The sequence below is a fragment of the Paramacrobiotus metropolitanus genome, unplaced genomic scaffold (assembly GCF_019649055.1).
Source record: "Paramacrobiotus metropolitanus isolate TYO unplaced genomic scaffold, Prichtersi_v1.0 Parri_scaffold0000143, whole genome shotgun sequence".
NCBI classification, from domain to species: Eukaryota; Metazoa; Tardigrada; class Eutardigrada; order Parachela; family Macrobiotidae; genus Paramacrobiotus; species Paramacrobiotus metropolitanus.
Window position 1 is genome coordinate 108,918 of NW_026570363.1, and position 136,358 is coordinate 245,275.

Here is a 136,358-nt window from a genome sequence, read left to right on the forward strand (position 1 = left end):
TTCAAACCCAGTAGTCCTTTAGAATAAAATTTAAATTTTCATAAGTATGCGCGCCAACGATCTTTATATACTTTGTAAAGAACAGAATTTTTGTCGCAGTGAACAACCATGTGCCGTTGTTTTGCATCTGATGTCATTAAAAATAAAAACATTATGATTAGTGAGGTATTCCAGTTAACATGCAGCAGTTGTGCAAAAGCCCTTTGCGGTTATATTTAGCTCTGTTTGTACTATTTTTTGCTTTTCATCAATGACTACCCTAGTATGTAATGTGTACCGTATAACGTGTCAACAGCCGATACTTGGTAGTTGGTACGTAAAAGTGTTTACTGCTGTTTCTGTCATTAAAAAGATCAAGTTCGTTCCCTCCAGCAATTGTGAAGACATACAACGGTTCTCAAAATGTATGTAGAACGAAAACAATAACAACAAACAACTTCCGCAAAACTTCGATAATATTTATGTAATCAAGCATTTGAAGAAAATATAACATGAGACCGATTTGGATGTAAAATTCATAAGCTTCGCTGTTGAAATGCTTTGCCACCATAATTATAAAATTGAGTTTTAAGAGTGCAAGACAAGTACGCGACCAGATACCGGTGTCCGGTCACGACAACAGTTAATTAAATTATAACCCACAAATTGTTATTATGATTGTTCCTCTGTATGACACAAAAAACGTGGTATGGTTTAAATTGTTGGTGCAAACATTTAGTGCATTAACGAGGCTCTAGTGAATAAATTGTGTTTAATTTTCGATTGAATTTTTATTTACAGTCAGTAATGAGCAAGGAGCATTTTCAATTTTTTATTCAGGACATAAACTGCTCTGAATGGGCTGTTTGTGAGCCGTACAACATAGAAAATGCACCCCTACTACAAATGCACACTAAATCGCGGGATACCGCAGTATTCCTGTGCAGCGCATCCATTCCGCGCTTGAACTGCTTTCTGCGCTAACAAATCCAGTAACACACCTTGGATACATTGATCACATATTGCACTGAGAAATAAAATAGAAGCAAGTGGCATTTCTTTGTCAGGTTATTCGGTTATTCCATCCGGATCGGCAACGGAGTCTCCGTCTTCCAGTTCCGGTACACAGCCGACCGGCGCGGGACAGCGGCGCTTTCCGTCGACGCCGGGCATTACGCTGAACTACAATGGAAAGTGTAATTAAATAGAGTAAATCAGCATTAATGTACCAGAACCGATTTGTCAATCAGCTGTTCGACAAGCTACATAAGCTTTACGATGGCGTACCGTAGCGAGCACTGCAATCAACAGCACCATCCAAAAGAGCTTCACTATTTGCATGGTTCCTTTCTTTTAAGTTAAGTAATAAAGAGGCAAAGAAATCTGTTATACACAGAACATTTAATTGAGGTAAACGGTTTGTGAAGCGCCGTTATACAAACACGAGCGCTTTATATATACGCAAAGCGCAGGCGATTTTAGCATAGGTAAATGCCGTGATTATTGTACTTGTAAGTGGCACGTAACTTATGGTCTGCTTAGTTCTGACTTCATTGCTAAATAACAATTCAATGGTGGTTTGTCCATTAAATCCGTTAACGTGATTGTACTGTATGTATGTACTGCAATCCGGCTGCGGTACATTACGGTGTATCAGGGTTATGGTGACGCACCGGTGCGTCAACGGTACCGTTGTTGTTTCGAGCATAACCTGCGGTATATCGTGTCGCTTTTCCATTAACTACCGGTATCTTATAGTACACAGTCGGAACATAAGAAAGTAATGCGGACTTTTTCTCGTGAATGTGTTCGGAATTGTTAACAATTTCTTCGTGGTAAAACCCTATAAATCCACCACAAAAACTCGTTGTTGTGAACTGATATACTGCTGGATAAAATAAGAGAATCGATGGCAATCATGGCATAAATAATTATTTATATCTTCTCAAAACCGATGTCTGTATAGCGATTCAACTGATGCTAGCGCAAGAATTCAATTATTCAAGGCGTGGTTTTGATAAAGCTTTTTGAATGGATTATCACGTTAACCAAGGAAAACTCGGTGCTGTTTGATAATATTCCCATAAAGTAACAATCTTCCATTCGTACATCTTTACAGATGTCTATTTTCTTCCAGTGGATAAGAAATTGGATTACATGTGTGCTTTTTAGCTAACCTTCTCTTCTAGGCGTACGTTATTGGTTTTATGCGTTTCTCATAATGGCGAACTGGGAAAAACACTAACACGTAAAGCACATTATCCAAGCACCGGAGAGAAGAACAGATTACTAGCATCTAAAGCATGTAAAGGCTAAAGTACTTAGCTGAACACCAGATTAAGTACGTAAACCGGCTGCGAAGAATGTATCACTTAAAGGATATTCATCAATAACATGCTTACTACCGCTAATTAACTCCGTCCATCATGTAATCACACATTCCTTCGCGAGCGTTGGCACGGATGTCGATCTGCTCTTCTTACTCCATGCAATGCACGGCCGTCAACACGATCGACATCGCTCTTAGGGAATGTTTACGGGTAGAAACCACAGCTATCAATGATGCAGTAACTGGAACTTTTCTCCGCCGGCATTTGTTTCACTCAGGGAACCAGATCAGTACAGACGCTGTACAATGAGGAATTCCTTATTATCCGTTTACTTTACACTTTTGGCAATCGAGCAGATAACTGGTAAGCAATTCTCGTTCCTATACCTGGTTCACTTTATTTACATTTAAGTTATGTAACTCATTTTAATTTAGTTACCCTGCGGTTAAAGTTGTAAATATAACTGTTGACGCATTTAAAGGTTTTACGTATTTGTTGCCTGAATTTTTTTATTGGACAGAATCCATCCTTTACATAGTCAGTTTTAATAATCATCTATGCAGTAGTTGCCGTTTTAAACATGTATATTTCTTAAAATAAATACGCACGATGCAGTTAATGCAAAGAATTAACATGATGTTTTTCCGGGTTAAGCGTAGAAGCCTTCAGCTAATTTCAATAATTGCAGGCAGCCAACGAACGCCCCTCACCGCCACCGGTAACGAGCGATCCAATTCGCAGTCCGATGGCACGTGCGGATGTCCCTGGATTGAATATCTCTGCGAGCGCCGCTGCTTGGAGAAAGGATACGCGCGCGGTGGTAAATGTCATCGATATGTTAAATTATCCTGTGGATGCTACGGTGAACGAGGCCGGCTACGGTACAATGTATGCTGATACATGCTGAATGCTGATGCGACCAACATCTGCAGTGGCCACAATTAGCGAACTAGTGAAAATACTATGATTTATAAAAACAAAAATTAATTATATGGCAGTGGAATTATTGTTGCTGGTTGGTGCATGCAGTATTGGTAATCTTTTGAGGGTCCCGTTTATTATGTTGGGTTTGTTGTGGGAAAATATAAGTTGTTTGCGTAATTGTTAGCAACCATTTTACGTTGTTACTGAGCACAGATAAATCTGTTACAACTTACTAATTAATAAAACTAATTTTTTTTTAATTCCCAGTATGGTCTCTACGCTTTACTCAACTTTGCTTATCGAAGTCCCATATTTTGTAGCCTAGCATAACGTGGCAAACGGTAAACAATCAATAACGGTAATATATCTCGAAGGGACAACTTCCGGGCTGCATAGCGAAACAGCCGCGCAGATTTTAAGATACCCATTCTCATTCTCTTTGTTAGCTATATTCAAGTTTATGGATCGTTGTGGTTATATATTTTGATACGAAATGTGTTTACCGCTGCAGCCGAACAAATAAACAAATAAATGTGGAACTGAATAATCGTCGACGCCAGCGTGCAACAAATGTCAATTCCGCATTTCATTACCAGCATTAAGCATATCAGAATTTAATGCTGCTTTAGCCGGTGGTGCACCGCATACTGTACGGTTTATGTATAGTACACTAGGAAAATCACGTAGCCAAAATGCATAATACTACAGTAAGATCTCACGACGTTTCTACAACGCCAGTTTCTGGGATTCTGACAATGCGAGTACTTATACTATATACGAGGTATTTACACCACAGATTTTATGTTCACTTTACGTCGTAGTTTACGATTGTTACTATCACGTTATCTGTTTGGTCATGCAGCACTAACGTGATGCGACAGAATGCGGAAGATAAATATGTGGCGAAATATATGGCGATATATTTGACGGAAGATATAGTGGCGATATTTTTGAAAGTAACCACATCTGGATACCAGCTTACTATTTGAAAAGGTCATCTTATCCTGCATTACATATTCTGCATATGTTCTGGAGTCTTGTCGGATCAAAAATGGTGAAATTAGTACTACTGGGTGTTTTGGGTTTGAGCCTCTTGTTAGACCACGTTGCAAGTAAGTCTACATAAAGACACTAAAGTACGGATACGAATCACACGGCGCTCCTCAGTCACGCTCCTCTACCACTCAAAATTATATTGAACAGTTCTGTTTATACAGCAAAAGCATACAGGGTTTGAGAAATGTTGATGATTATTGAATGTCCTACTTTCCTAAAGGTCAAGCAGGAAGAGGAAATGGGACGCGACCGATCATCCCGCGACCGCTGCTTCCGTGTGGATGCCCGAAAACACAATTGTGCAATGAGACCTGCAAAAAACAGGATAACAAAAAAGGACGTTGCCGTGGAAAATTCTGTTTGTGCCAGGATAAGCGGGACAAATGGTCACCTATCCAAACGTGTTAAGCCAAAAATCGGCTTAAGATGCAAAATCCTTCTGCAAGCCCATATGGACTTCTTTGTCAGTTCCCTGCACGGCTCCCCAGTCATCTTTAAATTGTGGCTAGTAACTGCAAAACATAATACTGGCTTTTTTTAGCATTGCTTACTTTTTTTAGCTTACATTTATATTGGTTTTTGCTGCGTAAGTAACGCACGAACTTTGCCGGCTTTTTGGTGAAGCTATCACGGAATTTTTAAAATGAATATAATACATATGTTTTGTGTGCAGCCACAATGCGGATAAATAAAGGTATATATTAGGCCTAATAACAGTATGTAGAATTATTTTCTCTGTACTGCTCCCAATGTAATAATGAAATGCGAAGCACAACGCGTTAAGCATGGTGAACAGCTTCGAATAGAATAATTGGTGATTGGATCATGTACCACAAAACCCCCCTGGAGCGTGCTTACGTGTGCTGTCGAAGCAGATCTAGATCTCCAACAGGGTGTCACTCGCTATTTCACCCATAATAATATAGAAATACCTTCCTACGTCTATTATCGTAATCGAAGTTTAATAGCGAACATGTAGAAAAACAGCAATTAATATAATGAACGTAACAGCAGTATTAGCTACACCGATATAGGCTCGGATTCTGTCTACCTGTCCATTTGAATTATTAACTCCAAGGGAAACTTAATCAGCAAAACTACCATGGCTAGCATGAAATTAAATTCCTGTATATTGACCATTATATTTGTCTCGTGATTCCTAGTCAGGTTATATGTGCGGCGCAGGCAGATTTGGGCGCAAAGCGGGTTCAAGTTTGTTGAATTAGTAATCCAAGTCATTCGACCCCATGCTGTTAGCCGCCTGGAACGAAATTGTTCTTCTTCACCGGATGTGGCTGTATTATTTTGGCATATCGTTTCAAATAATTACGTTTCGAGTTTGAATTGTCGTATGGTAGAAATTACCGAAATTTGCTGTCATGACGAACGACTCGTCCATCCTGAACACGACCGTTAACGAAACTGCCGGGCGGTCGCTAATCCGCATATATGATGCGCACCTTACCGCGTGGTTTGCCGTGAATTTTATACTGATGACAGTGGCCGTGACCTTTCTAGTCTTAATCATCTATGCCGTGGCCAAAGGAAAAAAGCAAGAGATTTCCGCATCGCAAACGCTGATTCTGCATCTGCTGTGCGCGGAACTCGCTATCTGCGGTGGATTGTATCCAGCTATACAGTTTACATACTATTTACCGACATTCCGGTTCGGCACATATTCTTGCGATCTGTTCCAGTTCTTCTACATGCTGATCGTCGGTGCCGAACAGTGGACCATGTTCAGCTTATCATTAAACCGTTTACTTGCCATCTTCGCCCCGCTTTCCTACGGCAGATACGTGAATAAACGCTCGATGCTGTCAACGCTCGGCATCGCCTGGACGATCCCGCTAATCGTGACCATCATGCCGGCCGCCAAGATCGGGGGACAATCTGCAGCGATGTACATTCCCTGGAGTACGTGTGTCGTGCGGCCGTCTCCGTCGCTAGAAACCTGGGCATTGCAAGCGGTGAATTTCGTCTGTATGGTTATCCCTTTAGCCGGGACGATTTTGTCGTATTCCGTCATTCTGCTGGGATCGTGGAAACGGTACGGTAGTGGTCGCTCGGTGGTGGATCAGCGGTTTGTTACCCATGCTGAGCAGATGGAGCATGCACGGCAGCGGAAGAAGCTGGGGATGGCACGGATGCTGTTTGTCTCCGCGTTCTGGTATATGTTGTGTTATCTGCCGCACACGATGATTGTGTCTTTTGGACCGCAGCTCTACGCGAAGTATCCGCATCTCGGTTTGTGGACGCGTACGATTTATTTTATGGGATTTGCTGGCAACCCGGTAATGATGCGGTATATGAATCAGAATGCGTATGTATAGCTGGTTGTTGATTAAACTCTTGCTTGTGTTTGCAGGTAATATTTTTCATCATGTCACATGAATACCGGATGCGTGTTTTATCGCTCATCAAGGAACATACACCGATTTTCAGTCGTCCCACTTCTCATACGTAATTATTCATGTACTAATTCTAATGCTGTAGTACAACTTCAACCAAAACTACTGTATACTGGAACGTCTCTTAATTCTCTCGCATATATATAAATTCAATAAGCCGAAAATATATTTTATGGAACCAATTTTATGCACATAGTAAATATATGAAATACCCGCACAGTTTTGCATACGGTACACATTGCGTGTATTATGCAGGAGCTACTGCTCTGCAACATCTATTATTTTTGGAGAAGGCCATGCTGTGGAATCCCGTAAAGTACCGTGAAATTTTAAATACACACCTATTTTATGAATTTTAATTTTTCCAAATAAATGTCGTAAATTTGCGACCGTTAATTCTGAATGCAGTAATAGTCGATTATCGAAAAACTACAACTTTGTTTATTCCTGTTAATGGGGAGCTTTATCCTGTCAGCACTTACGTATATAACAGTCCATTCTTACTTAGTGTGTAACTGTGTATTACGTATTTTCGGAGTATGGTATCGAATTTTAGCTTATGCAAAGGCAAACACGGTTGAGTTAGCATTCATACAAAATAATTTAAATGGTAATAAGCGATACACTAAAGTGTACAGAGCATGCTTCGCTGGGATAGGTGAAATTCAATTTGGATAAGCAAAATTATCTTTTATTAATACGGTCTTATAAAGATTTTCTTCCAAGCTGCCACTCCTTTTAACCACGTACGGAAGAGATATTTAAATGCACCACACAAAAACGGGTCGTACAATACACACAGACTCCGGGTAATCGTAATACTTAACGCTCCGGCGGCTATTTTATTACATTAATTTTGCCATTCAGCATATCAAACGCTAAATTATTTATTGCGGATACTTGCAAACATTTTTATGGATAATGAACAAGCAGGACATCACCGTTGGGATTGGTACAGTAGAACTGGTCGGCACTGAAAGCCGACGTCCGTTGACACTTCTCCTTGAGCTCTGTCCATTTCCCTCCTGATTTGGCCTTCACATTGAAATCCTTATCCTTGACGACAATCACGTGATCGGCGTCATAGATATCCCCACCGAAACCGTTGATTTCGTAGGGCTTGAATTTTTGGGTGCCGTGGTCAAAGGCAAAGATCTTGATGTTCTTTCGGCTGCCTGCAATAACACTGCCGTCCATTCCCACACCGATACTGCTCAGCGTCTTCTTATCACTACCGGCGTCCAGGAGGATCCATTTACCGGCGACATAACGGTATGGATCGCCGTCGGTGCTGATAGCGTACGCCTCCACGAAGGATACCGGCGCAATCGTCAGGAATTTTTTGTCGCTGTTTGGCACCTGTAAAAATACATTAATTCAATGAAGTTATTGCAAAATGAAAAGGTCATGAGCCAATGCATGTATCAAGCTTGGGTGGGTACGCAAACAAAAGCAATATTTACTAAATTTTCTGGAAACTATAAAGGCCGCAAGCGGAGGTGCCTACCTTCTCCAGGCTGCCGTTGAAGTGGAAACGGGAGGGTGTACCTTCCTGATCCACGCTCCATACGGAATCGTCCCACGCTGTGAAGGCCGAACGGGTGTTATCGGCAATCTTCACCAGTTTATCCTTTCCCTGGTCTTTCCGCCATAATTTGTTGTCTTTATCGGTGAAGTAATACTCCACCGGGAGGCAGTCTCCCGCCGGGATACTGCCCGACGCGTACTGGACGTTCTTCTGCAGGACTTTCCCGGTGGTGTTCACGGAAGGGCTGTGTGCGTCCGTTGGGTTGTCCATATCACGAAGGCGACCATCGACGATCGCTGCCAACAACGCCACGAGAGAAAGTACCACAAACGCCGGAGACTGCATTTTCAAGAAAGCGTTTTCAAAAGGTTATATTTCACACTTATACTTAACCATTTTTATAGTGTTCTAAATTTTACCGCTCCTTTTTCTGTATTTTGCCGCAGGCGAAATAAAATGAAACGGCATAATTAGGAGACCATCTTTAGCATGGTCTTTCGCGGTAGGACTGCAGTTTGTTTTCCAAGAATTTTCAGAAGATGGGCGATAATTTTGGCTGCTGATACCAGAAATCCGCGATCACTAAGTGCTTCCCCGCACCGATAGTGTGAAGTTAATTGCACTTTCCTAATGTTTTATTTCAATTTTATGGATCCATGTTGCCAGATTGTAGAATTAACCTGGCTCGCTGTATACTGATTTCCCGGTGTGCTGAAAGCCAAGATTCTACAATGGCGTTCCCGTTGTGATAATGAGGTTCTTTTTATTGGCGGTGCAATAATATTATGCGGCTGCTTGCTTATTCTGCTGATGTATATTTGTGAGTAATTGCGGTTTCGGCTTTTCATCGCAAACAGTATTGTAGACAAAGTAGTCAATTAAACCGGTTTTTATAGCTTTTCATTTTTGCTACATAACAAGTAAAAGCAATACATAGCAGTTGCAGTCAGACAATGCAGCACTACAGATGATGCTATGCTACATACATAATGCTATATAGGACAATTATTATACTGTACATGTACCTAGTATAACCGGTACTTACTTGCTGGTGCTTGATTACAGCAGCTTTTACTGTATGCATGTACCGCATGTAGGGCTACCGGCTTCGTAATATTTTTATGTGCGAAATGTCAGTACGTATACATACCGTAAACGCACAGATGCCGGACGTTTCAAGATTCAGTAGTAAATAAATCAATATGGCACCACCACCTAAACTAGCATTTCGTACGGGTACGTACCAAGTACTCGTACTTGCTACAAGCAGTGCACCGTGAAAACGCAAACATTCTATCTGTGTAAGAGTGCGTTGCTATGCCACTGATACAGTTGTACAATACACCATGCTGCGTTCAACAAACAGCAGCAACGCGTAAGTCAAAGCTCTAGCGCCGTAAAATCGGGTGCTACTGTACACCGTTATCCTAACTTACTGTATAAGCAGGGCTCAAGTACCTTAACATGAGTAGATCAATTTTAAGGTTTTCTTCCGCTGTGATTCACCCAGGACCTCGCTCGTACAAGGTAAACATTTCATCGAACACCCAGTACACATGCATGTACTTACCTTCCAGGAATTACTCTTGATGTTAAAGATTTCGATGCACGGTTCTTGCAGAGTACTTAATAAAGCCGTTTTGTAATATTGTGAGCTGGCATTTATTCGGAGCGCTTTGATGCCTGCAGGATGAAAAAATAAGTGTATAGTAAATCACATTGCTAAACCCCAAAACGAACGATTCTGTGTTGTAGTTATCTTCAGGGATTTACGTCGGAATCCGGCGCGCATCCACCGCAAAATGCCTCGAACCGCTACAGATCCGCAGCATTACGTTAAAAAACCGCATTGCGGTCTCGCCCATGTGCCAGTACTCCTCGGTTGATGGGTTCGCGAATGATTGGCACTTTGTGCATCTGGGCAGCCGAGCGGTCGGAGGCGCCGCCCTTCTCTTCGTCGAAGGTACCGCCATCTGCCCGGAGGGACGGATCTCTCCAGAAGATCTCGGACTCTGGAAGGACGAGCACATCGCTCCCATGAGACGAATTACGAAATTCATTTCAGAGCAAGACTGCGTGCCCGGGCTTCAGATCGCGCATGCCGGTCGCAAAGGCAGCCATTCAGCGCCGTGGCGCGGAGACAAACTGATTCCGCTGGAGAACGGCGGATGGGAGAGGATCGCGCCTAGTCCCATACGCTTCCGTAAAGAGGAGCCGGAACCGGTGGAAATGACAAAAGACGACATTCACCGGGAAATCGAGCACTTCAGGGTCTGTGCGATACGGGCGTTGGACGCCGGGTTTCAGGTGCTGGATATCCACGCGGCCAACGGTTACCTCATCAACCAGTTTTATTCTCCATTAAGCAACGGCCGGACGGACGAGTATGGTGGATCGTTTTCCAATCGCGTTCGGTTTCTGGTGGAAATTGTACGCGCCGTTCGGTCCGTGTGGCCGAAGGACCTGCCTTTGTTCGTGCGGATCTCCGCCACGGATTGGACGGATGGCGGGTGGACCAAGGAGAATAGTGTACAGCTGGGAAAGGTTTTGAAGACGGAGGAGGTGGATTTGATAGACTGCATGACGGGTGGGATCAATCCCTACGCCAAGATCCCGGTTGGACCGCTGTATCAGACGGAGTTCGCCGAAGCGATCAGGAAGGGCGCTGGAATTATGAGCGGTGCGGTAGGGATGATTAATACTCCCGAGGAAGTGGAGGGTGTGATACGGGAGGGGCGGATGTGGTCTTTATGGCGCGCGGGTTTCTCCGGGATCCGTATTTTGTACGACGCGCGGCCGACGCGCTAGGGGCACCTATGACGTGGATGGATCCGTATCTGGCAGCTGGAGTTTACACAAAAAAGAAATAAATTATGTTGTGTTAGTTATCAGCGTTTATCTTAGATTGGTTTACAAAGCACTTCTGATTTTTTTATCAAGGAAAGATGCAATGTGGAACAGCAGCAGCTGGAAAAAAAGAAAACCTGCAATAATAGTACGAGTATTGCTTTAATTCGATCTTAGTTTGCATCCAGTACAGTCAGTACTTTTTCAGAATTTGTTGCGTTAGTTGTTAGTATGTATAAAGTAATATCTGTCAGATCCTGCATAAGTGTATACACACCACGCTGTAGGCCCTTACAGTCTGTACAGTTCCTCATGTTTTCTTTGTGTCGCATAAGAAAAGATTGCTTGAAGGGAATAATTATGTTCCTATATGCGTCTCATAAATAATACTTTATTACCTTTTTCCAGTACTTCTGTTGTGACAAGGCACTTCAGATTGCTCGATTAACCCCTGGATCAGCCGTGATTTGGTCATTTGAGTAACTGTTAGTGCTGTTGCACAAACTCGGAACAAGGAAGTTGAAGGAACTTTCCTGCTAGCTATCTCCAGACTGTTTGTCTAAATTGTTACGTTGTCTTAAAAATTTATGATTATTGGGTATATATAGGTTCAAGAGGCAGTCAGCTTTGCGGTACGTTTTTTTGCTAACAAGGAAGATCGTTGACATTGTGACAATAATTAACGTTGTAACCGCCTTCCACAGACGGGATTACTTTTGTCAGTGGTTATTCCAAGATGCGGGATACCCAGTACTACAGTTTCTGCCTGCGTTTTATCTTCATTTGGACAGTGACCGGCTACGCTTTGGCCGGCACTGTTAAGAAGACACCAAGTATAGCTGGATCGAAAGTAAGCAATGCTGCGGTACCTGCAGTATCGAATGCAAAGAATCCAAGCCTATCTGCATCGAATGCCACTTCGGCCACCATAAACACCCAGAAGCCCTTGTCCAGTCAGTCGGTAGTGCCCAGTATTGGTGCTTCAAATGCGAAGAACGAAAGTCTGCCGGCATCGAATGCCACTTCTGTCACTACAAATAACCAGAAGCCGCTGCCCAGTCAGTCGCTAGCACTAGTGCCCGCTATTGTAGCGTCGAATGCAACGAACCAGAATATTGGTGCCACAGGCAACGCTACTCGTCCCCAAATAAGTACGCGGATTCAGCCGTGGGGTTTTGGTTGTGATATGTTGGTTATGAGAGAAATTTGTGCACTGCAGGCTTCGTATGGTGGAAAATAATCACCAATTTTTGTTGTTTCTTACCTCGTCTAGATGAGCTTATTTTAATAAATTACTGTCTCGGAGAATGGTAATGCGATTGTTGTCCTAGGTACCGACTGATGACAAAGGCATTGCTTAAACCGTTCAATTAAAATCGGTATTGTACATGTTTGGTGAATTGATACAGTGCATCGCCGTGCCGCTGCGGGGTGGTTCGGAGTTAGTAGCCTTCTAGTAGCCGGGAAACCGTACTACCTGTAAGAGCGCAATTTGTCGTTGGCTCATTGCACTAAATCTACCCAGTGGTGTTATGGCCACTGTCTGAAACGCTGAAATCTGCGCTAACTGTTCCTTTTAAATATGTAAGAAATTCAGTACATATCCACCGGACTTGAGTCATACAACAGCTGCAAGGTGAATAATGTGCCATCAAATGATCACGTTTTTTAATTGTACTTTTTTTTGCGTTTGTACGCATTATTATCCAAGTACAGTTCGCAGTTGTACAGGTACACTGCACAATAGCCAAACTGCATTACAGAAAATATTTATCAGGCTACTGGAAACTTTTTTGTCAACATTCAGAATTTGATCTTTATGGGTTTGATTTTATAGAATCTGGTGAGAGGTACCATGCAACCTAGGAATCTAAACCAAGACATTCAGTTTTAAAGGCAATGGCATTTTTTTAAGCACAAACGTCACAACGTAAACCAGTGTGTGTTCTATTATTGTGTACTTTAGTTATGCACGTTACCTGTATTACTGGTTAGTAGTATCTACATTACAATACTGCAATGTTCTTATCGTGTTAAATGTAATCGAAATCCATTACAGAGATCTGTTACATCGCTGTTGGACGCATTGTAACCCGTAACAGATTGAACAATGAGCACTGTATCTGTACTCAAGACACATAAAAAGATTGATAATAACTTATCATCTTTGTGTACGACTGGCCTCGTCCGGATCTGATTATTACTGTGCCACGCCTTATGTACCTGTAGGTACATAAAGCACGCTTCTTCACTGATAATTTTGGCGTGTAAACCGTCTTTCATTTACGCCATAATTTCTTTAAAATGTTCCGAAATCTGCGAGAAAACATGCAGTATAAAACAAACTTCAAACTATAATCACAATAGTTCAACTGGAGAGAAATGGAATACCAAATAGGGCGTTCATTGGTACCGAACCGATATAAGCAATAGGGGGGATTGGCAAAAATGTTGAGAATATTTTGTGTAATGATTGGCAGGTGAAATACACAATAAGCAAGGCAGCAGCCAAGCAACCTGCTCGTTGCATCTGTGCCATTTCCGACAGATGTAGAGTTAATACTTCCAGGCGTGAAAGTGCTTCTTTGGTTGGTATAAAATAGCCAAGCCAGCAAAACCACATTTGTGACAGTCAGTACAGCGTAAACTCCGAAGAAGAAGATCAACTAAAAACCGAAAATACAGATTTAGACGCATTACAGTATGGTCTAGCTTTATCGGTAAGTACTCATCGTATGATCGATATCATACATTCACCTTTATTGTTTACAGTGAGAGCATCATTCACCTGCCCGTTAGAGGTGACGCGGGACCAGAGCTGCAGAGAAGACGGGGGCGCTTCGTGGTGTCGTAGCAAATAATAATACTCAATAGCCGGTTCTACGTTTTGAAAGAATGCTAGAAGGAAAGCCACCAAGACCGCAGTCACGGCAAATTGAGGTTTCATGCGTTTGTGTACCCATAGCGGTCTGATTATGGCAACCATGCGCTCACCCGAGTATATAACAAGAATCCTGCAAAAATAAATAGCCAAAATTCTCGTTGGTATATTGCACTTTTTGCTGAACTATCAAGCTTTTTTTTTAAAATAGGCTGTGGATTTTGACCACACTGTCGATTAACATTACCTACCAATCAACCGAGTTGATCAAAGTGTTGCCAATACATGTTATTGCACCGAAGGAATCCAATAAAGAGTTGGCCAGCGAACTGTTAGCGTGACGGGCGTCCTGAGAACTGTTGTAATCCATAATTCTGATTGGAAGCTGGATCCACCTGAAAATGAATGGTTTAATCATTTCGCTCTTATCAAATCTGTCAGCCATTTTGATTGGATTTTCCTGGTTTCGATTCTGTCGCATTACGTATACGAGGATCAACGGCCGAAAGTGCTGCATATTGTAACAATACGTGCATTGATCGAACAAACTTGATCCAGTACGGAATCGCTGAACGGCATAGTTAAAGGTCAAAATGTTTATCATTGGATTTTTTATCTTAAAAAAATTTATACACCGGATTATTTCTGATCCGGGACTGAATAAGCGTACTGGTGCTATAATATTATAAAAAATACAGGATTGCACGTGCTACATAATATTACATGTGTAGGATAGAAAGATATATCTATCTGTATATACAGATATACGATTTCTTACATGTACAAGATAGACAGAAAGGACATCAACACAAGGTAGACATTTGTTGATGTCTGCCTCAGTTTCCTGGCCCATAGACAAACAACAGCACCGTTTCCGATGGTGCAAAGCACCAACAAAACAGGATACGAAACAATGGCCAATAAACGTAAGGGGGTGGGAAGAATGCCAGGATCATAATTTTGGCCACAGGTTGTTCTGGAATTTACCGAAAAATTATCCATAATGAAATGCGTGGAGCCGGCAACTGAATCGTTTCGACAAAAGTTGGCCGCAAAACTGAAGCGATGCAAGGCAAGTGTGATGGCAGCGTCGACATTCATCCTATCCTGCTCCTGCTTTTATTAGCTCTTTTAAAGTAAGGTCCACTTCAGCGTGTCCTGAAGGAAGTCCGTGTGTGCATCCAGGAAAAAGCAAAAAACAATACAGGAAAACGACTGCTTCACCAGGAAAGCCTAATTGTACAGAATCATCCCAAGTAAACAGACATTTACAACAGCATAAAAAGGTATAGTATATTACGCACGAATGTTGGGTTTCTAGCCAGTATCGCAATGATCGATCTGTTTTCTTCCTACGGGAATGTTTGTTCTAACACATCGTCTGCCGTCATTGAGCACGTTAGGAGCACAAAGCTTCCGGCAGCACTTTACTACCTATTGTAGACGTTTTCAAGGTTCTTGTAAAAGCCTTTTGTTGTCCATATACGACTAGCACGTTCTGCATCCGTGAAGTATTTACTCTATGCAAGTGTAAGGACGTGCTACAGTCTTGTTGTGATACCATACCCCGATATTTAAGAAACAGGGAACGCGCGCAGTTAATAGATCCCATTCAGGGAAGCCTACGTAACGTTGGCCCGCCTGCTCGTCAGCCATTTACGTCTACCGTACTACAGCCTCAACTTGTACTCATAGTTGTAGTTTTTTGAATCAAAACTCAAAACGGTGCGAACAACAATGGATTAATCGAGGTGTACACTGTACAGTGTATTGTGTTACGATAATATACACTGTATTCTGTTTGCGAACTCCATGACCTTTTAAAAAACCAACCACAGATAAAGAAGAAATTCCAAACAGCCTTGCATCGAAGTCAATACTCGTGGAAACTGAGTCAGTTATACATTCTGTTGTAAAAAATCATGTTTGCTCCGGAGCAGTTTCCCGGATGGTGGATCACGTTCCGATAGAACACACGTTTTAGCGATGAAGTGTTTACAACTGCACGTGAATGAGGGAACCATGTCTGAAATTCAAAAGATTTCACAGCAAGTTAATTATTCCTAATTCTGCCAGAAGTTACCTTATGACTAAATGGCTCGCACGTTTGACCGAAAAGGTAAAACTGCATGTGAAAATGAGTGACGCAAGATAAGAACTGCATGCCATGAAAAGCTAAATTCATTCATTGGGAAGTTGGCCGGCTTAGAACAGCTCTGCGGGCATGGATCAGTGATACGAGCTTGGTGCGATATTCCGCTGACATGATGAAAAATATTACCTAAAACAATAAAACATTTATTGTAGTTTTTATCCAGAATTTGTACTATGAGGAAACACGTATCGCTGACTGATACCGGTATAAAAGGAAACTCTTTCCCAATTATCGTAAAAGGAGCAGCACCCAAAACGCTCATCTCTTTATCTCGAATTATTTCTAGGCATAAACGTTGACACATAAAATGCAATAAGATGAAAGCTATACTGACCGATGCTGCACACCAATGATCTTTTTTTACCTAATTACAGTAATTACCCAACTAATTTTAATGAGCTATGTTTCAAATCAGTATTTCTTTTAATGTTTTATTTATCATAACAGACATAAACTCTGTCCAAAATTGGAATGGTTCAGCAAAATTACCGTACAGCGAAAGAAATTATGGACTAAGTAGTACCTGTTTGCAGTACATCAAAAGTAAGTGTTAATTGTCGATATACCGAGTACCAAGTAGTACTAACTGTTTTAACTGAACATCTTTTATTCTGTATTTGTTATAAAAATCTGTATCTGAATATCTGTATTTTTATTTGAGTGGATACTATTTTTAAGTACTTTACTGTGTATGTAATTAGTATTATCAAAATTTTGAGATGGAATTCTATTTAAAACAGCACGACAGTTTACCGGATTTCCGGCAAAGCCCATAAAGTACACAGTCCGCGTCCACAATCCAAGGTGCGGATACACCGCATAGAGAAACGGCGCCAGTGACACAATCATCGTATGCGGCAGATAGCACAGTAGATACCAGAACGCGGAGACAAACAGCATGCGTGCCATACTCAACTTCTTCCGCTGTCGCTGGAGGTCACTCTGTTGCGCCGGTGTCAGAACGCTATCATCCGGGACCGTCCGACGGATTCCGTACTTTTTCCACGATCCCAGCAAAATAATTGCGTAGCACAACAACGTCCCGCTTAACGGAATAACCATGCAGAGGAAATTGACGGCCTGCAGCACCCAGCTTTGTCCGGAGGGCGAAGGGCGTACCACACACGTACCCCAGGGAATGTACACCGGCATCGACTGGCCACCGAATTTCGCCGCCAACATGATCATAACAATTAGCGGGACAATCCAGGCAAAGGCCAGCGTGACGAGTACGGACTTTGTGTTGACGTAGCGGCTGTACGAGTGCGGGAAGTGAACAGCCATTAGACGGTTAATGGAGAGGTTCAGCATGGTCCACTGCTCGGCGCCCGCGATCCACATATAAAAGAACTGAAAAATATCGCAAGAATAGGTCCCGAAGCGAAACTTCGGCAGGTAATACGTGAACTGGATCGCAGGATATAACCCGCTACAGATGGCTAATTCCGCTGACAGGAAATGGAGGATGAGGATTTGCGATGCGCTGATGCGATTTTGTCCGGCTTTAACGACGGCGTAAATGGCCAAGATGAGAAAGGTCACCGAAACCAACATCAGGATAAAGTTGACGGCAAACCACACGGTTAAGTGCGTATCAGCGACACTTTTTGGAATTGGTGATCCGGTGCGGTTATCCCATGTATCGAATGTCGGTTGGTTGGAGTCGTTTGCCATTACAGTATATCACGCACCAGTGGTAACTAAAGGTCACAAAGGTACGGAACGGTACGATGTTGATGCAGCCTTTGGCAAATTTAACTCCCGATTACTCAGAAACGCGTGTATAGTTCTTACGTGTCAACCAAACGAGCAGTTATATGTGCAAGCTAGTTCAGATGCGCAAGATTTGCTTTTACGTCACGCCTAACGGAAAACAAGCTGTAGCGTCAGACTAACGCTTGGCTCACTTCCTGTTTGGCAAGTAATTTGCAGCCTAAGTCGCAGTTTGCGTAATAACGCAATTCGAGTGTTTGCGTCACTTTGTAGGGCAATTCTTTGACTAGGTACTCGGAAGGATGTTACAACATTCACTCTCTTCAGTCGTTGTTCAGATTTGCGTAGTGAATGTCACCGTTAATTACGAGTAAATAGGCAAAAAAGTCTTACGACGTTTCCGGTGATTAACTGGCCAGGAATAACAAGAGCGGAAGTTATTCGTCTCGCTGCTGTGTCTACCTGCTTGTTAATGATATTGAAAGCGTGCGGCCAGAATCGCACAGATTCGCCAGAATCGCACAAACAAAGCAATAAACTGTAAGCACTGATTACGACGGAAACAGTTGATAGTTATATAATACGGTAAAACGACAATTACCACTTACTGTACGAGACAAAAAGCCATAAACAAACCATAATGTGAAATAAAATTGCTAAAATCGCAAATTACAAACTCTTTAGGAAAAACTTCCCTGGAGCAATCCAAAAATCACAACAAAGATCAAGCTAAAATCCACATTAAAAGCCCACGGAGCCCACAGAGTCTACCTAACTCAACATGGAAACTTTTAGTAAATAATCGTTAAGTTAACACGTTAATCAGCACAGTCTAAGCACTTCACAGTGGCGTCGTGCCGTTTCTGCTCATCGGAAGAAATACGGCAGATGTGGTATGGAAATCTTGCAGCAATGGCGCATACCGATCTGCCCGCTTAAGGATAGCAGCGCCTCCGCTGCCTCAGCCCGCGCATGTCCGGAAGGGGTCGGAGACAGTTCTCCAGTATCGCTTTCTTCATGGGATGGACCGGACATTAAAATGCTACGGACCCGTTCCATGGTCACACCCAGTTGCTCGGCAATACTGGCGACGTGGAACTCCCCACCAAAAAAATCATCAAAGGCGTCCATCTGCTGCTCGTCGTCACTGCTAACCTCTGCAAAAATTAAGCAATGTAAGTCACTGAATGTATTTACAGTTATACGTAGAGATTCGACGGACAAACTAAATAATACACAAAAAGTACCGGGTGGCACCGGTCCGCGGTTCAAAAATTATTTCTGATTCATATCCGCTGGATTGAACGGATATGATCTTTTGTTTGAGCAATACTACGATGTGCCTCAAAGCCCGATCACTTTGTGAAAATGCGGCTTGAAACACCAGTCACTCACGCATCCCATTTCTTAGAGGAAACGAACCGGTATGTGGTAATAAAATCGTGTACATTCACGAAAACATTCGTGCACTCCCAAACACTTTTTCGCAATGTTTTATGGCATTGGGAAATGATGCATTATACTAGCGCGAAAACCGCTTGTGCGAGCAATATCCCAGTGGAAAGTTGTGAGGTAAAATTAAATTCTAGAACGATTAAACGCAAACGTCATACCAAACGTCTCGTTAACGACTTATATTCTTTTTTTTGGAAATCACTGTAGCCACCACTTTTCACCCCCGTTTTTTATAGACACCCATTTTCGCACCTCGTAAATTAAAGCACCCGCTTTTACAATTATTTAAATAAGAACACCGTGTTTGCGGTTATTACAGACACCCATTTCATTGTCCATTTTCAGGAATCTGACATTTACATAAATTGTACGTAAACTTTTTGTTGATTATGACCTTTCCACCGGGCAAAATGACAATATCAACTAAAACGTTTGGATCTTTGACATGAATTTCGTTGAATATTTTACTTGTTCCAACATTTCTACCGCAGTTCTCCAACCTCGGTCAGTTATTTCCGCTTTGATGGGAATGTCTGCGATCGATCGTCAGCACTCAACAGCCTGCAACATCTTTGCCCGTCTCATTACCCATTTGAAGTTGTACGGTTGTTAATGCCTTTAGCGACTTCTTGACTGATAGTTAGTGATACCATTGTCTTTTTCTCCGCCGAGTTTACAGTTAGCAGTCAATTTTCTGGAATCTTCTTCCATCTTTTCTGAATGAGCGTGTGGTTGTAATCCACGACCCCATCGTTAATCCTTAGAATTTTCGTACGCGCACTAAGCGCATTTAGGTAGGCTACAGCACCTACCAAACGTTAAATGCGCATATAGCCAACTGTCTAATGGTGCCTATAAAATTCCGGGTGTCGTCTTAAAAGAAATCAATTAATATAAAAGGGTGCCTGTAATTCCTTTTCTAATTCAGTTTTTCATTCCTTGTTTTTAAATTCAGTTTTTAAAACATGCTGGAAAGATGGGCCCGTGTCAAAACTATCTGTTCACCTTAATGCCATATCAGCGAGATTCGAAGAAGATCGAGCCGTATAACGCGACTTTTGGTACATGGCATACCTGAATGCGTTCAGCATATTCGGAATCTTTCTTACCGTCGTAACTCCGCAACCGGAAGTTGCGTGCGTTGACGATTTTCACGTCAACATACACAAGTTATGTGGCTTAAGCGTACGAGTGCACCATGAAATAATGCAAAAAAGCGTTTAAGGGTGAGTTCGTACCTCTCTATAAAATCAACCTCTACCTCTACAGCCCATTTTGTACCTTCCTATAAAACTGGCCCGTTTTTTTGTGCACTGCATTCCACGTATTCCGACATGTGCTCCATCTGTATTTACGGTGTATTCTTAACAGATTTGCATTAGATGGTCTCTGTTGATTGTCAAAAAGCAATAAAGCCGAAATATTTCTTGAGACGGGTCAAAACGGTACGAAAGAACCACCGTAACAGGTATCCATTCAACGGGGTATGTGTTAGGGAAAGTTTTTTTTCCCGCAATTTGTTTCCAGGGCAATATTTCTGATATACTGTATCCTGAGAGTACTGTACGTCACCATATTTTGTTTTGGTTTCTTAGTTTTTTCAGGCTTGGGTTATTTAACTACTGTAGAACAGCAGTCAATACTTAGTGAATAAAAGACGCATACTTGGAATCCGGTACCATGCTGGAGGAAGTAGACAGTAGTTATAGAGGCGGCTCAGGCGAGATAACAAAGTTTGAGGAATACTTTGGGAATACAGGCGGAATACAAATTGTATACGTGGAAATACGGGCACACTCCACAGCACTTATCAGTCCTACCTGTATTACTAACCAGGGCACATAGGGGTCCTCCAAATTCAGAAAAATTTCATATTTTGTAAAATGGTAGTATACTATCGTAGTATGGTTAAAAAAATATTTCATCTGCCATGGTCAAGAGGGCGTGGCCAGACAGCATTTAAAAGTTTGCATAGTATCACATACTATGCAATGCAGTGAGTGGAGTTATTCGTAATTAGTTTTATATTAAATATTTACCGTAGCACCGTGAACTTTTGAAACTGTTGAGTGGTGATGTAAACGAAGACCACGTGCGGCGACTCGTGTCACTGCTGCCTAAATCCACATTTTCGAAAATCTGTTATGAAATGCAGTACGAGTACATATCTGCTAATTAGTAAAAGAAGTTTTTTGCACGGTTTACTCGTACATACAATACTAACTGATAAAAAATTTTCGAAAATGTGTACTGGCAGCAATGACACGAGCTGCCGCACGTGGGCATCGTTTACATCACAACTGGACAGCTGCAAAAGTTCACGGTGCTACAGTAAAAATTCAATATAAAACTAAATACGAATAACTCCGCTCACTGCATTGCATAGTATGTGATAATACGCGAACTTTTAATTACTGTCTGGCCACGCCCCCTTGACCATGGCAGATGAAAATATTTTTTTAAGCATACTGCGATAGTATACTACCATTTTACAAAATATGAAATTTTTCTGAATTTGGAGGACCCCTATGTGCCCTGGTAAGGTACTTTTAGTCTTCAACGGTATTACCACATATTTCATTCGTAATCTGTCTGTATTTCTACTGTGTTTACGAGGTGTTTACATTATATAGCTTTTAGTCATGACTGTTGTCTTCTTTAGTGAGTCCCGGTATTCTCCCTTTTCCCCCCGTTTTTCTCCATGCATCTGCATTCTTGGATTTTTAATTAAAAATATTAAAATACGCGCTGAATTCCGGTAGAATACTTGCGGAACACGGAAGAACTATATCTCGGTACACTAAAGAAGACTGGAGGCAAACATCAAAGTCAGATAATAAACAAATTGTTATTACGGTAGGATTAGGGCAGAATACGCAGGATTACCGGCCCATTGGTAAAGAATACTTAAATCACATTATAGCGGAAGCGGAGAATACGATATGAGTACAGTACGAATACAAGCGGAATACCTATGGTTAGGAATACAGTAATAAGAAGCGGGGTCGATTTTTTAAAGTGATACGAAAAGGGCCATGTCTATAAAGGTGATATAAGTACAAATTAAGGGTGCACGAAAGTTTCCGTGAATGTGCCCGAATTTCGTACATTGTAGCGAAACGCACTTCTTAACGAGAGGTTCTACCGTGTTCGCTATCTAAGCCGCAGAATCGATTGCACGCAATGCGCGAAGCGCTAATAGCAAACCCGAGGCAACTAATAACACCCAAAATGATTATACTACACATTCCAATGAAATAAAAAAATTGTTTGCATGTTTTAAGCGAAAGAAACCGAAGTTATTCACTACGATTTTTTAAACTGTTATAAAAAATTTCATTGATGTCAAAAAAATTTATTTTTTACGCAGATACAGTGCATACTGGAATATGAAAAACTTTGTGAAGAGCTTTTTTCAATAAAGTTTAAAATGCGTTTAAAATTTGCATTTTTTGACACCCGATGACACCTTTATTTTTATGTACGGAGCTGGGAAACAATAATCTAGAAAAACGCTCCACAAAGTTTTTAACAAATGTTTTTTTTTGCATACTGTTCAAAGTTGGGAATTTTCTTAGGTTTTCTAAATTAGTTATAGATTTTACGGATTAAATTTGTCAAATTGCGCAGTATTTGGCGAAGAACTTTCTTTGTTCTACACTTTCGTGGAATGCTTCACTTTTGCGCCTGCAGTGCCGCCACAATAATATGAGCGGAGAATGACCACTGGCGCTCACACAACAGTGTTAGGCCTATCCCTTTGTCTTGCGGGACTTGTTATCGCTTAGTGTCCTCACTGTGTATACATGCTTTTGGTCTGCTTTCTATTACAGCTGCCATTCGATTGTTATTCTAACGCCTTTTTCCTTCTTATTCTATTGCCAGTTATGGTCATTAATTCGGCTGTGCGCTTTCACCACAGGTGGCAGCAGAGCAGAAAGATCTTCAGTCCGCCAAAACAATAGGAGCAACTATCACAAAAAAATTTAAAAAATTTTAAGTTGCCATTCGATTTAACCGAACTTTGGTCTGAAGGTGTACCAGACCATGTTGATTACAGTTACAAAGTTTCGAAAATCAATATTTTTGTAACCACGACATGGTAGAACTTCTTCTTAAGAAGAAGTTTCTTCTTACAAAGCTTTCAAAATGAATGTTTTCCGGGAACTCGGCATAACCGTCTCTGATGTTATGGTACTTGCTTTTGATAAATAAACACACAAATCTTCCCGTTGCATATCTCGAAACCCAACGCGTCACTGTGCACGTTTCTTTGATGTTTTGCTTTATTACGTAAATTGGACGCAGTGCTTAACCTACCGTTGTGGCTTTCCACGCAACCGAAAGCAATGGCCTCAATATCGGTGAAATCGATAGCCTCTTCCAGAGGTGCTTCCGGAGCCGCTGCTTCCTCATTCTCGCTTAGCGATGACGGGTCATGGGCTGTTTGATTCTCATCTTGAAGCTTCGGAACGCCGTGATCACCCCTGAAACTTTTTGAACATCCGAGACGGGATTTCGGGCGACGACGTAGGATGGACTTTGGCTGTGACGCCGGTTGAAGTTGCGGTTCACCGTCATCGACGTCATTGACAACGCGTACCTCCCACATGTCGGCTTCCTGGCTGGCTTCCTTCAGGATCTTTTCTACAACCCAGGTACCGGCCTTGGTATGCTCCTTAATGGTCGCATACGTGCAACCCTCATCCCGCAGTTTCCGCACAATCTCCTGCAAATAAGACGGGAATCCAACATTAAAGATTTCAAAGTTAAACGCTGAAATAGAGTCATTCCAAAATCAAAAGTGGCATTAACGTACATTTTCTTAATATTTCATCTAGAAATTTTCTTTAGGTTGCTCTGTAAATAGGTCCGAATACAAGCTTGTCGAGGAATCGAGGGAGTAAAGATACAAACAGTGCACATTAAGCGCTTTATTGGCATCAGAATGATGGCTACTACACTACAATTGTCGCAGTAACAGTTATTTAATACAAAACTTCCAATATTATTTTAACTTCTGAAGTAAGTATAAGGTAAAACAACAAAGAAAATATGAAGAAATATGGACATATAAATATTTGAAGTGCACCAGCCATGCCTAATGCTACGGTCACACTTCAAGTTTGAAGGCCTTCGCACAGTGCGAAGACGAAAAGTTATAAGAAGTGTGAGCGCACACTGTTCTAAGGGAGCATTCGTATCGAACAAAAAGTGTGAGCGGCTTTCGCACCTTCTTCTTAAAACGTGTGGGAAAAGCGTCTTCGCACCGTTTTTGGTGGGAGGGGACTTTCTTCCTCCTTCGCACAAGTGCGAAGGTTTGATCTTAATGGTCAAAACCATGCAATTTAATATTTAATTACATGGTATATGCTGCTATTTAATATTGTGTGCATTGAAGGTATAAGTGGTAACAGTGGTTCACAGTTTCACGCAGTTTTGCAGGAGTTTACATAATGCACACATACCTGCAATTTTAATAGCAGCGCAGCCAGCGCTGCACATGAAACGCCATCTACTAAAGCACAACGAAAACCACCAGTTGGCTGACCTCAGCAGTAGCCGAAAACAGGGGATGACGTCTAGTTTTATCATTTTATGTATTGTATATGTACTTTTAGCATATATAGGGGAAATCGATAGCATTCTATACGCCTTCCCTGTACTGCTCCAGTCATCCGTATGGCTTTCCACGTCATGGCCGAGGAGGGATTCTTAAAAGCGCCACATTTATACCTGAACATTGATAGCTATAAAGTCGCTTTAGCAAGCATATCTCGAAATGCGTACGAATGATTACCTTCAAACTGCCTTGTACCTGTATTTCAGGAAAATCTCTTTCCTGTTTTTTACAAAAGATTCACAAAGACCTCAGAGTTAAACGTTAGAAAAACGAATTTTATGGACTTCCGGCGCGTGACACAGGTGGCAGTGACAGTGGCACCGCCCCGCGTGATTTGGCTCACATTTAGAAAGTTTTCGAAATCTTCCATCCTTTTAATTTTCGATTTTCGGGCGCAAGAGTGGCTTCTTCTGCGCAACTTTGGTTGCAGAATGAAGAATAAATTACGAGAATCAATCTAACAATAAGTGTTAAATGTGCCTTTTTGAACCAGATTTGTGAACACTCCCAAGATTCTGGCTGCGCGGCGCACAAAAATGTGCAAATTCTACTGTCACTGCAGTGACTGCAGCACTTTGTTGATTACACGGTACATGTACCTGCATCCATGTAGAGGTATTATGCAGCAGCTTTAAAAAGCCCTGTTCAGCCTTGACGTGGAAATCCATACGGATGACTGGAGCAGTACAGGGAAGGTGTAATGTATGCTATCTATTTCCCCCTATATGTATCGCAATATAGGCTCTCTGACAGTATGTTTACGGCACTCAACGGTCCTCGTTTGGCACTTAGCAGTAGGTGCATCACCGACCGAAAATTTACCGGCCACATTTTGAAAACCGGAAACTTCCCGTGCATGTCCACGACTTTCATACTATGTACCGGGTCACTGCACGGGGTATACGTATATGCACTAGCGGAGTTACATAACAAAAGCACATAATGCGTACTTGTAAACTGTTTGTTATTCAACCCTACCTGCAGATGCTGGTATTTGTACTGGCCGCGCCCCGGAAAGGACTTTCCATGCTGCTCCAGCAGCGTCTTCAGTTGATAGCGATTCAGTTTGAACTGGCACATAATGTCGGGGCCACTGGCTCCTTGGTCGAACAAATGCAGTGCCGTGTTTCTCTGCTCCGGCGTAAGAGGAAGGTTGTCCCGTTTAGAGAAGCTGCGGCCTGCTTGATAAATTACACTGTCCACGGCCGAATCAACCACTTTGACGTTGTGTACAATGTCCGTTCGTGCTAATCCTTTTTCGAACAACTGTAGGATCAGTTTCCGTTGCTCCTCACTGACGGCAGGCTTCGCGGCGTCGGACGGGTCATCAACCGGATCGGCAGCGCGTAGTATCTTATAGACTGTTGTCAGGTCAACTTGCAGCCGCTTGGCTATCTCGATTCTTGTGCACTGTTTGTCACGATCCAACCGGAGAATCTCCTGCTTTTGTTCGTCCGTAAGCCGCTTCTTCTGCACTCTTCCTTCCTTTAGCAGAAACCGCCCTAGTGCGCTGTGGTTGATGCCCGCGCGTTCCACAATTTCGTTCCGTGTGGAACCCCGGTCCAGCAGTTTGAGAATGAGTTTCCGCTGCTTCTTGTCCATTCCTCTCCCGGCAGAAGACTTGAATTATATTTCTACTTCACCTAGTACAATGAAGGAAGCACTATCAAGTTGTGGCGGAATTACGACATTAACACCACAAATCTTTTAGCAAAACGTTCAGGATGCCGTGTCTAGTGTCTACAAGCCAGAAGCCCACATTCCGGAAGTGTGAGTGTTGGCGGAATCGGAGCTCGTGCAGTTGTTTACGTATGTGTGCAAATCCAAATCTTATTACAGTGAAACGTGAAACTTCTCTATAACATACACCCTCCGTTCCAGGCTTTCTGAATGTTACACAGAGGTGTATGGTATACAGGAGCACTGCCTCCAGGGGCACTGCCCTCAAGGGCTCAGGGGCGTAGCCGCCGGGTAGGAAGGTGAATGTTAAGAGGAGTTTCACTGCAATTTTTAACCTAAATTCGCGTTAGTTTTACTTATTTGCACGCGCATTCGTCCCTAGGCCTGCGTGAAACGTCCCTATTTTCCTAGAAAGCGGCATGACAAAATCATTTTGTTTAATAATTTAAATTACAAAAGGATAGAATTCTAAAGTTAATGACATTCTGCACTTTACGAAAAGTGGGCAGGAAGAAGGTAAAACTGACCAAAACCATGGGGGAAAGACCACGAGGAAGGACGTCAGAAATTGTCAACGATTTCTCTGACAATTCTTCTCAGTTCGATATCAGTTATTTCGGGTTATAACTTCTTTCGATTCCTCCATGAAGGACGTGCGGACGATATTGGTAATATTAGCTGCATACGTTTAAAGAGAGAGAAACAAAACAGGGAAACTTACTTGTGGAATGTCCTTTGTACGAGTACAATACATTAGCTGTACCTTACTTACGTACTTCGTTGATAATGAGTTCCCCATAAAACTTTATGATAAACAAGAGCGGGATTATGACGCTGCGAGTACTGCTGAAATGCAGATTAGTCTATATTCAATCTTCAAAAAAGTACACGTCCCATCAGTGTTGACTGCACTGTTACCGAATCGGTACCGCCAGCATCCTTCTTCGGTCGATATGACGATCGATGGAGTTTTCAGTTTGGTACACGCACCTTGCATACAGTACGTGCAACCATCCATTGTTCTCATACGAAGCGGATGCTCGATTCTTAGAAAATTTGATTTATTTCTGCCCCTCTTTTGTTATGCAGCACTGACAAAAGATTAATGAGACAACACTTAATCAAAACATACAAAGCATGTAGATTATGCTGGTGTAACTTACACCAGCATATTCTATGTGAGCGAATACGGCTCATCGGCCTTTTCCAAACACAATATGTACGTATAAAATGTCCCATAAAGCAGTTTTTTGGGTCATGAGGAAGTTAGAGCATCTCTAACTTCCTCATGACTGAACGAAAGACGAAAGACCGTACAGAGAACGAAAGACCGTACAGTCATTGAATGATACGTAACTGTCCGCCTGAGTATATTCAACTGGTAGTCCTGATACGAGTACATACCTGATAATATGAGTACATACCAGATATCAGATGCATTTGACCTGAATTGTTTTGTTGCTTGACACCTTAAATTAAACCACTCTTTTATGAAACAACTTCCAGTTGAATTTTTTTGGGATGGTCTATTTCTGATACTTGTGTTGATCGAAAGGCCCGAAAGCCATCACGACGCACTGTATGTCGAAGTTACGCATTAACGACATTTTCAAAATCTTAATAATTATTATGTAAATCGTGCATCACTGTAAGTCAACAATACTGCTGTCTTAATTATTCATTAAATCTAAATTGTTCACTACAGTTACAGTCCACACATTCGAAATGGCTCGCTTACGGCGCCGCGCCCCCGTCCACTGTGCCCACTTGTAGCTTTCGCCTGAACGGTTTTGTCTGAAACACGTATTGAACCCTCGTCAAAAAGTTTGTTCTAAACTGTGTGAGACCGGGATCACTAGCGTTCACGTCAGTGGCGCTAGGCGCTACGCCTTTGGATTATGGCCTGTGTTGTGTCTCGCTTCTGATTGGTTTATGTTTTGTTAGTGGGCGCGGCATAGCACGTGCTGCACAGCGTTGCACGCTGTTGAATGGGCTCCACGCTTTACGATCGAGCTGCGCCGATCAGTGTTGATTTTCTGTTGAGCAGATTTGTCAATATTATTAAAAGTCAGCGATTACGGTGCGACGTTTTGTGTTTCCGCATAGTTCGCGAACCATATCGTTTCGCTCACTCCACAGGATAGATTCTGTTTCTGTCTCTGTATCTGGATCACAGCTGGATCTAGCATTAGATGGTAGCAGAGCCGACAGCGGTTCTCTGATTTGATTTGTGTCAGGCAAAGTTGGCCTGTTATTTGACGTGAAACCCGACCAGTAAGGCACAGGTCTATCCGACAGCAAAGCGCAACACCACAAGCGGTGCAAGTTCCTCATCTGACGTGGATTTCCAGCCTTGTTTTCGGTGCAGCGTCTTCAGCGAAGACCTGTACTGTTGCAGGGACTGTGCAAGAGTGCAAGAGTTCAGTCGCCAGTGTTCCTCGGTGTAGAGTCTTCAGCGAAGACCTACACTGGTGTCATTGGTACTCGGCAAGGATTCAGCGAATCCTAAGCCGTGGGGCAGAAGCGCCGAAACGCCGAAAGGGGCGTACGGAAAAGACCGATCAGACTCCTCCAAACTGGAGTAGAGCGCCACCACTGTTGCTACGGCAGTCAGCCGGCACAGTAACCTATCAAAAGCGTGCGGCACCACCGTTACGGTAAAACCGGCGGCAGCGCGGGAACGGATAGTGGAAGAAGAATCTGGATCATCTGGATCGATTCTCGTGGAACGGACGAGGAAACAGGTAGAAAACCCGTTATTAATTACGGGATTGGTTAGATGGTAAAATTCTCATTTTTCATTGGTCCGTACTGAGCTGAGCGTAGAAGTAGGCGGAGTTTTGCACGCGGCGCGCATGTCTGGCCGTTGACCGTGACGTCAGGCAGATAAAAATTTTTTAACGGAATAACGTGATTGGTCAGTTATCTGAGCTGTGATTGGCCGAAATTTGAACTGAATATTTTGAGCTAGCGGACCAATCAGAAAGAAGTAAACAACCCGAATGGGGATTTTCCGCTGAACTCTAGCTGTAATGGGAAATTTGATTTGAGATAAGATAATTGAGACGAAAAGTGACCTTTTGAGTTGAGACAAAGGAAAAGTGACCTTTGATCGAATTGAGCTTAAAAGTGACCTTTAACTGGAATTGAGCGGAAAGTGACCTTTAACAGAAATTGAACTGGAAAGTGACCCTTTGAGTTGAGTTGAGTCGGAAAGTGACCTTTGAGACCAGAAGTTGACTTTTGACTTTGAAAAGTGACCTTTACCAAAAAGTTGGAATTGATCAAATTGACCTAATTTTAGTGACCTTTATGATCTGAAAGTGATCAACGGTGACCTTTAACGGAGTTGGAATTGAGTTGATTAATAGTACAGCGATATCAGTAGCTGTAGGATTTCATTCGCTAACGTATTCTGAGCTGTAAAAGCGGGTTCGAAGTTTTGTCCGAAAGTGACCTTTTAGGGCAAATCTCTCGAACTTTTTACCGAAAAAGTGACCTTTACAAAGGACTTAGTCGAAATTTTTCAGTCGAAAAGTGACCTTTAATAAGGACTTAGAAAAATTTCGGAGGTTTAGAGTGACCTTTAGGATTATTGAATAAACCATACAATAACGTGTGTGTGAGAACAATTGACAGGGGCGTCCAAGTTATCCGATCAACATGGACAGAGAACAAGAGGAACCAACATCTAACAGCAGTCAGGGAAGCAAAAGCTCCCGTAGCTCACAGCAAAGCGCACCAAATCCATACAAAAAGGATCTGTACCCGTACTCACGTCCAGTTGGACATGAGCGGAACACTCGAGCGCCCAAGGCATTCGAGAAGAAGGATTCACGAGGCTCTGATAGCACTTATCAGAAGGCGCTCGAGGCGGTCGCCAATCAGGAAAGTTCAAGCGACGACCAGAAGCACACTCCCGCGTCTACGGCGGGAAGCAATCCGATGAACCAGATAAAGGTCACCGGGGAGGATAAGCCCACAGAAAGAAGAGCGGAACCGGTTGGAGCATCACAGTCGGATGCTACCACCAGCAGCACAAATGAGCGGGATAAAAATGTAAACCTGGCTCAAGTGGAAGATGGAAATACAAAGGTCACTGAAGAGGAACTTGTTGAACTGGGACTGGATGACCTTTCACTGAACGATAAGACCATCGGTGATGACCTTTGGGCAACTCCAATGGTCTCGGATGAATCGAATGAATCATACTTCACGGATGATGAAGCGACGATGAATATGTCCTTCCAGACTGCGATGAAAGAAGCTGACCGTGCTGAAGGGATGACACCATTTAAGGACATACCCGAGCACCTTATTGAACGGACACAAACAGGAAAGGTCATCAATGTTAGACCGCCATCACCGAACAGTCCCACGTCAACTCTGAAGAGACGCGTGAAGGAGTTGGAAAAAGAAATCGAAGCCAAGGAAGGCCAGGCGACAAAGAAGAAACAAGAGTATCAAAACCGGATAGGATCTCTCGACGCCCGTATCTACGAATTGGAGCAGCAACAGGCTGATTTGGAAAGCGCAGCGGATGAATGGAAGATTAAATACGAGCGTCAAAAAGAACTCGCCGAGGAGTACTTGAAAATGGTAGATGACAGAGAAATGGAAGGTCACCTTGCAGTCAGTGACCTTAACGAGAGCATGTCAGAAGAATCAGCCGAAAGGTCACGGCACTTGGCAGAATTAAAGGACGAATGCGACTCCCTGAAACAAAAGATCACTGAAGCTGAAGCCAAGAGAGATGACTACGCGACTAAACTCGCCGAGGCTACCCAGCGACTGCTGACGAACACTACCGAAGTGTTTAAACTCAGGAACGACCTGAAGCTGCGCGACGAGAATATCGGGATCCTCCAAAAGGAATCATATGATCATCAGAGAAGGGCCGATGAAGCCGCCAAAGTGGCTAAAGACCTGCGAGATCGTATAACCACCGAAGGCATACGGTTGAACAATGAGATAAAGCAGGCGAAAGAGGAGATTAAGGCGTTGAAGGAGGACAACAAAAAGGTCACCGAAGCGAATGACGAACTTACCGAAAGAGGCCAAAGATGGGAGCACGAAGCAGATCTCCTAGACACAAAGGTCACCGCACTTGAGTTGAAGGATAAAGAGTGGCAACAAATGGTTCACCAGAAGACACAGGAGATCATCAGACTCAACACGGAATTGATTGATATGACCCAAACGGCAATGACAAGAGAAGATGAGGTCAATCAGACAAAAAACCAGCTGAAAGCAGCAGCCGAAGAATACATGACGTTGGAAAGAGATGTGACCCAGTTGGCGGAACACATTAAAAGGGTGGAGAATGACACTGAAAAGGTCATTCAGGAGAAGACTTTCCAACTCCATCAGCACATGCTAAAGGTCAACGAGGAAAATCAGAATTTGAGAACGGAAAAAGAGGAATTCCAGTTGAAAGTCCGTCGCCTTGAAGACGAAAATAAGGCGCTCACCATGTCGAATAAACACAAAGATGAACAGCTGTTGCAATATGGAGTCAGAACGGCAACAGTAGAATCACCCCCGCCCAGTTACAGCAAGGCGCATGAAACGGGCACGGGTAAAAGCTTTCACTTTGAAATGCCAAAACGAACTGGTACTGGAAAAGGAAGCATCAAAGCGGAACGGGAAGGTGGAAAGGTCAAAGACGACAAGGAGCCACCATCGGAAACTTATTCCCACTCGAATCGCGGTGATCCCTCCCAATTTCCCCCACATATTGAAACAAAAATTTTTGTTGACGAAAGGAAACAGGAGAGACCGTCTAGCCGTCAAGAACGGGATAGACCGTCTAGCCGTCAAGAACGTCCAAGGAAGTCCCGCTACGCAAAGACGAAGCGAAACCAGGAAGATGACGACAGTGATTCTAGTGCAGTAGAAGATCAAGATCCGACACAGAAATTGGTAAATGCACTCAATTCGATGGCACGGAAAACGACATTGGTGACCTTTGACGGAAGTCGCGACGCAGTGAACGGTTGGACACAACTGGTCAGAGACACCCAACGGACATATCATCTCACCGACGATCAGATTTTGATTGAAATAGCCAGCGCAGTCAAAGGACCGGCGAAGACCTGGTTTGAAGGAGAGAGAGAAATCGCACTCCAAGAAGAAACGGAATACACCATTACAGAATGGATGGCCAAGTTTAAAGATGAATATGGAGACCGTGACGAGGAAGTTCTTGGCTTACGAGAAGCTATGGCAAGGAAATTTGACCTTGGAAAAGAATCGCTTGATCAGTTTTATCAAGCGATTATGAAATACAAGGCGAAGAGGATCATAACTGAAAAGCAGGCAGTCGGGTTCCTGATTGAAGGATGTAGAGTGGATGGTGACCTTTATAAGGCACTACGCACGCAACAGTGCAGGACTCCAACCGAAATCAAAGATTTCTTCCGTCACTGGTCAGCAGGAGAAGACAAATATAAGGCGCCTAAAGGTCAACGTAATCAGGAATACGTGACCATCCGCCAAGGCCAAGTTGAAAATGCACCGCAACAGAGGATGGCGGCCACACCAGTCCAACAGCCAGTCGAGTACCGCAGAGAGGCGCCGGTCCAAGAGGTCACAAAGGAAGTGACCTTTATCGACAGTCAGACCGGGCAACCGTTAACATACGCAATGGTGGCAGCGATACAGGCAGCGGCCCAGGTGAGGCCAGTAGCCCAGAATGTGGCTCCCCAGAATGTAGCCCAGCAGCCACCTCAGAATATGCCTCCGAATATGGGGTTACCACAACAAGGAGGGGGTAACGGAAACTTCGGCGGAAACGGATACGGAAATGGAAACTGGAATGGAGGTCAGGGGAACTTCCAGAACCAGGGACGAGGTCAAGGTCAAGGAAACTTCAGAGGGAACCAACAGCAGAATCAAGGATCACGAACAGAGTTCAAGTTCCAGATGATTGATGGATGGGTGGCGAACAACGTGCAGATGTGCCAGTACTGTATGTATGGCAACCATCAGACACAGGGATGCAAGTTCGCCAATACACCACCGGAACAGAACCCGAATCTGTTTGCCTTTAACGAATGGCAACGCCTCCGAGCTATAGGTGGCTGGCGCCCAGCGGTCGCAAACGGATATGACCTCATCACCCAATGGTACCAACATAAGGCAAACTTCCAAAACCAACAAGGGAATGGAAACGGGAACTACGGAAATGGAAATGGGGGCGGCCAAGGCGGCGGCTATCGCGGCGGTGGCTTCGCGGCGGCTTCAGAGGAAGAAACAGAGGCTTCGGCCGCGGAAACTTCAGAGGAGGCCAAAACAATGGCGGCGGCCAAGGGAACTACCAACAGGGTGGCGGCCAATATAATAACGGTGGCGGACAGAATCCTAACCTGGCAAATGATATCGGACAACAACAAGCAAATGTGCAGGGCGCGCAACAAGGTGGAGCGCCGGTTCAGGGAAACGGGCAAGATCAGTAGGCACCGGTGAGCCTACTGATCGACCCGACCCTAAACCACCGGATAAAAGGGAAAGGTCACCACTGCAGAATGGTACTGCAGTGAACGTGACCACTGCAACGGCTATATGGATGCCGTCAGCGAAAAAGCAAAGTGGACCGGCTATATGGATGCCGCAACCACAAGAAACGGCTAGATGGATGCCCCTACAGCAAAGAGAAACGGCTATATGGATGCCGTCATCGCAAAGAGGAAATGGAACGGTTATAGGAATACCGTCACAAAGTGAAAGGTCACCGCAGAATGGCACTGCGAGTGGAAACGTTCAAGTGGATAAAAGGTCACCGCAGAATGGTACTGCGAGTGGAAACGCGCAACGGGACCAAAGGTCACCGCAGAATGGTACTGCGAGTGGAAATTGTCGTGACGGTAGCGCGACACTGCAAAAAGGGCAGCAAAATGAAAGGTCACCGTATTGCAGCGAAAAAGTGTTAGCTGAACGTCGTGCATTACGTAATGCCAAGATTCGACAAGCGCTGTTAAACCAAAAGAAACCGCAAACTGAAACCGCAGAAGAAGTGGAAATGCACCACGAATGGTTTCGGAAACAGATAAATGGCAAATCGAAAGACCAAAATTCACCACCGCAGAACGATACTGCGCAAGAGGAAAATGAGCAACACGCGAAATTCCGGAAATTTGGCAGAAAACCATAGGGCGAAGGAGCCAAGTTGCGATTGTTACGGGGAGCCAAAGCCAAAGTTTTGGAATTGCTCAGAAGATGAAGAAGAGAAGTTGATAAGGCAACAATGGATTCAGCAGAACACCACTGTTAACAGTAAAGATGAAAGGTCACCTTCTGTCGGAAACGTCCAAGTGAAAGGTCACGGAGCGAGTGCGAATGTGAAAGGTCACGGCGACAGCGTCGTGTCAAAAGGTCAAGAAAATGACTTGACACTGCGAACAGCGCAGCAACAGAATAACGAACTGGCACACCAGAACTCCGACGACTCACTTGACGATGCAGTAACGTTACAACAGAAGGAAAGGTGGCAAAAAGTGGCCTACAGACCAAATGGGAATCACGGGATGTGGATACCTGTGACGCCGAAAGCAAAGCAGAAAGCGAGAATGTCACAAGAGGATTACTGGGATATGCAACAGTTGCGAACGCAATGTGAAAGAAAGCGACTGGAAGAGTTGGTTACCGGGAAACCAGCGCAAGGGCCATCGAACCCAGTCCCAGTATTCAATCCAGACGAATATAAGAAGACATTCGCTGACTGGAATCATTCACGTAATGCTCCACCACAGGATAAACCGCCGAATTATGGAGAAAAAGTCCCCATACAAAAGCTGACAGGTGGCGGATTTGTCATGAAGCGCAACGAAAGGTCACAGGACTTAGCGCAAAATGGACAAAAAGGACGGTCAAATGAAATGGCGCAAACGAAACAGAGTAACGCAGTTGAAAGGTCACGGGACTTATCGGAGGCGCTGAAAAAGGATGCCAATGACAAGTCACCAGCCCGAACAGACGGAATGTCTTCACAAATTGATCAGACGAAAACGAACAATGAAGTCTCCGCGAAGGTGATCGAATGGATGACCGAAAAGGATATGACATGGTTACATATGAAAGGTCACCAGATGAGATGAAAGATAGCGAAGAAGACGAATTGAAGCGAGCTGACCAAATAACAAGCGAAGTCATTCAGAAGCTGAGAGATAAGCGAAATGAAAACCGTAAAGAGGAATTGATCCATCAGACGATAAATGAAGTGACTAAAGGTCACATGGATGGCACAAAAGCAAATGAGCAAGTGCAGAAGGTGGAAAAGGTCACCGGTGATAATATGGCTACAGAGAAGCGAACAGATAAAGAAAAGCCGCGAAAATATTACGATGTTCGGACTAACGTTCCACACAGGATTGATAAGTTGAGCGAGATACTGAAAGGTCACAGCAGACCAGCAAAAGGACAAGTGCTTCCCGATATGGATCCGGGACCAGTATCGCTTATCCCTGTGAAATGTAAGATTCACACCTTGAAGATTCAAAACGGAAAATTGCCCAAAAGAATTGAAGCATACACACATGAAGTGAAAGTGGGAGACATAAAGGTCAACGCAATGTTGGACACCGGCGCTGAGACGTCGCTGATCAGCAAACCGTTTTGCGAGAAGAATGGACTCCACATGCTCCCATTGCCACCTGACAGATTGGTGAAAATAAATGGAATTAGCGGAACGTCAGGATTCCTGGTAACGCACTACTGTGTAGCACCAGTGACCTTACGAAAGAAGACAAGCGAACATTCCTTCTACGTCCGACCGAAGTGCGACGACGTACAAGTGCTACTGGGATTCGACTTCTTAGAGAAGAAGTTCGTACTGATGGATAATGAAGGCGAAGAAGAGAAAGAAGATGACCCCAAACCAGTCGCCAAGGTTCAAGTCGGAAAGGTCACCGAACTTGTAAAACAGACGGGAAACTCTCAAACGGTTAATAAAACGCTAATCCCAGTACCAGAGGCACCGGGAAACGAAAAGAAAAAGATGACGCGAAAAGAATTGTCACCATTTGAGCAGTTGCAAATGATTCAGCAGGAGATCGAAAAGACATTAAATCGGACCATGCCGGCACAGAAGGGAAGAGAAAAGGTCATCCCAGTACCAGAGGCACCGGGAATGACAAAAGTGCAGCAGGAAGAAATTATCCCAGTACCAGAGGCACTGGAAACGAAAAATGAAAATGGAAAAGTCGGAAAAGTTATCCCAGTACCAGAGGCACTGGGAAAGGAAGACGAAAGGTCACCAACGACAAGAGATAAGAACTTGGAACCAGAGCGCATTTCGAACCTTTTCGAACCACGATCTGTTACCCAAAATGAAAGGCTACCAGATAAAGCCAAAGAGGAAGTAACAGAACGTGACTCTCAAAAGGAACCCTTTTTCGAACCGCGACCTGCTACCGAAAGGTCACCAACGATTGAAGAGATAATTGCCACACAGAAAGAAGCGGCAGTTGCAGCGAAACAGTCTCTTGTGCCAGACATGGAGTGGGCAAAGCCTATCCCAGTACCAGAGGCACTGGAAATAAAGACGGCTAAAGTGGCGAAGGATAAAAAGAGTGAAAGATTACGAGTTCTAAAACGGATAGCCGAAGAGGAGCAGATGTTCACAAGTGAAATCCGCGATAAGGCACTCGAACAATTGAAAGGTCACCGAACAGAAAAAGAACCAGAGGTCATTGAAATATCCTCTGAGGATAAAAGCGTGACTCCAATCGAATGTGAGGAAGATACCACAGTACAGGAACAGGTTAAACCTGAAGCGAGTCAAAGGACATTAACTCCAGAAGAACGAGCCGGGAGTTGTCACCACGGTTACTTTGAGGATCCGTGCAGAGTGCAACCACAATGGGAATGCGCGGAGTGTTGTGAAAATGCCTCTCAAGATGACCCTTCAGAATGGCCAAGATGTAATGCCGCATTAGCAGACCTTAAAGGTCATGCCCAAAAGAAAGCGAAAAGCATCATGCGGACAAACGAAATGTGGAAACCACACATCGAACGATATCATTGGAATAGATATCGAACGTGGTTGTCATGTGTAGAAAGTTTTATAATTGGAAGAGGCAGATGGCTAAACCATTGGTTGCAACGTGTCGAGAAAGGAATCCAAGATCCTCTCGATCCGGTAGCAACAGAAAGGAGATTTGAACGAGAGATAGAAGAAATGACCGAAGAAGGAGAAATGTGGGAAGAAGCGAGGGTTGACCTTTTTTGGGACTTCCGTGTGAACCACATGTATAAAGGTGAAGGGAGAACGATCATCTTCCCGGCAGGACTTGGTACACCTGTCTATGAATCACTGGAAGTGTACTACAATGCGATAAAAGATGGAAACGAAAAACATTCGAAAAATATTGGAATAAATTTGAAGAGGAAATCCCCAGATTTGATGTAAAAGAGATGCGAGAATTACAGATAACCCGGAAAAGAAGATTACCGGGATTAATGCAAAAGAAAAAGGTGACCTTTGCACCAGATCCAGATGGAGTGGACTACCCCGAACGAGGCGGTGATACATGGTGCATGTATGAAACGATCCCAAATGATGAATGGGTCACCGAAGAGCTGATGGCAAACTGCATCTTTGTTGGGCCTAAACGACCTAAAGGTTACGAAACAGTTCAACAGGATGAAGCCAATAAAGGGACTGTCAAAGAAGCAGAGAAAGAGGAACCAGTTCAAGAGATAGTCGAAGGAAGATCGAACGAAACGGAAGAAAGTTCAAAGTCGGCTTTCGACATTGCACAGATGTTAACGGACAGGGGCGAAATGTGGAAGAAGTTTAAAGAAGAAGTTGAACGAATATCCAATGAACAGCAAAACCCAGTAACTGAGGCAAAAAACGGGGAAAGGTCACTCGATAACGGTGAGGAATGTCCGCCGGTCGAGTTGACCGAAAAGCCATTAACGAGCCTTGAAGAAATAAATGAACTGGAAAAGTCAAAATCGGACGAAGAAAGGTCAAACTCCGATCAATCAGAAAGGTCACCGACGAGAATTCGGGTAGCAAGGAGTCACCCGAGAGTAGCCGCACGAAACGGGCGAAAGGCAAAAGAAGGGGACAAACCCCTGCTCAAAAATTTGAAAGCGAAAAAACTTAGCGATTCGCGAGAAAACGAAAGTGACCTTTCATCAGAAGATGAAGGAGTTGATGAGCGCCCACTTGAAAAGGTTGACAAAGGTCAAGCTACTGCACAAGAATATGAGAGCAGTAACTCCGACTCCGAGTGGACGAGTTCAAGCGATAACTCAACAACTTCGGAAGATTCAGGTGTAAGTGACCTTTCGGAGCAAGAGGATTTAATGGACTTGGATGAAGATGACGAAGTAGATGAGGAAAAAGAAAAGGATATTAAAGTCAGAAGGTTGAAAGTGGAGAAAGCTAGAATGTCGAAGGACGTGATCAAAGTTTACAGCGATCAGCGAATCAAATTGAAACCGTCAAACTGCACACGTGTAAAGGTCAAGATGGGAAAATATGCACCGGCTCAAAACAAGCTGATGTTTACACCGGTCCCACAAGTGGAAACTGAAGTGCAACCGTTGGCAGGAGTGACGGACCACAGGGGAAAATACTTCGAAATCGTCATTGCCAATCATAGCAGTAAATACCGGATTGTGAAGAAAAATCAGCTTCTTGGCTACGTTGAGCCGTACGAACATATGGAAAATGTAAAGGTCAACGCCGGGACAGTAAAGAACGTACTCGAGGACCCGGAGGTGGACGACACAACGAAAGCTGAATTGAAAAAGATAATTGAAAACTTGAAATTGGGACCTGACCTTACCGAAGAGCAGAAGAACGACGTGTATAACGCGTTCTGGGAATTCTGGAAGGTCTTACCCACATCAAAGAAACCATATGGAGATGTGAAAGGGGTCACCCATGTAATTGATACGGGAGATGCGAAGCCAGTTAAATGTAACCCGGCCAGAACGAGTTGGACAGGCCGCGAGTTTATAACGAAGCATATCGAAGAGATGCTGGCACAAGATGTAATTGAACCGTCAGATGCCGAGTGGAGTTTTCCAGTCGTGCTGGCAGTAAAGAAAAATGGCGACGGAACAATGGGGACAAGATTTTGTGTCAACTATATCATGCTTAACAAGCTAACGAGAAAGAATAATTACCCGTTACCAAATCCGGATGAGTTGCTCGACGCGTGCGCAGGCAACAAATATTACGGAAAAATGGACTTACAAAGTGGATTCTGGCAGATCCCAATGGATCCAGCGTCAATCAACAAGACGACCTTTGTAACACAAGATGGAATGTACCGATTTAAAAGAATGCCATTTGGCGTATGCAACGGACCAGCAACGTTTCAATTGTGTATGGATAAAGTACTTTCGAAAGCGAAAAGAAAGGGTTGCGTTTTCGGGTATATCGACGACGTGATCTTCGCCGGAAAAACTTGGGAAATTTTCATGCAGAATCTGCGAAATGTTTTAATGAGTCTGGTGGAAGCGGGATTCACGATTAAGCCAACGAAATGCGAATTTGGAATGAGACAAATGGGATTTCTGGGTCATATACTCAGCGAGGACGGAATTCGTATGGACCCGGAAAAGGTCACCGCGGTCTCCGAGTTCAAACGGCCTCAGACTGAAAGACAATTAAGGTCATTCCTTGGACTGGCGAACTATTATCGCAAATTCATAATGGGATACGCACAGAAGACTTCCCACTTATATGAACTGCTGAGACAAGATAAGCACGTGAAAAAGGACTGGACGGCAGCACATGAAGAAGAGTTCAATAGTTTGAAGAAGTTGTTGTGTGAAGGTCCAGTACTGGCAAAGTTTGACCCCGCGAAACCGACCGTTATTGAATGCGACGCGAGCAAAGAGGGAATCGGAGCCGTACTGTCACAAGATGGACATCCGATCGCGTACGCCAGTCGTGTCCTACATGGAGCGGAGAAGAATTACGGTGTAACAGAATGGGAATGTCTGGCAGTCGTGTTTGCTGTCAGAAAATTCAAGCCGTACATTGATTATGCTGAATTCACCGTAAGGACGGATCATCAGGCGCTCACCAATTTGTTAAGGTCAGAAACGAATAAAGTTGGAATGAATCCACGTTTGACAAGATGGGCAATGGCGTTGCAAGGTCACCAGTTCAAAATTGAATATAAACCGGGAAAGTACTGTGACAATGCGGACGCGTTATCGAGAGCACCGATCGAAGGGCCAACGTGTCACGAAGAAGAATTTGACGAAATTCCGAATTTCGAGGATTACAAGAAGGAGTTTGATATGAAGGAACCAGCAATTGAAGTTGGACAGCTATTCCTGCAGATGGTGGAACAGAGGGAGAAACGATTAAAGGTCACTTCAGCTACGGCGAACGAGTCGGCTGAAAACGAAGCAAAAGTGAACCGAGTGAGAAGCTGGTTGCCCGCCGTTAGTGACTTAAAGGTCACCGGACTTGACGCGGAATCTCAAATGCAGAATGGAAAGGTCACGGGACTTGATGATAGAGCGGGGAATAGAGACGACCTTTGGGAAACGGACAAAGTGGCACAAGCGTTGAACGAATGCCCAATCAAACTGTTGAGATTCCCAAAACAGGCGAAAAAGCGATATAAACCGTTACCACGATGCAAGGTCATCAAGGATTGGAATGAACTCAGTACAGCGACAGTTCGCATTGTCAACCTGCAAGGTGACGAAGAAGAGGTTGATGACTCAAACTTGCAATTGCGGAATAAACAGTTGAAAGATCCCCATCTGGCAATGATCATAGACGAATTGGAACACCTACCAGACGCGGAAACAAGATCGAAATTTGAAGTGCATTACCAGTTATGGAATGGTATATTATACCGAGTAAAGGATAAAAATGGGAAACTTGAAAGGTCATATGTTGTACCGTTGTCAATGCGAAGAGCGATAATCCACGCATTGCACGATGAGAAGGCAGCAGGACATTTAGGATTTGAGAAGACACTGACAGCGATTCGACTCCGATATTACTGGGACAGGATGAGTACAGATGTGAAGAATTACATACTCGCCTGTCAAGGATGTCAGTTTCGTAAAACACCGAGGAAATGCCCACCTGGAAAATTGCAAGAGATTAAGGTTGGACATCCGTTCTTCCGAGTGTACGCTGATCTGAAAGGACCGTTGCTCCCAACGAAGAAACGCGGATACAAATACATAGCGGTATTCATCGATCAACTGACGAAATACGTGATTGCAGTACCGATGAAAACGGCGACGGCCAAGGAATTCGCTAAAGTGTTCGTGAAGCACGTGATATTGGTACACGGAGCACCGCACATCCTACATACGGATCGCGGACGACACTTTACAGCTGAAGTATTAGCAAAGGTCACCAACGTGTTTAAGATTAAACACACATTTGGAACCGCATATCACCCAGAAGGTCAAGGCCAAGTTGAAAGACAGATGCAGACGATTGCGGATGGCTTGGCGCAATACCTGAAAGCGGGAAATGAAAGAAAGTTTAACAAGTACCTCCCATATGTCATTTCAGCGATGAACAGAGTCGTACACGCCACAACGGGATATTCAGCATACTATATGCTACACGGCAGAGAAATGACAATGCCGGAAGATGTGGTTACGAAAACGAATATACCCGATGATTATGGGACTCCAGACGAATGGGTGGAGACCATGAAGAAGAACTTGACCTTTGCAGAAGAAGTGGCACGGTGTAATATTAAAGACGCTTATGAGAAGAACGCGGAGATTTACAACAAGAAGAAGTCTGAGCCGAACTTTAAAGTGGGAGATTTTGTATTGATACGGCTACCAAAGGATACGAAACAAGGGAAAAAAGAAAACCAATCGGACTTTAAGTCGAAATACGATAAAGTTTGGAAGATTCTCAGTTTCCCGCGACCAAACGAAGCCGAGGTCATTGAACAGAACCCGAAGAAAGAAGCAGACCTAAAAGTAGTCTCCATTGATCGCTTGAAACCATGGCATCCGCCATTACCCGACGAGAAAAATTCGCAACGAACGTTGAACGAAAAAGAAACGGAAGAAGCCGAGCATGCTTCGAAAAATGGTACCAATCAATTTTTCGAACCACCTCTGCTACCTGAAATGGAGAATGCTAGTGGAAAAGAAGACGAACCAGAGCGGAGTCCGAAAAATGACTCAGTTACACAACAGAAGCCATTTTTCGAACCACCTCCGCTACCTGAAATGGGAGAAGGTCAAACGAATGGGTTAAACGGAGATAAACCGAAACAGAAGCGAGGAAGGAAAAGGAAAGAAGACAAAGACTTTGAAACTGCAGTCACAATTAAGTTGAACGCAGAAGCTGGTAATTTGGCAGAAAGGTCACTGGAAAAAGATACCGAAACGAGTTCCAAAGTACCAGAGCGTTCCTCCAAAAAGGACCTGCAACAATCCTTTTTCGAACCACGCACTGCTACCGCAGATAAAGATGACCTTTTGAAACAGCGAACGGACGCTGAGATATCAGAGCGTGACTCGAATTTTTTCGAACCACGCACTGCTACCGGCAATGAGAATGACCTCATAAAAAAGAGAAAAGAGGAAATAGAGGCGGTCAAATCAAAAGCCGAACAGTTGGACCGTGATATAGCGAAAGCAATCGATGAGAGAAAGGTCAAACAGAAGAAAAAGAAACTAACTCCTACAGAATTGCTGACGCAGAAGGGTGAAGTTGAAGATGCCGCCGACAAAGAACTTCTTGATAGGATAACTAAAGGACGCAAAAACAAGTAACCCACATAAATAAGATTAACGGGCGTTTACGATGTTAAGAACGGGAGTTGGGAAGGAGTAAAGGTCATTCGACGCAAACCAGCGATCGTTTTCGTTGCTAGTGGAAAGGTCACCATACTCCGACAAAAAAGACATCAAGTTGAAAGGTCACTAGAATCCGACTGCGGTTCAAACAGAAACGTCAAAAGGTCAAGAGAATTTGGAAAACGCGGGAAACAAGAAAGGTCATCAGACTTGGACTGAATCATACGGGAGAAATGAAAGGTCAATCGAAATGAAAGGTCAAGATACTGCGAATTCAACAGAACAGCGAAAAGGTCACGGGAGGCCGGAATCATCAGAGAGGTCGAAAGGTCCTCAAAGTAGTCAGAACAGTCATCACAAGGTCATCGAAGACGAAAGGTCATCAAAAACTGTCGTCCAGTTGAAAGGTCATCGGACTCTGAATGAAGCACAAAATGAAGTGAATCGTCAATTGAAAGGTCAAAGTGACGGAAGAGGTGCAAACGTCGACTGAAGCAAAACCGGAGCAAGTGAAAGGTCAATCAAAAGGTTAAGAGACTCTGGCAGAAATCCAAATGGAACAGCCAAAAGGTCACGAAAGATCTGGATCAGCAAAAAGGAAAGGTCATCAGACGAGATTGTGAAGCCAGATCACCGAAAACCATAAGGTCAAGTGACCGATGAACCAAAGGTCAAGCGCAAATGAACTCAAAGGTCAAATGTCAAATGAACAAAGTGTCAAGTGAAAGGTCAAGTGACAGACCAACTGAAAGGTCACGGGACTTTGACAGAAAAAGACGAACAGCCTAAAGGTCAAGAGACGTCTGGAACTGTGGCAGGAGAAATTCAATTGAAAGGTCAGGAGATTACGGAAAAAGGGGAGAAAGAAAAGGTCATGCTCCCAATGGAAAAGCGGCAGTAGAGGTAGAAGCGGACTCCGCGCGACAGGTGCTTCAAAAATCGTTGTTTACACCGTAAAAGACGCTTCAACGACGGAGAAACCGAAAGGTCAGGAGACTCCACTGGCGCCCGAGAAAGCGAAAGGTCACGAGACTTTGTCTCAAAAAGAGAAGACTGACCAACCGAAATCGGCTCAGTTGGCGATATTGACAATTGATGAGAAACGGAGCCAAGAAACAAACCCAACGGACTCGGCATCCCCCTAGAAACTGGATACATGCGGTACACCAGCGAAAGACATCCCGGAGTACATACTACCGGAACAAAACAAAAATGCGTGGAGAATGGTCATAACTGATGCCATTGGATAATATGACGACGACATGACCTTTTGAGTACAACGCTGTCGACTTCGAACTGGAAGAACTTTGTACTCGAATAATGGCGAAGAGATCAGAAACAGTTGAATGTTAATTAATTATCGATGGGGCACTAGAACTGGTGTAAACGTCAAAAACGTGAAAGGTCACCATGTGAGAATGAGCTTAATAATGCAGCGTGAAAAGGTCATCACGTTAAAGTACTGAAAAGGTCATCAGAAGCGGTTATGATGGTTAAGTATAAAGGTCACGTGACATATTTACTTAAATTGTATTCGTGTATTGTTTGTTTTCAGCGTTTATAGCACAGAACCGCAAAGGATAAAGAAATCATGTGGAGCATCGATTGGGGTTAAAATTGATTCGGTCTACAAAGCCGGCCCCAAGGGAGTAGTCACGGCAATCAGCCGGCTCTCCTTCTTAAGCGACTCAGTGTTACAAATCGGCAAGAGAAATTACGGTAATCAAGCCGGATCTCTTGAATACGAAAGCGGACCACAAGCGGCGAAAAAGAGAAAGATAACAGGTGGAAATATTAATGGGGTAAACTTGATGCGGCAGTCAGCCGGCCTCATTAGAGTTGCCACGGTAAACTATGCCGGCACTCTCTTTAAGCGATTCAGTGTTAAAATTAAAACGAGAAAAACTACGGTAACCAAGCCGGATTTCTCGTAGTGATGTTAGCCACAAGCGGCGACCAAGAGTAAAAGATTAAAGGTGGAAATTTCATGGGGTAAACTCAATGCGGTAACTAGCCGGCCCCATTAGAGATGCTACGGTAAACTTGCCGGCACTTTGGCCGCTCGAGGCATACTGAAGTTGGATGTGCGACGCAAAGGTCAAATCAAGTTTTTACCAGGGAGGCAAGCGAAGAAGTGCTTGAAAGCCGCAGATAATTGGCTAAGTTCCTCCATGACCTTTAATGGAAGTTTGACGAAAAGTCGGATGACCTTTGGGATCATCAATTGCCCAACGAGAGTCACCGTAATGGAATGAAAGTCGCATGACCTTTGGGACCATTAACCCAAAACGAGTCGCACATCTCAACGGATCATCTTAACAAAGGATGACCTTTACTAGGGAGGAAGCGAACTACGCTTGTCTTCATTGACGTCCCTCCATGACCTTTATTGAATCTCATTTTGAAGTCGTACGAATGATACGCACCAGATTCCAAAGATTGAAGCAGTATTCCTAAGTCGTACTTGATACGCACCTGATTCTCAAGCGGATTGTGATGGAAAGTCGCATTATGGATGCGCAGGATTGCTCAACAGAGCGGAATAGGCCAAAGTGCGGAAAACGGTGGACAGGACCTGTGACCTATACGAGTCAGAAATGGAGGATCCTAGTCTACTTTTGATTAATACTTTTGTTGATCTTTTAACTGTTGATCTGTTTTGTATTAGATTTGATATGGAATAGTATTTTGATACAGATCTCTTTATTCACATTGTGCATTTGGAATTATGTGATAAATGGAATAAGAGAATTTGATGTTTTCGAGCACGCACAGACACTGGCGACCGTCTTCTCGTGGATTCGGGAGTGTGTCCAGCCTCACAGGAGCTCGGCATCCCCCCAGAGGCATGTGAGACCGGGATCACTAGCGTTCACGTCAGTGGCGCTAGGCGCTACGCCTTTGGATTATGGCCTGTGTTGTGTCTCGCTTCTGATTGGTTTATGTTTTGTTAGTGGGCGCGGCATAGCACGTGCTGCACAGCGTTGCACGCTGTTGAATGGGCTCCACGCTTTACGATCGAGCTGCGCCGATCAGTGTTGATTTTCTGTTGAGCAGATTTGTCAATATTATTAAAAGTCAGCGATTACGGTGCGACGTTTTGTGTTTCCGCATAGTTCGCGAACCATATCGTTTCGCTCACTCCACAGGATAGATTCCGTTTCTGTCTCCGTCCCTGGATCCATTCTGGATCTAGCATTAGATGGTGGTGGTGGCGCATTTCCTGGAATCTAGCGATTGCGATATATCGCCCGTCGAACATGAGCAACATTCAGTTTCCTGCTTGAAGGCGTACCGCAGCTATTTTATTTCTTTGGATATACTGTATTTGGTCATATTTACTGTGGAATACGTCCTAAAGATATGGGCATGCGCCAAAGACGTGCGTTTTTCTGCTAAGTTTTAAGTCGATTTTGGATGTGGTATGTAGCAGAAACCTAGAACCATAACTATATACAGTCTACAGAAGCTGTGTATTGAGAAATAGACACACATGACATTGCACACTTTTGGCTTTTGCAGATTTGTCTCCTAATTACTGTCCTGCGACTGATATGGGGTACTGAACTCAACGAATACGAGTTCGTTGGAATATTTTCTGCTCTCCGTATGCTTCGCGCCTTCCGTACGTATGAAACGTTGTAGACTATACTGCTCGAAATTAACTTAAGCCAACTAGGTAATACACGGGGCAAAACTAGACGTGTTGCATCGTTTCCGGCTACTGCTGATGTCAGCCAGCTGGGTTTTTACCTGCGGCTTGGCAGTGTTTTATGTACTGCGCTTCTAATAAGATTACGCGTACTTCAGAGAAAATGCAGGTAAACATGTAACCGTAAGCTTGGTTCAGCTGATACCACATGTATCGTCAATGCCTAACCTTAATAACAGCGCTGTACATAAAACACTGCCAAGCCACAGCGTAAAAGACCAGCTGGCTGACATGAACAGTAGCTGGAAACGGTGCAACACGTCTAGATTTGCCACCTGTATGACTGTATCTGTAGTTGAAGTTAAAGCACCGGTTAGTGCATTCAGCATCGGCACTGAAGCGGCTTTAGAGCTGCATTGCAGTTGTTACGACTCGGTAATAATGTCTGGATCGGTTGCGATCTAATTTATTGTCCATGTAAAACTATACGCTTTCAGGCTGACGATACAATTGTTATCATAATGCACAAGACGTGTAACACTAACGCCCAGAGTTCACCAGGTTTTGCACATATTTAACGTGCACTGTTCTTCTGTCTGTCCCTTCCAACTATTATCGGCTGTGTTTTGTTTTGCACGGAAAATACGAATACTGATGATTGTAAGAATACTTATAATACCGGAGTTTTTTGCCAGCGCTTTGGAAAACTGCTGTAGAAAGTTTAATGTCAGTATTAGAACAGACTACTACTACTGTATTCAATTAACTTGATTATTGGTCAATACATTTTGGTTTTTGAAATCGTAGGGAGTTTTATGATATCCGAAGATTCAGATGGTGCGTATACTTTTTTGCATACTTTTCGTATGTGCATTCATAATGCGTGCATCAAGGAATGCAAACTCACTTGCATTACAGAATTTAAACTGATTAAACACACCCTGCGGAACAGTAGAATGGAACTGCTGATGATATCTTATATGCTAACCCTTACCATTGCGATACTGTCTACAGTGGTATATCATTGTGAGAAGAATCAACCGGATACGGTTTTTACCAGCGCTATGGCCTCGTCCTGGTTTATTTTGATAACCATGACGACCGTAGGGTAAGTTGGATTAATTGTTGCGTTTGGTGTGCCGTTTTCTTCTGAAACGTTGTTAAGTTGTTCAAGTTCCATACAGAAAAATGCCCTAAAAAAGTATACCGCTGTCGGCAAGTACTGAAAACTGAAGCAAAGCTAGAAATTAAATTATACGTTGATACGTTGATTTGGTATTGGTGTTGGTATTTATGATTGCGCAGCTATAAAATTTAGTGAGACAGCAAAGGGTCAGGACTTGGGCTACTAATGTGCTATACATGAACCAGTCTACCGCAGACGGGCCGGGATTGAACGTGAAACGGATCCGGTCTGGGCTAGTTTACGGGACGGAAACGATTGAGAGCTAAATTTTAAAAGAGCCAACACTGTTTTCCACAGGGAGATCTCAGGTGCAGCTCTTGTTCTTTGAAAACTACAAAATTAATGGCCTGGCACAACCGCATTATCGTTGTGTTATCTAACGCGAAGCACAACGATAACGCTCGATAGAGTTCGGCTCGGGTTCGGTCCGGTCTCACTAGATGTAAAATTGCGTAAATAAACTGCAAGAGCGTGACCAGCCGCTTTGTGGGGGAGCAGTTTGAGTGAACAGACGACTCAAGTATAGCTGTATAGGTTGTTGGCACTTAAGTATAGGATGGTATTTGCTTTATTCTGGAAAGGTCATTATAAATATTAAAAAGGTTGAAGTATGGAAAACTATTTTTTTAAGACTATGATTGTAAATTTGTAATCGTATACAGTATACGCTATTACGCTTTCGTAGTCGTATTTTATGAAACCTAATGACGTCCTAACGTTTTTAATTTTTGACGTTCTGAATTTCTGATGTTCTACTGTTTTGACGTTCTGACAATCTGATATATTCTGACGTTCTGGCGTTTTTAATTTTTCATGTATTGACGTTCTGGTGTTCTAACGTTCTAACGTTCCTAATTTTTCACGTTCTGACTTCTAATATTCTGACAGTCTGAATTTCTAATGTTCTTAATTTTTCAATTTCTGATTACCTGACGTTCTGCCTTCTGACATTTTGGCCTTCTGATATTTTTACATTCTGAGTCTCTGACGTATACAGATACTGTACATGCGACAAAAGGGGCGCTGTACTTTACCTTTAGGCTTTAATGGACGTTTTATTCTTAATTAATTTCCTGTTCACACAATAATTAATTAATTATCGTCTACACTAAAAAGCAAGTATTTATGTATCCGCTGTAGTCTCCGTGTTTACAGTTATTATGTTAAGTACTTTTTTTTGCTGTGCAGTCACTGCAATGAATACTCTTTACGTCTCCCATACTTAAGAACTGGTGAATCCATCTTGACCCCTGGTTATCAAAAACAAACAAAAATCTATTGGCACACCTGTTGAAAATATGGAAACTTTCAAGGCTAAGCTGGACTAAAACTGACCACGCGTTTACGAGAAGATAAAAAACAGCGCATAAATACGCTTTGGTCGGTAAGCGTGTACTCGTATGAACATATAAAGATAAAGCATTATGCATTTATACGTGAACAGCAAGTAACGAACAACAAAACCAGTTATAAAGCAATAAATTATAAAGCGTTAATTATAAAGCAATCATGAAAACAAGTGTCTGGCAGCGCGTGCAAGCGAAAAGGCTCGTACATTTACAATACGTTAGTCTGGAAAATTAAAAGTCTGCAATGCTGACGCATTTAGTTAGTGGTGATGAATGCATATTTGTATTATTTTTGCAATCTGTCTACGCTCCCGTGCAGCACGCGAAGGAATTAACAATAACATAACTTTGTTTAGTTTCCAAGCTCATTACTGCATAAAAGTGGGCTTTAGTGCTTAACTGAAAGTTATCTATAAAATCAAAATTTAAAGCACAAACGGAATTTAAAACGGAATGAAACTATGGCTGAAGAACGTCTAGCACCTTGCGCTAACTATTGTCCATGCGGAACAACTGGATTTTAGCATCTTTTATGCTACTAATCACCAGCACATAATAGACTATTTCATCGATTGCATAAAAATCATAAATTAAATTGTTACGTATTTGCTATAACCGATACTACCTGTAGACAGCAAATTTTGAAAACTCATTATCCTATTGAAATCTGTGCAAAAGGAAAAAGGCCATGTATCCGGTTACTTCTCCTGCCGGCGCCGGATGGTAATTCTAGTTAATGGTATTAGTTCTGGTACTGGTTGTGGAAGTGGTACCAGTGGTGGTACTGGTAGTGGTAAGTAAAGTGGTACTGGTACTGGTGGTAATGGTGGGAACGGGACTGGCAGTGGTCATTGTAGTTTTAAAGTAACACCACAGATATCTTACTTCTGTTGACTTTCTTACTCCTCTTATTACGTTTTTAATGTTTTCTGTTTTTCTTGTTTTCTTATGACTTGTGCAGTATATAAAAACTAACTTTTACCGAAGCGTAGCGAAGGTCCTTTATGTTCAGCAATTATGGAAAACGTAGTGTCGTCCGTCGGTCACCGCCAATAAATGCTCATGTGCGCAGTGGTCTTTGCTAAAGAATGCACATATGCGCCGTGGTCGTGTGTACCCATACCACATGTACCTGGCGGTGTGCCTTCGTCGGCCACCGCCACGGAGGATAGGAAGGGAAGTTGACCCGTACATCGACCCTTTGCACTCGCGGCTTCTTCCGAAGGTTCCAAATTTACACGCCGTTGATTTTAAGAATACGAAGAAAGTTGGATGCTGCGGATATATCTTGCACGAAGAGCACCGGCACCCGACCGCATTTCACTTGTCTGCATTTTGAACCGTGTGCCAGTATGTAGCAGCATTACGCGCCACGGCTATTCCGATGCTCTTTACAATCCGCTAGCGCTCATTATGCTTATGAATCGTTCATTAACCCAATCCAGCAGGGTGTGCTCAAAGAATCTAACGATATTGGTTATTCATAACCTTTCCGCATTTAAACCGAAACTGCCACCAGGGATGCTAATGATTTACCGTAAGAAAGAGAATAATAATGATAAACTGAGAAATTACCTCTGGATAAAACTATTCGATTTTAAGTGGTTAAAATTACAGTATTGCTGGATGACAATAATTATTAATTTCATGAATTAAATTATCATCGAAGAAACAACGAGAAACCGCGATGTGTGTAATCGGTACAGTCCCCGACCAGGATAGCACAGGCACAGTCTGCACAGAGAGAGTATTTTTGTTATGAACGTGGTTCTGTTTTGGTACTTTGTTTATACTAGCATTGCGCTACTTCTTAAAATGATACGGAACGAAATAATTAATATCATTCATGTTTGGCGCTAAAGAACTCGTTGCCTCAGTAAAGCTCAAAAATTAAACCGAGTCAAATTTTTCAACTAAATATTATAGATATATCTGTATATCTATATATCTGTATATCTACGGTCATGCGGTCCCCGCCTAAAGCGTGTGCACTTTCCTAATATTGTGTTATTGCATTAAGATAGTAATACTATTTTATAGTGCTTACGATTTTCAGGATAGATTTCTCTGCATCTGTAAACGGTTTTATTAAAAAAAGCTTTAATCAGAACCAGAACTTTTAGGTACGGCGATATGGTGCCGAAGAGCGCCAGCGGAAAATTTTTTTCCGGAATTTCCGCAATAATTGGTTCGTTTGTAATGAACCTGTTCGTGCAAACGATATTTTGGAACGCATGCAAGGTTTTCAGTCTCTATTGTCGTATTAACGAAGAACGGAAGGCAGAGGTAATCGTGGCAAACTACCAGACTCATATCAATAAATGGCACTGCAGTGTTTTACGTTATCTTTCCTAGAAGAAAACCGGAAATGCCCCGCAGGATCGAGCAGCAACATCGACCTGATGTTTTTTTGTGCAGTTGACCCTTTGTATACGCTGCAATACGAGCAACACATTTACCGACTGGCGGAAACCACGAGCATCTCTCAGGAAATTGACGATCAAACACGATATGCGTGACGGATATAATCTTTAATCAAGATAGCACAGAGGTGGTATTTTTGTTTTTACCTTGTTAGTTTTTAAAACGCTGGCCAGGTTAAATGCTATATTTGAATCAATTAGCGTTGTCTAAACATTTGCATCATTCGTGTCACCGGCGACATGTCATGGTTCCTTTTCGCAGTCTTGGCATTATTGTCAGGGAGAACGCATTATCAGAGTAATGTAAAAAATTGTGCGTACGTAGTTTTACAGCCAGAAAATGGTGGTAGCAAACATTCTACCGGCAATAACACTTTCCGCATACGCTGGGCTTATTAACGACACACTGAGGAATGAGACGCTTTTGGCGGAATTAATTTTTCCCCCGCCTGCTGTATCTTTGAACTCATCAGTATCCGATAATTTTAATAAACTTGCCGTTAGTTTGATTACTAATTCGTCTATCAATGGCACGACGGCTACAATAGGTAAACAATCAAAAAGTTTAGGCCGTATGGAATTCTATCTCCGCCTTGGCTTGGGATCCGCGTTATTTGTCATGTTTGGTATAATTGTTGGCTGTGCATCGGGCAGAAGAAAAAGCTTTCTCCAGAAGCAACAGCAGACGGACCAGCAAGGTACGTGTATTAGTTCGATACCGGGCTTTAGGTAGTGACAACATATTTTCATTTTGCTATTTCTCTTAGTACATAATGCGATCGCGCGGGTTGACGTCCCGGAAGATAACGGTCATGGCCGTCGTGCCCGGTGTAAAATCAGAACCGGGTTTCGAAGAAACCCTATTGCCGGACTGGTGCTGTTTTGCGCTTTGGTGGGGCTAGTGGTGCTCCTGACAAAGGATCCCTCGTGAAAATGTATAAGTTTTTTTGTAACAATCTTTGAACAGCGGCTGTACCTTTTTGTGCCGTAAAAGTTAGTGTAGAACTTATAATTCCCAACTTAATTTGGAACTCGTTTTTAGACGTTTCATTGTACTGTATTCAGAACTTTTGCTTTATCATTGTCAGAAACTTTATTGCAACTTTTGCCGCACATTACTCGTAATTTTGGACATACTTCAATTCAACGCACAAAAGATGGCACTGAAATTACAGAAAAAAACCACAAATAAACATCAAACTATCGTCTGAGTGCTGCACTTGCTGTTTTAAAACACAGAAATTTAGAAAGAAAGAATATACTGCAAAATTCAAAAATTAAACCACAAAAAGCCTGTTTCGGTTCCGGAGTCGACTCCAGTCCATCAAATGGGCAATGAAGTCCGGAAGTTTCCTAAAAAACGGGAAAATATTTACCACAAATTAATAATTTTGGTCTGCACGTACACAAATTCAGTTACTTAACAATTAACTCCACACCAACTTACTCAATTTACTCAACGTCTAAATCCAGTTTGTGGAGCTCACCTTTGTTTAGACTGGCAGTGTGCTTCACAGCTCCATCCAAAGGCCCAGTGTGCGCTCGTGTGCGTTCGCAACGAAGGTGCCAACAAGTAATGCTTAACGCGTACGAAGGGGAAGAGAGATCGTTCCATGGAGTCGTCTCCAAAAATAACCGAAGAACCTGTTACAAAATACCATAAAATTAGCTTGACTGCCTTTAAGACTGCCAAGTAGCACAGTCAATTTTTAAAACTAGAACGTGTAAAGGGATTTTCATAAGGATGTGAGCAAATCAAAGAGAGTCGACTCCGTCCAGCGTAAAATAAAGATGAAAAATTTAAATCGCTCTTTTTTAAAACTTTCCAAATTTTCAATTTTTCTACGCTTACTAGAAGGAAGTCGACCCCAAAATCATATGGCTGCGTTCCATATAACGTTTTATTACCAGTCATCATACCTGTAACAGAATGATTGGGAATCTACTATCAAGGCAGGTTCATCCAACAACCCAGCTGCAGGCTCCTCATCCAGCACAGACACTCTCAACGGCGATTCAGCTCGTAGACCCGTGAAGAAGCAGTCTTAACCTGATACTGCTTTCTGACTCAATGTTTCAAAATTCAGAAAGCTACAAATTACGTCTGGTTTCAGACCTTATCATTTTCTACTCAACCCTTAAAATCAAACCGAAGTGCAGTTAAAACTAGAAAGTGAAACAAACTGATTCCTACAACTCACAAGTGTGTTGAATTTCAACGGCTCGACTGCGTTATTAGCGAGCTGAGCTACGTTTACGAGCTCGAGCGTGCGCCCTTATTGCGGCCGCCACCTCGTGGGGTAACATGTGTACCTTTCACATAGCTGCTTTGTGTACTGCGGCTACTGCCACAAAAATGTATTGCTATTTTTGTAATATTTTGTTGTTATAAAGTTTTATTGCAGTACGGCGTCTTATTTATTTTAGTTGCTAGTAATTAAAAGTCACATTGGTTAATTTTGTTTTACGATGCCACCGAATTACTTAATTCAATGTTTATTATCTGTATGAACCGCAGAAATACAAAATGAAGTGGAATATGTATTGTATACATACATGTGCAATTACTAATAAAAAAATTAATCATGTTTTAATATTTTAAAACTACATAGCATGAAATGTTTTTGTGCATTTGCGCTGTATAAAGTAGCAATGCACTATGCAGTTACGCAGTAATATGCAGTGATGCAACTTACGTCAATTGGTGGCTGCTTATTACTGCTTAAGATTACTACAGAAAATAAATTACAAACCTTGCGTGACTGTGCGTCAGTGCTGTAATACGAGTAAGTAACTTTTGACCAACTTGAAGTATTCCGTAAGTTATATGAAAGGTCCAAGTTATAATCGGCTGTCATGAAAACTTTTTTGTAAGTTTAGCGTAACTTTACAAGTACTTCTTTTGGTAACTGGATGTTTTTAGTAACTTTTATTTTCACGAGGGGATGAACGAATTGTCAAATTAAAGGTAAGACCGTGAGTGGTAAGCGAATGAAAATTTCGGTATTTTTATGCGCTAATACATTATGTCTATATATTAAGATCGGCCTGCGCGCTTGCTTTACAGAAAGCATGGAGATGTACATATACAGGGAAAAATGAGACTAGCCGAACCAGTCCCTTGTACTTCTGATGTCAGCCGGCTGGTGTTTTACGTTGTGGCTATACGTGGTGCTTGTGTACCGCGCCTGATTTAACCGTATGTATTGCCGTAACGTCACACTCCAGGCGGGTGACGGCAGCAGTACAGGGAAACGGGCCGAGTAGAGTTGTGTGTTCCCCTATATATCGTAATTTTTAGAATTGAAACTATTTGCACTATTGATTTAGAATTGAAACTATTTGCACTCATATTTAACAAGTTGGTTTTGCAGTAATTCAAAGAAATCACGACCCTACTGCCCGTCGGTTCCCCTTCCAAAGAATTCTAATTAGGAAATTGCTACTCTCACCTCCTATCACCACCTTTTGGATATTCGCACCGCCGTTTTTAAGACATTTTTATATCACCATTGGCTATAGTCTTAACATTTTCACACCTCCTTTTGGCAGTTCCCACGGACCCACCTCCTTATATACATTTCTGTTGTATATATTATTTTTTACCTATTTTACCTAATATATTTATATATATATATATATATAGAGAGAGAGAGAGAGAGAGTTATTACGTGTTACGTATGTTAAAACTACTTAAAGTAAAAGTTGCCAAGGACATGTTTCTTATTTTTATTTTTATTATTCTTTATTCTGTATTATTATATTTATTTTTTTCGTATTTTTCTAAAGAAAATGTTTCTTTTTTTATGTTTTGTTCATATCTGCCGCTTTGTATGGTTTATGTTATTCACTGCCCAGACATGTTTGCTGACTGCTGAACGTTGATATTTCATGGTGCTGACAAAAAAAAGTTTGGTTTGCCAGAATTTGGCTCAAAAATTTCCATTTGGCTTTTAACGGGCATCTCACAGCCCTAACAAAATTTATGAGGCACAGCCACAGATCTGCCATTTCTTCACAGTAGAAGTACAAATAATGTACCAGGCAATAGTCACAACAGTACTCTGTAACAACACTTGCACGCGCGACGCGTCTTCAAAGGTCAAATTTAAACCTTAAAAAAAAGCCCTAAGTCTTTATTTTTTTTCCGAGTTAGCCAATGTCAAAAAGCAAGAATTCTTGTGTGGTCACAACGTCGGCCGAAATTTTCTTGGCCAAAACTTCCGCCAAAATCAAAATGAACGACATTCAAAAAAGCTACCAAATGAACAAAGTTTAGAAAGTAAGTAAAATAGAATACTTAAGTCCTAAATAAAACTCCAGTCCAGCATGCGCAGAGTCCGAAATGTTACATAATTTCGGATATCAAAAACGACCAAATTTAAAAGAACCGACAACCTGCGCCACGTTTAAGCGGTATATCGTTTGAAAGCACCGGAAGTGTGGTGTCAAAGCTTGCGACAAGAAACTTTGCAAAAGTTTGCGAAGCCATTAATATAATTCAACAATCTTACCGCAATACCGCTCAAAGCATAAATGCCATGGGTTACTACTTACTATTAATGGTAAAGATAAACCAGCGCGTGGTTAGTTCAAGTCAAACTTATGGTTAGTGTATGAAAAGTCTTATTTTCTGCAGCGGTTTACCCTTTAAAATTTAACTGTTCGTTCACATTTGAAAACCATGTCATGTCCTTTACAGAAGAAATGCTAGTACACATTTGTAAAATAAGGAACACTGTTGGCGGTAATACTGTATTGAATAGAATTGTACCGCCTGAGAAGTTATGATTTTTAACTTTTTAAAAGTTAAAAATGGGCAATGGTTATTTTTATTCGGCAATAGCCAATTCAAATGACAATAAGCTTGCAGAGCTATAATCTAATTAAAATTATTGGTAATTTAAATGGTAAACACATTGCTGGGTCTCATTGGGGGCAAATTAACTCACGCACTCCATTGTTAAGAGACCGGTTTTAAGAAGCGAACATTACAAGAGCTGTTTGCGCGTGTCAGTGGTTATTGCAAATAAAGAAGAAATCAAACAAACAAGATGGATAGATATTATCCTTCCAATATAATATTGCCGAGCGCGAATGCGCGCGCCTCGCCGGGAGGCATTCCTTGTATGCACTTAAGCATACAGATACATAATTGAATTTCTGTTTATATGGCTCAATATGGGTTGCACTAGCTCACTCGCTCACTGAAAAGCAATGAGTGAAGTTATCCCAAGATCCCATTTTAGCGGCAGATGTTGCACGGCAATAGTTGGCATACGTGCTTGAGTAGCGTACATTTTGCACTTACATTAACTCAGGACAGATTTGTTGTCATCACCTGCATAAAACTGTCAGTTAAAGAACGTTATATTATCATTTCATCCGCGCCAGTATTTTCCAGGATAGTTCTTTACTGTGTCTTAATACCAGTAAAATCATGCTGACCTTTGCTGACCACGAGGTACGGCTTGGATGGATAGACACTTTTGTCTGTTGAAATGTGCTGGAGTCGTGCTGTTTTCGATTTACATGGTGCTTTCCTTGGACAATTTCCACTCATCAGCCTGTCCGACAGCTATACAAAAGGCCTGCCACAATATCACGTGCTACTACACTATCGCCACCCGTCAGTCTTTTATAGCATGAAACGTATTGTACAATCTGTAAACAATGGGGCTCATAGCAAGCAAGCAAAACAAGCGTGTAGTATTATTTTTTTTTATTATGATATTGCATGTATGTACTTTTTATTATTAATGCATATCTAACAGCCTATTGGCCTTACAGTGGAACGAATTGTCCAAAACGCGACGCGCAATCCAGCCAGTGACAAAATCCACTTGGCTTTTGAACTACATGACCGTAGCGCTTTTGGCAGCTTTGTCCAAGCGGTCCGCGTTGACTCAGGCGCTAGTGCTTCCCTGGCGTGCGCGGTGCACAATGTCACATTCAGCACTCCGCAGGAACTTCCGGAAATTTATTGGACAATTAATCAGCGCATGCTAGCGTCTCTCCGCAACGGCCGTCTCACCAGTCCAGGCGTTTTTGACCTTAACCATTCCACAAAATCCCTTCCATTGCCCACCTCCGCCTACGCTAACGTTACCGTAACGCTGACCCTGAAAAACGTTTCGTGGAGAGCCAGCGGCGACGTGGTCTGCTCCCAGCTGTGCCATCTGACCCCAGTGATTCGGCCTGTGCCCGTGCCCATCAGGACGGGGAGCGTCGGAAAAAAAACATTCTGCACCAGCTACAACCAGTACTTCCGCTTGCTGGTCTTTCCGTCGGCCAGCGAGCTTTTTCCCATTCCGCTGGCCAACATCACCGTGCTCCGTTGGTCTGATACCAATATCAGCTGCGTTGTCAATCGCCTGGATGCCGGCAACATACCATCTTTCATTTGGCGCTTCAACGGCCGGGTGATTGCCGCCCCCGCGGACCACCCGCTGCATGCCTTGGCTAGCGCTGTGGTGGATCGTCGCGGTGGCTCCGGGCCGGCGGAATATTTTCCTTTGTACAACATCTCCACAGCGAAGGAGTTGAAGTTTGCCGTATCATCCAGCAGTACGGCGACGACCAGCAGTAGCACGCTGTTCATCAGCCGCGTCGACCTGCATACTTCTGCGCGCGTGGAGTGCTGGGTGCGGCCGGATGACAGCCAGGAGGTGTGGCGCCGGCAGATTGCCTATCTCCATGTTGAAACTACCCCGGCCGCTTAATCGCCAGCAGAATGGCATTTCGCTGTAACCTGTGTTCTGATGTTTTCGCGTGTTTTGTACCAGTAGGGCCGTAAAAGATGCTTACATGTTGTTATCTGCATTTTTTTTCCGAAAAAAATTTAAAATATTTGTGTAGTGCTGTCTAATCGTAAAAATATATTTATTAGGAATCGAAGGCTGCCCTGCACTGTAATACTGTAGTACATAAACACTTATGCAGCACTGCGTATCCGTTTGTTTTTGTTAGGCCATGCCGTGTGGGCCATGGCAGATGAAAATAATATTTTCACTAATTTTAAACAAAAATTTTCTTAATTCACAGCCGGTGATGATGTGGGCGTGTATTCCATGTTCCCACATGTTCTGCTTATACCGGAAACAGACCACTAAAATTTACACAGTTTGATAGTGCTTTCGACTAGGAAAATACTATGATACTGCGGATACAAGTCAAAATCCATGCCCAGGAAAATTTAACGCGCGCTACCCGTGCCATAGGTGTTATCCTTTTTTTTGTGAAATTTTTTGTCGCTCATCATCAGTTGCCACTTGCCAGTGCCGAAATCAGAGTTGCGTCGTTTTACTGGTGTCATAGTCAGGAAGAACCGGGTTGCGAACATTAACAGTAACCGAAACGAACTGTCTACAGTAAAAATATTTAAAAGGGGATACCAACAGCCATTTCTTATCATATGATCCTGCTTTGGTCATGCAGTTCCCGCAAAAAGCGAGTGCACTTTCCTATTATATCAGTGTCTCAGTTATTTCGAAATCTGGTGCGTGCAGTCTGATGCAGATTATTCAGACAACTTCTGCAAGAATTTGCTAGGAACAAGAGTGGATACGAGTCACCTTTAGGTCTTCCGCATACGCTAATTCGCCGCAGTGAACCGTTCTAATAGTAACAAAAAATTCGCACTGGCATCTGCAGGCCGATTAGGCGGCCGGGGTAGATACAACATGGAGGTAGGCAATCTGTCGGCGCCACACCTCCTGGCTGTCATCCGGCCGCACCCAGCACTCCACGCGCGCTGACGTATGCAGGTCGACGTCGCTGATGACAAGCGTGCTTATGATTGTCGTCTCCGTGATGTTGAATGATACGGCAAAGGTAAAATCCCTCGCTGCAGAGATGCCGTACAGAGGGAACTGTTCGGGCGGCACGCGGCCGCCGCGAGGATCCACGACGAGGCTAACCAGAGCACGTAGTGGATGGTCCACGGGAGCGGCAATCACGCGGCCGTTGAAGCGCCAAATGAAAGCAGATAGGGTGGCTGCGTTCAGACGGTTGGCCACGCAGCCAATGTGGGCATCCTCTCCTCGGCGCAAGCTAACGTTGGCCAGCGGGACGGGGAACAGTTCGCTGGCGGAAGGAAAGACCAGCAAGCGGAAATTCTGTTTGTTGCGGTCGCAGAACGTAGCATCCCCAACCATCCCGGTATGTGGAGGCTCGAAAACGATGGCCGGGTTCAGACGGCACACCTCGGAACAGGCCACGTCCCCGCTGATCTTCCAAGAGACGTTCTTAAAGGTCAATATCATGATGACGTTAGCGTAGGCGAATGCCGGCGACGGACGGGAGTGCACGGAATACTGGAGGTCAAATTTGCCTTCGCTTAAAAGGCGGCCGTTGCTGAAGAACGCTAGCGCAAGTTGTTGATGCGTCCAGAAGATATCCGGAAGTTGCAACGGAGCGTTATAGGTGAGGTTGTGCACGGCGCACGGGAAGGAGGCATCACCACCGGAGTCGACACGGATCACTTGAAGAATGCCGCGACCAGCGCTTGGGGCGGGTCGCTGGAAAACCAAATGGATTTTCTCGCTGGCTGTGTTGCGCGTTGCGTCTTCAACGATTCTCTCCACTGCAAGACGTACACTTTCTGTGTAAAATGCACCTAAATTATGCTGCAATGCAAAAATGGCACTAACGAGTGGCGATACTGTACTGGCAAGGGACGTTGCGGCAGGACTTCACTACAGCCGTCGGACAAGCTGACGATGAGGAGCTGGTCAAGAAAAGCACTGCATAAACCAAAAGCGACACGGCTGCAGTGAACGTCAATCGACAAAAGCTGTTACCCATCGGTGCGGCATCTCGTTGTCAGAAAAAGTCGTTAAGTTAGAACGACTCTGCAAAATGTTAGACTCAAAGGGATGATATGCTGAGCTATGCTTCACGGAGCAGTATACCGATAATACATTACGCCGCTACTGAAGTACTTGCGTGGAAAAAATGCAGAACAAAATAAAATTAACTGTGTCATCGAAGCACATTACTGCTGTAATACTTACTGCGAGTCACTTATGTGCATGTGCGACTGGGGCAGGATTAATTGCCGTGCAACCGCACCCTACGTAGAAATCGAACCCGTGGCTAGTGGGATCAATTCATGCCTTATACTGATTAGCTTTTCGCATTGGTATCGGGATTATCGTTCCACAGATTGTTAATTTTTTTGCGTATCTTGATATCGGCTTGCAATAATCTCAGTGCCAACGTATTTCTGTAATTCAAAAAGAAACGCTGCATGCAAAACCCTGTCGGCACTGCGCATTCGGTATGTACTAAAAGGCCAAGACCTAGCTGGAGCTTTTCTGCTTCTGCATTTCTGCTCTGCCATTTCTGCTTTAAGACTTTAGTGTGCATTGGCTCAGGCTAGAAAAGAACACTTTGTACCATAAATCAGTAAAAAACGCCCGGTCTCCATCCTTGTTTGGCTGTTGCCATCTTAATGCAGGATAATTAATAGTTAATACACTCCCAAAAAGATTAGACACTGGGCTATGGTAGTGTATGAAAATCTGACAAGAAATTTTTTAGTTTAGAAAAGTCCAAAACACCATCGCAGGTTGTACGTATTGGACATTACCCGACGTTTCGTCCAGCAAATACAATGTAAGGAACACTGGTTACACGTCCTTTAATTCCGCAAATTGAGCTGTTAATCAATCAAGCCTCCTCATATATAAGTAACGATGCTCGCCATTCGCACCTGCGGTCTGCTGTTGGTATAAAACCAGTAAGCAGGTACTAACTCTTGGAAACTAACTCTTGATATTGTTATCATGCTATTGTGAATTAAAGCATTTCGTACGTAGCAGGTACTAGGCAGCTACAGGCTATCGATCTGACGCGCGGCTCTCTTTCTTGGCAAGGCCCTGCAGGCGGTACATCCCTCTCAAGACATACTCCCGAATCTCCGACACCGCCAGCGCCATAATCACCGGATCCATCACCGTCTGGAAGTTGAACAAGATATTCAACACCGCCACCACATCTTCATTCCACAGCCCATCCTGAAACGGAACGATGGCGTAGTAAATCGTTGCTGGGCTCCAAAACACCACCAGACTGCAGGTGATCACGGTCAGCAAGGTGGTTGCGTTGGCTTTCAGCTTCTTCGAAGCCACCATCCCGGAGGTGTACTCGGTCGGGACACTGGAACTCGTGCCTTTGGTAAAGATCTTCCGTTGGCGTTTCGCCTGTTTGTATATGATGAAGGCGTACATGAGGAGGATGCTGCCGATCACCGTGCACGTGGAGAACTGCACGCAGATCATCCAGTTCTTCTGACCGGCGTTTACGGCCACGTCCACTTGGCAGCCGTCCGACAAGTCCAGTTTGCGGTACTTCTCCGCATCGATAATTATTCCTACAATACAAAACCGTTCAATTTCCAATATTTTATACTAAACTTGCTGTTTCAAAAGGTCAGCACTTCATTAGAATTCATAACTTTGCTTAAACAAAGCGTCACTTAGATGAGCGTTGTACGCTATTAAAACCTTAAAAAAGCTCAACACTAATAAAAGCGTAAAAGTTTAATCTGGCGAGCTTTCAATTTATTTACAGCAATAGTGAATAACTGCACCTGGAAGCGTGATGGTGTGGGCGGCAATCCAGGCTCCAACCGACAGCGACACCGCCAGCACATTGGTATGATTATGCCGGTACTGAATGGGAAACGCCGCCGCGCAGAACCGATTCAGACTGATGATAAAATGCATAAAAATTTGGCAGCTTGTCAGCGTCCATATTCCGTATAGATACAGCGTGCAAGCCGGAAACCCCGCCCACCATACGGGCCATAAATTATTCACAAAATCCAGCACACTCCCGGTGAAAGCGTATTCAACGTTAGCTGTTAGCAAACTGATTACGTAGATGTTAAACGAGGTGTGCAGGCGCTTTTTACGGATCACCAAAAACAGAACTAAAGAGTTCAACGTTGCTGATAAAATGGCGATTATCAAAGAGAAGATGGACACATAGTTCCAACGAACGTTCGCAATATCAATGGTAGAAGAGTTGTTTGTCGACATTTTTGCTAATAAATGAACGCTTTTTGCACCTGAATGAAATACGACAGGCAGAGTAAAATGCGGGAGCGGTGTTAATCAAGAAAATTACTCCGCTACTTGTCAGCAAGCGCGATGATACTCGTCGCTTTTAAAGTGGTGCCAGCAGATTGCCAATTAAGCGCGTTCAAACATTTGCCTGCAGATATATGACGGCATGCTCCCTATTCACAAAGAGCAGCGGAAGAAACGCTTCCCAGAATCAATGCGCTATGCTGTAAATGAAACGTGGATTAACCGATATCTCCACCTGCGCGGCAGTGTGTCTGAAATTCGGGATGATAATGCAGCGCGTAACTGGATCATGACATATCTAAAGTGTTTTTGTCCTGTTGATCGATGAAAATCAGTGCTCTCGGCTTCGAGTCACCCAGATAATATATTTTACCGTCATCGAGTAGAATACAAGTCGTATCGTTGTTCCAAGCACCCAAGCATCGTGTTCACCCGTAGAAATTTAATGTGCAGTTAATGAACGTCACAAATCGTAAACTGGCTGGAAGTGGTTATAAAACAACGCGCGTGAAGATGCTCTTCTTGTGCCGCTTAAATCCATGCATCCTTCTATGATTTACGAGAGCACGTAATGTCGGGCAGCCCCATGACATCCCGTGGTGAAATCTTTTTTCTTGGTAGCATGATAAATGAACTGTGATCTGCGCAACGGGACAAGTTCGACCTTCTCGTAAATTACGTAATTATTTATTTATTGGGGTCGGCAGGAGCAGATAGTAGCCTTGTTTACCCGCTCATCACGCTCGTACAAAAAGACAGGTGTGCACATTTTGCATAAAGATCATTGATGCACTTTTGATCAATGTTTGCTGAGCGCTTACATTCTTGCCGATGGGTCGAAATAACATTGCTTAGCGAGGCAGTTGATTTTACGTCAACACTTAGAAAATGATTATGTGATTACTGGAATGACTTCCAAGGTCATGGTTGAAGGCGATTGTTGCTGTTTTGTTGCTCTGTTTAGTAAATACGAGTATTTTGTGTTGCCTTTAGCGTTATTATTGTTGGCATAAACGTATCAGCATTTATTTATCATCGTCTAAATAAACAGGTATAGGTTTTGTTTATTACAGTTTTTGTACTTGTACCAACATTATGAGGCAGCGGTTTTTGTAGGGAGTATTGCAAGAAAGAATAAAAAACCAAGCTTAGCATAACGTATGCGTTGCAAGCTAACCAATTAACCGCTGCCCGGAGCTGTAAGAAAACGGCGTCACAATCAATAATAAAACACGAACACCTGAAGATAACGAACGCAATTAAAGATCAACGACAGGATCACAAAACCAACGCTGGCAGCAGCTTCACTGTACAATGGACTCGCGCGTCACGACGTGCGTCATCCGCGGCTCCATCCGATTGGTCCGCAGCTGCGACATGACGCGCGCAATCCCGACACACATGACGATGCAGCTGATGAACATTATGAAGAAGAAAATCAGGTCAGCCAGCAGAACGCCGAGAAATGCCGTATCATCGGGGTGGAAGGCATCCGCGCTGCTGAAACCCGCTAAAAGCGCGGCGCAGAACAGCAGCAACGGGAAGGCGGTCAGGCTGGCGATAATGGTTAAGACCAGCGCGGTTATAGCGAAACGCCGCCTGGAGGGATGGTAGTCCCGCGCGCTGAATCCGCTGGCCACGCCCACACATCCAGTGGTCATGTAGAAAAGGCCGAAAACGGTGCCGAGGAAGACGGTTATCGGATATCCGAATAATCCAATACCTGCAATAACCGGATATAGAATTATGACGAACAGAACAGCAATGACGAGCGATTGTTTCCTAGTTAATTTTTTAAGAACCCGGTTACGTAATGTTCGGAAAAGGAAAGCGTCTTGGAACACTCGACAGATTATTAGTTACACAAATTAGTGCTTTTCCTTACATGTCATATCAGTAATGAAAATGGCGATCCCGCACAGTGTTTGAATCCCTCCCACGACAATTAACAGTTTAATATCCATTGGAGTTTCTTGTGTCATTTTTCTCCGTCAGCAAATACATCGAAAGCTAAATTGCCCAGGCTGGAAATTTCTTTAAGTGTTGTTTCGTCCACGGCAGCCATCCAAAATCAGCAGCAGCCATGCATAGACAAAGGAAAGTAGAAAAACTTTGTTTAATCGCGCGACTAACCGTATTGACATCGGAATTTCCTAAGGGGAATTTCTTAAGGGCTAATTTACGAGAGGCATTAAGTCCCGAAAGTTGCGGTTGATTAGACGCGGAATTTTTTGTAAATATAGAACCTTGCCATACAGTAACAGCTGATGCTATTAAAACCGTGAAGATCTCAGGAATGCAGCGTTACTAACGCTGTGCTAACCAGTTATCTAGGTCCGCTGTTTTGTTGTGCTTTATCAGTTTGTCCAAATTAATCTACAGCCCTGCGCCATTGAACACCATTCTTATCTAATCAGGTTAATGGTTTCTCGCGTGGCTTTTATGTGGTTTTTGTTGTACTGTGACGCTTTTGTATACTGTTCTTTTCTCTTCAGATTTGTTCGGATAAATGGCGTATTGTGTTTGTCTTGTTAGCACGCCATCGCATTGTGATGGCGAACAAATGGTTCAATTAATCAGGTAATCCGAGCGAGTGCCGGACACGTGATTCAGACGTACGCGCCTCGTCATACAGACAATGAACAATTTGCACGCTATTTCGCAGCCGACACTAGTACGCGGAAAAATACTAAAATAAATCTTACGGGAATATTGTAAAGGCGTGTCAGCGGAAAACTATCGTATTTTAACAGCAAAAAGCTGTGTTTCTTAAGCGCTATGTACACCTTCAGTTGTTGTGATTGTAGAAAGTCGGGTAAAAGCGCAAATGCATCGTTGATTAATCAGTGCAGCGCAATCCGACTGAGCCATCCGCTCACACGCTTCTCAAGAGGAAACGGCTAATTGGCATTCATTTCCTGGTGTCGGCATTCCATATGCGTTGTTAGTGTCCAATATATCGGTCGGTGCACAGCAGTTTCTTCGCCGTACACAACATGCGCGCGTCATCCCTAAGTGATACCTTCTCCTGTTCAGCCTTCTCATTATGGGAGCTCCGCTGCTGATCACCTGCTTAATTATCCGCTTTTTCTATTTCCGCATGCTGCGAACTGACGGTTGCGCAGTGCCGGCGGCAAATGTTTACTGTTTCGCGGTTGGTTATATCAAATTACCGGATCCTATCTAAGAGAAACATGGATACTTTGGGGGTACCTAGACCCAACTGATCATAGTTAATTTCCCTGTCCTGCGATGTAATTTAACTTCTTTCCGTGCGTTTCTTTCTTCCACTTTGTACTTGGAATAGTGCAAGACTGCTGGCTTTCGGGTAATATTTTTCCGCTTTACAGAGGACATACACCAAGTTTTACAGTTTACCAAAATGTTCGATTATCGCGTACCAAGCTCTTCCGTATTGGCGATTTTGCCGACTTATGCTCCTATTTGCTGACACTGTTTGTTGATTTTATTATTTAATTTTTACACCGCGGACCGACTGGCCGATCTCCACATTTTTAGTCCTAAGTGCATTGATGGATGTACTTATCGTTATATTCTGTTGAAACCATGAACATCAGTTTGCCGCTCAACGCCACACGCCACAATTGGTCGGCACTCCAACCAAACCTTACGCTATGGCTATCTTGTATGCTGCTCCTCTGCTGCATCGGGACGATCATCACCTTCACCCTCCTCTTGATGTTCTTAATCAAGGAATCCCTGCGCAACGCCGTGGGCTACTTAACCGCCAGTTATCTCTTCAGCAACCTCCTAATGTTGTCCATCAACATGCCGGTATACTGCATCTCCGTCTTCTTCTCCTTATCCCACAGTACACCCATCGCCCATTGCGAACACACCTACTATTTCTTCATGGTCAACACCCACTCGTTGTACTACTCCTGGTTCTTTATCGCCATTCACCAACTCGTCGCGATCTTTTTCCCGTTTGCATTTCACCAGCTGACGTCATATAAACTCGTCGGATTAAAGATTGTTTTGACGTGGTTGATACCGTTGATAATTAATCTCCCGGTACGACTGGGTTATGGAGGGCGGTACATCCCTGGCGGGCCGTTCGGCGCGTGTATGGTGGAGTTGTCCAAGAATCCCTATCCCAATATCCTGGTTTTCTTGGGAGTGTATATCCCTTCGGTGTTCGTGCAGGCAGTGTACGTGGCGGTGTTGGTGAAGTTTGCGGCGTTGCGGGTGTCGCGACGGCGGGTGTGGTCGGTGAGCGTGACTTCGGATCGACTGGGCCTGTCGTTAGCCTGTACTCCGCGCAGGCAGTTTGCGCTGCAGCGCTCCAGTGTGGCGCTGCATCCGGCCGTGACGCGGATGGTAGTGTCGTTTTTGTATATATCATGCTTTGTCATCTTTATGCTGACGCGCCTGTACGATCGCCAGGATTTCTTGGCGATGCCGGTGCTGGAGTTATGGATTATGGCGTTCTTTATTGCGCCGTATGTGTTAAGTGTGGTAAGTGGTTACAAAGACTGCGTTACAATGGAGCAAAATTTAGTACATAATTATATATTATGTTATCTGAACGTTTTAAAGTTTTCAAGAACTGAACATGTTTAATTGTTTGCAGATTATTTTGGCAGCATCACTGCGGCTAACCAGAATAAAAGAGAGCCGATCACGGGGCCGATTGTCACCAGGTCACAAGAACTAGTCAAATTGTCGTAATCTTTGTCTCTTTAAGGGTAACGGTGCTGCTGATTGGGAGCAGAAATTATAGTTGAGTATTTCTTATTATGCTTATGGAGAATGAGTTTGAAGTTAATCTGTCTATATTTAAAATTATTAATATTTGTGACCTTGGGGTAAATCACAAAAACTGCTCAAAGATTGTTTCGAAAGCTGTCAGAAAGTTAGCAGTCAAACAGGTTTGACATCTGAATGCTTGGTCACCGGTTTTTATCGATTATTCATAACGCTGGACACATTTCTGCTAAAGCGTATGACAAACGTACTGTACTGACTATCGTTCAAGTATCGTTCTGTAACAAACCGTGCATAACACCGAACAAAAGCTTAGGGCTGCTCATACACTTTCCAGTGGTCTTTCCTATTCGGCATATTCCAGTCTGTGGTATCGCTAGACTTCAGGAAGGGGTCCATCGCCAAGGTCGCAGCATATGGCCTATCTTCGACCTTGCTAATAAGACAGCGCTCGATAAACCGTTGCATTAAGTCTGGCAGGCCGCTTGGCAGAGCCGGCGGTTCTCCAGAGGCAATGAAAAACATTATACACTGATTTTCAAGGAGTTCCGTCTTCCCTCGGAAAAATCGCGGCGCCCTGCCGGTAACCATTTGGATGACCACGCAACCCAAACTCCAAATGTCGGTGCAACGTCCAACATTTCCTCTGTGGTTCATCACCATTTCCGGCGACATGAACTGGTGCGTGCCCTTCTCGTTTGGCACCTCATTTGCCTGGGTAACTTCCGATACGATGCGTTTCACATCTCCAAGATCAGTCAATTTCAGGTTACAGCTGTTCGCATCCGGACTACTAAGGATGATATTGGCGCCGTTAATATTGCGGTGGATGAATCGTCTCTCATGGAGATACACCAAAACGTCGAGCAATTGTTGAGACCACTTTTGTATCAAAACGGCTGGCATTTCATTCTTGGCGACATACTGGCTAAGTGGGCCCCCTGCATAAAAATAATAAGTAAACAAATAATGGCGAATTTATTATCTTCGTGCAACGGAGTCATGCCCCTTAACAACAGTGAACAAAGAACAAGTTACGCAAATCGAAGGCCGATACAAAATGAGAACAACAGCAACAAGTTTAGTTATCTGGGAACTGAGTGTGATAGAAAATAAGTACGGCTTAAAAAGAATCATTACCGCAAACAGAAAAAATAAAGATGTTTTAAGCCACGATCTTGCTAAAGTTTAACCAGAGAAAGTAAGAAAGATTTTGCTTGCATATCTATCCGGAATAGTACTTCAACGTTACGTGAACGAGTATGTGCGAAATCTTGACCTTTTATCCATTTTGGAACCTATGTATGCACACGGAATGTTCTAAAATTGTAGTACTTTATTATAATTTTATCATTGACGGGTTTATTAGCATTGACGTCTCTCATCGTGGCGATTTTATTTTATTTTTCATCGTTAACTGTACCTCTTTTTATTGAACTGAGCTGGGGTTTTTTGTATAGATATGTATTGGCAGTTATAACTGAGTGGCTGTAGCTTGTAATTCTCTAAAGCGTTTTCGACAGTTTTGTCTGTGAATCTCGATAAGGAGTGATTCGTTGTATTTGCAGACATTAAGCAATAAACCTAAAAAAACCTGACCTATCTATGTATATGATGGCAGTTTTACGAGATATATAGCACAACTTACAACGTGCTGCGACAATAGGGTCATCAGCTACAACAGATCAAAACGTACCGTCACAATATTCCATGACGATCTGGAACATCGTCTGCTGAGCGCCTCCGATATCTGAATGTCGTTCCATAACAATTTGGTGAGCAAATGCTGCACCAGATGCAGGTGTCTCATTTCTAAAATGGCTGTAGCTGCGCTTTCAGTTTGGAGATCGCCTCTGCTCTTTTTTTTGAGATCTTGATCTTTGAAGGAACTGAAGCGAACAATTTTTACAGCCACAGTGTCCTCCGTATCTAACCAACACGCTTTATAGACCAATCCTTGGATACCGGTTCCGATAACTTTCTTAAAATCCACTTCAATAACCCTGTCACTATCCGCAGTCATGGCAAAATATGTTTCATGATACCAAAAATTGTTCTAAATGAATACACAAAATATTTTAAACTAAGGATAAGAAAATGTTAGATAAGTTTAAGTAGGCACTTTTACATTTCAGGCAGACACTTACTACACTGTCGTGCAAGTAATAGAATATAATGTTGTTGTGCTGTTGTTGTTGCATTTCCCGGGCACGACACAATCGGGAATAGAGCTACTCTTATCTCAACTTCTTATGTATTTCATGGAACGAAAGTAAAGATGATGGTACAAATCCTTGATGATGTGCGGAGATGAAGAAAACTGGAACCCGGAACACTGCTGCAAGCACGAAAGGAAAACACAAGAGAGATGCGAGGAAGTTATACGTTACCTGTCCGACGTTAGATGGTAGCCGAAGCGTATGAGAAATCCATCAACCTGGCGCTACAGGGCATGAAGATCGAAGGGACCGAAAGGTCAGGGGATGCAAGTGGGATCTAGTGGGTAACCTGTTACGTTACGAGACTATCCGAAGATGATATTGCACGTCAACGAGATAGAGGGATGACCCCTGACAATGAGTGAAAGGTCACTCAGAGGTCAGTTAGAACAACCTCACTTGGAAAGAGAAGACCAGAGCAAAAGGGGTCGGCCAAGATTACCTTTGCCTCCCCTTTGCCTTTGCCTTTTCACTTTGCCTTTTTCAACTTCACCTTTACCTTTGCCTTTGCCGCCGTCAACACCTTACCGTCCCATTTAACCATCCCAAACACCGTTTCAGAAAAACCATTGCCGTCGATTATAACCGTTGCATGACAAACCACCGTTAAAAACTTTACCATTTTCAGAATTTATCGTCGGCATCCACGCTTGTGGAATTATTGTTCAAATTATTAATACAAATTAAACAATAACATCGCCCTTTATCTAAATTTAAAAACTGGGCACTTTAAAGGTTGCATCAATTTGCAGAGAGAACTGACGGCTGCAATACTGAACCTGCATAAAAATTTTTAGTACAAAAAAAAATTCAACCTTTATTGCGATTTTTTCCTATTCACATTATTACACATTATTATAAAATTTTATAAAAGTCAGTTCTCGAACTGGTTAATGCTGTAGCGCTCTCGTGCAACGGGACAAAGTGCGCCAGCGCCGGTGACTGTAACAAATGGTCTGTGAGCGCAGGCGTACATGCGTCACCCTCGCTTTGGCAGTCTGATGTGTTTTGCCGCACGCCCGCCTTACGCGTGGCGGAAGCATGGTGTTCTGCGCGCACCCGCACTGTATGGCGGTTACGTGCGCATTTTTCACGCTTGCTGCAGTCAGCAATGCGGAGTTGTCCACGAGGAAATTCTATCGAATTTAGTCTGCGTTTTATAAATTCCTAGCAATCACGCCGTTTCTCGCTTTCCGTAGCGTAGGCGCATTTATAGCATTGCTAGGCTTTTTGGTAGGCAGAATTCCGTCAATTCTGTTCCTACGCGTGAACCTTCATTGGGTCCACGCTTTCAGGTCCATTCAGGGGCTCCACGAGACCCTGACGACCTCGGGACATTTTTTTAGAGCAAATCTGACCTCGGGATAATTTTTAGCGCATTTCTCTGATATAGAAACCATTTTTCAAAATTTTTTTCGGAAGAAAAAATTTCTGACTGCCGGTGCCCCATACGCCCCTCAAATACCTTGGGCGGTTGCAATGACGCCACAAAAAAATCTTTTATTTTGGCGTTTCGAACACTTTTTCTAGGTATATCGATATCGCTGAATCTGAATATGTTGTCAGAAAAATTGTTTTAGTTATAGGAAGGAAGAATTCCAAGTTTTAAAATTTTTGGATAGATTTTGCAAAATTTTGTTTTTATCGAAAAAATTATTTTTTTCGAACTGAAATTTTTTTCTGATATTATATTCAGAATCAGCAATATCGATTTACCTAGAAAAAGTGTTCAAAACGCCAAAATAAAAGATTTTTTGTGGCGCCACTGCAGCCGCCCAAGGTATTTGAAGGGCGTATGGGGCACCGGCAGTCAGAAATTTTTTCTTCCGAAAAAAATTTTGAAAAATGGTTTCTATATCAGAGAAATGCGCTAAAAATTATCCCGAGGTCAGATTTGCTCTAAAAAAATGTCCCGAGGTCGTCAGGGGTCTCGTGGAGCCCCTGGGTCCATTGTAGCATTACTTCAAATGATATAATTACAGACCACAGGATACAGGCTACTCTTGGATACATTCAGGATATCAGAAGCTGAGACCTACTGAGTGCTATTTGTAGCTCGGTCCAAGTAAAAGCTGTGATTCTCCAGAAGTTTTAATCAGCTACGTTTCCATTAAGCGGCAATACTCGCACATGACACGAAAATCTTAAATCTTCTGTCTCCACTTTTAACGCCAAAATGCTGCAATTCGGCCTATCATTATTGTCGCCACTTTGTCCTTTGTTATAATAAACCGAAAAAAACTGACAATAAAAATTACTAGCGTCTTCATATTCCAGCTCTATAATATTAATAATTAGAGCAGTGAATTCACAAACGTGGATGCCGGCGATAAATTCTGAAAATGGTAAAGTGTTTAACGGTGGTTTGTCATGCAACGGTTATAATCGACGGCAAAGGTTTTTCTGAAACGGTGTTTGGGATGGTTAAATGGGACGGTAAGGTGTTGACGGCGGCAAAGGCAAAGGTAAAGGTGAAGTTGAAAAAGGCAAAGTGAAAAGGCAAAGGCAAAGGGGAGGCAAAGGTAATCTTGGCCGACCCGAGCAAAAGCCTGAAGTTAATCAGATCGAGTACAAGCCTCTACTTTTGCTGGGATTACAACCCTTGACATTTCTGTGGGCGACGAGCGCCTTATATAGCCCTGGGCACTCGCAGGCGCTGGCTCTTCGTACGCGCGCGCTCTTCTTACGGATCTGAGAACAATAGAGATCTAAGCGTCAACCAATGAGAGACGACTACATACACGTGGACTAATCTAAAGAGAGCATCAACATACGTGGACCAATAAGAACAAGAGGGCTGCTAGTACAACTAAACAATAGGTTAAGCTACGTCACTGAGTCGCGGTCACGTCGAAATGGCAAGTCGCGGTCAAAGTTGTCTGCCGGAGATATCTAGGAAGTCGAAACTGAGATTCGGGGCCATGACTCGAGAAGGGGCTGTAGTAAGGAGTAAGCTTAAGCCTTGGGGTAGAAGTAGTAGAAGTAGTACCGATGTGTACTAAGGGACGCCAGTACACGTCAACACAGAAAATTAACCGGGTTCTAAAGATTAACTTACCCTGCGCTGATCACTGCAAAAATAATAAGCCGTTGGTTTAAGCTAAATGTCGTATATTTATTTGACAGCTCGGGAAAGGTGTTGCACAATGCACACGTTTTGCTGACACAGAGCACGTTATCGTACCGTACTAAACTAGTAATTTTAAGTATTACTATTCTGCGTTATACTGAGAATCCAGATTGAAACATAATTTATTATGATGGTTGTGCAACATAGCCAAAAATTAATAAGTGCTGCGGTTGTCTTAGAGGCAGTTTATCGGACCTGACTACTTGCTACTTGCTACCAATTTCGTAGGCGTGGTCTCCCGTAGCCGTTTTGGTAGCAAGTAGTTCCACAAAATGAGTTTATGCTGGCTGACTACTGCTACGTAGCTGGCTATGTAGCACCGACTATGTAGCGCAAATGTCTGCATAAACAGACGATGCTACGGGTAGTCGTGACTAGATTGCTAGCTCGTAAGGACAATGGTTAAGCCATGCAGTAACCTCTTGAGGTTGCTAAGGCATATACCAACTTCACAGATAATGCGGAGAAATTCGATACAGTACACAATAACCATTAAAAAGTTTGAAACCAAGTTCGAATTAACAAACACGATCAGGTAAGTAATGAAACTTTTTAAATTTTAACTTCAATTTTTTTAACTTCTAAATTAAATTTGAAAGTTAAACTGTATTTTTTTTAAAATTCAAGCTCAATTGGAACTTATTTTTTTTTTAAATTTCAAAATTAAAATTTTCAAAGATTTCAATTTAGATTTCAAAGATAAAATCGAAACAAATCAAATAAATAAAAAATGTTTCATGTGTACAATAAATTAAAAAGTTAAAAGCGGATTAAAATAATTTCCAGAAAACAGCAATATTACAAGTACGCCTAATATCGGCTTGCCATAATGTATTTAATGTCAGCTTGCCATATACCTAATGTCGGCTTGCCATAAGCCTAATATCGGCTTGCCATAGTCAAGTAGCCCGCCACCATAAGAGGTTGTCCGCTGCCGCAGCGGTGGGCGGGCGCTGCTGTTGCTACCTGCCGTTACTGTGGGCGGTTGCCTTCTGCGGTCACACCGGGCGGGTGCCGTCTAGTCGTAGCAAGTCGCTGTGAACTGGCTACTTTCTTGCTATCAGCTAGAAGTGTAGCAAGCTGGCGGCGAGTTTATGCGAGCAGACTAGCATTTGTGCATCGGGGGAGGGGATAGCACGTAGCCACAAAGTTGTAGCAACCGCTATAAACTCCCTCTTATTCATTTATGACCGCTGTAATCAAACATCTGTCCGACGATAGCCCACACTGATCAGAGCAGACAATCAATAGTAAGAAAAGGGGAATTAGGCTTATCATGACATCCGAGCGTAAAGTACACAATTATTAAGTGTATCATTATTTGCTGTTAGATTACTGTTCACACGTTACAACAATTTGAGTAATTGGTGATCAATCAAGAATTTGCTCGTATAATAAGTCGACCAAAGTTTATACCCATCAAATTCTACTTACCTTATGTTGTATTACCAGCCATTACCGAAACGGTGGATATCCACGTTAGCATTGTACTGGTCTATCCGTTAGTGAAATCGCAGGTATCAATCGAAACTTGAATAATTTTTATGACAGATACCACGTCAGATTAGCGCCAAATCAGATCGGTGAAAGTAAGTGTAGCATGGCAATGATACAGTTGGTAATAATATTATTAAGTGTTAAGTGCTAATTTTACTCGTACCTTCTGAGTGTACGCCTTTAGGCTCGATTGTAGGGTGTATAAACTGTACTGTAGAGTTTTATTTAACATTGTACAGAAAGTGTTCTCAAAATTCACGAAATTTGTGCAGTATGGACGTTGCGGACGGAATAACTGGATTTGGCTTAAAGTGCTGTTTGTCGTATGGAGCATCTGATTGTATTGGCAATTCGAAGAGCGTTTACAAAGCTACAGTACTGGAATGCGAAAGTCCATCCGACGTCCGTTTCTTAGCTGTTAAGCTGATAAGTATGACGCCGGAATCAGCTGCGGAAGAAGAGCTAATGGAGCAATGTAAACGCCTCATTGCATTAAACGATGAAAATGTGGTAGTTTATCGGAATGTGACGATCAGAGTAACCAAAATGAAGGGGTATGCGGCGTTCGGCATGGATTATCATCTAGGTAATTTACTGTACTGGAGCCGACGATCTACTGAATAGCGAAAGCCTGGCACAGCTAAATAAACAGGGTCATTTTGCATATCTAAGTATGTAAGTTTGCATTATTGCATATACCTAACTGCAAATAGCAGCTGCATTAAATGCTACATAAATACAGCGTATGTATTTCGAGTTTGAAGTGTTCGGGCCAGATTTAAACCAGCTTCCGCATATTTTATGACCAAAAATTCGAAATTACTATACGTATTAACATAAACACGTTCTAAGGTTTATTCCTCGAAGAGCGTTTTGGTTTGGCTGTTGCGAATAAAAACTTTACTGAAAATCTTTTATTCAACAAAAGCCAATGCACACATGTAAAAATGCGCTGCGCTGGACACTAATTAAAATGATACGAATTTAAACATTAAAAAAAAACTTACATGGATGTTGGTGTAGTGTACGTACATATGTAGATTGTATCTATGGTCGTATAGCAACGATGGTTATTGTGATACTTCTTACTTGTTGTTATTACCAGTTATCATTCAGTATCGATTGTACTGATGTGTAGTTAATTAATAAATATTAACTACACTACGGAGAGACTTCACAGTTGGGAATAGGTTTTGTTAATCAGACGTAGACTGCATCGCGGTAGCATTTATGTTATTGTGATGGGCTGTTACTTCATAAAGAGTGTTGTTTTGCTCACAGTTACTAATATGTAAACTTTGGCAAAATGTTACGCCCAGGTGGCAGCCTGAGAGATACCATGGTGCGCTACGAAAGGGAACGAAGGAAACTGGCAGTAGCAAAATTATACAACTGGTCCGAGCAAATGGCTAGCGGGTTGAAGTATCTGCACGGGCCCCAACAAAATATAATTCACGGTCACCTGAAGCCGAGCTGCATCCTTATGGAGCTTTTACCAAACAAGCAGATGCGGCTGCGCATTGGTGGTTTGAATCGTTGCATTGCACTACCTATCCCCCAAAAAACGTTACCTGATTTACCACGCATTCGCGACAACATGCGCATGCAGATCGGGAAATCCACCAGTTTGTACCGGTCTCCGGAGATGGCCCACAACGTGAACCCCGACACCGAAGTGACATTTGGGCCAGAAACGGATATCTGGAGTCTGGGGCACATCATTTTGGAACTGGCTGAATGCTGCTATGGCGAGAAAAATCCTCAGAGCAGCCGCGATGCTGGAGACCGTGTGGATGCTGCTGACCAGGATCTTTCATGGATGTGGAGACTGGTGCGCACAGCCGAAGGGTACATCCCAACACCGTCGAAAAGTGTCCCTAATGAGTTCAGAAAAGAAATCATTGAGGTATGCTTGCAAAGCGATTGCAGAAGTAGACATTCGGCCGCGATGCTGCACAAAACACTGATGGGTGCAAGCACAGTCGCTCAAAACAGGCAGTTAAACGGAACCACGTGGCTGGCTAATTTAGAGGAAAATGTTGTTGCAAGCGAAGACGGTCAGATGGACGGGGCGGAGAATGCACGCGAGATGACTGCACACGAAACAATGCATCCCATAGTGGAAGAAGTTGGTGGTCCCTGTGAGTTCAAGGCCGCATTTCCGGAGTGCTTTATTGGTCAGGGAGCTTTTGGCAGTGTGTTCAAGGCCACCGTCACTAGATTCAGTTACCAGGTAAACGGCAGCCATGTTAACTATCTTGGCCCATCTACGGTTGCCGTTAAATCGCTGCGGGTGGATAGTGAAAAAAGAAGACAGCTAAGCGAACCAGCAGCCTTGTGTAAAGAAAAGGAGCGCTGGGAAGCTCTGATTAAACTCCGACATTCATATTTGGTATCTTATCACAAATTTATTCTTACATTGTGGAAGGATAACGCAAGAACAGACATCCTGATGAACTGTTGTTCAGGTTAGTGACGGGACTTAATTGATAGCGTCAGTTTGCAAGTATAAACTAACGATGTTCAAGTAGCTCACAGTGCTAGTTTATTCGAGTGCAGCGAATTTTTAGTTGATTTTGTTGTAACTGTTTTTTTCAGCTGGTGACCTTGGAGATCTGATTCAGAAATATCATAAACACAAAAATGTGTTAAATATACCAAGTATGATCACCATGGCGTCGCACTTAGCCAGTGGTCTCGATTTTCTCAATGAGAATAACTTCATCCATGGAGATTTGAAACCGGGCAATATTTTTATTAACGGAAGAACTGGCCCGAAAGGTTGCTGTATGCTGGTCATCGGTGACTTGGATAATGCGGCGCGCATCCACAACGGCAGAATAGACAAGACAGCACTTCGGGGCTTTCAGTACACTACCGCTTACGCGTCCCCGGAACTACTGAAAGCAGTAGCCCTGCAGGCATGTGAGCAGAGTCTCCAGCGCAGCGATGTCTGGAGTCTTGGGTGTGTTCTGTTGGATTTGGCTAACTGCTGTTACTTAATTCAAGATAAGATGTACTACAAAGCGGCAGATCCATGCGATAAAATACCGGATAATGCACATGACCTAATGCTCAAAATCATAGAAGGCTACACTCCATATATTTCGGAACAAATTGCGGAAATTCAGGCCGGTCTTATCCGTTCCTGTCTGACTGTGAAGTGCGACCAACGAATCACGGCTGGCCAGTTATGGAAAAAATTAAGAACAATAATTAACAAGTATAGTGAAGACGTGCGTGAGAAAACATTCGGTCGTAATCGGGTCATCGTAAATTCCGTAGAGGATGGCCTGTCTGATCCTTTTTCAGCTGAGCAGCAACCTTGGTTTTATTGGTTGGGCAAGTAAATACAGTATAATAAAATTATTATTATTATCGACCGAAGCGGTGGCCTTCTATATGCAGGAACACGGGACTTTGTGCGTCTGCAAAGCACTAAGCAATTAGGGCTTAATCATTAATGTGATACCGACTGACACCTATAGTCCATTTCCCAGTTTTTGGTTCAGAGGTGAAAACAAGGGGCGTGGCTTATACACCCTACAGACTTACAGAAAATTAGAATGCTTGTGCGTTCACATACAGTACATCCATTCAGATTAAGAACGATAATTTTATTAATATACTTATACATGCAAAATGCCATTTTCACTTAAACTCAAAAGATCAGCTAGCTAGAAATAAAACAACCCTTCCAGCTCTTTAGAACAAGCAACAGTACCCAAAACGGAAGCCGCATTTCAGCGCTGAATCTCGGCACTTATGTACACGCTGCCACAAAAACTCAGTGGCACGCGCTTCTCCTGTTTGCCCTTTGATGCGCCGACCGACTCCACTGATAAACTGGCGGGTTTTGGTGCCGCAACTACCCATCGTTTCCAAAGCTACCGGTTCAAAGAAATATCGGTCAGTGAGTTCCAGATAGACGTCCCTCTTTCGTTCTTCCCCGTCGTCTGCTGCTAAACCCGCTGCCACTAATGATCCAGCTATGTACGACATCGCGAATGTGTCACATACCGTCACATCCCATATCAGTGGAAGGCCGTTCCTCCAAGGAAAGAGTAATAAGCCCTCCGGCCACTTTCCGTCTGATCTGCTCAATCCAGGAGGTTCTAGAATTGTCGGGACTTTCGCTGACACAGGACTGAATTGTATCACCCTATTCAAACTCGCATGTTGCCCGAATGAATGTCGCCTGATTAAAAACCAGTGTGCAACGGTACTAGTACAGCAAGCACAGTGCGCACACAGCCACATTCACTACAGTAAGTTTGAACCAAAAATTACCCAAGGAGATGGACCACTAACAGATGAAATGATGTATCGCGTAATTTTATGTTTAAACAATGTTCGCTTAAATAACCTAAAAAAATGCACAGATGTTTGTTGGGTACCAATCAGCAAATAGTGCATTAAATTGCGTCATTAAGTAAATTAAGCAAATATGTTAGCGCATTAATTAAGAGGTACCTATTTGGAATGATTGGAATGATCATACGAGCGAGCGAAATAAAACAATGAAACACAAATCAAAGCACAGGTGATGTACAGTCTGTACAAATTAAAAAGTACACAAGCCCAAATGTTGTATCGTAAAATTTACTTAAAAATACAAAGATATTTATATTGAGGTAAGCGGACATTGCTTTGTTATAATTACTTTTCTCAAATCTACTGGTACAGAGTAAGTTACAACAGGAAATCAAGATGACCCAAATTACGCATTCTGTAAGGATCGAGGAGCATAGTGTCTTTTCTTTGGATAAGCTCACGATGATGTTGAACAAATGCTCTAAGTTCTTTAAAGACTTGACAGGACAGAAGACGCTCAATGTACTCTTCCTCTGCCTCTGCCATTTGCAGGCGTAGATCTCCTGTCAGGTCAAGGTTGCATAGGTAATCCAGCTGGCTCAGTGCTCCAATTTCAAAATTTAGGAGCGTGCTACGCGTAAACTTCAGAGTTCTTAAGCGTGTAAAGCCACTCAGGTCCGCTTGAGCAATCCGAATGCCAGAGCAGTTTTTAAACTGTAGCGATAGTAAATTGTAGAGGTGGAGACCCCGTAGAAGGCAACAATCGAAATTGGTAATGTCTTCTATCACCAATTTAACGATTAGGTCGGAAATTGGAGAAAAATTTCGGCGGCTAAAGCTAGCCTCGTCTGAGACGTGTACGGTGATAGGATAATCTCTATCGGCATAACGTATTTGAAAAACAAACATCATATCAAGTATATTATTGTCCGGCCAAAATTTAGCTTTAAGTTTAGCGATCCGCAGTTGATGGAAGCTGGTTGTGGTGCGACAAATCAGAGCGTTTCTCCAAGCTTCACTTTCCTCTACACTAATCGCTCTTCGAGAGAAACGCGGCCATTCATTATACAGAATTTTGTACTGTATACTTGGTGAGCAGTAAAATAGTGATTCTGGAATGCTGGAAAATGATTGCAGTTGATTGGCGGTTGGACGATGAACAGCTTCTGCGAAACACCTCTGCAGAACACGCTGCAATTGGTCCGGAAAATACCACGGAATAATGGGGCGCATACCGACTTTCTCAAAAATTAACTGATCCTTGGATATTATTATCGTTGTGGCACTGTTTTCTTTTGCAAGGTCATCGTGACTTTCTTCGATATGGTCAAAGCAAAGTCCGTTTATCCGGATTCGTGTCATTTCCAGCAATATCTGACCGAAATGCCAGATATTTGTGTTATGGACTTGATCGGTCGAGTAGCCCGAGATCTCTTCCGGAGCAAATGCATAACCGGTGCTTTGGCTTAGTATTTCCAACCGTTTGCCCGGACTAAACCAGTTTAGCAGAGACGGTGTGATTATGATTTTGGCCGTCTGATAGATGCCACAACCGTGTAGATTGCACAAATAAACTGAATCTGTGGTGATAGGTTCACATTCAACACTGTTGTCTCTAAGATACTGCAGACCGTTAAGGATGTCGATACAATACGTCCGAATTTCTGTCCAAGACAGGTACATATTATCTAAGTGCCACAGAAGATTTATGTCGCCTACAATAAAACGAATACTGTTAGACGAGTGCTTTTCCCAGGGCCTTTTTCGAAGATCTCACGAATGCTGCCGGTTATACTGGTACAATCTATTTTTGATAACCTAATTGCGCGGTTTTGCGTATTCGTCTTTTATGGAGATTTGCGAATAATCTCCTCAGGATTTTGGTATGTCTCAAGCCTGAATCAACGCCTGCATGTTTGGCGGATGGGGAAGTTAGGTAAAATAGCAGGTGGGCGCACTACCCTAGGGCCTAGACATATTATTTATGATAATGTGGGTACGCACGTGCCGTTACATGAAATTATTCGTGCAATTCACGCAATACGCGGCCAGAAAAGTTACTTACCAGTAGCTTTTCTGTTTACGTTTTCTGTGAGTTTTCGTACCACGGCGCCTACGAGGCTACGTCGACAACTACAACGTGTGTAGCTGTGTACTTGTCCCGTTATTATGTCTTCAACGCGCTTACCTACTCTGCCAGCGCCAGCACGCATTCGCTGCGGTTTAAGCGCTTTTTCAGGGTCGTGCACTCGTAGTATGGTTAACAGTACAGTAACTTAATACTAACCAGAGCTACAGTAGCAGAATCCAGAAAATCGGAGTGCGTTAGTTTCTAATTGCAGGTCCAGTAGAACGAACTTAATAACGGCTTCGGTTTTGATAAGCATGTGCTGCACCAGCTGGTTGAGTTTGCACTTGACAATATCTTTCGATTGTAGAAGTAGAGCGGATTTCGGAATCAACCATTCTTTGCGTATTTCTATTGCAGTAGTGTTTCCATTTTGGTTTCGGCAGCCAGTATGCCGGAAGAGCACTGTCGGGGGGTATATACAGGCAGACATGGTTGGTACAAGACTGGTGCGAATATGTCGTGACAATCGCCCTCTCAGAGACAAACCCTTCTGGTAGCCCAGATGACGAAGCAAGATGGCTGCGTCTGGCCGATCCCGTGGATCTACCTTATGGGTGAGGTAAAGCAAATCAATAACCGCCGGAGGCACAGCGTCGGACGTTAATGCTAGCCATGAAAGTCGATCATCCACAGGATAAAACATATTTGCACTGATGTCAAATTTGGGGATGATTGTTTGTGTTTCCATGGCGATCTGCTTGCGCTGGTCAAATAAGTACAACACAACCCTTCCAAAAGACCATATATCCGTTTTACCTGTAAGTTGCTCAAAGCGTCCTTCTGCAGTGCACGCTAGCATTTCTGGGGACATATAAAATCGGGCATAACGAGAATACGTGTGACGATGTTTCTGAAAAGGCTGCCGCATGTATAGCTTCTGTAAGTGGTTATCCATGTCGCTCAGCTTGGGTGTAAAGAAAGCTTCATCAGGTTCCAACATAATGTTCCAAGGGTGAATAGCTCCGTGTAACGCACGCGAGGGCTTTCTGTCCGTAGAATGCACAAACTGCAGTCCGAGTAAAATACCGTGCGTTAGCTGCATTATTTGTTGTAAGGTCGGTGGCGCTTGGCGATTATGACAGATAAAGTCTCCCAGTGATCCCACTGGAATATTGAGAAGATAACAAATATCGCAATTGTAACAAAAATATGGAAACAGTCGTTGTTAAATTGTCTCTCATAGGGTAGAGTACCTTCGAGTTAACCTAATGTAACAGTTGTAACTCACGGCAAGTTTAGGCATTTTTATAGCACCTCACCATTGTAGTATGTCATTCGCAGCGTTAGCGGGCCTTCCGGCATTATCGGGACAGTGGAAAGACTGACCAGGTTTGGATGGTTCAGTTCACATAACTGCCGGAGTTCGCGGTTGTAGCCTTCATGCTCCAAATCGCCGACTGTAATAACTTTAACAAGACTCGTATTGTCTGATGATTGCAGCCGAAATTCGCCGTGAAGGCCAATCTGGATGCAGATTGCTGGTAGCTCAACCGCATCCGTAGTGCTGCCAAGCCTAGAATTCTCTTAGTAAATCTTCTATCACAAAAGCTTTCTGGGCGAGTAAACGCTTACCAATGCAGGGCACATTCAGTACTTGATCTATTGATTAACATCTGATACCGCCAAACATCGCCAGCCGCTCTTGGTCTTATTAGTTCGACGTGATGTTGTAGATATCGCTTAAGCCCGGCAAATTTGTCCGCACAACGGATTTGTTCAATCAGCGTTGGTGGGGACGGTGCTGCAGCGTTTTCATCCAAGATGACCATTTCCAGCTGCGGCATTTCACGTAACGCATTTTCATCAAAGTGCACGAAAGTACATTCGGGAACCTCGAGGCAACGAAGCTTAGAAAACATTTGAAGGCAGCCTGGTTTGAGCACAACATCTTGGCAGTTGTATAAGCGAAGACTTAGCAGATTCGGAAGGTTTAACTCTCTGAAAATCTCGCAATCCAAACCGTTTAACCCGGAAACTATCAGCTCAACAATTAGGTCGTTGGCGGGAGAAAATGTTGCCTGTTTAAAGTCGTTGATGTTCTGCAGCTCGACAGACAAAGGACGATCGCAATCAAAGTTGCGGTACAGTAGCAGCATGACTAACATGTCCAACTTATTTCCACTTGCCGCAGTAATTCTTATACTCTGAGCTTCATCCTTTTTTGCACCAACTCTCTCACCACCGAATACTTCTGCGAGTGCGTCCAAAGCCTGTGGACGCATGCAGAAAACCGGTTTCGTGGTGCTGTTAACCACCGCTTCTAACGGCATGGCTGTGCGGAAGAATTCATTGGCAACTAGCTCCTGCAAAGACGGCCGCTCGTCCTTTGGCAGGAAACACAATTTGATCACGCGCCGGATGTCATCAGCGAGCATGAGTGGAACGTGCGGACGCCAACCGCTTCGTAACCAATGCATTATTTCAGCATTGGAGACGTCATCTTCGACAACTCTTATTTCCGTTTCGCTATTTTGCGTCGCTTTTTCGAATCGAAGCGTACCGACCGTTGCCAGCTGCAGCAGAATGTGTCCCATTCCCCACACTTGTTGTTTTTCTGATGCATGAAGCAGACCAGAAATGGATGGTAGGAGTGCCGCTTCGGGAGAAACGAATCGACCAACTCCTCTGTGATTTCGAAGCAGCTCACTGTTGTTACCGTGTTTCGCAAAGCTCTCCAACAGCAGTTCATCTAAATGAAACGTCGTTTGTAGTTTGGCTTGCAAGAAAGTACCTCCGATGTGCCTAGAACAAAGAGCCACCATGTAGGCACCAATGCCGTGTATTTGCAGTCGATTTTCTTCCAGAAATATCAGTCCCTCCAGCAGCTGCCGGCAGTAAATTTTTATGTAGTTCCACGGCAGCATCGTCTTTGCCAAGTATTTTTCAAGACACTCACTGTCTAAAATTAACGAAGCGATTATGCAAAAATCAGGAACGAAGATGCAGATGTACTTACATGGTTCTACTTCAAATTGGTATACTGCGCTGATGTAGTTATGGATATACCGTAAATGACAATTCAACATAGGATATATGGATTGGTGTTTTAGTCTGCACAGAGGGAGGATTTTATTTTGCCGGAATGCGAATAATCTGTTAAGAAACCCGCGATCCGCATGGTTGTATTCAGAATCCAGCAAGCATGGGAATTTGCTCTCCCATATCAGTCTCTTTCCGAACCTCCCAACGGCATTATCCACCGTGATAACATAAAAATTGTTTTCGAAGCGTTGCATTCGCTTTACTTTACTGTAATACTGTTTATCTGACCGGTCCGACATTGGCTGATAATATTCAGTTCCCACAAACCTTCCAATGCGCTGGATACATTCTTGCTCCCTTTTTTCATAGGGAAGGTCGATGGCGAAAATATAATGGTCCATGAGGTCTTGAGCGGTGGGTCGTTCAAAACTATGCATGCGGTAGCAGAGGTGTATCAGGTCCACAATCCCGGGTGGGGTTGAAGGCAGAAGCAGTTTCATTAATGGCTCCGCAATGGCTAACAATGGCAAAGTGTCTTGTGTATAGTACGGATTCTTTTCAAGGTCAGGCACTGTCAGCAGATCTCCGTACGAAATCCTGCGAGAATTTAACATAAAAAGGAAAATGTCACCGAAATTCCATATATTATAGGCGCACTGTTCTTCGAAATCTTCGGCAGTAGCCTTGGTCATATCCTTCGACAGGTCCGGTTTGGTGGCGCTCTCCTTTACGATGGGAGGAACCCGTTCGATGCCCGTTATTTTAGGAGAAGGAAATTCCCGCTCATCGGTCTGTTGCAACAGGATGGTGTCTGTACAGAGGTTGCCGTGCGCTAATCCGTTTGCATGGAGGAACGCAATGCCTTGCAACACTTCGTGCACAAATTGCAAAGTTTGAAATACGGTGAACTTGCCTTCGTACATTTCCAGATCGCGCACTGATAAGCAAAGAAACAAATTAATGTGACGAAAACAATTTTCACAACATCACGATGGTAGCATTGTACATAAAATGTAAAAACAACCTAACGATCACGCGTGCGCAGAATATGAGAAGTTGGGAACACAAGGTCAACACTTCTTTATTGCTATCTTGTTATCGTAGTTAACAAGAATGGTACTGTAAGTTCTGTAACTAATGCACTACGTTGTGCATCGTGTAGTTCAAACGTTTAGTTTTACTTGTTAAAAGAAGCAGCGTACGCGTAAACAGTATTACGGAATCAGGATACCTGTAGTACGGTAATTCGGAGTATGTACAGCGGGAGGTAATTTTAGGAAACGAAGGTGGAAGGAGATGTCTATAGCCTTCCATAATGAAAGGCTTCATTATAAAATTGAATGTGCCAGCCATAATAAAAGCATGCCTTCCATAATATTAAAAGTAATGTGTCAGTCGGCAGACTCGAGCCAATGAAAATGCGGGCACTGCCAATAGTAAGAGCACTGCCAGCAGGCCTAATGCAAACTCGTTTTGTCTATGACTCTATGCATTCGCACTCACTAGGATAATACTCCATCAGAACTCCGACACGGTCATGCGTTAATGGGCCGGCATAGTAGTAGTTGACGACGTAGGGGTTTTCCAGTGTACGCAGTCGCTCGGTTCTAGTCCAATCTCGGTATTTATCTGGCAATTCTTTGGTGAAATGCTTACAAGCAAATTGTTTCTGCCTTTTAGAAGTTTCCATCCGGACAATGGCGTCATCTTCACCGGCATAAATTAATTCAGCTTCCCCAACCGGCTCGCCATCAACGCTTACGCTGTTCTCATATACCGTCACAGTGGCAGGCATCTTTATTGTGATGCCGGTAGCTTTTTTAAGAACTCGCGAAGGTGTTAATCGGCATTACCCTTACGCGTTCCAGCGAGTGGACGAGCAGCTTAAAATTGCACTTTCAGACACAATTATCTTCAACCGTGAAACTGAGAATTTACTAAAAGATCGACTAAAATAATCTTGCACACCAATCAAAAGACAAGCTTGTGTATTTTTTTTGCATATTATGCTGACAGTGACAAGGTATGCAGAAGCCCCGATAATGGAGAACTGCTGAACGGAAAAAGCTATCGGGCATCTTCTGTTCATTATTGACGTTTTGCTATCTCAACAGGATTCCTTTCATACGATAGTGGTTTCTTAAAATATCTTTCTGTTTATATCTCCCATTGTTTCGAATAACGGTATACAATGTGGCAGTACTTCCATAACACGTTAAACAGATAAAGCACCGCAGAAGACTTTAAGTAACAGTTGAGGATGTGCACAAGTAAGATAACATATGAACAAGGTAAAGACAAAGCGTACAAGTGAAACGGTCAAAGTTTATGATGCATTTACAGGTTTTTATAAGAACAGTTGATCGTCGGCGCAACTTTCTGTGTGCCTCGGCAGCCTCACAAATATCTTTCAGTGATGAAGAAATCGCCTTAACATCGCTATTAATGTAAGAAAGTATGCAGCTAACATAAATAATATTTTTTTAACCTTCAACGCGGCAATGATGATCTAGTGCGACATGACAATTCTGTCGGCCGTCAGATGGACAGGCTGCCCAGTCTTGTACTTTGTAGTTTACACTCTACGGCTGCAATATGAAATGATATAAAGAAATAAAGATGTACGTAAATATTTCTAGTTCGTACACGTTTTTATTTTGTCATCATGTGCGATGTCGTTCGCTACCAAATTGCCAATAACAATTCCACAAATAATAGCAGAATGTTTTAGCGAAACACCATTTGCTTAAGCATATTGAGCAGCCCGGGAAACGATGTTGTACCCGCATCGTAACCATCAAAAGCAAAATAAGGTTATGTCAGTGCGATGGCATCCGTTGTGGTCTTGTTGGCACGGAGAGCCGATATGATGCGGAAGCCACAGACGGACATGATAACGCTAACATGAGCATCATACAGACGAATACCAATTCAAATCCCAAAATCCCGCTTGATACTGGCAGGCCGAATAGTCCCAGTACCATTGGCCTTGGCTTGGATCCACCAAATCCAGCACGTACCACGCCGAAACAGTGCAAGCGCTGAGTGACACACAATACTCGAGGCGAATGAGACGGCCGTTAACTTCAATCTCCTCCGAATGGTACCACTGTTACGGAGCAGACAGGCACCAGCGGCTATCAAGAAGGATCCGGTGACGATGTAGTAGAAGCCCCAGGAAACGCCCGACAAAATTTCCACTTGCCGAACGTGGAGCCCCAAGGCTGCAAATTATGTCACGCGAGCTCAAGAATAGTTTCCAATAAAAGCAGCGAGAGAAGTTGAATGGTTACCGATAGCGTCCGCTGTGCTAAACGCCAATCCGCACATAATCTGAATGGTACCCAAAGTGAGGAGACGACCCCCAATTGCATGGCGTATAGTTCATTTTTTGTGTTGCAGCGCTGTGGGTGTACAGATTCCCCGCTACGGGCTTTTCTGGCATCATCCTGGGCATCTTCTACATCATCACCGGTTCAGTGGGCGTGACTGCCGGTTCCAATGCCCGCAACCCCGTCGGTTCGGGGCAGCGTCTGGGCAGCACTTCGCTGGAGCTGAGGTTCTCGTTCATTATGATTTCCTTTGGCCTGATCAGCTTGTGCAGTGTTATCCTGCATGAAACATGGTATCCCGCATACCACTGGCATGGATACGAAATCGCCGGCGCCCACCTTCTTCGTCATCGTCCTCATCGCCAGCATCGTCATGTGTGTCTTTAGCACCCGAGCGATGAACGCCATGCACAGCAACCCGGTGACGACGGTTACGCACCTGACCCATGTGGTGCCGCAACCGGAGATGGCGTAAAATGTGGGACAGTATCCCTGTCAGCAGTTGGCCGCTTATTCGAGACTACAGCCGTACAAACTGCCGCTGCTGGGGTCTATGAATCGGGACAGTAGTCAGAGTCATCTGCGCCTACGCTTCAGTGCTAAGCTTGTTAAGCATTAGTGCTTACATAAATGGGCGTCGTCGCAAGCAAGTGTGACTGTAAATTTTGTTGAATGTACTGCACAAGCACCTAATACTGTAACATCTAGGGTCCCAGACGTTTGAATACGGTATTTTAATCTCTGTTGTACAAGCCAGTCCGGACGATGAGCTCGAATAAATACAGCGGAAATATAACTGTTTCGCAATCCGGCGCGCCACGCCAATGTCTACGCGTAGCATGAATTTGAAATGGTTTGTAAAGCCATGATGTAAAAATAAATCTTGGAGGTATTAAGTAAAATATAATACGATAACGGACCACTTTATATATCGTAAAAGACATTTAATTAAGCAAAAAATAGTTTTATTAAGCTTCTTAAAACTGCCAATGAAACTTAAGCAAGAGTTTAGAAAACCTAAGAATTACCCAAGAAATCTAAAAATAACCTAAGTAACCTATGAAACTTAAGAAACCAATAACGAAACACAAGAAACCTAGGAATAACCTGTCACGTCTTGGCACAGGTATTTATTGTGCCACTCTGGCCGGATAAACTATAATGAGTAGAATACCACAGAATATCCCGTCCTCTGTAGGTCACAAAATTTAGTTGCTACGCGCCAAAAAAAAATATTAGTCACAAAATTATTAGTCACAAAATTATTAGTTATTTAGTCACAAAATTTAGTTGCTACGCGTCTTACACTAAATTACAATATTCAAAAATGTTTGCGCCCTTGTCTTGTAATCAAACCCTGAACAAGTCGTACTTGCTGTTTCGGAATGTGGACAAAAGTCACAAAACCTGTTGCCAAACTGTTAAAAGACAGTTTTGGCTGCACTGTTTGATCAGATGCAGCACTTTTTTTCTTCCTTATCGCCATATTATTAAAGTTGAGAGAATGTTTCGATCAGGTACAGCGTTCTTAACCTAACAGAAAATTCTTAAGACTAAAACACTATCCATGCGAAGTCCAGAGATCTTTTCGATTCGGCAATGGCCACTCCGCAGCATTGGTAGCCAGAAGGAAAGGGTCCGACAACAATTGAGGAGCATAGGGTCTGCCATCCACGTTACGAATAAGGCATCGTTCGATGAATCTTTGCAACAAGTCTGGCAGACCAGCCGGCATAGCCGGCTGCCCTCCTGATGCAACGAAAAACATTGTAGGTGCGTCTCCAAGGACCTCTTCTCTTTCCCGGAAGAAACGAGGTGGTCTGCCGGTTACCATCTGGATGATCACACAGCCCAAGCTCCAAATGTCGGTTCGACGTCCGACATTCCCACTCTCACTCACCATTTCCGGTGACATAAACGGATGAGTACCTCTGCTCTTGGACAGCTCGTTGGCTTTGGTTGATTGTCCCATTATGCCTTTAAGATCTCCCAGATCGGTGAATTTCAAGTCACAACTATATGCATCAGGGCTACTTAGGACGATATTGTCGCCTTTGACGTCTCGATGGACATATCGTTGCTCGTGGAGGTACGCCAAACCGTCAACCAATTGTTGTGTCCATTTTTGTATCAAAGAAGCCGGCACTACATTAGTCTTGACATATTTTCCAAGTGAACCACCTGAAAAAGTCGGAAATCATAAGATAAGGAAGACAAATTTGGTTTAAAAATACTCTTTATTATAAGGAAGGTAAAATTTGGTTTAAAACATGACCTTAATCACAAACTCAGGTAAACTGGGGTACGAAGATGCGCTTTTGTTGGAAAAAAAGGACGGAAAACGCATATAAAGTGAAATGCCCAACCTCGTCGTAGACCTATTTACGACCTACTTCGGTGGAAAACCAAGGTACATTTTGAAACAGCCAAATATCCGGGGACAAAGCTTGCTAAACATAAAATAATAGTGTTCTAGTCGTAAATGTACTCTGTGCTACAGAAGCAGCAGTACAGGGTAGGTGAACATTACACGACATTGGGGACAGTACAGAGTAGGCGTAAAGTGGGCTCTTGAATTGTCCAAGTTTGCAATTAGCTTCAATAAAAAGCACAGTAATTATGATTTAAAAAATTTAACCTTTGAGGCCACATAAACTGTCATAAAGTGTGTCCATGAGCACACAGACAACTGACACGGTGTGTATCACTGTACAGATATTCTGCATTCCAAGTTTACCAACTTTTTCAAACATGAAAAACCCGACAAAAACGTACATACCCTCGCAGAATTCCATTAGAATCTGCAACGTGGTCCGCTCCATGCTTTTGATATCAGGATGCGGTCCCGTAATAGTTTGGTGAGCGAAATGTCTCACTAAATGTCGATGTTTCACTTCTAAAAAGCGCTGCAATTGCTCTGTTAACTGTTTGAGTAACTGAGCCCGTTTTTCAGGTACTTGTTCGTCAACATGCACTGTTTTCAAGGCCAAGATCTCATTTGTATCCATTCTTCTCGCACAGTATACGTTGCCTTGATTTCCAGAGCCGATAATGGTCCTAATGTTCAGTTCAATAACGGAATCACCACCTAAAGCCATGGGGATACAGAATATTCCGCGTCTAGAGGGCTTCAGTTTCTACCAAGCGTATGCTTTAAAAAAGCCGGTAACTGCTCCTTTGCGTGGAATACTGCAGTTTGGTACTACCAAAACATCTGGTTGCACGACTTTCTAGTGTTGAAAACATCTGGTGTGCGATGCACGACAATTAATCTGTAGTGTGTAAAGATGCTAGTACTGAAACAACTGAATAGGCAACAGTATATGCTGTAGTCAGGTTGCCGATAATAATTATTCTGAAAGCAATAATAACATTATTATTATGGCAGCTAGAATGAAGCACAGTTACCTAACAGAACTGTCATACATTATCATAAACAAGTTAGCGAAACGGTTCCATTCAAGCTCACGGCATGCGAACGTTTTCGACGGCAATTATGGACTGTTATCGTTCATGCGTTTTTATCACTTGCACAACTGGATTCTGTTTAATCGCTGATTCAGTAAAGAATCATCTTGAATAATACACCGAGCACAGTCCAAACTTCTTAACTGACTAAATTCTGAATGTCCTTTGTAACACTATTGTCCGAAAATAATAGTCATCCACGATGCGCGATCGCGTTAATTTAGTGCTGGAACTTTAGGGGCTACTGCAAGCATCGTAATGATGTAGTCATGCACAACGTTCGTAAGCAATTGGTGCCAGTACAGCAAGTACAGTAAGTTGGCAAAATTTGCAACAAGTTCGGTTAATACAGATGAATACCGGCGAATATAGCTTTCGGTAATTATTGCGGTAATGTCGAGTAGATAACTTGAGAGATTGTGTTTCGGTTTTCCTGCGCTTGCTTCGAGATTTAATACCGGCAATTTTATACTGGCTTCGACCGGCAACAAATTCCTAGTTAGATTTCTATAACTTTACATGGGCTTACAAGTATTACACCGTTGTTTGAAAACCGCGGGATTATGGACTTTACGGACCGGATAACAACGTTTGGCTTAAAATGCCAATTTGCTTACGGGCAAGCAGAATGTATTGGGAATTCCAAGAGCGTTTATAAAGCTCAAGTGACAGCAAGTGAGCATCCAATCAATTCTGGCTTTCTAGCTGTAAAGCTTATAAGCTTGACCCCGGAATCAGCTGAAAAAGAGGAACTTCTGGAGCAATGTAAACGCCTTATATCTCTGAGCGATGAAAATGTGGCAGTTTATAGGAACGTAACGATCAGAATAACTGGAAAGAAAGGGTACACGGAGTTCGCAATGGATTACTACCCAGGTAATTTATTACTGTATTTATTGGCTAAAGGAAGTAATCTCGTTACACCGGCACATCCAGGTAATTTCGAGCCTCTAATTTAATTTTTACCGTATGTTTCTACAATCCCTTGTCAGAATTCGTGTAATGTTATTTCCGAAAAGGATAGTGCGCATATGCGATTGGTAACTCTTGATATACAACTGCAAAACAATAAGCATAAAGATGAATATAAACAGAAGCACCCAGTCAATCAGTGGTCTCTGTAATTAAAGAATACGTAGTCTATTCGAAATTCATGTTTACACACACAATATTTAGAATAATTTTATTACCAAATCAAGTTTACAGGTTTTTACAAATCTCAAGATCGTTGTAGGCACCCGATAAATTTGCGCTACTATTACGTTGGGTTTCCCCCCGCCGTGCACGCATACGTTACATCGAACTAAAAAGTATGTGGAACTGCCTCCCTAAACCAGTGATGCAATCTCATCGAGCGGCCATAGTAATTTCGTAGTAATTTCAAAACTTTCGAAAATAAAAATTTGAAATGAATAGTAGAACCTTCTGCTATGCAGTTTTCTTTAAGCAGTTTCCATATGTGCATACGGAGATCGCTTAAACAAAACTACGTACATGTACATGTGTGCAGAATTTCGAAGGCCATCGTTTCTCAACTTGATGTTACACAATTGCGTGCTATCTTCGAATTGCGTGCTCTTATTTGACTAATAACTTTCGTAGGAGGTTGTGCACTAGCGCACAATGCTTTTTGCACTAGTGTGTACGAACCTTCTGCCTACAAAACTTAAGAATTTATTCTGATACTGGTACGGGTGTTATAAGCGAGCTATCGCAAAAGAGTTAACAAATGGATCCGCATGCACTGACTTTACCGAATTATTTTGCTAACCGCATCCTAAATCGGGCTGTATTTTTAGATGGCAGCTTAAGAGACACCATCTATCGCTATGACAAGGAACGGAACAAGTTAACGGTAGCAAAATTAAATGACTGGTCCGAACAAATGGCAAGCGGCCTAAAGTATCTGCACCACAGCAATATAATTCATGGACACTTGAAGCCAAGTTGCATCCTGGTCGAACTATTACTAAACAAACAAGTACGGCTGCGCATCGGTGGCCTGGATCGTCATGTTGCTCTGCACACCATCCGCGCCACATCACCTGATATTTGCACACATCCGCGACAACATGCGCATGCAGATCGGGAAGTCGACCAGTCTGTACCGGTCTCCGGAGATGGCACACAACGTGAATTCCGATGCCGAAGTAGTGTTTGGCCCTGAGACGGATATCTGGAGTTTGGGACACATTATACTAGAACTGGCTGAATGCTGCTATAGAACCGAAGAAAATGCCGGTAACCGTATGGCTGCTGCTGATTCGGACCTTTCATGGATGTGGACCCTGGTCCGAACCGCCGAAGGATACGTGCCCAGACCGTCGGAAAGTGTTCCTAACGATTTCAGGAAAAACGTTCTTGAAGTCTGTTTGCAAAGCGATTGTAATAAGCGACATACGGCAGCATTACTGCACGAAACACTAATAAATGCAAACGGTAAAAATAAGAAGTTATGGGGAACCACATGGCAGACCGGTATAGAGGAGGGTTATGCGGAAAACGAGGTCAATGATATGGGCAAAGCAGAAACCGACAGGAATATCATAGCTCCTGAAGCAGCATATCCCGTGGTAGAGGAAGTGGGAGGCGCCTGTGAGTACAAGACTACGTTTCCGGAATGTTATATCGGCCAGGGAGCATTTGGCAGCGTCTTTAAGGCTACCATCACCAAACGTACTTATCAACCAAATGAAAGCCAAAATAATTATTTGGGGCCGTCCATAATTGCCGTTAAATCGGTGCGGGTGGATCGCGAACGGAAAAGTCAACTTTGCGAAGCAGCTGTTTTGCTCAAAGAAAAAGACCGCTGGGAAGCTTTAATCAAACTCCGGCATACGTATTTGGTGGCTTATCACAAATTTATCCTTATATTGTGGAAAGACCATGCAAAAATCGATATTTTGATGAACTTTTGCTCAGGTCAGTCACGATGTACATAAATTTACCCGGTGTTAGGCTAGTTCATGGGGTTCGGGGTACATTTTTTGGAAGCACCGAGACTACCAGAACATTGGTTGCGTTTATCTCTATTAGGCGACGACCACTTTATGCCAAGAAAACGACATCGTTATTATTGTTTTTCGGCTGCTTTTCGCAATTGTAACGTGTACATTAGCGACGGCCACGGGTTAAGTCTGGGCTGGTCTCGAGTTACTCTTACATAGAGCACAGTTAGGCTGTCTTTTCCAAACTTAACATTGTACACGCTGTTTTGAACAATGTGCAAATTTTCGTACATCCCTTTCTGCAGTCTATTTTGTGACCGTCGCTACTCGCAGCAGTACTTTAGCTGGAGCTATAACAAGGCGTTGAGCACGAATAAATACAGCGAAAAATACAGCTTCATGGGTTATGCCAAACTACGCACTCCGGCGAGCCACGTCACAGTGTCTACGCGTGAAATGCGTCTGGCAAGGTCGGTGAAAGCCAAATATTGATGTAAAATTGTGATGTATGCATGTATGTAAAGAAGTACGTAAATAAGTATGACTTTAATAATACAGGTTGACAGGAGCGAGCTCGCAGGATGACTAAATATGAAGTACGACAAGTGGCAAACACGCACTAACAGAGTTGCTAAGTACAACAGGAATAATACGTAAACGTAGATTCACGAGAACACCACAAAAATAAATCTTGGTATGAAGTAAAGGTCGGTGCTGCTTGCACGGGAAAACACGGGCGTCTGCTGCGTGCACGGGAAGTCGGCACAGGTGTTTTTTACGTACACGGATTTTTACTTGTACCGGTTTGCAGTACCATTAAATTTTGACAGCTTTCAAATTGTACGAGTAGATGTGCCATCAGAACCTAGGGTAGATTTTAAGAATAATGTTTCTGAGTCAGAGTTTTGGCAACCCTTCCGACGGAATGCGCAGGATGGAGTGGTGTAGTTTACATGACATAGACATACAGCATCAATAGAACGTGAACGTGCATCTTAGAAAAACTTCTTTCAAAGAACCCACAATATATATCCACAATATAGTATATATTGTGGAAACTGCGTATCCGAAAATCGACGTACAAACGAAATTTAAAAGCTTTTGGAGCGCTTTATCATTCAAAAAATTCGCGAAGTAGAAATTGCCCGTGCACGCAGCCAGCGCCCGTGTAGGAATCCCGTGCCCACAGCCAACACCCGTGTGGACCCCAGAAGATAGCCAAAATACATGGTAACCGAGGTGAGCGGCTCCAGAAAAACTTTGGCCGCATTAAGCAGAGCCGAAATGCAAACAGCCGAAGACTCGAGCCGATAGTTTGTTCCGGAGCGGAATGGTATTTTTCTGTTGTATTACCGATTGTTTGTGACGTTCAGTTGTAATAAGAAACGGTGTTAGGGTACTTAGGTAAGTGTCGAGCCGAAATAAAAATGTGCAGGTTGAACCTTTGCTTGTCGTGCGTCAGAATGTGAATTATACAAGTGACATGAAAAAATACTGTCTTTTAGCTGGCGATCTCGCGGACATGGTTACAAAACATCATCAACATCAGCATCCTTTAACTATACCAAGTATGATTACAATGATGTCGCACTTAGCTAGTGGTCTCAATTTCATCCACGAGAACAATTTCATCCATGGAGATTTGAAGCCTAGCAATATTTTTATCAACGGAAGGACTGGCCCGAAAGGCTGTTGCATGCTGCTTATCGGCGACTTAGACAATGCAGTGCCTATCCAAGACGGCAGGATAGATAAAACGGCGCTCCACGGATTTCAGTACACTCCGGCGTATGCGTCCCCTGAACTACTGAAAGCGGTAGCCCTACAGGTCTGCGAGCAGAGCCTCCAGCGGTCCGATGTGTGGAGTCTAGGGTGCGTGATGTTGGACCTCGCTAACTGCTGCTATTTGATCGGAGATAAGCTTTTTCACAATCCGGCAGATCCACACGACCGAATAAAGGATGATGCAAAAGGCCTAATGCTAAAAATTATTCAGGGTTATACTCCTTTCATTTCGGATCAGATCGAAGAAGTGCCAAGGGACCTTATCCGATCCTGTCTAATTGCAAACTGCGGCCAACGGATTACGGCTTATCAGTTATGGGCAAAATTACGAACAATTATCAATAACTATAGTGATGACGTCCGTCAGAAAACATTCGGCCGCAATTCGGTGGTTGTCAATGCCGCGAATGGTCATCAACTGTTTCAGCCATTTTCAGTTAAAGAGAAACCCTGGTTTTATTGGATGAATAGATAAACAATTGTAAACCGAGATTTTTGGTCGGGTCGCCTTCGGGGTCGGGTCAAGTTTTCTGGTAGTTTTGCAATGATTATGGGCCTGTACACGGGAGCCTGTAGCCTCCCTTAACGATTATTTAACAACTTATGATAGTTGCATTTCGTCATAGTTGTATGGCAACAGGCAACAGCTACCCTGCATGCATCTCGCGATCAATGCCACGGGAGAGTCATCCTCATCACAGAATGCCACTTGGTCATCGTTCACCTTACGCAAATAAATGAACAGGCACAACCGCAAATACCTAGTTCTGCTAGTCAAATAGCGTCGTGCACGTTACATGTGTTGGCCAATCCAGTGGATGAACTGCACTGAAACCGGCGGTCAAATAACGGATTGGACTGAATAATGCCAAATGCTAATTTCCATATCATATCACATCCTTGAATAAGAATTTAGCCATCTTGTGCAACACATCTGCCATCATGTAGTTTTTGGGAATTGAGAATTCCTCCACGTTGTTGTGCTGAGTCAGCCGTCAACACTCAAAAATTGTTCGCAGTGTGATACTACGAAGTACGAGTAGCAGCCGTGTGGAATAGTCTTATTAAACTACAACAGAAATGTCAGATGTCCTAAATTCCGCGCCTTATAGGGTTCCACTAACGGCGTATCTTTCGCTTGAATTAGTTCACGATGGTGTTGAAGAAATTTTCTGAGCTCTCCAAAACTTTCACAGGACAAAAGTCGCTCGATATACTCTTCCAGTTCATCTGTCTGCGGTAGACAAAGATCTCCTGTCAGGTCAAGATTGCATAACCAATACAGATGACTCAAAGCTCCAACTTCAAAACTAAGGATTGTACTACGAGTAAACTTCAAGGACCTTAAGCGAGGGAAGCCACTGAGATCTCGTTGGGAAATCCGAATACCGGTACAGTTTTCAAACCGCAGCGATAACAAATTGTAGAGGTGGAGACCCTGTAGGAGACGGCAATCAAAATTCGCAGTATTTCCTATGACCAGTTTAACGATCAAATCGGAAACGGGCGAAAACATTCGACGCTGCAGACTAGTCTCGTTAAAGATCCATACAGTCATGGGGTGATCTCTGTCCATAGTGCGTATTCTGAACAAATTTAAAACGTCAAGCCGATTACCACCCGGCCAAAATCCTGCCTTTATTCTGTTAGCCGGTAGTGCATTCACGTTAGGCGTCGTGCGGGGATAGAGAACGTTTGTCCACGTGTCGCATTCATCCACATTAGTCACTCTTCTCGCGAACCGCGGCCACTCGTTGTAAAGAATCTTGTATTGTATATCTGGCGAGCAGTAGAAGAACGATTCGCGAATGTTAGCGAAGGATTGCAGTTGGTTTGCGGTAGGACGGAGAACTTTTTCTGCGAAGCACTTTCGAAGAATACCCTGCAACGGATCTGAAAAATACCACGGAATAGTGGGCCGCATACCAGCTTTCAGAAATGCCGACGGATTTCTGAATCGATTGACTATTAAGGCGTTTTGCATTGCGGCGTCATTTTGAGTGTTCGGTGTTTCTTCGAAACAATATCCTCTTATTTGAACTTCTGCCATGTCCAGCAATATTTGACCGAAATGCCAGATATTTGCTTTATGGACTTGATCTCTGGAGTAACCTGAGATCTCCTCCGGTGCAAAAGCGTAACCGGTGCTGGTACTCAGCATCTCCAGCCTCTTATCCGGGCTAAAAAGGTCCAACAGAGATGGTGTGATAATTATTTTTGCCGTCTGATAGATGCCGCAGGCATGCTGATTGCATAAATAAACTGAATCAATTGTTATAGGCTCCCCGTCAATATGATTGTCTTGAAGATACTGCAGTCCGTGTAAGATGTTAATACAATATGTTCGAATTTCGGTCATTGACAGAGCGAAATTATCCATGTGCCAACGTAGGTTAATATTTTCTGAGAGAAAAATTAATATTTTTAGTGGCTATAAAAATTGCTGCATTGGATATACAGAATTCGACTAGAATGCTGTTTAACAATTCGACGAAGAAAACAATTGTATAACATACCAGGTTTAAAGTAACAGTATCCGGAAAACCGTAAGACGTCTGTTGACAGCAGATGTACCGTGGCAAACTTAATAATGACGTCGGATCTGATAATCATTTGCTGCACCAGATAGCTCAGCTTTGAATGGGCCAAATCCTTTGATTCCAAATGTGAATGCGGACTCGGGATAACCCACTCTTTGCATATTTGTACGGCAATAATATTCCCACTCTGCACAGATCCACTATGCCGCAACGGCATCACTGGCGGATAGATGCAGGAAGACAATGTGGGCATTGCATCGGTGCGAACCTGTCTAGACAATCTGTTTTTCAATGGCAAATCCTTTCGGTACACGAAATGATGGAGTAAGATGGCCGCGCCCGGCCGATCCCGTGGGTCGTCCTTATGGGTTAGGTATACTAAGTCAATAACTGCTGGCGGCATAGCTTCGTTCGTAAATGCAAACCATGGCGGTCGGTCCTCCTCAACGTAGAACATATTTGAGTTGATGTCAAAAGTATCAATAATTGTTTGCGCTTCTTTGGCGATCTGCATGCGTTCTTCGAATAAGTACAGTACGATTCTTCCAAAAGACCAGACATCGGTTTTACTGGTTAACTTATCAAAGCACCCTGCGCCGGTACACTGCAGCATTTCCGGCGACATGTACCAGTTGGCATAGCGAGAATAAGTATGATGATTCTTCTGGATTTGCTGTCGCAGATACAGCTTTTGTAAGTGTTTATCCATGTCGCTCAGTTTTGGGGTAAAAAACACCTCATTGGACTCTAGCATAATGTTCCACGGATGGAGGGCTCCATGTAGCGGATGCAACGTTTTTCTTTCTGTAGAATGCAGGTACTGCAACCCGAGTAGAATACCGTGCGTCAGTTCGGTAATCTGCAGCAAAGTTGGTGGCACTCGACGATTACGACTAAGGAAATCTCCCAAAGAACCCACTAAAAAATAAACTGAAAATCGTACCGTAATTTGCATTTACATCAAATACAGCTTGCACATACTTCGATGTTTTTCGCATTATCGGTGCTTTCGTTGCACAATTTATAAAAAGAAAGTCTCAGCTACTTTATCTCTAAAAGTGCGCTTAACGAAAACGTTGCTACACAAAACTACCAACACTTGTAGAAAGGTCAACTCTAGAACACGTACTCCACAAGAGCATAAGCATCTTTCCGTACATGCGGTACTCGTACTATGGCATGCACTTTAAGTATCTGCATTATTAGGTATGAGGTGTTTACCGACGAGTATTTAGAACGAGCAGGATCTAGCTAACATTACCCTAGCTTTTCTATTCTTTATGGCACTATTAACAGTTTACCTTCACTGTAGTACTTCATCCGCAGTGTTAGCGCGTTACGCGACGCCGATTCGCAAATGGACAGGGTGACCACATTTGAATGGTTCAGCTCACATAACCGCCTAACTTCGCGGTTGTAATCTGCATTGTCCAAGTCGTCGGCTGTAATGATTTTAATGACATTTTGCACATCAGACGACCGAAGCCGAAATTCTCCGTGCAGGCCGATTTGGATGCACCTTGCTGGAAGCGGACAAGCCGCCGATGTGCTGCCCAGCCTACAAATATCTCAGTATTAAGCATGCCTCGTTTCAGCTTCCTGGAAGCGCAGATGATTTACCAATCCAGGGCACATCCCGTATTCAGTCTGCTTGTCAAGCGTTGATACCGCCACACATCGCCACCCGCTCTTGATTGTATTAGATCAGGATGGTTTTGCAGATACTGCTTGAGCTCTGCAAATTTGTTTTCACAGCGAATTCTCTCAATCAAAGCAGGCTCAGACAATCCTGCAGCATTATTGTCCAAGATAACCATTTCCAGTTGCGGTATTTCGCGCAAAACGTCTTCGTGAAACTGAAAGAAACTGCATTCGGGAACCTCGAAGCAGCGAAGTTTAGGGAACACTTTCAAACAACCTGGTCCAAGCACAACGTCTTGGCAGTGGTATAGCCGGAGACTCAGCAGATTCGGCAGGTTTAACTCTTTGAAAATTTCACAATCGAGACCGCTGACCCCAAAAATTGTCAGATCAACAACTAGATCGTTCGCCGGAGAAAACGCTACCTGATTGAAATTGTTCAAGCTTCGCAGTTCAATAGCTAATGGCCGATCACTATCGAAGTTGCGATACTGCAAAAACGTTGGAAAAATTCCGGCTTCACGTCCAGCTTCCGCTACCATATCTATTATTTGAACTTCATTTTCTTTTGCACCCGGGTTATAACCATTGAACACCTGCCCCATTTCACCCACAGTTAATGGACGCATGCAGAAGACCGGCAACATGGTGCTGTTAACGACGGCTTCTAGCGGCATAGCAGTCCGGAAGAATACATCTGCAGCCAGTTCCTGCAATGAGGGTCGCTTTTCCTTCACCCGAAAACACATTTCTAGTACGCGACGAACGCCATCGGCAAGCGTAGTCGGCACTTTGGGACGCCAGCCGTCCCGTAACCACTCCATAACTGCACCATTGGACACATCTGCACTCACATTTCTGGTTTCCGTTTCGCCATTTTGCGCTAATTTTTCGAACTGCAACTCAGCGCTTGTTGCCATCTGCAGCAGGATATGTCCCATTCCCCAGACTTGTTGCTGGCTGGACGCGTGGAGCAAACCAGAAATCGATGGTAATAGCGCGGCTTCGGGAGAAATACACCGACCGACTCGTCTCTGGTTTCGCAGTAATTCGCTGTTATTACTTTGTCTTACAAAGGTCTCCATCAGTAATTCATCCAAATAATGCACCATATGTATTTTGGCTTGCATGAAAGTACCAGTCATGTGTCTGGAGCAAAGGGACACCATATAGGAACATATACCCTGAATGCGCAGTCCTCTTTCCTCCAGAAACATTAAACCCTCCAGTAGCTGCCGACAGTAAATCTTAATATAATTCCAGGGCAATGCTAATTTTTCCAGGAACAATTCAAGGTTCTCGCCTACAATAAAATACAAAAGTTTATCGTTCAGAAAACAGAGTGAACTGATGGAAATGTACTTACTACATATTATTTCGAATTGGTAAACGACGCTAATGTAATCATGGATATAGCGTAAATAACACTGTAACATTGGGTATATGGACTGGTGTTGTAGTCCGCAAAAACGGAGCATTTCCTTGTCTCGGAAAGCGTATAGTCTGTCAAGAAACCCGCGATCCGCCGGCATTCTAAATTCCAGCAAGCATGGGAAGATACTTTCCCATATCAGCCGTTTGCCGAATTTACCATCGGCATGGTCCACTGTTGTAACGTAAAACTCGTTGCTCTGTTGAACACGGTGTATTCGTTTAATCTTAGTATAATATTGTTTTTCCGATTGCTGCTGCGACAGCGGACGATAGTATTCGGTACCCAAGAACTGCAGAATACGAAACAAACGCTGTCTCTCTCGTTCTTCGAATGGGACATCCATAGCAAAGATATAATGCTGCTGCAGCTCTTCCGCAGTCGGCCGTTCATATGAGTGCATACGACGACACAGATGCATCAGGTCCAGCATCCCTGGTGGTATGCGGGGCAACAAGTTGTCCACTAGCCTTTTTGCATTTGCTAACATTGGTAGTGTGTCTTGTGTATAATATGGGTTGCGCATGATGTCTAACCGCAGATTATCATACGATGTTTTATTTACCAAATCCCACAAAATGTCACCAAAGCTCCATATATTCCAAGCACACTGTTTTACAAAGTCTTCTGGAGTGGCGTTATTCATGTCTTTAGACGTGTCTGGTTTGGTTGCGCTTTTTTTAACGATGGGAGGAACTCGTTCAATGCCAATTATTTTTGGAAAAGGAGCCTCCCGCTGACTGGACTGATTCAACAGGATAGATGTGGAGCACAGGTTGCCGTGTGCTATTCCGATTCCATGTAGAAACGCAATGCCTTGCAAAATCTCATGTGAAATTTGCAAGGTTTGCAAGATATTGAACCTGCCCTCGGATGCAAAAAGGTCGCGCGCTGAAAAATAAGGAACATAATCGTATTACAAGGCGCATTAAGGAGCGGAAAAGTTTAATGAAATTTTGATGTTGTAAAATTGTGCTGTTTTAAGCTGTTGCATAACTGGTGTACCACAGGTAATAAAGACAGCAGGCGCATTACTGTGCAACGGCTGCTGTCCAATGGGCACCACAAAAACCGTCTTATCTTCCCAGTAAATGCAAGTCTATTCACTTCTTGTTCAGTTGAACTTCAAGTGCAAAGTACTAAAAATTTGGCGTTCTGGAAGTGCCATTTTGGCAGCAGTTACATGGATCCGCTGACTGCGAAACGCAGCAACCCAGAAGAAAACCCGAAAAAAGTTTTGTTGATCGGATGTGCCTTGCCCGGATTTTCCAGGCCATGCTCTCCATGTGACTCGAGCTATCCGAGACTCCTGTTTTTTTTTTACAGCACTCACTCGGAAAGTACTCCATCAGAAGTCCTATACGATCATGCGTTAATGAGCCGGCATAGTAATAGTTGGTGATGTAGGGATTTTCCAGTGTACGCAGTCGCTCGATTCTCGTCCAGTCTCTGCGTTTGTTTGGTAATTCTCGGGTGAAGTACTTCACAGCTAATTTCTTCTGACTTTCAGGGAAATCTATCCGCACAATTTTATCATCGTCGCCGGTATGGATTGATTGTCCTTCCACGGCCAGGTCGCCATCCACGAATATGCCTGCGTCACAGACAACAACTAACGCAGGCATTGTCGGCTTCGGTGCCGGTAAGTTTCAAAACACTTGACGATATGAAAAACCAAAACGTGTGTCGTATGACTGAGAATGAGGAAAACGAGGTAAACACAAATACAGAGGGGAAAACGGTTTTGGGGACACTGGAAGGATTTGGAAAAACCAAATAATGAATTGTCGAACAGTATGAGAAACAGTAAGTATTCGGTAGCATCCTTCCAGTGCAGCTTTTTGCTATCTTTATCTTAAACCCTTTTCGCAGCTTTTCTGTTCTAGTTTCTGCAGTACGATAATGATTCCTTTGGGTTGTTCTGTTGCTGGATGTTGTATTCTCCGTTGGCAGTGCTCGTAGAGCCATAGAGAATTAAGAGATTACGGCAACAATTCTATTGCATGCTACAGAGATACCAAACCGTAGATAATTCAAGCACTGGCTTCGAACAAATGAGATATCGCGTGAAAAGACAAAGCGCATAAATGAACCGGTCAAAGTTTATGAGGTGAAGGTTTTCTTTACAGACAAAGCCAATGGTCCCCTATAAAAAGAAGAAACTAAAAACCCGCCGACCGCAATTAAGAATATAGTTCTTCAAGTGAAAGCGACTGAAACGGAAAGTCCATCTGTATGACCGAAGCAAAATACGCATTGTGTGGTTTTAGTAAGCAGTATAGTCAATTCAATTACAAGTCAATCACACGGTGACACACTAATGGTAAGTAACACCAAGCGAGGGGCAAAATATCCGGCACATTATTTAGGTGATTTCGAATTATACACTTTGAAAAATACACAAAAAAAACAAGAGGTCAGCAGTAACAGAAACAACATATTTAGGATTATTATCGATTTAGGCATCGAAGAGACTGGAATAAAATACATAATTTAAGTGAAGGGATTGCCGGTTTCAACCGTAGCGACTACGTAAAAATCGTGACAGCCCAAGTGGTCGCGGGACATTTTGTCGTGGACATTGCGCCAAACGTGTTTCGCCGCAGCGGATAATTTGTGTTTGGGACAACTCGTTTTGCAGTCGTTTTGTTGTGTAACATTTGGTCGCGCGATTTTCTGAGAGTCGACAAATTATCCACTGGTTTATTGCAACGTACAGTCATATGACTACTGTATTTGCCACAAAAACGATTTGTCCTTCGACGAAATGTCCGTAAAACCGAATGACCCGCGACGACCTGTCGCGTAGCCGCAAAAATATAATTTTAATATTTTCAACACACAAAGATGATCTCCTGGGCCTCGTACTTTGTAGTTTAGTATACTCTACGTCTGGAGTCTGAAATGATATGAAGAAGTAGACGCTGAGGTATTTTAGTGACTGAACATTTTTATCATTATATTCGATGTTGTTCGCTGCTAATAAAAATCCAGCAAATATTCCGTCATACGTAACCGCATTTGTTTAGCGAAACAACATTTGCTTATGCGTAACCATCTTAGGCAGTTCGGGATACAATGGTGCACCCGCATGGGACACCTTTAAAAAGAAAAGCAAAATGTTATGTCAGTGTTATGGTATCGGCTTTGGGCTTGTTGGCACGAAGAGCTGACATGATACGGGAGCCATAAACGGACATCATGACGCTGACAATGAACATCAGAAAGAGGAATGCCAATTCAAAGCCCAATAACCCCACTTCATACTGGCAGACAGAGGAATTCCAGTCCCATCGGCTCTGGCTAAGATCCATTAACTCAAGCACGTACCAAACCAACACAGTAGCAGCGCTAAGTGAACACACAATACTGGAGGCGAAGGAGACGGCCATTAATTTCAATCTCTTCCGAATGGTACCATTGTTACGGAGCAGAAAGGTGCCGGCGGCCATTCCAAAGGATCCAGTGACGATGTAGTACAGGCCCCAAAATACGCCGGACAGAATTTCCACGGGGCGAACATGGAGTCCCAAGCCTGCAAATTATGTCGCGCGACCTTAAAACAAGGTTCCAATAAAAGCAGTGAGAGGAAGCTGCCCGCTTACCGATAGCGTCCGCTATGCTGATCGCCAGTCCGCACATAACCTGAATGGTACCCAAAGTGATTATGCGACCCGCAGTGGCTCCAACTTCATCCATTTCGACAAACACAAGTGGTCGGCCTTCATTAGAAAAGCTTCAAGAAAAAACGTCTGGGTCACAAGCGACAAACCGTTTTCGACGATTTGATTTTAATTAAGTGGCGTTTTAAGACGCGGACAGTAAACATCAGTATGCAGCAATGGTCGGAAGGTATTATGGATGTAACTCAGCGGAAAGCGCGCGCATGTTGCGTACGTATGTCGACAGACTGCGGTTACGATCGTAAAGATACTAAGGACACACATCCTCTTATAGATGGTATCCGACAAGCGGTGACGTCGGTTTTTCCTGTTTACATGTTCATGTTGCAAATACGTAAGTCCAAGTAACCATTAGGTGCAACCGGCCGTATTCGGATAACGTACTACGAATATCATCAGTTGTCATCGTGGTGTAGTGGTTATCACATCTGTCTGTGGAACAGGAACCCCCGGTTCGAACCCGGGCGATGACATTTTTCGTTTTTTGATTCGAGATCACGACTACGTGATGCGATTTTTCTTTTCGCCAGACTGGAAGCCCCAGCGTATGTTTTTTGGACAATCGGACGTGCAAACTTTAGTTTACACTGCAAAATTACAAAAAATTCCCTGAATATAAAAAGATTGCGCCCTGATATACACGTAACTAAGTAGCTACCGAATACGAGACACCGGCTACATATTATTGGTACAATCTGTACGTACTTCCACTTCTAAACGTTTGTCGTGCTTGATACTGAATAATTATTAGAAAAGCGCAGAAAGTGCTACTCTCGTTACCGGCGACACGTTCACATTCCTAATCTGATTTGTGATTTGCATCTCGTAATTAACCAAGACGCAATATCAGGCATCACAATATACTAGACGCCGATGGTATCTGTGCCTATGTGGACGAGTAATCAGTGAAAATGGTTCGTATCGCGGATTTAAGATCCATATCGTCGCGTGACAATACGTTAAAAGAACAGAAAGCAACGTAAAACACTTCTGTTGCAACGAAGCAAATAATTCCAATAATATCACAGCACTGTTACAGCAATGGCAGCAAATCATGTTTATAAGTAATTATAACTGTATATGTAGGTTCGAAACCATGATGATTCATTTTCCTCACAAACAACACGCGGTGTGCATCGTCACTTAACGCAACTTTCTCCGAATAAACTGATAAAAATCCTATCAGTTAACATCTGTTATAACAAGACTTATTTAATACCAAGCACCAAATCAATCACAACGTATGTGTTCCTTAGACTAACTAGCTGGTTATTTGGTGCCCGTAGCATAATTTCTGTGCCCTTGTTGTTAAATTGTGTTAGCCTTACTGGAACTGCGAGCCACCAATCGACCATTAGAAAAATGAATTTCGCAGCGGCTAACGCCACTCCCATGATCGCCATCGGCGTCGTACAACTGCTTTGCGGTGTCGCCATCTTCCTTGCTGAAGTTTTATGTAAGTAGCAACAATATTTTATAAAAATGCTTTCCATGATTAGAACTACATTTTTTGACTGATTTACTGTTTATTTTCCGTTTATTTGTTATCAATGCAATAAAAAATTATATTTCGCTTGAAGTGTATCATACAGACTGCATTTGTAGCGCTGTCGCTGTACGAATACTCCGGGACGGTCTACTCCGGTATCGTCCTGGGCATCTTCTACATCATCACCGGCTCCATCGGCACAGCCGCCGGATCCAGCGCCCGCAACCCCGCCGGATCGGGGCGGTGTTTGGCCATCGCTTCGCTCGTGATGAGCATCCTGTCCATTCTGAACGCTTTCAGCATGATCATCTGGTGCAGCGTTTTTCTCGACATCGCATGGTATCTCGACAGCTACTTTTTCATTATCCGCTATTACGGAGTCAGGGTGGTGGGCACCCAACTGGCTTTCTTCATCATCGTCTTCATCGCCAGCATCGTCATGTGTGTCTTCAGCACGCGTGCGATGAAAGCAATGCGCAGCAACACGATGACGACGGTGACACACGTGACGCACCTGGTACCGCAACAGGGGATGGTGTACAATGTGGCACAGTACCCCGGTCAGCAGTTTGCCGCCTATTCGGCACAGCAGCCTTACGGACAGCCGCCTGCTACTGCCTATGCCTACTCGGGACAGCAGTTCTTTGCACCTCCGGCCTCGCATAATGTTTAAGCAGCGATTAACTGGACTGGCGCTTTATGGTCACGAAGTAAACATATCGCTTAAAATGATGGAAGTGTGACTGTAGATTTTAATGACTCTGTCTTCTCTGTCTTTGGTACATTTTGTTGTACTGTGTAACAGACAAGCACGAGGAGATCACGAGTGAGCTTTATTGTACAAATAAAGTGGGAAAAATGCTGCGTGATAGCAGGAAAGCAAGAACAAAGCACTGATGGCTAATAGCAAGTGGATGCTAGGAAGGTTCTTGAGCGTCTGATGGCGTGAAAGAAGCAACTGGCGGCAACCACGTGCTGTGTGCCATCAGCTGTGTGATGATGCGCAGACTGGACTCTATCCAACGCGAGCGTATGAACGCTGAGTCATACTGCGAGAGAGGAACGAGAGAGCAAGTGTGGCTCAGTGTATGCGCTGCGTATATCCGCTTCAGCGGATGAGTACAGTGCAGCAGCACACGTACGTACAAGCGAGAGAGGCGATAACGGCAAGCAATGAGTGCAAGTACGTCCTGTGTGGACCGTACGCACCAGGCGCAGTCGTACGCCTCTGACATGCCTCTGGGCGGGAATCCGAGCTCCTGCGAAGGATGCTCCGACTCGGTACCGCACCAGTACCGCACAACTCTCCGGTCGGACCCATGTGGGGTCGCCGGTACGCGTCCTCTGGCAGTGGGAGTCCGGTGTCTGGTTGACCGTCCCTTCTTCACTTCCGAACCCATGAGTGGAAACCACTCACGGCCGAGAAATCCGGAAGCCGCTCGGGCGTGTCGTTGGACCGGTGATGCATCTGTTGGCTGGCTTCTTGCTTCTGTTGGCATCGGAGAACAATGTGAAAAGAAAAGTGTAATGAAAGTTTATGCAGCGCGAAAGAAAGTAAATAAAGTTTAATCACAATTCCAGTGAGCAAAATGGGTTACAAAACAGATCTGTCAAAGAGATCGAACTAGAAAAATACAATTCCGTTTGTTAGGAGAAATGCTAAAAAAAATGCAAAAATCTGTCCGGGGGTCCTATTCCGACTAGGATGACGTCCACGGGGCAGTTGAGTCTCCACGGGGTCTCCTGTCCACATTCATCCGGTAAGGTTGGGTCCGGGGCATCGGTTCCCGGGTTACCCGTCGTAATAGGTTACATTCACCGAGGTCGGATAAGCACGGTTAAACACTTACTTCCGACTCGTATCCGTCCGTTAGGGATTGAGAGGCACTGTTGCGGTTGCAAATGCTGAGGCATCCTCTCTGAAAGGGGAATAGGACCGAGGTCGGTTTGACCAAGGTCGGCCTACCGGTAAGTCGACCGGTGGCGGGGGGTATTCGGCTATGTTCCGAATTGTTAACGTTCCGGTCGGAAAAAAGCTGTATGTAAGTCATGCGGCCTTTGTGGTCGTCATGTACAGCCATTCCGTTCAAATGTGGTCGGTTACAACCGCTAAATCTGCTACCACGAGCCTAGTTTGGAGCAATCCGAGTCGAACTGGCTCGAAGGTCCGATCGGAATTCGTGGTTTTCGTCAATGGAGGTGTCCAGTCGACTTCCATCCGGTGTGTTCCATTGTTATCCGACCTTCGGTCGAGGTCGGTCATCCTGTCCGTCGGTAGTCGACTAGGGTTAACCTGCAATTACATGCCCGTGTGGGGCCACACAAGTTCCTTCAAGTCGAATTCGTCCACCGCAGACAGCTGTCGATCTTCTTCCGTCGTGTTGACTGGATTTCCGACTTCCGACTAGTAGTCGGTTATGAACGACTTCGGAAGGTCGGATGAACTGTGTGTTCATCCGTCCGAAGGTTAAATTTCTCCGTTATGAGGTCGGTTCTCGACTTCCAAATGGCTTTGCCGACTTGTTGTCGCATCCTTCCGACTTATGCGCGCTTACTTTCGATCTCGACTTGAGGTCGGTTATCCATGTAGGAGTTCCGAGGTCGGTTATCCATTTCGGAGTTCCGAGGTCGGTTATTTTCCGGCTTCCTCATGTCGGATAAACTTTGCGTTTTATCCGCCAAAAGGATAAGTTCTTCTACTGGGAGGTCGATCTCCTACTTCTGATTAAGTTTCCGACCTGTTGTCGCGTACTTAGGATCTCCATTTGCTGACTTCCGACCTCCGTTTGTGGTCGGTTAGTTCGAATGACTTGCCTCTGGGCCGCCAAGTTCTGCGAGGTAGGAGTTTCCTTGGCATCTGTTGGCCGAGTGACTGGCGTTTCATCATGCAGTTGTGCCGGCTTACAACGCTAAGGCCTTTGTGGCCCTGGTTGCCGAGTCGAACTCTTTGGTTTTAAACTTCATGCACATGCAAGTCCCTGAGGTCGTCAGATCCGATTCTTCCATTTTGTTTTGTCGCGAACCTGAGACGCCTAGCCGCTTCTGTTGGGGGTAGACGACTCACGTCCGCGGGAAATTTTTCTTTGCCGGTGACGCTGGCCAACTGGCCGTTACTGTTGCGGGCAGGTGGTTACCGCCATCGGGGTTCGTTAAGGGGGTGCAGGTCGAGTATTCTAACTCGGTCTGCCTAGGATGTTCCATTGAAGACATGGGGAAGCAGGTCGCGGCGGAGTCGTTGGAGTGGCGGCCAAGTCACCGTCGCTGTTCCTCTTCAGGGAATGGCAGCACGTTCGCGACGCGCGTAGTCGTGGTCACCGGTGAATCGGCTGGTTTACCCGAGGTCCTCCGGGGGAGACTGCGGTTGGACTCCGGGTACAGGTTCCTAGTCCCTGTAGGTCTGGGTTCAAACGGAGAATCCGGTTGGGTTACCACGTAACTACCTCTGGCTTTCGTCCAGTCTTCCTGGTCGGCTTCTGTTGGCCGTTATGGTCGACCTGTGTGGTCGGCCATAATGTCGACTTCTCGTTAGTCGGCTACCATGTACTTAGTCGATCTGTGTGATCGGCTTAAGTAGCTAATCGTGAACCGGCCTTCTGATGTGGCTATCGTTTCCGAAACCGACTTGTGTGGTCGGCTTGCACAACCGACCTATGTGGTCGGTTAATGCAGCTATGTCCGCAATGTGTCCAAGTTATGGGTGAAGTACGAAGTCGACCTTTGTGGTCGGCTCAAGTACGGGTAGTCGATTCCGAGTGTTCCTGCGCTGTTGGCGACTCGGCCGAGGGATTTCCGCTGTTTACAATGGTGAAGGCTGCTCGGCTACCCGGTTCCAAAGTTGGCCACGGGCGCTTGGCAAACATGACGATGAACACGCAGCGACGTATTCCACGCCATGTTAGCGTAATCCTCTCGGTCTATGCTCCGGAGTCGGTTGGCCGGAGTAATCTTCGTAGCTGATCGTGGTTAATGGCAGGATCTGTACCATGTAACTGACGGTCGGCTCCATGTAACGCGGATTGGGGCGTCTGTTGGCTCCAATGGTAGCAGTCGATTGCGATTTACTATCTTAGGCCGGGGCGTCTGTTGGCTTCCGGTCGTAGCAGATGTGGTTCGCGATCTGCCGGTGCCATACCGGGGAACTGAGGTCGGTTTGCCCAGTTCTGTCCAGGGGATTCCTCGGAAGACGTACCGGAACGGTGGAAAAAGCCGGCTTGTCAGGTCTAACCACTCGTATCCGAGTCAAACCGAAGAGTCCGGCTGACTTGTGTAGTCGGCATTCTGGCAAAGTCATCGTTGACATCCGCTGTGTACATGGTTGGTCGGTTTCTGTGAAAAGAACTGAAGGAAAGTGTCCATTCCGAAGTCGTTTCTCGACGGTGCAATTTATCCGCTAGACTGTTTCTCAGTCGGGTCGGTTCTCGACCGTGCCGTTTCTCGGCGTTAAGTCCCCTTAGTTGTTCCAAGTGGGGGGATCGAGTTCCAATGTGGGAACTCGATCTTAACTGAGTGGGACTTCGACGGGTTTGTCGCCGCCGAAGTAGTCTTCTTCGTCCTCGTCGTCCGGGCGAGGTCGGTGGTGTAGCCGAATGTTCGGATCCCTGGGTTTACAAGTTGCCGGGCCACTCCGTTGAGACGTTTCGTCGGTCTCATCCGTTTCGTGGCCGGGGCGATCCGTTTTACCCTTCTTCGATTCCCTGGCCGCCTATTTTCGGAGCCTCAGCGCATACGGTCGTGCGCCGGGTGCTATGTCGTCCGACATCCAAGGTTCGTAGGGCGACGAGTTAAATCCGCTGGGCAAAGTCTTCTTTTCGCGGTACCAGCTAATAAACCGAGTTGCGTCGTCGCTGGGATCTACGTGATCCTCTCGAAAGGCATACTTTGTCGCATACCGTTCGTGGGTGTACAGCAAGTCGCGCATCCAGACGGCGAGGATAACACTTCTCATTGCTGTGCTAAGTTGGGCGATGAGGGTTTCCAAGGCCACTGGTACCATCTCAGTCTGGTACAGTCCGTACAGGGTATAGTGGCAAAAGTAATTGCCAAGTCGGGCTGCGAAAATGAATCGCAGGAATGCCGTGACTCCGTCTTGGGCCATGTCGACTTCACCTTCTGGAAGATACTGGGTTAAGTCCAGTGCTGCCCGAGCCGCGGTAATCACGAAGGCTGGATGGGCGTCCGTGATGACGAACTGGGCAATACTTTCCAACTCGTCGTGGGGGTATTCCCGAGCTCCTAGTTGGCTTGCGCGCGTTCCATCCGGGCTGTAGAGTGGTACATTCAACAAGACCGGGTCGGTCATCGACGGTAACGCATTCGATCTGATATACGGGTGTTCAACATTCGGCGCTGTGTGCGCGTTCATGTTGAAGTCGGGTTGCCACTGGTGTTGTTCCAGCAGAGTCTGGTATCCAGATCGGACGAGGAATTGACGAAGGTTTTCTACCATCCGCCAAACTTGTGGTCGGTTCCGTTCCTCGTAATTCATGACGTTCATGATGTAGTTCGTCCGTTCAGTGGGATGTAGCATGACGACCTCGATTCCTTGTTGTCGAGCGCGGTCATAACGAGGATCTTCTCGGATCGACACTTCCACTTGTGGTAGTTGTGCCATCTGATCAGCTACTTCGACGTCCATTTGCTCTTGTTGAGCTGGCAATTCTGCTTGGACTTCGGCCGCCGGTTGCTGTTCGGGTGGGACAAAGTTACGTTTCGACTTATTTGTTAAGTCGACCGTAAGTCCGATTCTCGTTTCTCCAGATCCAGTCCGTTTTCCTGGTGGAGGTCTGGTCGGCTCTTTTCCGGTTTGTTGAATGACGGCTCGTTGCTCTTCGATTCTGTCTCGAAGGTTAACTGGACCGATTCTATGTCGGAGGTCATGTCCCGCAAGGTTCTTGCTAGGTCGGCGCTGCTGCTGTTGAGCTGCCGGTTGGGTCGGAGTTCCGTGTTGGGGAATCTGCTGAGAAACAGTTGGACGAGCCTGTGTGACCACTGGCGTTGCCCTGTGTGGAATTGCCATCAACTGTTCCCGAGTCGCCGGTGTAAGGGTAACCGGCTGTTGGGTTCCGTCCGGCATGTTCATCATCATTGTTACCGATGCGCTAGTCATTGGTCGGTGTGGGTCTCCGACGAAGACGTCGCGTACATCATGGATCAGCTGTTCGCTATCCGAGCGACCCTGTGTGGGTGCCGGTAACCGAATTTTTATTTCCGGTTCGTAGCTAGTCGGCGGTGGATGGACTTTCATCGAGGCGATTCGTTCGTCGACCTCTCTGATTCTCTTTTGGTCCTCTAGTTGCCGATATAAGTCTTGTCCTTGTCGGTACACCCACAGCCTATCTGTTAGGACTGGTGGTACGGTTCCTGCCCAACTCGGGTCCTGACTTCTTTGTCGTTGGATGACCGCTAGGTTGTCCTGTTCATGGGTCTGCAGCTGGTCCACCAGAGTTTCATTCCGAGCTATGTACCGGTACGCACTCAGGTTTCCAGCGACAACATTAATGTAAAGCGCCGCTGCCTGAGCTCGCATCCGTGCTCCAGTACCGGTGAACCGTTCGTTGGTGAAGGAAACGATGCATTCTGCACATGGCAATCTGTTGTTGTCCCGTGTCGCGTTATCCCTGCACTGTCGGCAGTCCTCCGTATAAGCTTCCGTACGAGTCTGTCAAAACAAGAATAAGCAAACCGTTTCTCGGTTGCGTCCTGTAAGTTACGCCCTATAATTACTACGGTCGGGCCAGGTCGGTTCTCGAGCTGGGCCATGACGCCTTTGTGGTCGTCTAATGAGGTAAATCGACTTCTGCTGGTCGATGACGCCTATGTGGTGTCAATGGAGGAAGGTCGGTTATGCCTCACCTCCAACGCATTCTGCGTTTCCTCATTCCCGTGTCGGTGCTTCTATCGACTCCGGTCGACTTGCTTGGTGCGAGTCAGCCAACTCGGTCGGTTGTGCCGAGGCCGATCGTTCCTGCGGTAAGTGTCCGTGCCGGTGAGTTGATGGGTTTAAGGCGATAAACCGTTGACCGCCCTGGACCTGGTCGGTGTTTGTGGCAAACCGTTGTTGGGCAAGCCCTTTCGCCAGAACGAATTCGAGATCGTCCTCCAGGGAGTACTTCTTCCGTCGTTCGGTCGGATCCGGTTTCGCATTGTACTTCGGGTGGGTTAACTGAGGTTTCTCCTCTTTCCACTCAAACTCAAACCGTGCTGTGAGTTGGTGGAGTATTTCTCCACGGGTTAGTCCCTCAGGATGCCAAGACATTCCCATGCACGCTTCGATGGCGTGTATCCATCCTTCATATGTTGAAGGAGCCGGATCTCTCTGAGCCGGTGGGAACTCGTAGTACATCCGCTCTGTGCTAGTGTACGTACGTATAAGCTTCCGTGCATGGTATCCCAGGTCGCAGTAGTGTCGTACGCTATTCTGGCTTAGTTGTCGCCAGTCGCCCTTCTCGTCTACCTTCCAGTGTTGGAGGAGTTTGAAGGCAATCCTTGGTGTGGCGAATTTTGGTCCACGTGTAGCCAAGGCCATCAGGGCGGCGTATGTATACATCCATCCCGCGTCGTATTCCGAGACACTCGGTTTCCACCTGTGGAACGTTTCGTACCAAAGAAAAAAAGTGAATCGTTTTTTCGCTCCTTGTAGTCACAGTAGACATCTGTATACATGCTGTAGACACCCTGTAGACATATCGTTAGTGACCTGGTTTCTTAGGATGTATACAGCGTGTCTACAACGGTGTCTACAGGTTGTCTACGGATGTCTACCGCTGTATACAGGTCAGCCCTTCTTAGGCTCAGCTCGATACTCTGCCTGTATACACCGTAGTCATCTGTAGACAGCCCGTAGACACCACTGTAGACATACTGTAGTCACCTGGTTTCTTAGGCTTTTTTGGATGTTTACAGAGTGTCTACAGGTTGTCTACAGCGAATCTACCGGCTGTCTGCAGATGTCTACCGGTGTATACAGGCAGGCCTTCATAGGTGTAGCTGGATGTTCTGCCGTATACACTGTAGACGCACTGTAGACAGCCCGTAGACACCCCTATAGACATACTGTAGTCACCTGGTTTCTTAGATTTTCTTAGGATGTTTACAGGTTGTCTACAGGCTGTCCACAGGATGTCTACAGGTTGTCTACAGATGTCTACCGCTGTACAGGTATACAGGTAGCTTTTCTTAGGTTCAGCTCGATACTCTGCCTGTATACACCGGTAGTCACTTGTAGACATCCCGTAGACACCGCTGTAGACATACTGTAGTCACCTAGTTTCTTAGGTTTTCTTAGGATGTATACAGGTTGTCTACAGGGTGTCTACAGGTTGTCTACAGATGACTACAGTGACTACAAGAAGGAAAAAAACGTTCCAGTTTTTTTCTTTGGTACGAAACGTTCCATATATACGGTTTCGGTCGTGAAGCCGATTTAATGCCGGTATACTTGACCCTGACGTTGACCAATGGGGGAATGTCATCTGGTAGGACTTCCATAGTGTCTTCGTTCCATTCCGAAAGAAGTGGCCTCTCGTCGGTGTCGGGCGTCAATGGTATTCGTTTACCGTACTGACGAGGGACGTATACTCCGCCTTCGTCTTCGTTGCTTTTGGAATCGTCGGCTTTGTCGCCGCTATCCTTTTCTTCAGGTTGTCTGTCCGGTATCTCCGGTTCACCCTGCTGTTGGGGTGCCGAGTTCGACGGTGGTGGAGGTTTACCATTTCCGTCGTCATCATCATCATCGTCCTTCGGCGATCCGTTCCCAGGTGTTTGGAAATCGTCGTCGTCATCATCATCTTCGGTTTCTTCCTCGGATGACGAGATCAGTTCCGATGACTTCGGTTCCTTCTTCTTAGCCGGCTTGGTCGACTTCGACTTTCCTTTCTGTTGAGTTAAGTCTTCCGGTTCCGGTGAAATTTCCATGGGCGAGGACGGTGGGAGTGACTGTACGTCCTTCGGAATAAACCGTCCTTTTGCACTCCGAGTTGGTTTGGCAGTGCTTGCTCGTCCCGCCGGAGCTGATGCTGTGCCGACGTATGTGGTCGGTTCATAAGGTGCTCGAGGTCGGGGTAAGACTTGGACTCGTCTTTGTGACGACTGTCCAGCCGTTCGAGCGATGTGTAGCAAGTTAGCTGCGTCATCCGACGGCTGTTCGTTGGAGTCACTATGCTCTTCGGTAGGTTCCGTGCCCGCCGGAGGTTTGTCCGTGTTGACGTAAGACATCCGGAGGTTGAACTCACGCCGATGTTGTTCCGGTATGAAGTTGGGCACCGTATACCGTACAGGAACGTCGCGTTCCGCGTTAGTCGTTTGAAGAGTATGTTCTGCGACCAGGCCTGCGGTTCGGCCAGCTATGCGGTCGATAATCTCATCGATGTTGCCCTTCTTGTCCATGTACATCACGTTATATACACGGGCAATCTGCACCAGGGTTGATCCGCGGGGGTTCCGGATGTATCCGATACACCTTGCGATCCTAGTCGGGGTGTCGTCCGCATTTCTTGCGGCTGCACTTCTAAGTGCTTTGATGAGATCCGGTGGGAGCAGTTCGGCCATCAGTCCCCATTGTTGGTGAACGGCTACTGCTAATCCGAAATCCAGAGTCCAGGCGACGATCTGCATCATGAGTTGATGCGTTAACCATTTTGCGGTTTCGCCTCCGACCTGAATGTTGTTGGACAGGTCCCGGACCAAGGACTGATAAATGTCCGCGCCGTTTTTCCTGGCGTTTTCAATGCTCCTTACGACCTCTACATGTACTCGGACGGTACGAATCAACGTCTCGACCGGGTCATCCGGCTGTTCGTCCGGAAGACGCTCGCGTACGTCGTCTGAGGCTGGCCACTGTGATTCGTCAGTGTCCGCTCCATGGTCGAACATTTCTTTCATATCGCCTTTGAATCCTTCATAGGGATCACCTTCTCCATGATCGGAGATTGAGTCTTTTTCTTCGATGTCGAGATGTGATCGGATTCTACATCAGACTGTTGTTTGGATGTGGAAGGCTGGGGTTGTTCGGTCGGAGTCGGCGGTTTTGGTGGATTCCGTAGCCGACCTCCTGCAGTCTTAGTCGGCTTTGTGCCGGTTCGCTCCATGACTTCCTTGAATTTACGCTCCACCGCTTCCTTGTCGTGCGGTTGTTGAGCTTTCTCCTTTTGCTTGGTCCTTTGTGGACCGGCTTCCGAAATATCCATGTCGTCGGATGACTTATGCCGCTTGGCCGGGTTGGGCTTCGGCGTTTTGACGGTGGAATCCGACTTTGGTTTGGTCGGCTCCTTGACTTCCGACTTCACTGGTTTTTGCTGAGTTTCCGTCGGTTGCGGCTTAGCAGACTGTTTCGCTGCTTCCTTCTTGGCCTTCCGTTTATCCTTATGGGATTTCGCGGAATTGGCCGAGTTGATGACTCGTGCGTCGAGATCATCGTCGATCTGAACGGAAGGCTGTCTGGTCGGAGGAGGAACTTTCATCTTGACAAGTTGCTGTACCGTCTTCTTGGTCGACTTGGGTTCCGGAGCGGTGACTTTGTGTCGAGTCGGCGTAACCGCTTGTAGGGCTTTAGGTCGACTCTTTTCCGCTCGGTAATGTTCTCCCATGCGTTTCATGACGTCGGCCATCTTTTCGGTAAGTCGGTCATGGTCGCGCCGAGCTTCCGTGGTGTTTCCGACTATGCTGGCACGTCGGATTCTCAACGAATGCCAGAGTTCTCCATCTTCCGGATACGCCATGTCGATGCAGGCATCCTGTTCCGACCTGGTCAGATCCTTTACATGTTGTAAAGCTGGGTCATCATGAAATTCCCGCGACGAGTCCTGGGGTGGTTTCTCCTTAACCGTACTCCGTTTGGTCGGTATGTTGACCGACTCGTTTATCGACTTGTTCGTCCGAGATTCATCTATTGTTAGACGTGGACCGGAGTGGATAGAGGTCGGTTCGTCCCTTTGTGGTGACGTTTCGACCGTGGTTTCGACTCGCGCTTCCGAAGGGGATGTTGTATCCATCGCTTCTTCAGTTTTCTTCGGTTTTGTCGGGGTATTCCGAGGCGAGAACCTAAGTGGTTTCTCAATCGTCGGTTGACTTGGCAGCTTAGTCGGCTGGGATGCTGATCGAGTCGGTGAAATCTGTTTTACCGGCAAGCTACCGCGTTTTGGCGTGGATCCCTTTGCTGGTGCCGCTGCCTTCCGTTGAATGGAGTCATCGGAGTCGATGTTGTCCGCATTCTCCTCGTCTTCGCTACTGTCCGACATTGTTATCGGAATCTTCTCGGTCACCTCTTCTCCGGGCCAAGGTTGAATCTCCAGCGTGTAAGCACCTGGGTTGATGCTGGGATTGCGGAGCCGTTGGATCGTTTGGATCATGGTTGAATCCAGCGGGAGTTGTCGTAACTCCTGCTTTCCGCATCTCAATGTCACTAGCCGTCTCAGGACTTTGTCTCTATCCTGCATCGTAGCATGGATCTTCTGGGCCATTTGAGTCTGTTGCTCTTCGGTCATAGTTCTGTCTCGGATACCTCCTTGAAGTTGTGCTTCATAAAGTATCCGTTGGAGATCCAGTGTTTTGGCTTGGCTGACCAACTTCTTGTGGACGCCGGGTGTGAATAAAGCTTTCGCTCCCATCACTTTCCGTGCCGGGCTCGGCTTCTCTTCGGCCGGTGGTACGGAAGACGGAGTCGCTTTTAGGAATTCCAAGAGTTGTTCCTTGGTCCTGACTGGTGATGGCGACTTCGGCGGGAAGAGACGTCTGCGTGGACCGTGCTCTTCAATGTTATCCGTCGGTTTTGGCTTCCTTGCGAATTTGGATGAGTTGGATCCGCCTGGTTGGAGGATTAGTCGATCATCAGGTGTTCGTTCGCTCTGCGGTTCTCTTTGTGAGAGCCCAGGTAACGTTGTAGGTCGTTCCAGGGGCTTAGGTCGGCTAGCTTCTGTTGCTGCAACTTCCTCCGATGTATCCATCGGTTCTTCTTCGCCTTCGAGTCCTGGTACCGGTACTTCGTCCATCGGCTCGTCTTGGTGACTCACCGGTGGAACTACCTGTGTCGGTTTGACAGGTTGTACCTTAGGTTTCTTGGCGGAGGGCGGCCTCTTCAGCTTCCTCTGTTCTTCCGCTTCCTTCCGTTTGTAGAAGTCGTCTACAAAGGACTGAATCATGGCCGTCAGTGTTTGCAGCCTTTCCTGATTCTTTGTCGACCACACTGTTGTTGTTCGGAGGATAAATCGGGCTTCCTTGGCGTTATTCTCCAAGTGTCCGAGGTTAATGTCGATCTGAGAGTATTGTGGACTCCGTTGGTCAGTTTCGTCCATCATCATTCGCAGTTCGACGATGACGGCGTCCGCTCGCAGTAACTGAGTGTTAACTGCTTTCACCCATTCGAGGTTGGGTTTGGCTGGTGGGGTTGGAGGTGGAAGTCGGACAGAGTCAAAATTCGGTTTCCGAGCCGTCTGGATCTTTGTGATCCGAGACGGCCGACCTTCAGCCATGGCGTTAGTTACCAGGTTAGTCGATTCCTGCTCTTTGTCCCGTTCCTTCTCTTCCTCATACTCGTTTACCCTTGTTTCTAGCCATGATGTAGTTCGGATTAGGTGTTGTCGAGTCCTGGTCGTTTGTGGGGCGTCCGGATGACAAAGTCGTCGTATAAACCGGGCGTTATTTCCCATGCCAGGATGTCCCGATCCAGATCGTTCGCTTCTTGGCTGTTGCCGACGCAGAAATTTCGGCGGGCTCTCATCTCTGTGATGAGTTCCGCTACTCTAGCCAATAGTTTGACTATGTGTGGCGCGACCGTACTCGGCAGTTCGTCCGTGTCCGGTATTGCTTCCATGATCCGAGCTTCCGTGGCTGGAGACATGGGCCGGTCGGCCGTTTCCATTGGTTTCGGTTGAGCCAAGCTCGTTGTTGAGGTCGGCCGAAGTTGGATCCGAGCTGTTGTCGGAGTCGGGTGACTTGAAGTAGTCGGCTGTTGCGAACCAAGTTTCTCTTGACGTATTCTTTCCGCCATCCAATTGCGTCGGAGCATGTCGATCTCCGCTTCTATGTCTTGGACGTGCATCTGGGAGATCTTGAGTTGGTCTCCAATTGCCGTCCGTATATTACTGATGGTCGGGTCTGTTCCGTCCATATCATCGACTTGTCGTTGTAAGTTGGCGGCAATCTTCTGTGCGCGAGCCAGCTTCTGATCGAGTACTTCCCGCTGTTCTGCCAGTGTGGGCTCAAGCGGTTGTTGCGGAGCGGTCGGCTGCGGCTGAGTGGAGGTTGGCTGAACCCTTTGTGGGTTAGCTTCGAGAATCTTCCACAAGTCCTCGAGCCGCCTTGAGCAGATGCTGTACTGCTGGTCCAAGGCATCACGCATTTGCTTTTCCATGGCGTTACTAGGGTCGAGCTCCCGGAGTTGTTTTCCGAGCTTTTCCATGACGTCAACCGCTTCTCGGTACTGATCCTCGACTTCCCCAATGTTGACTTCTTTTTGGTCAACCGCTTCTGCGAATGGGAGTTCGACGTCGAGTCCAGGTGATCGGACCGGAGAAGGTGTTTTCTCGCGAGTTTGTACTGGCGCTCCCGCTTTGTTCGGGTTTGCCAAGTACTGTTTGACAGAGTCGATTACCAACTGCAGTGCCTCAATAAGCCGGTCTCGGTTCGGACCTGGCGGTGGGGTTCCCCATGAGCCTAAAGTGTCGGCCGATTCTAACTCGGGTCGTAAGGCTCGGTCGATCCAGGTGAGGTCAGTTTCCTCTTGTTCCGTTAGGGTTCCACTAAGTCGGTGGTAAAAGATGTCGGCTAAATCTTGTCCAGCTTGGGTGATTATGTCCAGGTTGGCGGTTAAGTTTTTCATTGGTGCCGTGCCGACTAGAGTCATCACCGCTGTCGTAGTCGGTGCTGCTCGGCGAGGTGGCGACGGCGTTGGAATCCGTTTAGTGTATGCGGGTTCCGCGTCAAGGATCTCTGTGATCCGTTCGACTACCGACCTTAGTTGTCGTTCGTCGACCTCGGTCGGTTCGGCTTTAACGATAAGATGGTCCGCCTTCTTCAAGTAGGCTGTCAGGTCGTTCATCTTCTGTCTCGCCACTTTAAGGGTTTCGGCATCGGAGGGTGTCTCGTTGACAAAAGATCTTTGAAGGTGTTCCAGTAGATCCCATCCGTTACCAATTATTGATGACATCTTTTCGGTGCGGCTTTTCCGCATCGCCGAATGCATCTCTACCGCCGACGAGGTCGACGGTAATGTGTCCGAAGTCTCCGCGTCGCAGTCGGCTGGTCGGCGTTGGCTTTGGCTGTAGTCCCGCAGCCGGTTTATGCCGTCCATTACGAGTTGAAAATGGGCTCCCGGTTCGACCGTACCTGGTTGTATCAGGTTTCTCACAAGTTGTATGTGAGTGTCGAACTCGGAGGCTATCCTCTGCACGTTCGGCTCGAGTCCCTTCTCGGCGCGCCGCTGTATCCGCCGTAGGAGGTGTTCCGCCTCTTGTATGGCGTTTCTACCGTAGGTAATTACCCTGTCGGTGGGTAATGGTGTCGACGTTACGGCCTGTGTGGTCGTCGTCGGCGGTAAGGCTAAGACACTCCGGTGTTCGGCGTTAAGTTTCGTCAGCAGTTCGACTCCCGGCTGTACTAGCCGTTGGTGCGCTTCTGTTTGAGGTGGTCCTGGTTGGATTAGACTTTCGACTAACTCTATGTGAGTTGTGAAGTCGTCTATCTTCTTCATGGCGAACCGTTCTAGGCCTTGTCGCGATCGTTCGCGTATCTTTGCCAAGATTTCCTTTGCCTCCTGTAGGGCGGTTTTCGCGTCGGCAAATGTCTTCTCGCCGTCTACGGCTGGTGTGGCTAAGGCCTGTGTGGTCCTCGCCGATCGCGGTGTAGCCGTCAACTGAATCATCTGTTGCTCGACCTGAATTAGTTTGTCGAGTTCCATTTGGCGGTTAGACGCCTGTTTGTACTGGTCCAGCAAGACTTGGAACTTCTGGGGATGGTCGGCTCGACTTGTTGGGAGATTCTGCATCCGTTCCTTAATTGCGTTGGACTGATTGATTGCTTCATCCCGCTTCCGTTTCAAGGTTGCGAGTGTTCGGAGTGGTGCCGGGTCGAACACTTGTGCATTCGGTGAGTGTGCTCCGCTATCGACCTGCGTGGTCGGTGGCGGAGGCGATGATATCGGTGAAGTGACAACGGCTCCCGGTAGTAACGTCGTCGGTTGGACGTTATCCGTCTGTGAGGTCGGAATTTTCTCCGCCAGGATAGCCGTCTTCACGAAGTCCATAGCTGTTCGGAGTCGGTGTTTGTCCACCTCTCTGGTGGGCAAGCCGTACCGAGTAAGATCTTTGGTTAGCCCTATGTGGGCTATGAGATCGTTAATTTTCCGAACTGGATCTAATTCGGTGAGATCCTGAATTCCTTCGGCCATGCGTCCGTAGATGGCTTGAAGGGCTTGTTTGCCGTCGAGGATGGTCTTCCAGACTTCTGTCGTCTGGTCATCCTGTCCAATCTGAAGTGCCATCGCATGATACCTGAGCTGAGGGACCTGTTGTTCGGCTCCACCTGTCTGGCTCTGGATTATCTGTTGAATCCTTCGGTAATGCATGTTTAGTCGGACGGCCTGATCGTCTGTAGTTAAACCGCCGTGTCGTTCGACTAGTTGGCGGGCAATCCGTAGGCTCCGGTGTAGGTCGTTCACTATCTGGGCTCTATTGGAAATGGCTACCGAGTCTCCGCCCTGCGTCATCCTTATTCCGTCAAGGATTCTGTCTCCGGTTTGGATGGCGGACCGTACTTCGGCCATTGTGGGCGTCGGTACGGCTGATGACCGACGTTCGGCTGCTTCCAAGTTCTGGGTAAGGTGATGATGCCGGTCGGCTCGGTTTTGCGCATTCTGCATCCTTGTTCGGATGACGGTCAACAGGTCTGGAGTTGTTGGCATTCCAGTGACCAAGTATGGCTGGAGTCCTGTCATGAAGTCGCGGATAGCGTTTCCGTCGCTTTCGAGAGCCAACCACTCGGGGGTTCCTTTTTGTGTGTCTTCCATCACCGCGCCGATTCGTTCTACAACTATTCCAGTCATTCGTAGAAGTGCCCGTAGCTCCTGCAGTGTTGGGAGCGGTAGTACCGGTGGTCCTTGTGGGACTTGCTGTACCGGGTTCGGCTGGAAGGTCGGAATCATAACTGGTGGCATATTTGAGCCTATGTTCACCGCGATCATTGGTTGGGGCTGGCTTGTTGGGACCACTACTGGTTGAGTCGTCGTCGGCTGGAGAGCTCGGATTTCGTTCTCCTTTTCCGTCAGCTTCTTAGTCCAGTGCCCTATTAATTCAGTATTGGACAGGACGGCTGAGGGATAGTATTCCTTAGTCGGATCGAGTGTAGCCAGACGTTTCTTCACTTCGTTTATCTCGTGAAGGTATTCGCTACGCTTTCGCGCTAAGGCGTCCAGCCGGGCTAGTCGGATTTCTTCATCAATCACCGCCTGTGTGGTCGGAGCTGAGATTCCGGACGAGCGCAAGCTTTGTTCTTGTGCTCGTATTCGTCTTTCCAGGTCGGCAGCTGAGTCCGTGAAGTGTTGTTCTTCTCGACTTATCTTTCCCATCTCAGCGGTATAGTTCTCCGCTGTGTGGGGAATCTTTGAGTAACTCATTCTGAGTTTGACTGCCTCCTTCATAGCGTCCTCCTTTTGGATCCGGAGTTTTCCGATCTCCAATGATGGTGTTTGGCCAGGCACTTGTTGGCCTGCCGAAGTCGATGGAGTTAGCTGAGATGTCGGCGTAACACCCTGTGTGGTTATTGCCGGGGCCCGGGGTCAGGGTCTCCCAATCTCTGACCAACATGCCGAGCTACCGCCTGCTGGCAGATTCGGAGGGATTGCTGTTCCCTCTCGTAAAGCAAGCTATTAGCTTGATTCAGACGTGTTTCGTTGAAGGAAAGTTGGCCCAATAGCGCCGCTCGGTAGTCGGCATGGCTCGGGTCCATCTGCGAAGTCTGCGTTAGCGCTTGGCTAATCGTGTCTATGTGGGCACGAGCCATTGCTGCTTGCTGGCGCAGTTCTTCGTCAGTCCTTCCGTTAGTGTTGATCTGCTGGACGACCGCCAGAGGTGGAGGCATCGACGTTACGACCTGTGTGGTCGTCGTCGAGACAGGCACTTGTTGGCTCTGTCTTCCGACCTGATTTCTGTGCTGGTTCAGCCGATTCATTAAATGGGTCGTCGCGTTTGGATCCATCCAGGAGTTCTGTTGTCCGGGTGGTCTAAGGTGAGTCGGCGAGATCGGTGGCGTAAGCAATACTTGCCTTGGTGGCGAGATTGTGCCATCCGGGCTGACCATACTCATCGTTGCGATGGTCATAGGTGGAGGTGGCATTCCGGGCGTGGGCGGAACTGCTACGAATCGCTTCGGCGGTGGGTTATATGCGAAACTGTTCGGCGCCAGTGTGGGCGTCGTGTAGATCGGAGTCGCCGTGTTAGCCATTCCCGGCGCCATTGTGGGCACCGTGTAGATCGTTACAGGCGTGTTCGCCATCCCTGGCACCATTGGCGGTGTCGGGTAAGCTGCTCCGGTCATCGTTGTTGATGCCGAGCTGGTCGGTCCGACTATTGTAGTCGGTCCGCTTGGTATACTTGCGCTTGGGCTTGGTCGGTTGGACTGCCGAGTCGGCAACAACGACCTCTGTGGTCGGTGCCGACAAGTCGGTGTTCTTGACCGTCTTTTTCTTCCGAGCTGGCTTTGTCGCCTGTTTCGGTCCCTCCGTTAGTTGGTTGGCTGGCTGGACCGGCGTTTCCGACCTGTCTTCCGACTCTTTCGGTTTCTCCGTGGTCGGTTGAGCTTTGCTCTCAACTTCGTCTGAGGTCGGTGCTGGTTCAGCGGCTATCACATCCTGCTTCTGAAGTTCTTTCAGTGCTGGTGTCTCGAAGTCGGTCGGAGGTTTCTTCCGAGGTCGACCTCGTTTCTTCTTTATCGTCGGCTCGGTTTTATCCGCATCGTTAGTCGGATCTGAAAGTTTTTTGACGGTTTCTTCCGGTTTCTTCTTCGGCTTCCGAGTAGCTTTCCCTTTTGTCGGGTCGGCTACCGGGCCAGTTGACCGAGTTGCTGGTCGACTTGTCTCGACTCGGCAATGTTTTACTCGGTCGACGGCTACCGTATCTTCACGTCCGTCTTCGCATCGGAGGAGTAAGTTGTTTGGGCCAACATAGTTGATGACCGTCCAAACTCCATCATAACGTTCCTTCCGAGTTGGATCCTTGGTCGGAAATTCCACCGTAACCTTATCCCTCGGTTTGAAGGTCGGACTCGACTTCTTCTTGTTGTAGTGCTCGGCATTTCGTTCGAATGCTTCATCAATGTTGATGCGGGCAATCTCGTGCGAGCGCTGAAGTCGTTCTTTTATCCGTCGGATATAGTGTTCCTTATCCGTAAAGGTTTCCGGTGTATTCGTTCCGGCCACTACGTCCTGTGGCATGGTCATTTCTCGACCATACAACATGTAGAACGGTGAGAACTTAGTCGCGGCATGGACGGCTCGGTTCATTCCGCAGACGTAATCCAAGGCTCTGTGCCATCGGTGTCCGTCTTTCACGTCGCAGAACTTCCTTATTCCGTCCCATATCGTTTGCATTTGCCGTTCGACTTGTCCTTGTCCTTCCGGATGGTGGGCGGTTCCTAGGGTATGTTGGATGCCGAAGATCCGTGCGACCTTAGCGAATGTTTTCGCTGTAAAGTGGGTCCCTCTGTCCGAGTGGATGAAGGTCGGCATTCCATACTTCAATAGGACATCTTTGACGAAAAACCTTTCGAATTCTCTCGCGGTATTCGTTTTCGTTGCCCGGGCTACGGTGAACTTCGTCAGCTGGTCGGTTACCACTGCGATATATTGGTATCCCTTCGTCTTCGTCCGAGGAAGGGGACCTTCAAATTCCGCATAGATGCGATACCAAGCTTCGCCGACTTCCGTCTTTTGGAGTTTACCCGGTGGTGGACATCGTTGCTTGTTCGCCGTGATGCACTGTCGGCATTTCTCGATGTAGGCAATGGCGTCGCTATTCATTCTTATCCAGAAGTAGCGCAGCTTCAATGCCTCGATCGTCTTTTCCCTGCCGAAGTGGTTTCCGGTTTTTCCGTCGTGGAGCGATCGAATGATTTGATTGCGCATGAAGAGTGGTACGACGAAGCAACGTTCCAACTTTGTGTTGATCGTCTTCAGTCTGTACAGTACTCCTTGCGCCATCTGGTAGTGTTCCAGATGCTTCGACTTGTGGTCAAGTTTCTCTGGATTCTCCAGTTCGTCAATGATTTTGCGTAGCTGTGGGTCTCGCAGCTGCGCTTTCCGAAGTTCCAAGTTCGGTTCGGGTGGAGGTGGGAGTGTCTTTTCGACTTCCAACTCGTCATCCTCCGCCGTATTGACGGTCCGAATGGTCGGCTCCGGTGTCTCCGGTGCTGGTATGTTGATGACTCGGACCTCTGTGATACTCAAGTGATCCCAGTCGGTTATGACGTTGCACCCAGGGAGAACCGGTGGAAGGGGGATTTTCGGTGGTTCCTTTATATCCTTCTTCCTTTTCTTCGAGGCGTTCGCCTTTAGACGTCTAAGAGTCCGTATTGTGCAGACCTTAATTTCGTCCTTGAAGTCCTCGAAGTTGGGGACTTGATCCAACTCTTCGTGTGGATCTTTGTCTTCACTGCGTTCCAGTGGCCATCTCGACAGGGCATCTGCATTGTCGCAGAAGACGCGGATACCGCCATAACGCGGCACCTCCCTAATCGGCTACCACCACTCATGGAACGCACTACGACCTACGTGAAGTTTGAGAGTAGCCCACCAAAGCCTCCGGAGAACATAATCCTAGAGGAAACCGATAAATCCTATCGGTGTGCTATCTGTCAAGACAATATTGACGAGGTAGTACGAGCAATAAAAGCTCATCATGACCTAACTTGGTCGGACGACAGACCGTCGTCACCGTCTCCTCCGCAACAGGAACGGAAGGTAGACCGCTTTCGGAACCCACAACCGGCGAGTATCCGATGGCTGAGCAACGCAGACTTACAGCCAACCGACCTTGAGAATCAGGACGGAACGAGTCGACTAACCCAACCGACGGAACAAGTCGACCAACTCGAACCGACCACAAAGGTCGGATTCGACAACACACCAGAAGCCGACCTCGAGAACAGGTCGGAAATTGAATTCGAGCATTACCGATCGGACGACTCGGACATACAAAGTACGAGTGACTCGGCGGACACAGACTCCGATAACCGACCTTCGGAAGAATCCGAGGAAGAAGACAACGAAGAATTCGATCTGTCAGTCCGACACTGTAAGACGAATAAACCGAGCATAAACGACTCGGATGATTCGTCATCGGAGGACGAAGAACCGACCTACGATGTCCGGCTAACAACAGTATTGCGGTCTATAGTTCACACAGAATTCATAGACGAGCCACCGGAACAAACCGAACAGAATAAAACGGTCGACTCCGAACAACAGGAGGAACTCGACCAACTTAAGACTTTGTGGGGATTCGGAGGAGGTAAACCGGAAGAAGACGATTTCCGACCTCCGACCATCGTCGTCCAGCAGTTGTCAACGGAACAACCGACCTTGGCTAACTTGACCGACCAACAGAAGTCGGAGCATTTCAACACATGGAAGGCACGAGTCGCCAAAGTCCAGACGATTGACGAGCTGAACCTGGACAACAAATGCCCAGAAGTTCATCACTTAAAGCTGGATCCTCATGTAGAGACGAAAGCGTTAGACCGACAAGTTGTCTTTAACAGCGAACGAGTCTCTCTCCCACCATGGTCAACATGTTCAATCAAGGTACGGACCGCCAATCCAATGGACCCGAGAAGACAAATTTACTTCTCTACCCTACAACGGGTAATCCGACCTATTCGGCCAATTGAGGCCAAGATCGACATCCGACCTCAAAACGACACGGCCTGGATAAACATCCAGAATTCGACTCACCAAACGAAGGTGCTGAAGAAAGGCGTACGACTCGGCCATATGCAATACGCCGATGTCTATGAACCGGAAATCAACAACGAATTCGTCGAATGGGAACTTCCACACAGAGTGGCGAAGACATGGCCCCACACACGGGAAGTGAAGCCAAAACCCCAATTCGAAGTTTTTGAGGCAACAGGAGTTCGATCCCAACGGAAGGTCAAACTCATCCCTCGAGCCGTAACCATGGTAGAAGTCGTCCTGAACGTATCGGTATCCACGGACCAGAAACTGATGTACCTAGGAGACTCCGACCCCAAACGAGATGGAGTGGAATTCATAGACGGCGTAACCAAGCATGACGGTAAACGATTCACCGTCATGGTGGCAAACCACACTCACCGGGAAGTCACCTTACGCAAAGGTGCACCGATGGGTCGAGCTGAAGCATTTACGATGATGACGGACGACCAGAAAGTCGAAGAAGCACAAGTCAACACGGCTGAGGTAGAAAAGGAAGACGCCGAATCCCAGGAGGAGCGACGGAGAATCATCGACTCCATGAACTTCGGAAAAAACTTAACCGACGAGCAGCTAGCCAAACTAAAAGCAGTTGCATGGGATTCCCGGACCGTATTCCCGACCTCGAAGAAACCTTATGGAGACGTCAAAGAGGTAACACATACCATTGATGTCCAAGGTGCACAGCCGATTAAGATGAACCCCACCAGGACAAGCTGGAAGGGACGTGAGTTCATCCAAAAACACGTGCAGGAGATGCTCGACCAAGGAGTCATCGAACCGTCATCGGCTGCATGAAGCTTCCCCGTCATCTTAGCCGCAAAACGAAACGGAGACGGCACGGTAGGAACACGCTTCTGCATCAACTATATCAAGTTGAATGCCGTTACAAAGAAAAACAACTACCCACTACCGAACCCGGACGAGCTACTGGACCGATGTGCCGGAATGGAATATTACGGCAAGGTAGACTGTCAGTCCGGTTTGTAGCAAATTCCTATGGACGAACAATCCAAAGACTACACGATTTTCGTGACACCCGAAGGCATGTGGCGATTCAACCGAATGCCGTTTGGAGTCTGCAACGGACCAGCAACTTTCCAAATGCATATGGATAAAATCACAGCATCAGCTCGGAAGAAGGGTGTGTTCGCCTACATCGACGACATCATCTTCTTCGGTAAAACTTTCGAAGACTTCCTTGAGGCTTTCCGAGCGACTCTCGAATGCCTCCGCGATGCTGGATTTACGGTCAAACCCTCCAAATGTGAGATCGGAACGGACAGACTGCTGTTCCTCGGACACGTGCTTAGCAAGGACGGAGTCCAGACCGATGACGAGAAAGTGGCCTGTATCGCAGAACAAAGCTGCCCGAGAACTGAACGGCAACTCAGGTCGTTCCTCGGACTGGCCAACTATTATCGTAAGTTCATCCGAGGATACGCTCAAAAGACGTCGAAAATGTACGAGCTCCTACGGAAGGACAAAAATATTAAGCTCGATTGGACGGAAGCCCACACGGCCGAGTTCAACGATATCAAGAAGGCGCTAACAGAAGCACCCGTACTGGCGAAGTTTGACCCGACTAAAAAGACCGTCATCGAATGTGACGCAAGCGGAGCCGGACTCGGCGCGGTGATCTCACAAGACGATCATCCAATTGCCTACGCCAGTCGAGTCCTACGCGGACCGGAACTCAACTATGGAGTTACCGAATGGGAATGCTTGGCCGTGGTATGGGCCGTGCAGAAATTTAAGCACTTCATCGACCACGGACCATTCACCGTACGAACGGATCACCGAGCACTGCAAAACCTGCTCCGATGCGAGCCGAACCGACCCGGCATCAACCCTCGACTAACGAGATGGGCACTGGCTTTACAAGGACGAGACATAACCATCGAGTATAAGCCAGTCGCCGTACCGTTGCCAAAATGCAGTTGTTGACGATTCTCCGTGCAACCTTACTCGCTGCATATAGGCGAAGAGTTGTGAGCCTAATTCCTGGAAGGGCATTTCCAGCGGGGGTGGTATGGGAACTGGGAAGTCCGTATTCCACGTACTGTCGGTGGATAGGGATGCGTTCGTCTTCCCATTCCCATTCTTCGTCCTCTATGTCGTTTGCGAGGGCGATTACCGGTTCGCACGTTCGTTGTGCTTCCAGTATCTGATCGGGAGTTACCGCTCCGTTCTGGTGCAGAGTGGTCGCCATTTCCGACGTCCGTTGGTCGAGAAAGTGCCGAACTCCCGAGAACCAAGTTCGGTACTTTTGTCGTACTCGTTCTAGGTTCCGGGCATCCGCGTCAGCGGGTGCCTCTGGTATCGGGATAGACTTTAGTACAGTCTTCGCCGTTCGTAATGTTCCTCTGCTTTTCCGTTCTTCGTACGCTTCGATGGCGTTGTGCAGCTTAAGTTCCTCGAGCAGAGTCCGGTTGTTGTCCCGGCAGTCACGGCAAATGTTGCGCGAAGGTTCCGTCAGCGGGCCCAGCTGATTTACCCTCACTTCACTTGGTAACTTGCCCGATGCCTCTGGTATCGGGATAGACTGCACTACCGTCGTTCCTCCAGGTTGTTCCGGGGTTGGAATCGGTGTTAAGACGGAGGTGAACTTCGAATGCAGGTAGTCGCATCCAAGTAGCACTGGAATGTCCGCTTCGGTCGGCTGGACGTGGAATGTATGGTGGCTTGTAAAGCCCTGCATTGTTACAGGTGCTGTACAGCAGTGAGACACCATAAAGGCGACTTGTCCGCCTACACCGAGTATTTTGGTGTAATGTCCGAGGGGTTGTATCGTTAAACCATTCCTCTCGCAGAACCGTTGTTCGATGAGCGAAGTCTCCGCTCCGGTATCCAACATCGCCAGTGTGGGCGTGGATCCGACTTGGATTTCATGTGTCTAAGCTCGAACCGTCTTCGGTTTCTTATGTATTCCTTTCTCGAAGGTTACTTCCCGCACCGTTGGTTTGATGGGGATTAACGACACTGGTCCGTGGTCGGTCTGCTGTTGAGTTGAACCTTGTGTAGGTTCGACTCCGACTTCAACCACTTCTTGTACCGCAGGTCGGTTAGCTGCTCCGTCCTCCGATATTTCGGCGGTTCCGAACCGTTGTGCCTGTGCCAGTATCCGTTCCTCCATTGAGGCATCTGTTGGCCTCAATTTCGACCACATATAGTCGAGGTTGAGGAATGTTCGGGAACTACGTACTGTTCGTACTACTGGCTCATTCTGCTGGGAGAGGTCCGCTTCCTGCTGCAGCCAGTGGGCGGGTACCTGTGCCTCCAGTGGGAATGTGTCCCATATTTCGACTACTTCCGGTTCTTCGGTGAGGTCGATGGCTGCCATTGTTGCAGCTTATCTATCCGTTGTACGGACGGATGATACATTGGGGAAGTTTCTGTTGCCCCGGTGCGTGGATCGGCGTCCCGGTCCTCCACGTCTTGGGCCTCGACTGGGCTGCTCGGTTGAGTTTATCCTCACCGGCAATTCGGTCCAACTTCTAAGGCCGGGCCGTACCGCGTCACTTTGTGTGACGGACGGCGCAGTCGCATTGTTTGCGCTGCTTAGGTCGGGCGTTTCTCGCGTTCCGACCTCCGACGTTCCAGCACCAAGTCGAGGTGCTGGGTCGGTTGCCTCGAGTGCCTGTTGCATCCCGGGCCAAGCTTCGACGGTGCCATTGTTGGCGTACACGCCGAGCTGATCGGCTAACTTCCGAGCCGTCTCCGCCTCCTTTGTGGGGGCCGATATCGCTTTTGCGAAATCCTCCTCGGAGCTGTTTTCGTTTAGTCCGGGTAGTTGGAGGATGGTGGCTATTTGGTGATGGCCTTCCTCCATCGTTGTAGGAAAGTTCGATTCGTTCCATATCTTCGATGTTCCAGCGCCATGTCGGTGCGCTGGGTCGGTTCGGCCGGGCATTTCTTGCGTTCCGGTCCGGAGCTCGATTTCACGGTTGTTGATGAAAATTCCGAGTTCGGCTGCCTTAGTTCGGGCGGCCATCGCCTCCTTTGTGGGGGCTGACAGTGCCGTGAGGAAATCCTCCTCCGTGCAACTGGTCCAGTCCAGTCCTAATGTGTTTAGGACTGTTGCTATCCGTTTTTGTAACGGATTAAAGTTCGGCTTGTTTCGTGAGGTAAGCGGCTGGTTAGTCGGGTTATCCTTGTCCGGTGGTTCGGTCGGATGTTGGAGGTCGAATGAGTCACCGGAGCTCATCGACCTTGGGCGTTTCCCGGGGAGTTACTCCTAGCCGGCCCATTGTTGGGTGGCGTCGAAGTCAACGACTGGCGGGGCGGTAAAGGTTCTCTATAACCCGGGGACCCTTGTTGGTTCCCGTCGCTGTTCCTGCGGTTTCCGCCATTCCCTTGGCCGGGCGACCGGTTTCCGTTGCCGGAGCCGCCCGAGCCACCAGCCTGTTGCTGGCAAAGGCGTGGCGGTGGCAGGATGTCCTTCCAGAATGGATTCACCGAGCCAACCGGGCCTTGAGTCGAGTATCGGCGGTACCAATCGTCGTACCACCGCAGGTTCGGGTTGTTATCCGAGCCATATATGCAGCGCGACTCGTCATGATTATTAAACATGCAGTGCCTGCACCTGAAAGTCTTGTCCTTCGTCCACTGGAAGAAGGCTGCCTCCATTTTGTCAACGTATGTTGACGCTTGCCACGTCGCGTACGAGGTGCTTATATATGCACCGGCCGACGTCGTTGTCGCCACGTTCGACGTTGGCACTCGTGGTGCCGCGGTCGACGTATTATGTTCCGGTTCCGGAGCAGTCGGTACTGCTGGTGGTTGTGGGATTGTTCCCACACTCGGGTCGGTTGTTACGACTCCGACGAAGTAGGAGGTGTTGCTCTCCTTCTTCGCCATTTCCTGGGTTGGGTCGATTCCCCACAGGATGTCACTGATTGTTCGTGACGGCTGTTGATCCTGTGCCATGGACGTTCGGTATGAGGGAGGTTTAGCCCGGCTTCGTTCCGGGTATGAGGGAGGTTCTAGGTGCTTTTTCTCCTCTCTTAGGCACCGTTTTTCGGTGTCCATTTCGTCCATTTGCCGCATCATCTCCGTGAGATTGCGGGCGGCTTGTTCGCCAAATTCATACAGCTCGACTTCGCGAGCCTCCAGGTAAACGATGCGGCTGTGTTGCGCCTCGTTCACCTTTTGAGCTTCGTTCAAGCTGTATTCCAGCTGAGCTCGGAGCTTCTGTTCCTCCTTGAGGACTTTGTTCAGTCCGTGAACCTGGTCGGCTAGTTGAGCGTTTGCTTCCACCAGGTCGGCATCGGCTGTCCTTTGGTTAGGGTTAACCGAGTTGTGGAAGTTGATGAATTGCTGTCCCATTCTGGTCAAGAGGAGCTCCATTTCCGACTCGAGTTCGTCGGTTCGTTGCGTTAATCGGTCGATCTCGTTATCGGCCTTTTGAGCTCCACCACATACCTATCGACTTCGTTTCGATAGACCTCGGCTTCCTCGTTGGCCTGGTTGAGTTGCTGGTGGAACGCTCCTGCTGCCATTTCCGACTCGACCAACGCAGTTTGTGTGTCGGCCAAGTTCTTTTTCGCCTCTTCGAGGGCTTTGTGCGCCTCGTCGAGTTCGCGTTTGATTTCGAAGACGGCCGCTGTTGACCGTTCCAACCTACCGGTGAGTATGGCGACTTGGTCGACTTCGTGTCGACACGGTAGGTCAGCTCGCTTCAGTATGGCGTTGAGCCGGTCGACTTCCCCTTGTTGGGCGGCGATGCCTTTGTTAGCATCGACCATATCGCGTTCCCATTTGCTCCGTTCGAGTCGGTGGGTGTCCTCCGAGTTTCGGAGTGTTCCTTCCGCCGAGTCGACAATCTTGTCCGCCAAAACGATCTGTGTGATCAATTTGTGGCATCTTGCTCGGAGTAGGTCGAGATCATTGATCTTCTCGGGCGGTGTTGCCGCGATCCACTTCTTGGCTGTGTATTCAAGTGCGCTGGCTTGATAGCCATGGCTGTCCTTGTCGGACTTCGGTGGTGTCCTGAAGAATCCGTCCGCACTGGTCGGTCTTGACGCGGTTGTTGCGTCAAAGACTTCGTTTGTCGGTGACGGAGTACTGCCGAGTTCGCCCGTTTCGAACATCGGTGGTGACGATCTAAGTGTCAGGTCGGCAGGTCGACTTTGTGTCGCCTTAGTCGACTTCACCGTTTGTTGAGCTTCCGTTGCTCGAGTCGACTCGCGTCCGGTTGGCGAAAGTCGGCTCAGCGGTGAAATTACCCGTTCGTTGGGTGCCGGTATACTAGTCGGCGATCCGGCTGGGTGAGGGCCGCTTCGTGGTGGTACTTCGGAATCTTCCGTTCCACTTGGTAGTTTAGTCGACTGCACGGCCGCATCCGAATTTGTGTCGGTTGGTTGCCGTTCCGGGCTAGTCGGTTGCTTGTTGCCGACTTCCTTCTGCGCGACCTCTGTGGTCGGCATCTGTTGACCGGCCTTTGAGATTGGCGAAATCCTTCCGACCTGTGTGGTCGATTGGACTTTGCCGACTTCTGTTGTCTTATTTTCCATTCCAATCAAGGTCGGTTGTTCGACCTCCCGGGTTTGTGGCAGGTCGGCCTGCTGTTGGTCGACTTCCTTTGCCGAAGGTCGGTCGACCGTTTGTTGGTCGGCCGCCGTAGTCGATTGTTGTTCACCGACTTCCTTGGTCGGAGATTTTCGCTCGACCTGTGTGGTCGGCGATTTCCGTCCGACTTGGTTAGTCGGTATGTCCATATTGGGGGAGGTCGGCTTCGGCACTTCTTCCTTCCTGTTGGGTGATTGCCGTCCAAGCTCGGTGGCTTTTGTGGCCGTTACCGAGTCTTGAGCTCCGTGTGAGTTCGACTCCAGGTCGGCATGAGGCAATGTGGTCCCTGCCTGCAGCTGTTCCACATCCCCCCCCGGTCGGGTGGGACGGGGCTGCTACGTCAGCTGGGGCTTCCAGGAATGTTTTATCCCGGGCATCCTCGAAACTGTCATCCGAGGTAGGATTCGAGTCGGCAAGGAGGATCCGTTCATTGCGTCTCTCCTTTGCTTCGGCCGACTTAGTCGAGTCGGTTGAGGACGGCTGACTTTTATCCTGACCGGCGTACCGGAGTGAGTACTTTCCGGTCATGTTCGCACATCGAGAATAGTCGGTGTTGAACTTTCTCGCGTATTCGTTTTCTCGGGGATTCGACATTGTTGTCAACTCGGGTCGGCTCTGGTGGAGCCTTAAAGGTTTTATCAGTTAGAAAAAGAAAGTCGAACAATCTTCTGTGTGAAGATGTTCGGTAAAGTCAGGAACGTCTTTTGGTTCAGGAACTTCCGATTGTCAGGACCGTGTCCGGTGAAATGTTGTTGTTGTTGTTGATGTGTCTGTTGGTGACTCAGTACACAGGGTATTAATATACAGTACAATGGTACAGTACAGTACGTAATAGTAGTACGGTGTAGTACGTCCTATGTTACTGTGCTGACCAGTATGACGTAACAGGTTAAGTGGTCTTGCACTTCTGCCTATGTCACAGAATGTGAGCCGCGTGCAAAAGTTACAAAAAACGATGAATCACGCCTATGTTAGGCTATGGGAACTTTCCCCTGCACGCTGATTGGCTGCTCCTTAAGTACTGATAAGCGGTCGTTATGACGTCACAAGGAAGTTCGAGAATTTTCGCGCTATTTTCCGTCAGAAAAAAAAATTATTTTTGGTCGGCTAGAAAGTTTGTCTAGTCGGATTTTGAAGTTTTTAACCGTTAGAAATTAGTTTTATTAATTAGGGAAATTTTCTGATGGTCGAAAGACCGTCAAAAATCGAAATGAAGAGAATTTCCGACTTGTTGCGGGCTAGCCTTTGTCTATCTGTCTAGACAGGTTTGTTGACCTAGCAGGTCGGTTCTCAACCAAAAACAAAATTCCGAATCGGTTTCTCCGTCAGAAATTACTTTTTAACCGTTAAAAAGTTAAATTTTACGGATAGAAATCGTTTTCTACCGTTAGAAAGTGAAATGCCGACCTAGTTTCGGCTAAAATCGACCTAGAACCGTTACTTTACCAGTGTCGGTGTCGGTGTCGGTTCCGCTCGATTTCCTCCGTCCGAGGTCGGAAATCCGTCGTTTCCGAACTGAGATCCGCGGGTAAAGTTGCGGGTCGCTGTTCAAAGCAAAGGTCCCCGTATTATAGGATTAATCCGTTCGCGCTGCAGACTCTCGTTCGAGTCTGATCCGTCAGTTGGGAGAGAAAGTGTCCGTGCTGTTGGGAATGTGCTCGTCAGTGTGGAAGAGACCAGGAAAACTGTGCTCACCAGCTCGGTAAGAATCACTTCAGTGATCTTCGTTTTCCTCAGCTGTAAGACGATGCGATCAGTCCGATCAAAGTCAAGGCAGAGATTGCTTCAGCAATCTATCTGACAGTGACTTTCAGGTTCCTCACGAGTTCTCCGCAATTCAAGCCTTCACCGTCTCCTCAAAGGGTCCGTAAGATCAAAAACCTTATGATGCTGCTACCATGTAACAGACAAGCACGAGGAGATCACGAGTGAGCTTTATTGTACAAATAAAGTGGGAACAATGCTGCGTGATAGCAGGAAAGCAAGAACAAAGCACTGATGGCTAATAGCAAGTGGATGCTAGGAAGGTTCTTGAGCGTCTGATGGCGTGAAAGAAGCAACTGGCGGCAACCACGTGCTGTGTGCCATCAGCTGTGTGATGATGCGCAGACTGGACTCTATCCAACGCGAGCGTATGAACGCTGAGTCATACTGCGAGAGAGGAACGAGAGAGCAAGTGTGGCTCAGTGTATGCGCTGCGTATATCCGCTTCAGCGGATGAGTACAGTGCAGCAGCACACGTACGTACAAGCGAGAGAGGCGATAACGGCAAGCAATGAGTGCAAGTACGTCCTGTGTGGACCGTACGCACCAGGCGCAGTCGTACGCCTCTGACAACTGTCTTCAGTACTTCCATTAATTTTGTTGAAAGTACAAGCGCCCCATGAAATCTAGGTGTTTTGAATACGGTAGTCTAATCTTACAGCTCCATGTAGGATGTGAATCTTGTAATTATAATGAAGCGTTCGCAAACGTC

General features: G+C 45.4%; 21 protein-coding genes, 3 long non-coding RNA genes and 1 other non-coding gene across 36 annotated transcripts; 12 read left to right on the plus strand and 13 right to left on the minus strand.

Moving 5' to 3' along the window:
* Nucleotides 1-4,166: 4,166 nt before the first annotated feature.
* Nucleotides 4,167-4,995, plus strand: LOC129599316 (uncharacterized). Its single transcript, XR_008691903.1, has 2 exons — nt 4,167-4,345; nt 4,510-4,995. It is a non-coding gene; the product is annotated as an uncharacterized LOC129599316 (long non-coding RNA).
* Nucleotides 4,996-5,668: 673 nt separating this feature from the next.
* On the plus strand, nt 5,669-6,661 carry LOC129599324 (uncharacterized). Its single transcript, XM_055497536.1, has 2 exons — nt 5,669-6,612; nt 6,658-6,661. Exons 1-2 carry the CDS (start codon nt 5,669-5,671, stop codon nt 6,659-6,661), a joined length of 948 nt encoding a protein of 315 aa, XP_055353511.1.
* A 616-nt stretch (nt 6,662-7,277) lies between these two features.
* On the minus strand, nt 7,278-8,617 carry LOC129599294 (uncharacterized). Its single transcript, XM_055497507.1, has 2 exons — nt 8,208-8,617; nt 7,278-8,059 (listed from the first exon to the last, which is right to left on the minus strand). The coding sequence occupies exons 1-2, from the start codon at nt 8,571-8,573 to the stop codon at nt 7,613-7,615; spliced, it is 813 nt and encodes a 270-aa protein (XP_055353482.1). The 5' UTR covers nt 8,574-8,617; the 3' UTR covers nt 7,278-7,612.
* A 976-nt stretch (nt 8,618-9,593) lies between these two features.
* LOC129599290 (NADPH dehydrogenase-like) lies at nt 9,594-11,309 on the plus strand. The gene is given in 3 exon segments (XM_055497502.1): nt 9,594-9,755; nt 9,984-10,959; nt 10,962-11,309. Coding segments are annotated over 3 exon segments (1,176 nt in total). The 5' UTR covers nt 9,594-9,692; the 3' UTR covers nt 11,099-11,309.
* Nucleotides 11,310-13,626: 2,317 nt separating this feature from the next.
* LOC129599331 (uncharacterized) lies at nt 13,627-15,029 on the minus strand. The gene is made up of 5 exons (XM_055497544.1): nt 14,735-15,029; nt 14,208-14,351; nt 14,035-14,089; nt 13,864-13,955; nt 13,627-13,741 (listed from the first exon to the last, which is right to left on the minus strand). Exons 1-5 carry the CDS (start codon nt 14,956-14,958, stop codon nt 13,738-13,740), a joined length of 519 nt encoding a protein of 172 aa, XP_055353519.1. The 5' UTR covers nt 14,959-15,029; the 3' UTR covers nt 13,627-13,737.
* On the plus strand, nt 13,684-14,491 carry LOC129599332 (uncharacterized). The gene is made up of 3 exons (XR_008691904.1): nt 13,684-13,795; nt 13,848-14,073; nt 14,168-14,491. It is a non-coding gene; the product is annotated as an uncharacterized LOC129599332 (long non-coding RNA).
* A 1,112-nt stretch (nt 15,030-16,141) lies between the features above and the next one.
* On the minus strand, nt 16,142-17,785 carry LOC129599325 (galanin receptor 2a-like). The gene is made up of 2 exons (XM_055497537.1): nt 16,865-17,785; nt 16,142-16,237 (listed from the first exon to the last, which is right to left on the minus strand). Exons 1-2 carry the CDS (start codon nt 17,783-17,785, stop codon nt 16,142-16,144), a joined length of 1,017 nt encoding a protein of 338 aa, XP_055353512.1.
* Nucleotides 17,786-18,655: 870 nt separating this feature from the next.
* LOC129599326 (uncharacterized) lies at nt 18,656-23,986 on the minus strand. The gene is made up of 3 exons (XM_055497538.1): nt 23,974-23,986; nt 23,600-23,926; nt 18,656-18,981 (listed from the first exon to the last, which is right to left on the minus strand). Exons 1-3 carry the CDS (start codon nt 23,984-23,986, stop codon nt 18,692-18,694), a joined length of 630 nt encoding a protein of 209 aa, XP_055353513.1. The 3' UTR covers nt 18,656-18,691.
* Nucleotides 23,987-30,527: 6,541 nt separating this feature from the next.
* Nucleotides 30,528-32,865, plus strand: LOC129599327 (putative leucine-rich repeat-containing protein DDB_G0290503). Its single transcript, XM_055497540.1, has 3 exons — nt 30,528-31,203; nt 31,276-32,504; nt 32,650-32,865. The coding sequence occupies exons 1-3, from the start codon at nt 30,528-30,530 to the stop codon at nt 32,863-32,865; spliced, it is 2,121 nt and encodes a 706-aa protein (XP_055353515.1).
* Nucleotides 32,866-35,755: 2,890 nt separating this feature from the next.
* On the plus strand, nt 35,756-52,286 carry LOC129599337 (potassium voltage-gated channel subfamily D member 2-like). 7 transcript variants are annotated; one of them, XM_055497550.1, is made up of 6 exons: nt 35,756-45,199; nt 45,287-46,774; nt 46,875-46,977; nt 47,812-47,841; nt 47,923-48,112; nt 51,663-51,825. In XM_055497550.1, the coding sequence occupies exon 1, from the start codon at nt 37,995-37,997 to the stop codon at nt 43,326-43,328; it is 5,334 nt and encodes a 1,777-aa protein (XP_055353525.1). In that variant the 5' UTR covers nt 35,756-37,994; the 3' UTR covers nt 43,329-45,199; nt 45,287-46,774; nt 46,875-46,977; nt 47,812-47,841; nt 47,923-48,112; nt 51,663-51,825. The 7 variants fall into 7 exon arrangements, with proteins under 7 accessions (XP_055353525.1, XP_055353527.1, XP_055353523.1 ...); XM_055497555.1 differs by lacking the exon at nt 35,756-45,199 and adding an exon at nt 51,895-52,286 and having other exon boundaries at nt 46,377-46,734; XM_055497552.1 differs by having other exon boundaries at nt 35,756-46,774; nt 51,654-51,825.
* Nucleotides 52,287-53,050: 764 nt separating this feature from the next.
* Nucleotides 53,051-54,149, minus strand: LOC129599338 (uncharacterized). The gene is made up of 3 exons (XR_008691907.1): nt 53,883-54,149; nt 53,450-53,606; nt 53,051-53,315 (listed from the first exon to the last, which is right to left on the minus strand). It is a non-coding gene; the product is annotated as an uncharacterized LOC129599338 (long non-coding RNA).
* Nucleotides 54,150-57,186: 3,037 nt separating this feature from the next.
* LOC129599300 (uncharacterized) lies at nt 57,187-58,898 on the plus strand. Its single transcript, XM_055497513.1, has 2 exons — nt 57,187-57,591; nt 57,753-58,898. The coding sequence occupies exons 1-2, from the start codon at nt 57,438-57,440 to the stop codon at nt 58,682-58,684; spliced, it is 1,086 nt and encodes a 361-aa protein (XP_055353488.1). The 5' UTR covers nt 57,187-57,437; the 3' UTR covers nt 58,685-58,898.
* A 397-nt stretch (nt 58,899-59,295) lies between these two features.
* Nucleotides 59,296-60,928, minus strand: LOC129599312 (uncharacterized). 3 transcript variants are annotated; one of them, XM_055497525.1, is made up of 3 exons: nt 60,764-60,928; nt 60,631-60,690; nt 59,296-60,546 (listed from the first exon to the last, which is right to left on the minus strand). In XM_055497525.1, coding segments are annotated over exons 2-3 (927 nt in total). In that variant the 5' UTR covers nt 60,632-60,690; nt 60,764-60,928; the 3' UTR covers nt 59,296-59,620. The 3 variants fall into 3 exon arrangements, with proteins under 3 accessions (XP_055353500.1, XP_055353499.1, XP_055353498.1); XM_055497524.1 differs by having other exon boundaries at nt 60,631-60,928; XM_055497523.1 differs by having other exon boundaries at nt 60,614-60,928.
* A 617-nt stretch (nt 60,929-61,545) lies between these two features.
* LOC129599318 (uncharacterized) lies at nt 61,546-62,712 on the minus strand. Its single transcript, XM_055497531.1, has 2 exons — nt 62,557-62,712; nt 61,546-62,337 (listed from the first exon to the last, which is right to left on the minus strand). The coding sequence occupies exons 1-2, from the start codon at nt 62,690-62,692 to the stop codon at nt 61,805-61,807; spliced, it is 669 nt and encodes a 222-aa protein (XP_055353506.1). The 5' UTR covers nt 62,693-62,712; the 3' UTR covers nt 61,546-61,804.
* A 1,381-nt stretch (nt 62,713-64,093) lies between these two features.
* On the minus strand, nt 64,094-65,377 carry LOC129599310 (uncharacterized). Its single transcript, XM_055497520.1, has 2 exons — nt 64,944-65,377; nt 64,094-64,781 (listed from the first exon to the last, which is right to left on the minus strand). The coding sequence occupies exons 1-2, from the start codon at nt 65,038-65,040 to the stop codon at nt 64,363-64,365; spliced, it is 516 nt and encodes a 171-aa protein (XP_055353495.1). The 5' UTR covers nt 65,041-65,377; the 3' UTR covers nt 64,094-64,362.
* A 359-nt stretch (nt 65,378-65,736) lies between these two features.
* LOC129599317 (uncharacterized) lies at nt 65,737-67,831 on the plus strand. The gene is made up of 2 exons (XM_055497530.1): nt 65,737-67,537; nt 67,653-67,831. The coding sequence occupies exons 1-2, from the start codon at nt 66,596-66,598 to the stop codon at nt 67,734-67,736; spliced, it is 1,026 nt and encodes a 341-aa protein (XP_055353505.1). The 5' UTR covers nt 65,737-66,595; the 3' UTR covers nt 67,737-67,831.
* Nucleotides 67,832-68,098: 267 nt separating this feature from the next.
* Nucleotides 68,099-69,542, minus strand: LOC129599328 (uncharacterized). Its single transcript, XM_055497541.1, has 2 exons — nt 69,483-69,542; nt 68,099-68,727 (listed from the first exon to the last, which is right to left on the minus strand). The coding sequence occupies exons 1-2, from the start codon at nt 69,511-69,513 to the stop codon at nt 68,099-68,101; spliced, it is 660 nt and encodes a 219-aa protein (XP_055353516.1). The 5' UTR covers nt 69,514-69,542.
* Nucleotides 69,543-74,560: 5,018 nt separating this feature from the next.
* LOC129599329 (uncharacterized) lies at nt 74,561-77,982 on the plus strand. The gene is made up of 4 exons (XM_055497542.1): nt 74,561-74,724; nt 74,905-75,218; nt 75,952-77,100; nt 77,231-77,982. The coding sequence occupies exons 2-4, from the start codon at nt 74,906-74,908 to the stop codon at nt 77,980-77,982; spliced, it is 2,214 nt and encodes a 737-aa protein (XP_055353517.1). The 5' UTR covers nt 74,561-74,724; nt 74,905.
* A 1,251-nt stretch (nt 77,983-79,233) lies between these two features.
* Nucleotides 79,234-86,099, minus strand: LOC129599292 (uncharacterized). 3 transcript variants are annotated; one of them, XM_055497505.1, is made up of 6 exons: nt 85,563-86,099; nt 84,034-84,996; nt 82,650-83,976; nt 82,337-82,590; nt 81,234-82,181; nt 79,234-80,610 (listed from the first exon to the last, which is right to left on the minus strand). In XM_055497505.1, the coding sequence occupies exons 1-6, from the start codon at nt 85,852-85,854 to the stop codon at nt 79,325-79,327; spliced, it is 5,070 nt and encodes a 1,689-aa protein (XP_055353480.1). In that variant the 5' UTR covers nt 85,855-86,099; the 3' UTR covers nt 79,234-79,324. The 3 variants fall into 3 exon arrangements, with proteins under 3 accessions (XP_055353480.1, XP_055353479.1, XP_055353481.1); XM_055497504.1 differs by having other exon boundaries at nt 79,234-80,661; XM_055497506.1 differs by lacking the exons at nt 79,234-80,610; nt 81,234-82,181; nt 82,337-82,590 and having other exon boundaries at nt 83,703-83,819.
* A 2,660-nt stretch (nt 86,100-88,759) lies between these two features.
* On the minus strand, nt 88,760-90,797 carry LOC129599306 (uncharacterized). Its single transcript, XM_055497517.1, has 2 exons — nt 90,171-90,797; nt 88,760-89,572 (listed from the first exon to the last, which is right to left on the minus strand). The coding sequence occupies exons 1-2, from the start codon at nt 90,487-90,489 to the stop codon at nt 88,953-88,955; spliced, it is 939 nt and encodes a 312-aa protein (XP_055353492.1). The 5' UTR covers nt 90,490-90,797; the 3' UTR covers nt 88,760-88,952.
* A 353-nt stretch (nt 90,798-91,150) lies between these two features.
* On the plus strand, nt 91,151-96,277 carry LOC129599297 (uncharacterized). Its single transcript, XM_055497509.1, has 3 exons — nt 91,151-91,735; nt 92,659-93,781; nt 95,313-96,277. Exons 2-3 carry the CDS (start codon nt 92,872-92,874, stop codon nt 96,065-96,067), a joined length of 1,665 nt encoding a protein of 554 aa, XP_055353484.1. The 5' UTR covers nt 91,151-91,735; nt 92,659-92,871; the 3' UTR covers nt 96,068-96,277.
* LOC129599296 (uncharacterized) lies at nt 94,528-103,092 on the minus strand. The gene is made up of 6 exons (XM_055497508.1): nt 102,539-103,092; nt 101,140-102,096; nt 99,753-101,076; nt 99,434-99,690; nt 98,109-99,050; nt 94,528-97,995 (listed from the first exon to the last, which is right to left on the minus strand). The coding sequence occupies exons 1-6, from the start codon at nt 102,828-102,830 to the stop codon at nt 96,662-96,664; spliced, it is 5,106 nt and encodes a 1,701-aa protein (XP_055353483.1). The 5' UTR covers nt 102,831-103,092; the 3' UTR covers nt 94,528-96,661.
* A 1,090-nt stretch (nt 103,093-104,182) lies between these two features.
* On the minus strand, nt 104,183-105,017 carry LOC129599333 (uncharacterized). 2 transcript variants are annotated; one of them, XM_055497546.1, is made up of 3 exons: nt 104,811-105,017; nt 104,624-104,740; nt 104,221-104,305 (listed from the first exon to the last, which is right to left on the minus strand). In XM_055497546.1, exons 1-3 carry the CDS (start codon nt 104,902-104,904, stop codon nt 104,265-104,267), a joined length of 252 nt encoding a protein of 83 aa, XP_055353521.1. In that variant the 5' UTR covers nt 104,905-105,017; the 3' UTR covers nt 104,221-104,264. The 2 variants fall into 2 exon arrangements, with proteins under 2 accessions (XP_055353520.1, XP_055353521.1); XM_055497545.1 differs by having other exon boundaries at nt 104,183-104,740.
* A 272-nt stretch (nt 105,018-105,289) lies between these two features.
* On the plus strand, nt 105,290-105,361 carry Trnah-gug (transfer RNA histidin (anticodon GUG)). The gene has a single exon. It is a non-coding gene; the product is annotated as a tRNA-His (tRNA).
* A 713-nt stretch (nt 105,362-106,074) lies between these two features.
* LOC129599311 (uncharacterized) lies at nt 106,075-107,231 on the plus strand. Its single transcript, XM_055497522.1, has 2 exons — nt 106,075-106,344; nt 106,494-107,231. The coding sequence occupies exons 1-2, from the start codon at nt 106,251-106,253 to the stop codon at nt 107,048-107,050; spliced, it is 651 nt and encodes a 216-aa protein (XP_055353497.1). The 5' UTR covers nt 106,075-106,250; the 3' UTR covers nt 107,051-107,231.
* Nucleotides 107,232-136,358: the final 29,127 nt, after the last annotated feature.

Bases quoted from the DNA above. Each gene is read 5' to 3' on its own strand.
- LOC129599324 (XM_055497536.1), top strand. From the start codon at position 5,669: ATGACGAACGACTCGTCCATCCTGAACACGACCGTTAACGAAACTGCC.
- LOC129599294 (XM_055497507.1), bottom strand. From the start codon at position 8,573: ATGCAGTCTCCGGCGTTTGTGGTACTTTCTCTCGTGGCGTTGTTGGCA. The intron at 8,060-8,207 runs GTAGGCACCTCC...GTATTTTTACAG, and splicing joins TCAACGGCAGCCTGGAGAAG to GTGCCAAACAGCGACAAAAA.
- LOC129599331 (XM_055497544.1), bottom strand. From the start codon at position 14,958: ATGGATAATTTTTCGGTAAATTCCAGAACAACCTGTGGCCAAAATTAT. The intron at 14,352-14,734 runs GTAAGAAATCGT...ATTCATTTTCAG, and splicing joins TTTCTGTCTATCTTGTACAT to GTGGATCCAGCTTCCAATCA. The intron at 13,956-14,034 runs GTACACAAACGC...TTCAAAACGTAG, and splicing joins CCATAATCAGACCGCTATGG to AACCGGCTATTGAGTATTAT.
- LOC129599325 (XM_055497537.1), bottom strand. From the start codon at position 17,785: ATGGCAAACGACTCCAACCAACCGACATTCGATACATGGGATAACCGC. The intron at 16,238-16,864 runs GTAAACTGTCGT...TTATTGTTTTAG, and splicing joins TGGGCTTTGCCGGAAATCCG to GTAATATTTTTCATCATGTC.
- LOC129599326 (XM_055497538.1), bottom strand. The intron at 18,982-23,599 runs GTAGGTTAAGCA...TAATTTTTGCAG, and splicing joins TTGCGTGGAAAGCCACAACG to AGGTTAGCAGTGACGACGAG.
- LOC129599327 (XM_055497540.1), top strand. From the start codon at position 30,528: ATGAACCAGATAAAGGTCACCGGGGAGGATAAGCCCACAGAAAGAAGA. The intron at 31,204-31,275 runs GTCACCTTGCAG...GGCACTTGGCAG, and splicing joins AGATGACAGAGAAATGGAAG to AATTAAAGGACGAATGCGAC. The intron at 32,505-32,649 runs GTAAATGCACTC...TGATTGAAATAG, and splicing joins AAGATCCGACACAGAAATTG to CCAGCGCAGTCAAAGGACCG.
- LOC129599337 (XM_055497552.1), top strand. From the start codon at position 37,995: ATGCGAGAATTACAGATAACCCGGAAAAGAAGATTACCGGGATTAATG.
- LOC129599300 (XM_055497513.1), top strand. From the start codon at position 57,438: ATGGATAGACACTTTTGTCTGTTGAAATGTGCTGGAGTCGTGCTGTTT. The intron at 57,592-57,752 runs GTCAGTCTTTTA...TTGGCCTTACAG, and splicing joins CTACTACACTATCGCCACCC to TGGAACGAATTGTCCAAAAC.
- LOC129599312 (XM_055497523.1), bottom strand. From the start codon at position 60,767: ATGGGTAACAGCTTTTGTCGATTGACGTTCACTGCAGCCGTGTCGCTT. The intron at 60,547-60,613 runs GTTAGTGCCATT...TACGTCTTGCAG, and splicing joins CCAGTACAGTATCGCCACTC to TGGAGAGAATCGTTGAAGAC.
- LOC129599318 (XM_055497531.1), bottom strand. From the start codon at position 62,692: ATGCATTTTATCATCAGTCTGAATCGGTTCTGCGCGGCGGCGTTTCCC. The intron at 62,338-62,556 runs GTGCAGTTATTC...TTTGTATTGTAG, and splicing joins CCACACCATCACGCTTCCAG to GAATAATTATCGATGCGGAG.
- LOC129599310 (XM_055497520.1), bottom strand. From the start codon at position 65,040: ATGACACAAGAAACTCCAATGGATATTAAACTGTTAATTGTCGTGGGA. The intron at 64,782-64,943 runs GTAAGGAAAAGC...CGGTTATTGCAG, and splicing joins TTTCATTACTGATATGACAT to GTATTGGATTATTCGGATAT.
- LOC129599317 (XM_055497530.1), top strand. From the start codon at position 66,596: ATGTACTTATCGTTATATTCTGTTGAAACCATGAACATCAGTTTGCCG. The intron at 67,538-67,652 runs GTAAGTGGTTAC...AATTGTTTGCAG, and splicing joins CGCCGTATGTGTTAAGTGTG to ATTATTTTGGCAGCATCACT.
- LOC129599328 (XM_055497541.1), bottom strand. From the start codon at position 69,513: ATGTTCCAGATCGTCATGGAATATTGTGACG. The intron at 68,728-69,482 runs GTACGTTTTGAT...ATTTTTATGCAG, and splicing joins CGTCATGGAATATTGTGACG to GGGGCCCACTTAGCCAGTAT.
- LOC129599329 (XM_055497542.1), top strand. From the start codon at position 74,906: ATGGACGTTGCGGACGGAATAACTGGATTTGGCTTAAAGTGCTGTTTG. The intron at 75,219-75,951 runs GTAATTTACTGT...TGTTACGCCCAG, and splicing joins CGGCATGGATTATCATCTAG to GTGGCAGCCTGAGAGATACC. The intron at 77,101-77,230 runs GTTAGTGACGGG...TGTTTTTTTCAG, and splicing joins CCTGATGAACTGTTGTTCAG to CTGGTGACCTTGGAGATCTG.
- LOC129599292 (XM_055497504.1), bottom strand. From the start codon at position 85,854: ATGCCTGCCACTGTGACGGTATATGAGAACAGCGTAAGCGTTGATGGC. The intron at 84,997-85,562 runs GTGAGTGCGAAT...TTTGCTTATCAG, and splicing joins TCTGATGGAGTATTATCCTA to TGCGCGATCTGGAAATGTAC. The intron at 82,591-82,649 runs GTAAGCGTTTAC...AGAGAATTCTAG, and splicing joins ACTGAATGTGCCCTGCATTG to GCTTGGCAGCACTACGGATG.
- LOC129599306 (XM_055497517.1), bottom strand. From the start codon at position 90,489: ATGGCTTTAGGTGGTGATTCCGTTATTGAACTGAACATTAGGACCATT. The intron at 89,573-90,170 runs GTATGTACGTTT...CGACTTTTTCAG, and splicing joins TCTAATGGAATTCTGCGAGG to GTGGTTCACTTGGAAAATAT.
- LOC129599297 (XM_055497509.1), top strand. From the start codon at position 92,872: ATGTTGCTCTGCACACCATCCGCGCCACATCACCTGATATTTGCACAC. The intron at 93,782-95,312 runs GTCAGTCACGAT...ACTGTCTTTTAG, and splicing joins TTTGATGAACTTTTGCTCAG to CTGGCGATCTCGCGGACATG.
- LOC129599296 (XM_055497508.1), bottom strand. From the start codon at position 102,830: ATGCCTGCGTTAGTTGTTGTCTGTGACGCAGGCATATTCGTGGATGGC. The intron at 102,097-102,538 runs GTGAGTGCTGTA...CTTATTTTTCAG, and splicing joins TCTGATGGAGTACTTTCCGA to CGCGCGACCTTTTTGCATCC. The intron at 99,051-99,433 runs GTAAACTGTTAA...TTTATTTTTTAG, and splicing joins GATGAAGTACTACAGTGAAG to TGGGTTCTTTGGGAGATTTC.
- LOC129599333 (XM_055497545.1), bottom strand. From the start codon at position 104,904: ATGGATGAAGTTGGAGCCACTGCGGGTCGCATAATCACTTTGGGTACC. The intron at 104,741-104,810 runs GTAAGCGGGCAG...CATAATTTGCAG, and splicing joins CAGCATAGCGGACGCTATCG to GCTTGGGACTCCATGTTCGC.
- LOC129599311 (XM_055497522.1), top strand. From the start codon at position 106,251: ATGAATTTCGCAGCGGCTAACGCCACTCCCATGATCGCCATCGGCGTC. The intron at 106,345-106,493 runs GTAAGTAGCAAC...CTGCATTTGTAG, and splicing joins CTTCCTTGCTGAAGTTTTAT to CGCTGTCGCTGTACGAATAC.